The sequence below is a fragment of the Conger conger genome, chromosome 7 (assembly GCF_963514075.1).
Source record: "Conger conger chromosome 7, fConCon1.1, whole genome shotgun sequence".
In the NCBI taxonomy this organism is placed as follows: Eukaryota; Metazoa; Chordata; class Actinopteri; order Anguilliformes; family Congridae; genus Conger; species Conger conger.
This window is the reverse complement of record NC_083766.1, coordinates 21,596,378-21,730,908: the sequence shown is the minus strand read 5'-3', so window position 1 is coordinate 21,730,908 and position 134,531 is coordinate 21,596,378. Positions and strand designations below refer to the sequence as shown.

Genomic DNA, 134,531 nt, shown 5'->3' with positions numbered 1-134,531 from the left:
ACTCAGCGAGCACTTTATTACGTAGACCTGTACTCTAGCTTGTTAATGCTAATATTTAATCAGCCAATCATGAGGCAGCAACTAAATGCATGAAAGCATGCAGACATGGTCAAGAGGTTCAGCTGTTTTTCAGACCAAATGTCAGAATGGGGAAGAAATGTGGTCTACGTGACTTTGACCGTGGAATGATTGTTGGTGCCAGACAGGGTGGTTGAATATCTAAAAAACTGCTGATCTCCTGGGATTTTCAAGCACAGCAGTCTCTAGAGTTTGCAGAAAATGGTACGGAAACAAAAGAAAAAAATCCAGTGAGCAGTAGTTGTGACCAACAAAAACGCCCCGTTAATGTAAGAGGACAGAGGAGAATGGCCAGACTGGTCAAAGCTGAGAGGAAGGTGACATTAACACAAAAATAACCACACATTACAACAGTGGTATGCAGAATAACATCTCTGAACACACAACTTGTCAAACCTCTAAGTGGATAGGCTACAGCAGCAGAGGACCAATATGCCTAAAGTCTAATAAATACCTAATAAAGTGCTTAGAAAGTGTATAGTATTTTTATATGTAATATAAATATATTTGTTTGTTGGTGAGAAATTGCAAGCCAAGATGGGTTGAATGACAGGTTCTTTTTAATCTATATTCTTATATTCTGAAATATTTCAATGTTCTTTTGTCAGAATGTATTCTTAAATGCCAAAAAAAAACTATATTTTCTCAAACAAGCCCAGTTTAAATATGAATATATAAATATTTAAGATACTCTACTTCAAGTCACAACTAGACACAAATTATACACATATTAAAATATAATGCAAATGAAATGAGGCAGGATTTTAAGCTTGGATCTTATTGTCAAATATGTTTGGAAATAGACTTCTTATTGCTTCTTGGCTGAAAGACAGGCATGCTCTGCGCAAAGAGAGAATTAATTGGTGCAAATAAAAGTGAGACTATCACTACTCTATCACAACTTTAGACACCTGCAATGAAACCAATTCACTCAACTCAATTTTGAGTTAAATAACTGTGAGTTTATAGAGCAGTTGCACCATAAACTTTCACTTTTACAATATACTTACTGCCCCTAATATCCTCCGTATTGGTTAGATTCATTCTAAAATAAACAGAGGAGCCGTAAAGCAATAGTAATCAGAATGGTGTCAATGTTAGTGTCTATAAATGTCAGATATTCTTAAGTACGCCTTTAGCGGACACTTATAATTAGGACTACTGTTTTTATAGTTACATTGGTCAGAATAAAAATGGCAGTAAAATAATTTCACACTTACAATATGTATCGATAAAATTGCAATGTCTTTTTGTTTACAAATGTAACATTTGAAAAATATTTTTAGAAAAAAAGATGGACGCTAAAACTTTTTGTTGATTACCTTGCCTATTAATCAGATTTGAAATTTGTAATTTGTAATATTTGTATTAAAAAATGTAATCTGTGATGAGATATAATTAATTCAGAAATATTGTTTGTCATGTACAGGAGAAAAATAAAAAAGAACAGGATTATATATGGCAAATATTGCAGTTCCTGGTTGAGCAGACAGGGGGCTCTTATACAGTTTGCCTGTTCTCCACTGTTCTTGCGTGAGGGAAACAAATGTAACAAATGTACAAATCAGTGATCTAACATGGTACACAGACCAAGTTCTTTTTTTCTTTTAATATCAGCTGCTCTTTTATTTTACTAGCCCCAACAATATGTAAACATTACGACTGTGAATACGAAAGAAGATATGTGCACAGTGTTTATGAAAAGCAAAGAGCAAACCAGTTACAGCAACAATACTTTTTGGAGGGAATATTTTAGCCAGAACCACACTTTTTTGTTTTTGGTAAAAACCACACATTGTGTATTTCTTGAACCCTTGATTTTCCCCAATTATTAATAATGACGTTTTCGGTGAAGCATGCAAAATATGCACAGCCTAATAATTAGTCATATAGCTGATATGTTATACATCAGTGGTTGTAATGACTGTACTTGATATTGTGTTTAATGTTCAATGCACATTAAATGTAAGCATTGCCAAAATATGTGGTGTAGTGCATAGTGCATCTGACTCTTGAGTGTTAAATGAACACCTCTTCCCCTATGATCAGGAGTTAGACCCCCACCATGGCACCTACTGTCTGCTCTCCTTTCTCAGAAACAACTCATATTTTACTCATGAATATGGATGCTGCAGATCATATTTTCAACTGGTGTGAACTGTTACAGAAGTAATCCACCATTTTCTTTCTTTCTTTTTTTAAAACCACATTCATAAAAAAAAAACTTATTGTTGTAATATTCAAGTGTGTCAGTCATTTGATTGACTGTGATGTTATTTATCATTTCAATGAGTGAAGATGTAATAAAGAGAAGTGAATTGTATTTTTTGTATTGTTTTTATTTAGCTTGTTTGTACGATCTGTAGCTTCCGGAAATGCATTACTTTGTGTCCTTCTGCAAACATCTGAATAGGCAATTAAACCATGCACAGTGCATTGTAAAAACATAAAACGAGAATCAGCTGGTTCAATTACATTGTCATGGAGACTCATGAGCGCATGGCTATAGTTTGTAGTTTTGTTGTAGTTGTGCAGTTAAAATCATATCTTAGATTGGAACTGCCAGTGTACAGTTAAACTGTAAGGAGGATTGAATAGAAAAATATCCACAACTGTTCTGACTCTTCCTTCCACTTGACCATTTTGAATCTCTTGAAATAATAATTAGATGTTAAACAATGAATAATTGTGGACTTCTGTCAATATTTGTCTGTATTGAAATGCTATTTTATAAATCCATTATAGCCAGCGGCATCCCTATTTGGGCTATTGATAAAAAACTGTATAAACTGGATCAATCGAAAATCCAAACCTTAATTTTAAGGAGATATTCATGAGAAAATACGTTTATTTAGATTTTTTCAAAGAGAAACTGTGAATGACAAATTGGGATTTATGATCCTGATGCCTTGATCTGATGACTGCAATGATTTGTTACACTAATTTAACTCATACTATCTCTTGTCTTGCCTGGATGCTTGTCAGTAATTACACGCGAGATAACCAGACTTTCATCTGGACTTCCTTCAGAAGGGAGAAGGTAGAGCCTTGTCATGTGACTGCCACAGGAGGGACCAAAGGAGCCAGGAAGGGGAAGTGAAGATTCGTTTCACGCCGACATCTTGTGAGATTTATGAATCAATGAGTCGTCAATGTATCACTGAGACTTGATTTAATCTCAGTCCCACTATGACAGTACTGGGGAGATGGAGTGATACATTCCCATTTACACTCTGACTCTTAATTTGTGATTCTCACATGCACACTTACAGGAAGGGGCCAGGCCTAGAGACCAAAATAAAGAGTAAACAGCGCTCTCATGTGAGAGAGATTAATGGGGCAGGAAGATTCTTTATGTGTGGCTCTTGCAGAGTTCAAGACTTTCTGTAAACAGTTTCACAGTTCACACCGTATCAGTGATGCGTCCCTTCCAATGAGATTCTAAAAGTACAGCAAGATACTAACATTGCCAAAGAGCAAGAGTGTGTGCACGGCAAGTGTGTGTGTGTGCCGTATCAATGTGCAAGTGTGTGTCTTATAGGTGTATATAGGTGAAAGTGCACTTGAGCAATTGTGTGTGTATAGGTGAAAGTGCACTTGTGCAAAATGTGATTGTGCCTGTGTATGTATGTGTATGTATGTGTGTGTCTGCGTGCCCGCTTGTGTGTGTGTGTGTACGTGTGTGTGTGCATGCTTGTGTGTGTGTGTGTGTGTGTGCGTGTGCATGTGTGTGTGTGCGTGTGTGAATATGTTTGTACGTTTGTGTGTGCATGCTTGTGTGGGTGCATGTGTATACGTGTGTGCGCATGCTCGTGTATACATGTGTGTGTGTGTACACACACACATGCCTGTACTTTCTCTTTGATGCCATGTAGCAGTGCTGCGTCCCCACAGCTGTAGCACCGAGCCCAGCCTGTCATAAACAGCCTTCCTGGTCATTCCGTTTTACGGCCGATTGTTAATCAGTTGCGCCGATGACAACAATGGGCAGCCAAGGCTTTGAAACAGGGGGGGAAAGGAGCCTTTCAGCTCTCCTGCAGGCCCGGAGTCAAAGCCCTGCCTGGCTGTTTTCCACTTCAATAAGAGTAGACAGCAAACGGAAAGCTCACCACGTCGTAATGGCGGATGGCGTTGTAAATGACATCACGTGCTCGGTGACGGCTACTGTGCCTTGGGAGATAAAGATAATGAGGGCAGTGCAGGCATTTTTTGTACGTGCTGGAGCCATAGTTTCACTCACCCTGTGTGCAGATAAGCACTAGAAACAAGGTGAAAGTGGACAACGGTAATAATAAATAAATAAAAAAACATGGTGTCGGACATCTTGGCTTCAGCATTCCCCTGTCGCTATACATCTCTGTGTTGATACCCTGGTCTACTCATGAGTCGCTCTGTGTCACACATGCCTCTCATGTCTACCTAGCAGGTAGACACCAGTTCCTTAGTGTCCCACCCTCTAGAATGCTTTTGTTCCACCTGTGCTCCACAAATCGGCACAATGCGAAGGCACTCGAAATGAGGATCAGATGTTAGAGAAGGCACACAGTTTGGTGAATGGCTCAAGCTGCCATTAGTGTACTAGTGTTGGACTGTTGGGCCAATCTACATGCTAACAGATGGTAGGGCCTTGCTGGCAAGGCGAGGCAGTGTTGAGCTGGAACCTGTTGGAACACGGCTGGCTAACCTGGCAAAACACAAAATTATTAATTTTGCTTTGAGATCTGTGAAGGGTTTTTTGTTTCGTGTTGTGTATCTTCTCTGTTTAACCACCAATGGATACAATGGATCAGATGCTGCATGGCTCATTTTTAAGTAGGCTAGTGCCAATCACAGCTGAGCAGACAGCCAGTTCACTGAGGGTGCTTCTGCCTCTAAAGTAGGGCTATAATGAGCCAGCCTGGTTCAGCTCTACAGTGGGAAAGGGCTATAATGAGCCAGCCTGGTTTCAGCTCCACAGTGGGAAAGGACTAAAATGAGCCAGCCTGGTTCAGCTCTACAGTGGGAAAGGGCTAAAATGAGCCAGCCTGGTTCAGCTCTACAGTAGGAAAGGGGTATAATGAGCCAGCCTGGTTATAGCTCTACAGTGGGAAAGGACTATAATGAGCCAGCCTGGTCTTCTCTAGAAATACCCTACTTCATGGACATCATTCGAATTGCAAGGAATAAATGTGGAAAAATGTTGTCTAGCATCTCTTCTCAGTGGGGTGGTCTATTTGACTCCAATGAATAATATCAACTGGTCCTTGATGTGCAGCTATGGTTGTGATATCTGCCTCTGTGGTTGAAAGCAATCAGCAGGAGGTCATCGATCATATTCACAAACAGGAGTCCATGAGGCTCCAAGAGAGCTGTTGGCATGTTAATCATTAACTTAATGGCTACTTACCTATTAACTAATAGCCCCTAATGATGAAGGCTTCCTTACTGTTTAACATGCCGTGTTTTGTCATTTTGATACCCTTGAATGCTCTGGTTCACTCGGGTTTGTATACTTAAGTTTTGCCAAATGACAATGACGTGCAAGGCATTCTTCGTGAATTGCTTCAGTGTATACTGTACCTAGTTGTACATAGGGTAATAGTACGGAGGCAGGTTTATAGTTAATATTGTGCTAAATACCACGGTCAGCCTTTATCTCCTAGACTCTGTCTGACTCTTCAGAGCCACCCTAAAGAGTGAGCATAGAGGGTATATTAACCCAGTTTCTGTTGACTGGTGTGCTTGTGTATGACACACTGTATGCGTTTTGATAGACTTGAGTTTACCCTTGTGTAGTCTTAAACTTCTGTATACTGCCCTTGTCCTAAAAGTCATAAATGACCCGTCTTCACTAAACCCCTAAAATAAAGCAGCTTAATTGAATTTTAAACACAAAATCTATTTTTCATGAAGAAACAACCTGTCTTGTGTATGACACACTGTCTCCACTTTTTGCAAAATCACATTACTTGTCTTAACCATCCTTGTTAGACTCACGCCTTCAGATTGGGAGGGCCATCTAAATACAACATATCTGGACATAACATGTCTTGAACCACCAACCGCCAGGGTCCCAGTCAGCATGTATTTATATAAATACTTTTAACATTGTGTAGAACCGACTCTGTCCTGATGGATGAACTTTCAACAGAATCCCTGGGCAAACAAATGGCAGACCATGGCCTGTAGCCTAGTGGCTATGCCCACAAGAACATCTGCACATCGGTTGGTCCTGTAACCCCTCATTGCTCCAGGGGGGATTGTCCCCCCGCTTGGTCTAATCAACAGTTGCTTTGGATAAAAGCATCAGCTAAATAATACGTTATTGTGGCAGTGGCCATTTGTGTTAATTAAACAGAACTTGACACCAACTTTCTATGAGCACATTTTTTTTTCATATAAGGTTTTGTGAGACTGCTGGACTGAATCAGAAATAAGATATGTAAAATGATTTCCCTAAATAATACCCACAGTTGGGTATCTGTGGCACAAAGTGGACCAGCTCGTCTCACCAGTCACCGAGCTCCTCCTCTGGCAGTCAGGGTCATTGACATGCAGATGTGGCTGACTTCCTCAAACGTGTGACTGCTGAATGGGTCTCCGCTCGCGAGGGCGGTACCTTATCTCACAACAGGGGCGATTCGGAAACCAACCTCACACGGCCAGTCAGCCCACTCATACGCGAATCCCACACAAGCATTCTCCTCATCATATGCGTACGTCTTGGCATGAAATAGAGACATACCACCTCCAGGATTTTCATATGAATTATTGCTAGACTAGCAAGTGTGCTTGTGAGATTTTCTGTTTGACTACGTGAAACTAGGTCCAGCAGTGTGTCTCCACCGAGGTGAAATGAAACCTAGGCCTGGTTCCAGAAGCGACCGCCACCTTGAACATAAAGGAGAATGACGGGTCCTCATGACCTCTTAACCACCTTTTCCTCCGTGTTTCTTTACCCCTGCTCTGCCTACTTTTCATTATTGGCATTTGGCAGATGCTCTTATCCAGAGTGACGTACAACAAAGTGCATACCCATAACCAGGGCTAAGTGCGCTGAAAGACCCTAGAGGGAAGTACAATTTCAATTGCTACCCGTACAACAAAGATAAGGACCAGGGCCTATTTTTATTTATTTATTTATTTATTTTTTAATCAACAAATAAACAAACAACAAAGCAAAAGTGACCAAACTTAACTATCCAAATATTGCTTACCTAGCCAAATAAAAATACCAAAACACAAAGTAAATCACAAAGACAACAATTAAGGTTCACAGGGAGGTAGGGAGGGATGGGGAGAGATGCTGCTTGAAGAGGTGCGTCTTCAGTTTGCGCTTGAAGGTGGGGAGAGATTCTACAGTTCTGACCTCAACGGGGAGTTCGTTCCACCACCGTGGAGCCAGAACAGACAGTAGTCGTGAGCATGAGGTGGAGGTTCAGAGAGGGGGAGGTGCCAAGCGGCCTGTGGAGGCTGAACGAAGAGGTCTGGCAGGGGTGTAGGGTCTGATGATTTTTTGGAGGTAAGCTGGGGAAGACCCCTTAACTGCTTGGAAGGCTAGCACCAATGTTTTGAATTTGATGCGAGCCATGACAGGCAGCCAGTGGAGGGAAGTAAGCAGGGGGGTGACGTGTGAGTATTTGGGAAGGTTGAAGACCAGACGAGCTGCTGCATTCTGGATAAGTTGGAGGGGTCTGATGGTGGACGCTGGGAGGCCAGCCAAGAGGGAATTGCAGTAGTCCAGGCGGGACAGAACCATCGCTTGGACCAGGAGCTGGGTCGAGTAAGGGGTGAGAAAGGGGCGGATTCTCCGTATGTTGTATAGGAAGAACCTGCATGACGGGTCACCGCCGCAATGTTCTCGGAAAGGGACAGTCTGCTGTCCATCACCATGCCGAGGTTCCTTGCACTGGGTGATGGCGTGAGTGTGGTATCCCTTAGGGAAATGGAGAGATCCAGGTGGGGAGAGGTATTAGCAGGGATGAATATAATTTCAGTCTTGCCTGGGTTGAGCTTTAGATAGTGGTTGTCCATCCAGCTCTGGATGTCACTCAGGCAAGCAGAGATACGGGCAGAAACCTGTGTATCAGATGGTGGGAACGAGATGAAGAGTTGGGTATCATCCGCATAGCAGTGGTAGGATAGCCCATGTGCAGTGATCACAGGGCCAAGGGAACAAGTGTTATCTTTGTCTCCTCCACACTTTCTCAAACCTTTCCTCTATAAAAACAAATCCTGCTTTTAATCATCAGTCAGTGGCTGAACCTAGGCATTCTCTCATTTATTTACGTATGCATTATTTCTATTTGATATTTATTAGGTTTATTAGGTAGACATGTACACCAGCTCATTAATGCAAATATCTGATCAGCCAATCGTGAGGCTGCTACTCAATTCATGAAAGCATGCAGATGTGGTCAAGAGATTCAGTTGCTCTGGCCAAATGTCAGAATGGTGAAAAAATGTGACCTAAGTGAGTTTGACCATGGAATGATTGTTGGTGCCAGACGGGGTGGTTTGAGTATCTCAGCAACTGCTGATCTCCTGTAACCAACAATGGTATACAGAGGAGCATTTCTAAACACACAACCTTGTGGTGAATGCACAACAAGTACAAAAATATTTGTAATAAATACTTAATTAAGTGGTGACAAAGTGCATATTTATTCATGTTTCTGGCGGGGGTTTACTCTGATCAAGGCCATGGGCAAAGCAAATGGGAAAGTCAGGGGGAAATGAGAATTGGTTTATAGGCTAAAGGGAGAGTGCTGCTGGTGTTGAAATATACCTCGTGGGAGAGAGGTGTTGTAAATGTTAATCATTTTTGAACCCAACGCTGGAAGCAGAATATTTCCACACCGTTAAACTGCTGCTAAATCTTCAGGCAACAAACCTCTGACATTTTTTTGTGTATTCATGTAACTGCAATGAAATGTGTACATACATTCTTTTTAAATCTCCTAACAGAAAGGTGAAAGGTGGATGCCTTCCATGGCAAATTCTTTTGTAGATCCAACGAAAATAAAACCCTGGAAACCCTCTCCATCATGACTAAATTATATAGACAGATAAACAGACATATAGGTAGATAGATTAATGGATGGATGGATCAATAGACAGATTGAGTCCTACTGGACTTGTATGTGTTTTGATAGACTTGAGTTAACCCTTGTGTAGTCTTAAAATTCTGTATACTCCCCTTGTCCTAAAAGTCACAAATGACCTGCCTTCACTAAAGCCCTAAAATGAAGCAGCTTAATTGAATTTTAAACACAAAATCTATTTTGCATGAAGAAACAACCTGTCACTCATCACAAACTTTGTCATCAAATTTTAAGTTGAATAAAGATAATTTAGGGGGTTTTCTCTGCTGTTGAACACAGTGGCGGGTCATTTTTGACCCTTAAGACAACACAAGGGTTAACACTGGACATGTTACTGTGCAGATAGACCGGCCAGCTCATGTCTGTGTCACCCATGTTATTGTTCTGCCAGGTCACAGGTCACCTCTTCCTGTCTGGGGGTCGTCCCTCTATTTCCCCAGGGCCGCAGTTACATTGGGATCTTACGCTTGCTCTTGACCTGCCGTTCCCGCGGTTTCCCTGGCAACCGTCTAGGCCTGCATTGTGCCACCGTTCCTGTGTCACCTCCTCGAAAGGGGCTTCTCTTCAAATGCTAAGATCAGAGCACTTCCTCCCTATTGATGGCACGGGACAGAGTGCCTGTGCCCCCCCCCCCCAGATCTGGGCTCCACCTTCCTACCTGAGAACTGGGGGCGGGGAGCGGGGGTGGGGGGGCACCCCATGGGGGCGCCTTGGAAAGGTCTGTGAGAATGCTGCTCGAGAGAAAACGCTAAAATAATATCCATTTTCATACCAGCAATTCACACCAAATCATTTCTGCAATTTATCCACCTTGGCCATTAAAACAAATTGCAGCCGAATGGTGGAAATTATTATTATTTTTTCCCCAGAACAAAGTTCATTTCACATTTAGCTGATTCACAGAAAATGATGCTGTTTGGTTGGATGATAAGTATGCTGGAATGAGCCTTGAAAAAGAAATGCCAGCTGGTCGCATAAGTCGACAGAGATGTTTTCGGCACTAAGGACACCCACAGAATATTCTGGAAAATAGTCAAACAGGGAGTGTGAGGGTAATCTTTCTTGAAAATCTAAACAGCATTGCATTTGGAGTGGTGGGATTATCTTCGTCTTTATAGATTTATGGCAGATTTATGGTTTTACAGAGACTAGTGCTTGTTTTGTTTGAAAGGGACAGCTGAACGCCTTCACAATTAGCCATGGTCGCATTTGTGAGGCAGTATTGTGGCTGTTGTGGAATCACCATGGCCGTTATCTATGATTTCACACATTTGACTGTGACTGCATAGCCACATTCATGAGTATGTTGCTTGCAAATGTAAATATATACATCTAGTGTTGTAACATCTTCACAGCAACATTATGGGGGAGACGTTAGCTCAGGAGGAAAGAGCGGTTCTCTGAATGAAGCGTCACCTGTTCGAGCCCCCATCCTGGGTGTGTTGAAGTGTGTCCCGGAGCAAGACACTTAACCTCCAATTTCACCCAATGAGCTGGTTGGTGCCTTGCATGGCGGCCTTTCAGTGTTGACATGTGTGTGAGTGTGTGCATGAGGCTTTCATTAAAAAAGTGCTTTGGATATAAGCTGCTATATAAATGGTGTTGCATTGAATCTGGGTTCTTCCGTTTAAGGCAATTAATTTATTAATTTAAACATTCTGTGAGGAAAGCATGCAGTTTTTCTTCCACTGGTCCACTGGTCTGTGAGAGAAAAACACTATGGGCTACTGTATGGGCAGGAACAATACAGGCATATCGGTAGACTCCTACCTCCAAGGCCCCCCGTGGTTGACCTAGGCTGCATTCCGAAGCTAAATTCCAAAGTTACCCCCTTAAGCCCTCAAGTCCTCGGTGCAAACTCTCCTTTTGATCACAGGCCCCCATATCACCAAGGAATCACTACACAGCCTGAGGGATGTTAAATAGAGACCCCTTTGGTATACACACCTTCTTCAAGATGAAGTACAGCCACCAAGCCTTCATCAAGATGGCCACTGCCCTCCACTGTGAATGGTGCATCTCACGTGAAGAAATCGCTGTGTGCAAGATAATTACGCACAATATTAATCATAACAGGAAGGCGGTGTATGCATTATCACAATAATTAGTCACTAGTGTAGCTAATTGCTATATTTGATGTTCTCCAATGGCCGTGTTTTTCAATTGCACAGAATAGTATTGAATTAGAAACATTTATGTTATAGTAATTCAAAATATTTTGACCCAGATGCAGACATTTAATTTTTGTGAGTGGTTTATATACAGTACGGTAAAATTCTGCCATGGCACAGAAGACAATATGCGAATCAACAATGTAATGTCTGCAGTGGAGGATGTTAATAACATAGCATAACAGCAATGCTTTTTCCTACCATTAAATTGTACCTAAACCTACTGTTTAGTCTGCCTAAAGGCAAAAATAGTATTTAGCACCTTATCAAGAGTGGTTTTGAACCCTCAGTGTATCCACCTCCACTAAATGTGCCACTACATGTTGTCGTAGAGTCCAAGGGAGCAGGCAATGTATGAATGAATGACGAGCCTGGAGAGTCTTGGGACAGTGGAGGGGAGATTTTTCCTGTGATAGGCCATTTGCATGTTTTTGAAATAGATAACGGGTTGCACAAAATGATGGGCCGCACTTAAATTAAGTTGTTTTTTGTTGGTCTAAACATCAATTCACCCTTTTTAACACAGAGACCTACGTTGCTCTCTTTGGCAAGTTACATCTGCTGCGATGGGCTGTTGAAGCGGAGATTCAGAGATTTTTCCAGACTCACATTAGTCCATTTCGAACATTGACCGATGTCATTGCGAGAGACAATCACAGCAGTAAGTACAGTAGCTCAAATGCAAATTTTATAAATCTAAAGTATAAACTAATAAAGTTTATAACTTGTGCAGGGAAGCTGCTCTTGTGTGGCCTTGCCTAGCACATTGTTGCTTTATAGCTCAATCAGCTATGGGTGTAGCACGGATGCTTAACCCCTTCAGTTTAGTTAAATCATCACCGAATATTGAATATTTTGAAATACAGTACATTACCCTAAAGTTGCATATTTGGAATACATGATGAAAAAAGTAAAGAACTTAGAATGGCTTAAAAACTATATTGTAAGAGAATATGCTATACATCTATGATATACTGTATATGCTAGCAATCTGTGCATGCCACTTCAACTATTTATTTAGCAGTTTACTTATTTTATATATTTTCTGAAAAGAGAAGAAATTGTATTATATTTGAAGAGTAAGGCCAGGTCCTGAGTTTTTGTTTCGCATGGGAACACCCACCCCCTCGTTACCTTCGGTCCAGCTAACCGCAGAGATAGTCAGGTGGAGTTGCACGGCTGTGTTATACACCACCATCTCAGAGATACAGATGGATCCTGCACCCAAACGCTAACTATTTGTATGACTAGAGGTTGTGAACGGTTTACTTGTTGCTGTGTAGCAGGCATTAGCAATTGGGAAAATAACTTCTTTAGCCATATCTTAGCCCCATGGACAAGGCAGTGAAACCAACACGTATCATACGGAAAAAAACTAAAGAAACGCCACCGCCGTTGGGAGCGTGGCATGACTCCATTCCCATGGAAAACAGGCAGCCTCGAAAAAGATGAAAACAGATGGACTTTCATCACACAATTTCTGCATATCCTTGTCACCTGTTGGTTGAATAATTAACCGAGCGGGGCCATAAAGCCGTAGTTTATGGAAAGTTTGATTATGATGGGCCATAAAGATAGGTGTTTATTGCACTCTGCCCTCTTTACATGGTCTTACCTTGACACAATTTGCATGTGATCCTCGGTTCTGTGACCTCTGACCCTCGACTCCCCTGGTCTTGGGGACTTTCTGACACAGACGAGGCTGGTTCTCAGGTTAAAGGCAAAGGAAGAGTCAAATACTCCACATCATTGTATACTTAGCTTCCTCATTTAGGGTTTCTATAGATCCTCATCCACAATGACTTTAAGCAACTTAGTTTTGTGAATAATTTATTTAGTGCTGTTCTGTTCTTTAGTTTTGTTTCCATGTTGTATTGTTTTCATGTTGTCTCCTCCTCAGATATGTTTCATGTTTAATGATAAATAAACTCAATGGCTGTCCTAGAGTGGTAGAGAATATTTACAGCTTATGGAAAAGGGTGGCACACAGCAATGTTTTACATAATCGCATTTCACACCAAAAAAAACTTACATCTTAATACACATACTGTATTTTCAATAAAAATAAATATTCTATACAAACTGCTATAAGGATGATGATGATGTAGATAATGATGATCATTATTATTATTATTATTATTATTATTATTATTATCACCCCACAATTTCACAGGAGCACACAAATGCCTAATGGTAAAAGATTTTAAAAAGTTAATTTTTTTCTCGTCCGTTGTTGCTTTGGTAGCAATGCTACCACCTATTGGTCATTGTTCATTGTTGTTGGAACATTGTGGCAGGTGGGAAGGGATGGTGTAATTTAAAGTTAAGATGGAGCCTGCAGGGCGGCACGGATGGTGCAGTGGGTAGCACTTTGCATGTTCTCCCCGTGTCTGTGTGGGTTTCATCCAGGTACTCCAAAGACATGCAGGTTAGGCTGATTGGAGAGCCTAAATTGCCCATAGGTATGTGTGTGAGTGAATGGTTTGTGTACCCTGTGAGGGACTGGTGACCTGTCCAGGGTGTTTTCCTGCCTTTCACCCAGTGTATGCTGGGATAGGCTCCAGACCCCCCGCGACCCTGTTCAGGATAAGCGGGTTCAGATAATGGATGAATGAATGAATGGAGCCTGCAGTGTTCATCCAATAGGAGAGGTGGAGTAGTGCTGGAAGCCTGAAAATAATGCCCAAAGAAATTTTATGGCTGAGCACATTTCAAAATCTAATATCTTTTTTTTTTTTACTGAACACCATTCTTTTAAAAACTTTTGAAATTAGAAATAGTTCATAATTATGTCATTATATCTATAATTCCCAATAAATTAATACATAATAATACACTCACTAATAAACTTATTTCATTTGTGAAGCACCATACAGATATTGTCTATATCTAATATTACATTCAGTCAAGCCAGCTCATATCTGAATAATAACATGCAATGTTTTTTGACCTGGAAATAATTTTGGTCAACTCAGTGTATACATAATTAAAAATAAAAATGTAAGGCCTACAGGCATCAATTGCTAGAACGTGTATGTTGAATTCCTAAAACAGGCTGAATTATAAATAAATATATGTATTTTCCATTCCAAGTTGATGAACTCATTGAGCTGCATATCATGAACATGTTCTCACCAGCACCATGAAAATGGCTTATTTAAGATGTGGCCACAGAGCCATTCTATGTTCAGCTCTATGATCTGCTGATTTAGAGAAGTTCAGCTCTATGATCTGCTGATTTAGAGAAGTTCAGCTCTATGATCTGCTGATTTAGAGTGTTCAGCTCTATGATCGGCTGATTTAGAGTGTTCAGCTCTATGATCTGCTGATTTAAAGAAGTTCAGCTCTATGATCTGCTGATTAAGAGTGTGTTCAGCTCTATGATCAGCTGATTTAGTGTTCATCTTAATGATCTGCTGATTTACAGAAGTTCATCTCCATGATTGGCTGATTTAGAGAAGTTGAGGAATCAATGTGTGTGTCTGTGTGTGTGTGTGTACAGTTAGTGAAAGGGAATATAGTAATTTTAAAGAAGCTACTATACAGTTAATAAAATGGGAAAGCTGGTAATTTCTTGTAATTTCTGTGCATTACAAAGCTGTATTTCAATTATGAAATGGTGACAGTTCACTTTAACTTTTTGCCAGAAAGCCTTTAACTACCATAGGCATGATATAATATCTGCCATAACCAGCCATGACAGTGTCTTTCAGCTTCTGAAGAAATAACATGGCACTCTCATAAAGCATGTGGTAATAAACATGATGATACACAATGCCATAATAGCTTATGTCATAAACTAAACTATGTTAACTAGTGAGAAAGTACCTTATGCCACCTTTCATAAAACATGGTTATGACACTGATATCATAACACAGCATACTGTACGTAATATAAGCAAAGGTGCAAGTGACTTGAGAAGAACACATGAAGTAGAAAATGACTTTATTATTGGGACAGCCACAATACGATCCGCACAGTTGTTGGGCCCTTGAGCAAGGCCCTTAATCCCACATTGCTCCAAAAACATTTCCAAAGGGAGACAGGACAATTATCGCCAGAGATTTCAGGCCCAATAAAATAGCTAGCTAGTCCACCTCAGCCCACCCCATCCCTGACAATCATGGCCCCTGTCCATTAGGGCCCTTGTCAGTCACAGTCCTTTGAATACATGGTTAATTTTTTGGTACAATATCAAGCTGCATTCTGAATTGTTATTATTATGTTGCTTGGTAAGAATAAATTAATATCTGATATCTGATGAAGCTGCAGTAAGGTGTTCTGTCATCAGGCATTAATTAATTCAATTAATGTTATATTAATTGAATTAAAACTATATACACATAACACAGATGAGAATTATACATGTTGCTGTTTGTTAATTGGCGATTCAGCCAGTTAGAGGTACAATGATGCAATCTGACAGTATATTAACATATTTCACCATCTTAATTACAGTGTACTCTGAAAATACAGTATTTTCACACACAGTTTCACACACATACGGTGTTTAGAGCTCCAGAACCCCGTTTGAAGCCTCTGTTCTGATTTGTCAACAGAAGCTCATTACTCAGGTGTAGTTACAGGCCCTAAACATAAACACAAATATTTTGGGAGCTCCACACCCCAGCACTCATGTCCTGTGAATGTTCAGCCTTCAAATCTCACACACACGCACACACACTTTTCACAACACACACACATCCAGTCTCTGGTTCCAGCTCCAGCGTGTGTTCATTTGCATCCTCCATTAAGTTGAGGGAGGGAGGGAGAGGGAGAGGGAGAGGGAGAGAGAGAGAGAGAGGGATCAGATTTTAATGATTATTATTTTAATCAATGTTGAATGTAATATTGTTATAATAAATACTATATTTAGAGTCAAACTTTAAATATATATTATTAACGATTCATCAGTACGTGTTTACCAAGTGCCATTAATGTAATGGAATCAGTTATGTAATAATAAGAATAATAATCATAATCATAATCATAACAAGAATAAATTATCCTCAGGTATATTAAATGGTATTATAACATGACTTTGCGGGATACTCAATGCTAATTGGTTGGAACAAAAACCAGGCCTTTGAGGACTGAAGTTGTGCACCCCTGCTCTAGCCATATACATCCAGAAATGTCCCTTTAACAAGACACATTCACCAAAAAAAGTTCAATGTTCCATTTCATTATTGAAACATTAGATTCATTCATTAATTCAGCACAATTAAAATTGTCATCAGTTAATGTGGTTGTAATATGCATGTCAGGTAATACAGAGCCAAGGCTTGTGTTGAAACCATTGTTCCACTTTTTTTGACTCACTTGTTGCCCATTATCCATTGCATAATGATTCACATGATGAGGAGGATGGTAGAGTTGCTGATTACAAATTGGGGGCAAAAAAGTAAAATGTAAAAAAATAAATTCTCCAGAATTCATTACCATAATCAGAGACATCTTGGTCAGGAGGAGAAGCAGTTTTCTTGTGCATTACAACATAGCAATTTTCTGCATCTGAAACCAACGATAGATTCAGTTGAATTCATATGATGATGACAATGGCACAATTAATGATTCCGATTGGGTGCCCCCTAAAAAGGCATAAGAAACGCATAAATCCCCCAGAATTCATTACCTTGTTTGGAGCTGCTGTGTACAGGAGGAGGAGCAGTTTTCTTGTGCATTACAACATAGCAATTTTCTGCATCTGAAACCAACGACAGATTCAGATGAATTCATATGATGATGACAATGGCACAATTGATGATTCCGATTGGGTGCCCCCTAAAAAGGCATAAGAAACGGATAAATCCCCCAGAATTCATTACCATGTTTGGAGCTGCCGTGTACAGGAGGAGGAGCAGTTTTCTTGTGCATTACAACATAAAAGTTTTCTGCATCTGAAACCAAGCATAGATTAGACATAATAACGACTTTATATCGACATGCATAAACTCATGCTTCCCCACACCCAATATAACACAAAGTACACACTCTGCCTGACCACTTTTTACTGACAAAGACAGACATGCACACACACGCTCATTTCACAGTGAGTGAACACTACTGACACACATGCTCATTTCACAGTGAGTGAACACTACTGATACACACACATGAACAGGCACGTCATAGCACCACGTACAGCTTACTATGTACGCTCACTTACTTCCATTCATCTATGCCTGTTTAATCTCTACAATGTAAACACACATACGTATATCTGATTAGCAGTAGCAGATTTCTCCTCCTCTGGCATAATTCGATTCCCATTCTATCAATATGTTTATTTTATAAATTATCTCTTTAATTTATACTGTACTGCATTTAATCTGGGTTGGCTTTTATGTTAGAATTCAGGGTGGGCATTTGCAGTGTCTCTGACAGCACAGGACTTACTCTAGGTGCAATATCGCGTTCCATCTAGTTGTGACGAAGCACAGAGGTAGTTGTGAGGTAGTTGTAAGATATTGTGTCTGGATGTGAGGTGATGTATTTCATGTATTTGCTCTTACCTTTCCTGGACACATGTGTGTGTTTTTTCTTCAGCACCAGTATGGCGATGGCCAGCACTGGCAGAGCCAGGAATAGTCCCAGAGCCATTAGTGGTGCAAGGCGAGCTGGGGGAGGGAAATAATACAATGTCAGACCAAAACCGCATGATAAGGTAAGATAAGGTAAGGTGTGTGTGTGCACCTGCATGTGTGTGTGTGTGAGTGTGAGCACCTGCATGTGTGTGTGTGTGCACCTGCATGTGTGTGTGTGTGTGTGTGTGTGTGTGTGTGTGTGAGTGTGAGTGTGTGCACCTGCATGTGTGTGTGAGTGTGTGCACCTGCATGTGTGTGTGTGTGTGTGTGTGTGTGTGTGTGTGTGGGTGCAGAGTGTTTCCCAATAGCCGGCTGCCAGCTAAATGGCCAACTACCCACGTGTAGTTGGCCGGCTACTCTACGATAGTTAGCCTACTTGTTGTGTCTGCATTGCACGGATCTTGAGTGTCTATAATACTACTGATTAGCCTAACGGTGGCGCTATTAGAAAAGTGTGAATCCAATATTATGACATGCGGAGTAAACAGACATGTGGATGATTACGAGTGTAATGGAGAATGCAGATGGCTAGATAAAGCTGATACGTTCTGTGCCGTAGTGTAGAGTACTGCTAACAACACCACAAATTGGCGACGAGGTTGCTGATTGAAGAAGGAGGAGAAGTTACTTTCACTGAATCCTCCGTCTCCATTCCTTGAATGTCCGGGTGAGCCGAAGGTGGCTTTCGACTCGTGGCTAAAGTTGTTCAACAACTATTTGCTTGCAATTTGAGCACATTATTTCCCAGCTGCGCGTAAGAGAGTGTTGTTAATCCATTGCATTGGTTCGGAAGGACAACGGATTTACAACACATTGCCGGTTCCAAATGAAACATACGAAGCAAGCGTACAGGCGCTGAAACATTTTTTCTCACCGAAATTGAATGTGTCAGAACGATACCGGTTCAGACAGAGTGCAAAATTTAAATTAAAAAAAAGTTCATTTTTCTAAAGTTTCAAATCTGCTTCTAAATTTGTGAATGAAGGGCAATTACCAGAAGTGACTGCTTACAATTGGTAACAATGCAACTGATGGTGGCATCCTCATGGGACATTTTACAGTTTCACCGAAACAGTCTCATACAATGGAAATTATGGTTGATACAGGGTCTGGCGCATCCATATTACCGCTGCATATTTACAATGATTACTTCAGCTCGTGTGTTCTCAGCCCACCAGTTGCTGAACTACTCCAATGGACGCATTCCAGTTTATTGATGCCGGAGAGCCAAATAAGCTACTGTGGGAAGTCTGTCATGGGTGAGTTCAACATCGTGCAACAAGGTACACCACTCATTGGACGTCACCTTTCCAAAGCATTCGACATTGAAATAAAGGGGAATCGTTTGATTGAACCTACTAAACAATGTGCAATGCTTCAAAAATCCAATCAGTCGAGACTGCCATCTAGTGGTGCAAATGAGAACTGTGAAATTGGCTGTGCCAGAAACTGTCCACGAAGTCAAAATTAACCCTGATGTAAAACCAATTCAACTGAAATTTTTAGCGTCCACCAGTTTCAGTATGTGATGCGGTGTCAGATGAGTTAAGAAAATGAGAAGAAAAAAATGGAATCATTGGAAGAATTGATTCTGCTCCAAACTGTTTCTAGAGGATGATGGTGATGATTTTGAAACGGCTTGATGGTGTACAATGATACCTGGATGATCTCATAGTCCATGGTGCAACAGAAGACCAGCACAATGCTAACCTCAATCCTCAAACCTCAAACAGGATTAATGAGTCCGGTCTAAAGCTGAACCTGGAAAAGTGTAACTTCCGACACACTACGATGACGTTCCTGGGACACAGACTGTCGGCAGAGGGCCTGCACCCAGACAACACTCACATCAATACTGATGCTCCAACACTACCCTCCTTTCTGGGGCTGAATGCATGGTATAGTAAGTTTGTTCCAAACTATGCTACACTAGTTGAACCTCTCAGAGCCATGCTGTGCAAAGAGTACATTTCAATTGTCTGCCCTACCCTTTCTCACCCCGACCCTTACTCTTACTCGACCCAGCTCCTGGTCCAAGCGATGGTTCTGTCCCGCCTGGACTACTGCAATTCCCTCTTGGCTGGCCTCCCAGCGTCCGCCATCAGACGCCTCCAACTCATCCAGAATGCAGCAGCTCGTCTGGTCTTCAACCTTCCCAAATACTCACACGTCACCCCCCTGCTTACTTCCCTCCACTGGCTGCCTGTCATGGCTCGCATCAAATTCAAAACATTGGTGCTAGCCTTCCAAGCAGTTAAAGGGTCTTCCCCAGCTTATCTTCAAAAAATCATCAGACCCTACACCCCTGCCAGACCTCTTCGTTCAGCCTCCACAGGCCGCTTGGCACCTCCCCCTCTCAGAACCTCCACCTCACGCTCACGACTACTGTCTGTTCTGGCTCCACGGTGGTGGAACGAACTCCCCGTTGAGGTCAGAACTATAGAATCTCTCCCCACCTTCAAGCGCAAGCTGAAGACACACCTCTTCAAGCAGCACCTCTCCCCATCCCTCCCTACCTCCCTGTGAACCTTAATTGTTGTCTCTGTGACTTGCTTTGTGTATCGGTATTTTTAGTTGGCTAGGTAAGCAGTGTTTGGATAGTTAACTTTGGTGACTTTTGCTCTGTTTGTTTGTTTGTTTGTTCAAAAAAAAAAAAAAAAAGGCCCTTGTCCTTATCTTTGTTGTACAGGTAGCAGTTGAAATTGTACTTACCTCTAGGGTCTTTCAGCGAACTTATCCTTGGTTATGGGTATGCACTTTGTTGTACGTCGCTCTGGATAAGAGCGTCTGCCAAATGCCAATAATGTAATGTAATGTAATGTAATGTAATGTCTGATGCTGCGCAAGTTAGCTTCGACAAAGTCAAGAAAGCATTAGTAAACAGTCCTGCACTTTCACCATTCAACCCAAGTTCAACCCGAGATGAGTCTTCAGTCTGCGTTTGAGAGTGGTTAGAGACTCTGCTGTTGTGACATCCACAGGAAGGTCATTCCATCACTGTGGGGCCAGAACAGACAGCAGTAATGAAGTACAGGTGCAGTGAGGGGGAGGTACCAGGCGTCCCAAAGTCACGGAACGGAGGGGTCTTGCTGGTGTATACGTCTTGATGGGTGATTGAATATATATGGGGGCTGATCCCTTAACTGCCTGGTACGTGAGCACCAAAGTTTTAAATTTGATGTGAGCCATAACAGGCAGCCAGTGGAGGTTGCTGAGTAGTGGGGTGACATGTCAATGTCTGGGAACATTGAATACCAGACGGGCTGCGGCGTTCTGGATCAACAATATACATAAACCAAAAATCATTTGATCATTGAACCAAATCACTTGTTCACAATGACTCAACTTAACTTTCAAAGTATTAGCATTTCAAAATGAAATACACATTACATTTGAAAATACCTGTGTTTTCATTCATTACATCTCAATTCAATGCATCTAACTACCAATGTATGTTTTCATTCGCCTACTTTTGTAATTTTTTGGTCAGATGTGAAATAGGTTCGATGTCGCCCTGCTAGCGCCAGCACAGGGGATATGTATCGACCACCAGTTCTGGTCTTTCTGAAAGTGGAGCCACTCTAAGCCATAAAAGGCGTCCATGAAACTATGATCATTTTGCTCTCTAAAAATAAGTAGGCCTAAATGATCATTTTGTAAGCGCCCGCTTCCCCAAGTTCTGTTCGGATATGATTCGTATGGTTCATATGAGTCTGACCTACTGACTGTTGCCATATTATTGTAGCTGAGTTTGTGCTGAAAACAAAGATATGAAACACTTTGGAAATAATGTCTTTCCATCCATTACAATGCATCTAACTACCAATGTATCCAACTACTAAAAATTATAAGTGTAACATTACTCCGAAAGCATAGTTTTACTTTTACTAAACAGATTACTTGTAACAACATTCCATGTTTAGATCATGAATGGTCAAATGACTGATGATTGATTTTATCAAGTGGTAAGAACAGGAGTAAGGATGTGTATCCACCTGCAACAACATAGCGACAACATGGAGCAGTCAGATGGTCCATGTTAGAATAGAGATCAAGCAGTAAGAGGAGGAGGAAGAGGAGGTGGAGGTGGTCAACGGAATGGCAGATGACAAGTACTCCTTCAGAGAGGTGGCCTTGTTTCTCGTCATAGAGGTGGGGGGGTCGTCGTGGTAGAGGACAGTGTCTTTCACTGCAGTTCAGAATTTTTTCCCACTTTGTACCTATAGTAATTTTGTTGCTATGATTACATGTTTAAAAATTCACTTTTTCAAAACTCTCTGCACCAACATGCAGCTTGTTAGTTCATTTAATTCACAAAATGGATCAAAACTACCAAACCACTGCGAACATGTCTCAAAGGAAAAACACTAGCACTAGAATTTTTTGTGTCAATCATAGAACAATTATGTAAAAACACTAACAATCAGGGGCATTACAGTCAATGACAATCAAAGCAATGAACAAATAATTCAGTTTGATCCACATACAGTGCTCTTGTGCTATGTAATGTTTCTGTATTTGTGCTGTATGTTTTCATGTTTATTCTTGTTTATGATTCATTTCCCATAGTACCTGGTTTATGTTTTCCCATTACAGTTCTCTATGTTCCTTCCCTGTTATGTCTACGTCTGAATGTTATCAGTCTAGTCACTCCCCTGTCTGCGTGCCCCACTATTCGGGTGGTTACGGTAGTTTTTCGGGGTTCAACATTTTTTCTAAAACTCGCGATTCTTACTTCCTGCTTTTTCTTGATAGTTAAATGTTGTAAAGCACGATTCTACTACTACTAATCTAGGTTTTGTACAGTACTAATCCGATTAATACACTTACTGTCTGTCTAACTAACTAACTAACAATCACTTTTATTGGGTAGTTTAGAAATATTCACGAAACTAACTCACTAACGCTATCTCTTAGTATTTCTGCACTGTTCTATAACTCCGCCTCCCTATGCTATCCCTGATTACTCGTTTAGTTTCAGCGAAGTGTTCGCACCTGTCTCTAACTATCACTACGTCTTCTAACTATGCAAATGTCTACTCCCTAATCCGGAGCCGTATGTTTTGCATGTTTTGTTTCGTGCATCCAGTCCGCGTTTTCGTCTCCCTCCCGTTATTATGTTATTACCCTATTGTGTTTCCCCACCTGTTGTCCATTTGTTTAGCCCACCTTTTCCTCTGCCCCGCCTAGATTGTCACCTTCCCTCTTGTATTTAAACCTCAGTCTCAGTATGCTTCGTTGTCAGAACGTTGCTCTTGATAAGTGCCGATTGTTTGTAAGCCTTGTTATAGAGATTCTTGAAAGACACCCCTTTGCCTTGACTTCGACTTTGCTTTTGCCCTGCTGTACCTTTGCCCTGTGATTTTCTGGATTTTGACCTCTCGCTTGTTTTTTCGACTATTCTTTTGCTTTTCGTTTTTGGCTGTGTTTTGGATCTCTTGGCTTGTGACTACTGGACATTAAAACTACTCTTTTGGATTATCCTGTGGTCTGCGTCTGGGTTCCCTGGACCGTACATAACATGCTAACTGGAAAGTTCTAAAAAAAGTTATAAAAAGTATCAAAAAAGGCTTGTTTGCAAAAATTGTGAAACAAGCCCACAGTATATTATAATGATATATGTGTGTGTGTGTGTGTGTGTGTGTTTCCACAATTCCCTTTATTTAGTACCACAAAAAGACTATATTGATATCAAGTATTGTAAAGTATTGTAAAAACAACTAAACAGTGAATCTGGGGGAACCAGGGGACATCTGAACCCCCCTGGCCAGCTATTTTTTCCTCTTTGGCCTACTACTTACTACTACTAGTTGGGGAACTCTGTTTGTGTGCGTGTGCGTGTGCATGTGTGTGTATGTGTGTGCGTGCACATGTGTGTGTGTGCATATGTGTGTGTGAGTGTGTGTATATGCATGTGGGTGTGCACTTGCATGTGTGTGTGTGTGTGTGTGTGTGTGTGTGTGTTTAAATTGAGTGAATCAATGAGTGAGTGAGTGCCAAAGGGGCATTTCTAGGTCTGTTTCCCTCTCTTACAAACCTGCTGTGGCCAACTTAAATTCCTAACTCAAATGCATGTGCTCAGCCCAATTTTGGGTTGAAGATAACACTCACCCCTGCAGGTCCTGCTGATGGGCAGACTGGAATTTTGGCTGACCTCATTGCTTGCCACACAGACCACGTGCCCTGGCGTTTGCCACTGCAGATAGAGACTGTGTTTGTCGGCCATGGCGTTATCCAGTGTGTAATTGGGCGAAACGGTCCAGCGAATGGTAACCTGGTCCCAAGTCTGCAGGGAGCAGGTCAGTTTAACCCACCCACCGACCGTACAGGAAGAGTGCACGAGTGGCGTGGAGATGTCATCTGGGGCAAAACATTTATGGTCAAATGTTACTGGAGTACCAGAGTGGTCCAAAGTGGCTCATAAATCCATCATGTAAGAATATAATTTCACTGAAGAAGAAGAAGAAGTGCACACCAAGGTTGCTATGACACCACACTCATATCATTACGCTGATCTTGGTCAATACCATCATATGCACACCCCCCCAACCAGGAAGCATATTAACTGATCCTCTGCAGCCTTACTCTGGTCTCTCTAATACTATTATGACTATGTATTTAATATGTAAATGTGAGGGTTTCACTTTTTGAAGGAGATTTACTTGAATGTAGGCACAATATTGAGAAGCCAGACTGTACAAACAGGTGTTTTACTGAGCCTGACATTTGCTATTGTCATGTTTCTGAAGACAGATTTCATTGAAGCAGTGCATTGTAATGGGGAACTATTCTTTCTCTCTGAAATAATGCATTCTTACCTTGAACTATGAGCCGAATTGTTCTTGCAGCTATATTATTTCCATCTTTGTTAAATAAATCCATTGTATAAATCCCAGCATCATTCTTGTTCGTACTGATCATTGTTAAAGAGCCGTTGGGAAAAATCTTGCATCGACTTTCACATTGCAAACGACCATTTATTAATTTTCCTACAGGTCTGTGTTGAGTTTTCCATCTCACTTCATAGAAATTTCCGTGAAGCTTTGTTGGGTGTAGAAAAAACGGATTTCCAACTTTTCCAACAACTCTCTCTGAGTCACCTGCATTAACTACGGGGAAGAAATAGGAAATATTATTTATGAAATTAATTAAGCCAGTTCATATTCATGTGAACACAATTTTTCTTTTTGCGTTTTAAAGTGACTTACTTTTTCCAATGCAAATGAAAAGAAGTACAATCCACAGTGGAACTTTCCCACTGGACAGAAAGATCCCAGGTGCACAGACTGCACACATGCTTTTGTAGATTTGCAGTATTTGAGTTGGGGCTGTTGGGACATCAGCAGCAGAGTTGCCTGTGGTGCACAGTGATATCAGCATCGTCTTACGTGATGCTACTTCCTGTTTTCAGAAGGTGGGAGATTGAGGTAATGTTGGGGAGGCTATAACTCCAGCCACTCATTGTCCAGTAGATTATTAGTTGCATGTTCTTAATTTGAAAAGTAAACAAATTAACTTTGTCATTGAGTAAACTGACGAAGGGGCTTCTATAAATTTCAGAAATTGACCCTGAAATGAGATTGAGTTGAGATTCTTTAAGAAAGCTCCTAGCTGTGGACGGTTTAGCATTTAGTGCAGGAGGGGGGTGTGGTGGTTTACCTCTGTAGAGATAGCAAAAAAGGGATGTAAAGCTTCTGCCTTGTAGCTCAACCTCTTTCCTTGTACCATCTCTTTAATTAGTTTCATTTTTATTTCCTCATTGATGGAGGATGTGAAGCTAAACAAGTAGAATCCAATGTTGCTATTTCAAACACACTTCATATCTGTCCCATCCTTATCTTTATCTCAGTCCTCAGTCTATCCACAGTGACCAAGCTTGGCCAGTTTCCGTAATAGTCCCTCATCTGCAGATCATAGATCTATTTTTACTCATCGGTGTTAATTATTGAAAATAATGTTAATAGATTAAGTAATTGGGGGGTTGACTTTTTAATCATATTCATTGCTCAATTAAATGCATTTGTGCAATGTAATATTCTTTAACTGTAAAGTTTGCTGAACAAAATAATGCATTGCTCTAAGAAATGCTCATACAAAACCAGGCTTGTTTCCATGGTGGAGCCAGCTAGACCAGGCCCATTAAAATCTCTTCATTTACCCACCACTGTTTTAGGACTTACTGTTCAGGGGTGGGCTTCCCGAAAGACTGTGGCAAGTAACCCTAAAACAGCGGTAGCTTCATGCCAGGTTATTCAGGAAGTATTCAGGAAGTATTCAGGAAGTAACTAATAATAAATAATTTGTCATTTAGCTGACAGTTTTACCCACAGTGACTTACAGCTGATTAGACTAAGGGGGCAGTCCCCCCAGGAGCAATGTGGGGTTAAGGGCCTTGCTCAAGGGCCCAACAGCTGTGGAGCCACACCGGGGTTTTAACCACCACTCTTCTGCATCCCAGTCACATGCCTCAGCCACTAGGGTACAGATTGCCCTGAAAAAGCAGAAGAACAGACAGTCTCACGCAGAGAGCCCCACATTACACGGCGAGACCGCAGGCGACGCCCAAACCCGGGGCTTTTCTCTTCCGCAACTCTTCAGAGACTGCCGTCAGTCAGTTGGGCACTGCCGGTTTGCTTGGTAAATGCTGCACGTGAAAAGACTTCCTCTGACTCATATCTGTACAGAGCTTGGCTTGTGGGCTATAGTTTGTCCTCGTGTGTTCTTTAGAGGAGTGCTTGGCTGTAGATTAAATTTGATGTAAAAATGGGGGTTGAGGCAGTTTCCAGTGACCTATGAGGCTGTGAGATTTCCAACATCCCTGTCCCTCACCCCTAGTCTGTCAGGCTCTCAGCTTCAGTGTGGAACTGCTCTGTTCCCTGTGAACTCTTAGTCATCCAACCCACATCTCCCTGTGCAGTCAAACAGAAACCATCTTAACACCTATAAAACTGCCAAATGTTCCTTGGAACAATGTTTTGCCTATGGCCTAGATGTCACCACCACCATCATCATCATCATCATCATTTCCATACTTTTAATGATCTGTTATTCTTATCATATTTCCCCTGATAGCGTATGTCTGCAATAAAAATATATTATTAATATTTATTATTATTTTCATTATTTTAGTTTTATGTGTGATGCCATAGAGAACACTTAATAAAGTTCCCAGAGAACCTTCCAACTGGCATCTTAGTTATTTGTTAGTGAAACATTATTATTAAAATGTATTTAAACAGGAAGTCTCATTGGGATCCAGAATCTCTTTTTCAAGAGAGAACTGGCCAAGGTAGCAGCAGCCAATATAATATACAATATACAATATTCAATAAACAATACAAATACTATAACATATGAAACATCCAGCAAAAATATATATAAAATGTAGGTATCGTCTTCATCATGCAAGGCATTTACATGTTTTAGTTACAATGGTATGTACGGTGCTTTTAAAATCAGCCATAGATATTAAACACTTTCATTTGAATTCTTTTTGTAAATAGTTCCATGGACCATGGTGCATAATAACTCAAACTTTATTAGCTGTAATAGCATGTACTCACATAGTGGCAAACAGGTACATTACCATGATCTACTACTGAGCTGTTTTTTTTACTGATGTTTAACTTGCCCTCCTCACAACAGCACTTGTATTATTACAATATGTACATTATGGAATTTAGTATATCAAAAGGTGAATTTATTCTGATTGTATTTTGAGAAATCTATACTGCTGCTCTTCTGAATTAGATGCACTAATATTGGTCTTTGTAGATCATATTATCAGACCTGCTGTTTCAATATTTACATTAATTATCAGAAAGCATTGTAAAAGCAGCATATACAAATTGGACTAAAATATACATCATAGTTGTACACCGGCAACATCTGATAATGCATATTATAACTATTCTTATGTAATGAGTGAATGTCATTTCAATGGTAGGTCACACATACAACATTAAAAGAAGAAAACTAAAACAACTGTCCATGCTCATTGTCACTTCCTGTTTTCATTGGCTCATTCTGTGTATGTCATCTGCTCTGTAATTGGCCGTTTTTCTTTTCTGGTGTACACGGCATCCTCTTGGCCATGGGCTCTCCCCTCCGAGTGTTCAGGTCTGTCGTGAACTTTAATTTACCTGAAAATCAACCTAGGCTCCGGCACTTTCTCCAGCCCTAGGCCTTACTGAGGTATATGACCTCAGTGTAGACCAGCTCCTGAGTGTTTTTGTCACCTGTGGACAGAGAGACAGGGTGTTACTGGCAGGAGGGATGGCTTTTAGAAGTAGTCCGTTATTATCATTTCGGGACACCACACAAACCTTCAGCTGTGACCCCAGTTCTGTTTCTCTTTCGTTTGAGACAGTATGTTGTTGTTGTCAGTGCAAAAACTGTGATGACAGCACAGATAGCTACAGACACTGTGACAATTCCCACTGTGAAGAAATAAAGAGGAACTGAAATTCTTTGAAAATAAATACATATATTGAAGAGCAAGAAAAAGAATGAGATTGAGAATTAAGCCTTGCGATATAAGAACTGCTTTTGGAAGTTAAGAATAGGAATAAGGTGTCTCATTTGCTGAACGCAAGAGTAAGCAATGCGTTGAAAATTCATGTTAAAAAAACTCAAAAATGCTCAATTTAATCAAGTACAATTATCTCTTTCTACAACTCAACTGTGTCCATGCAAGCAGATATTTTTGGCACATTGATTGAGAGGTTCCGTTCAGAGACCCAAGTGCAGACCAAGGGATAATCAGAAAAACATTGTTTATTTCAGTCCGAGGGTCAAAGCCAGGTAATCCAATAAACACAATGCCAAATCGAGTTGCAAAAGAATCGTGAGTAAACAGTCCAAGGTCAAAAATCCAGATGAGCAGAAAGGCAATAGTACAAAAGTGCAAAGCAAGAGAGATGTTGAAAAGAGTGGAGATCAAAAATCTGAATAGCAAACTAATCAAAAGGCTCAGGCAAACTCGAAATCAGGCAAAGGGGTATCTCAGCAATCTCTAATAAACAGGCTTACAAATAATCAGCACTGACAACATTCTGACAAAGAATACAACTGAGACCAGGGTATAAATAGACAGAGGAATAAGACAAACTAGGCGGGGCATGAGAGTGAGGATGATCTAACAAATATACATCAGGTGAAATATCTTACCAAAGGTTGCTGCTTTATCTGAATGCTGGTTTATGTTTTCCTCATTTCCCAGATCTGGAGAGAGAGATGTGATGCTACAGACTGCAGATATATTCTCTCTCTCACCAACAGAGCTGAAATCCTGTCTGATGATCAACAGAGACTGAAAGGTTTCTGTGGCTCTCACGCTCACTGCAACCTCTGCCCCGTTTGGCCAAGTGCAGATTCGAGGCGCTGTGGGGAGAAACACAGGTTCACGAGTTTGCTGCAGAGATGCCCGCCTCTCATAAAACAGACAGCAGATCCAAGAAAGTGCTTTTTTCCTCCCCATATTTCTGTTTGGGGAGTCCCGAAAAGTAATATTATTTTATCTAGTGGGAACAAGATAATTATCTTGTGCCAATAATTGTGAAGATTGAAAATTGAAGACATTTTACACTGGTTGTGTACAGTTTATGTCAATAACTAGCTAGAACTGATGAAGATCAACTATGGGTTAAAAATGTTGTTGGATACTAATGCAGAAGTATATTGAGTTGTGGTAAGAATTTACTAGTTTATGCATGGTCTATAATTGGAAGCCAGATAACTGTTTAATGTTGTACTTTTTGTGGTATTTGAAATTCTATAAACTTACTCTTGATAACATATCAACCATACAGCAGAACAGAAATAATAGCAGTGTAAAATATTGCTGTCACATAAATTCTAGGTTGTCAATTAGGCCTAAATTGAACAAAACATACATTGTGATATCCGGTATATCTCCTAGTACCCGTACAAATCTGTTTCTAGCCATCTCTGTGATGATCTCAGTCCTCTGGTCCCCTTATTGGACATTTCTCTACGTCACCCCAAAATCCAGATCCCAAAGCCCGACGCCCCACCTGAGCAAGCAGACAGTTGAACCGTGGTAAATGTGCTGCTGAAATGATTCTGGACGGAGCAGGTGATGTTGCCGGACACATTCTTCCTCAGAATGACCGTGTCCATCTCTTCTGTCAGGTAGGCCAGGCCTGCATCCAGGGGCCTGTCCCTCAATGTCCAGTTGTACTCAGTAACATCGCCGTCCGAAGAACAGGACGCCCTAATTTCTCCGTGAGGTAAGCACAGCTGGGATATGATCGCTTTAGACAGGGGCGCTGTGGAAGAGGCGCGAGAACATATATTGTATTTTTATTTTGCTCCACAAATAGCTTTATTTATGTATTAATATAGTTTTTCATATTGGCCCAGTGCAATGTTTTTCCATGAACTTCATCATTTTGTTTTAATCAAAATCAATCAAAAATGGATTGATCAAATATACTTCACAAAAATATGACTATTTTCTTAGCTGAATTGTACAATATGTGTTCATGCAACTTATATGGTTGTATTGCCAACATAAAAGCTTGTCACCATAGTTTACCATTTTTAATTTACTGAACCTTGAAAGACGAGCAAACTTTTAAGTGCTATTGGAAACAATTACTTACTTTTACTTACAATTAGTGACTTGTATATATCTTACTTACTAAGATATATATACTCAGGCATCTATGCCATTAGTCATGTACTCCAGAGTACTCATTACTCATTATTTTTACTATTTTAATATTAAAACATTGAAATGCAATGCAACATACAGGTATGGCTGTTATAAATCTGATAACAAACCAAAAATGTATATTCATGTGCTAAAAAGAAGTAATAAAAATATACAACTATTATGATTATTGCCACTATTATTTTATAATTGCTCTTCTAAAGGGTACCTTGAATGATTAGTTTTATTTTGCAAGCCAACAGAAGCCATCCATCTTTATTAAAGACCTCTACCGTGTATTCCTGCGAACCATTTTTCAAAGCTCGGCCCCACTTCAATATCCCATTATAGATAGACCATGAGTGGTTGGCATGTTGAGAATGTATTATGCCATTTTTATAGTTTAGAATGTTCCTTTCTCCAGTCTTCATCTTTATTTGTACATCATTAGTGTCAATGCCCAGATGTATGATGACTGATTTCCCCAAAGCTCCGTAGCATTGGACAACGCGTTGGTGTTCAAGTCTGCACGCAGAGACCATAACTGCAAAAGATATTGTCTTATTAAAATAAGGCCAGTCTTGAACTGGCCATGGCAAAGAACATGCAGTGGGAAATCATGAAGAAAAAAGATATATAACAGTCAACATCATGTAATGTAAACTCTATCAGACATCACTACCAAAATAGACTCAATGTCTATTCTGTGTCCAGGTCATTGTCTTCAGGGTTTTCTTACATTCACCAATCCGGTTGTTGTGTTGCAATATCAGAGGTTCCCAACTCTCATACTGGAGAACCTCCATGCATGCTGGTTTTCTTTCTGACCTTACTGTCAATTCCAAGTATAAAGAGTGGTTACTTATTTCTAATTATACGTTTTAATGTACATTATACTGAGGGACAGTTTACCCTCATGAAGCCACATTATGTCAGAAACATAATGTATTTAATTAAGATTCCACAATAACCTGTGAACTTTTAATCAGTGAGACCAGTTCTTTGATTAGATTTGGAACAGCAACCAGCAAACACAGAGATTCTCCAGGACCAGGGCTGGCTTTAAAACATTACAACACAAGCATTTGACTGGTGAAAATAAGCATGAAACGGATCCGTGCGATAAGCAAAAACATGCACTGACAACAGCACTTCAGATATCCAACAATATATGGACACTGTTGATCATGGTCATGATGAACATAAACTTGATTGTAGCCTCACATACTGTCAGCCAAATAATTAACCATTACTAACATACAATTAACAATATACAATAACAGTTGTATATAGTCCTGCTCACCTTGTGACGTTGCTGTTAATACCAGTAGTGCTGCAATAAAGGCAGACATATTTTTCTTACTCATCAATTGACAGTTGTGCCTTAGACAGAAGCACATCTAGTGCGCACAGCTATGAACCAGCAGCACAGCTTACCCTTGTGAAAAAAAGATGCAGAAACAGGAGCCAAAACGTACAACTGCACTGTGAAAATCTCCACCCACAGGTGTCAAACGGCAAAAAAAAGCTTGATGAAAACATTATCTTGGAAATAAGTATTCTACCCACTTCCGCAGAACATCAAGTAGAAAATGATTTAGTTCAAGACTGAGAGCTTTGTGCAGGATGCTGAGCAGGCTCGTGCACAAATAGGGCCCAAGGGGCACTTGAGCCCCTGCCCTTTTGCCCTCAGTCAAAAAGTGCCCTTTTTTGGCTAGTGTTAATTGTATTTTATTTAATTTTTTCTTTATTTGTTATTGAAATTCTATTAAATATAAAGAGGGAAATGTATGGTAATATCAACGATAAAATACATCTCATCAACTTCAGAAGTCACCCCCCACCCTCCAACCAAATGGTATGTATAGGCAGTTTTCTAAAAACACAATGTCAAAAAGTGTATTATTGTTTGGGCATGTCGCAGTGTTTTCCCTGTTACAATAAAAGTTTCATTACTTTCCATTACATTCCATTACATTAATGGCATTTGGCAGATGCTCTTGTCCAGAGCGACATACAATTAAGTGCAAAGTACATACCCATAACCAGGGATAAGTGCGCTGAAAGACCCTAGAGGGAAGTACAATTTCAATTGCTACCTGCACAACAAAGATAAGGACCAGGGCTTATTTGATCATCGGAATTATTGTTATTATTATTATTATTTTATTTTTTTAATCAGAGTACCACAACACGCAAATGTATGAACAATGTATGAACCCCTAACCTAGCCAAACAGTGCTTACCTACCCAAATAAAACATCCTAATACACAAGTAAATATCACAGGTAAAGACAACAGTTAAGGTTTACAGGGAGGTAGGGAGGGACAGGGAGAGGTGAAGCTTGAAGAGGTGCGTCTTCAGTTTGCGCTTGAAGGTGGGAAGAGATTCTACAGTTCTGATCTCAACGGGGAGTTCATTCCACCACCATGGAGCCAGAACAGACAGTAGTTGTAGCGTGAGGTAGAAGTTCGGAGAGGGGGAGGTGCCAAGGGGCCTGTGGTGGCCGAACGAAGAGGTCTGGCAGGGGTGTAGGGTCTGATGATTTTTTGTTGGTAATCTGGAGCTGACCCCTTAACTGCTTGGAAGGCTAGCACCAAAGTTTTTAATTTGATGCAAGCCATGACAGGCAGCCAGTGGAGGGACGTAAGCAGGGGGATGACATGCGAGTGTTTGGGAAGGTTGAAGACCAGACGACCTGCTGCATTCTGAATCAGTTGGAGGGGTCTGATGGTGGACGCTGGGAGGCCAGCCAAGAGGGAGTTGCAGTAGTCCAGGCGGGACAGAACCATCGCTTGGACCAGGAGCTGGGTCGAGTAGGGGGTGAGAAAGGGGCGGATTCTCCGCATGTTGTATAGGAAGAACCTGCATGACCGGGAGTGATTCACTGACAGAGAGGAGCGCGGTCAGTGAATCGGCCCTGGAGGTACGTAGGGTTTTAATCAATCAATCGTGATTGGGGAATAAGAAGCAAAATTTTTAAAGAAAAATATATTTACTCTGATTGTATTTTGAGAAATCAATACCGCTGCTTCTCTGAATTACATGCACTAATATTGGTCTTTGTAGATTTAGATATCATCAGACCTGCTGTTTCAGTATTTATGAGAATTATCAGAAAGCATTGGAAAAGAAGCATATACTTTTGTATGTGTTTATGATCCTTGAAACAAGAGACTGTTGGAGAAGAAAGTAAAGATTTTATTTACAGTTTTCACATTTCAGATAAGAGCAATGTAAAAATTTTATGACTGGACAAAATTATCATAATTATAATTACTGCAATAATTATAATAAATGGCTTGCAGCCCAGATCACTTAATAGTCAAAAATAGGAAAAAAATAATATATATATATTTTTTGACTCTCAACGTTTTTCATAAATAGCAAGAATTATAATTATAAATGGGCAGAACATAAATTGAGTGTGTGTGTGTAGTCATGCATGTGTGTAATATTTTAAAATATTTTCAGAATATTCCATTTCAATATGGGACAGTGAACACAAATTGTACTAAAATCTACATCATAGTTGTACACCGGCAAGCTCTCATAATACATAGTATAACTATTCTTATGTAATGCGTAAATGTCATTTCAATGGTAGGTCACACATACAACATTAAAAGAAGAAAACTAAAACAACTGTACATGCTATTTGTGAGTTGCTTGCACTGTTGGTCACATCCTATTTTGATTGGCTTATGCTATGTATGTCATCTCCTCGGTAATTGGCCGTTTTTCTTTTTTTTTCTTTTTTTTAAGTCTTGTGTACACGGCATCCTCTTGGCCATGGGCTCTCCCCTCCGAGTGTCCAGGTCCATCAGGAACTTTAATTTGTCCGTAAATGACCCTTGACTCTGGCTCTTTCTCCAGCCTCCCCGCCCCCTTGGCTCTATTGAGGCATATGACCTCAGTGTAGACCAGCTCCTGAGTGTTTTTGTCACCTGTGGACAGAGAGACAGGGTGTTACTGGCAGCAGAGATGGCTTTTTTTTTAAGTAGCCCGTTATTATCGTTTAGGGACGCCACACAAACCTTCAGCTGTGACCCCAGTTCTGTTTCTCTTTTGGTTGAGACAGTATGTTGTTGTTGTCAGTGCAAAAACTGTGATGACAGCACAGATAGCTACAGACACTGTGACAATTCCCACTGTGAAGAAATAAAGAGAAACTGAAATTCTGTGCAAATAAATACATATATTGAAGAGCAAGAAAAAGAATGAGATTGAGAATTAAGCCTTGCGATATAAGAACTGCTTTTGGAAGTTAAGAATAGGAATAAGGTGTCTCGCTTGCTGAACGCAAGAGTAAGCAATGCGCCAGAAATTCATATAAAAAAAACCTCTCAAAAATGTCACATCTTGGCAAAACTATCTCGGTGGATTAATAGTGCTTGCTTTAAACTTCCCCTTTAAAGGAGACATAACTATTGTCCTCATAAAACAGTCATGGCAACAATTCACAGTGTTCCTGTCTCTTACCACATGTTGCTCCTTTATCTGAATGCTGGTTTATGTTTTCCTTGTTTCCCAGATCTGGAGAGAGAGATGTGATGCTACAGCTAAAGCCTTTTTTTGCATATTTATCAAGGGTGCCAATAATATTTGGACCCGACTGAATGTTTAAAGATTGGCTCTGCTTTGCATTATACCTTAGGGTAGCTAGAACTGATGAAGAGTTATTGGAGAGAAGCCTCTACTTTAAATTGAATCTCTGCTTTGAAAAGTACAACTAGTTTATGCATTGCCGATAACAGCAGAACAGAAATAATAGCAGTGTGAAATATTGCTGTCACAAAAATTCTAGGTTGTCAATTAGGCCAAAATTTAGCAAACCATAAATTTTGATATGCTATATATCTCCTAGTTCCTGTACAAATCGGTTAGTCTATATTTCTAGCCATCTCTGCGATGATCTCAATCCTCTGGTACCCTTATTGGACATTTCTCTACGTCACCCCAAAATTCAGATCCCTAAGCCCAACGCCCCACCTGAGCAAGCAGACAGTTGAACCGTGGTAAATGTGCTGCTGAAATGATTCTGGACGGAGCAGGTGATGTTTCCGCACACATTCTTCCTCAGAATGACCGTGTCCATCTCTTCTGTCAGGTAGGCCAGGCCTGCATCCAGGGGCCTGTCCCTCAATGTCCAGTTGTACTCAGTAACATCGCCATCCGAAGAACAGGACGCCCTGATTTCTCCGTGAGGTAAGCACAGCTGGGATATGATCGCTTTAGACAGGGGCGCTGTGGAAGAGGCGGGAGAACATATACTGTTTTTTTTATTTTGCTCCACAAATAGCTTTATGTATTTTGTTATATCGTTTTTTTTATATTGGCCCAATGCAATGTTCTTCCATGAACTTGATCATTTTGTTTTTGTATTAAAATGGATGAATCAAATATACTTCACAAAAATATGACTATTTCCTTAGCTGAATTGTACAATATGTGTTCATGCAACTTATCTCTGGTTGCATTGCCAACATAAAAGCTTGTCACCATAGTTTACCATTTGCCAAGTTCTTTTGGAAACAATTGCTTACTTTCACTAACAATTAGTTACTTGTATATATCTTAAGATATATACACTCAGGCATCTATGCCATTAGTCATGTACTCCAGAGCGGTGCAAACTCATTATTTTTACTTTTGTTATATCCCAAATTAAACATAAAAACATTGAAACACAATGCAACATACAGGTATGACTGTTATAAGTCTAATAAGAAACCAAAAATGTATATTCATGTGCTAAAAAGAAGTAATAAAAGTATAAAACTATTATGATTATTGCCACTATTATTTTATAATTGCTCTTCTAAAGGGTACCTTGAATGATGAGTTTTATTTTTCGAGACAACAGAAGCCGTCCATCCTTAGTAAAGACCTCTACCGTGTATTCCTCCGAATCATTTTTCAAAGCTCTGCCCCACTTCAATGTCCCATTATAGATAGACCATGAGTGGTTGGCATGTTGAGAATGAGCTATTATGCCATTTTTATAGGTTAGAATGTTCCTTTCTCCAGTCTTCATCTTTATTTGTACATCATTAGTGTCAATGCCCAGGTGTATGATGACTGATTTCCCCAAAGCTCCGTAGCATTGGACAACGTGTTGCTGTTCAAGTCTGCACGCAGAGACCATAACTGCAAAAGATATTGTCTAATTAAAATAAGGCCAGTCTTGAACTGGCCATGGCAAAGAACACGCAGTGGGAAATCATGTAGAAAAAAGATATATAACAGTCAACATCATGTAATGTAAACTCTATCAGACATCACTACAAAAATAGACTCAATGTCTATTCTGTGTCCAGGTCATTGTCTTCAGTGTTTTCTTACATTCACCAATCCAGTGGTTGTGTTGCAATATCAGAGGTTCCCAACTCTCATACTGGAGAACCTCCATGCATGCTGGTTTTCTTTCTGACCTTACTGTCAATTCCAAGTATAAAGAGTGGTTACTTATTTCTAATTATACGTTTTAATGTACATTATACTGAGGGACAGTTTACCCTCATGAAGCCACATTATGTCAGAAACATACTGTATTTAATTAAGATTCCACAATAACCTGTGAACTTTTAATCAGTGAGACCAGTTATTTGATTAGATTTGGAACAGCAACCAGCAAACACAGAGATTCTCCAGGACCAGGGCTGGCTTTAGAACATTACAACACAAACATTTGACTGGTGAAAATAAGAATGAAACGGATCCCTGCGATAAGCAAAAACATGCACGGACAACAGCACTTCAGATATCCAACAATATATGGACACTGTTGATCATGGTCATGATAAACATAAACTTGAATGTAGCCTCACAGACTGTCAGCCAAATAATTAACCATTACTAACATACAATTAACAATATACAATAACAGTTGTATATAGTCCTGCTCACCTTGTGACGTTGCTGTTAATACCAGTAGTGCTGCAATAAAGGCAGACATATTTTTCTTACTCATCAATTGACAGTTGTGCCTTAGACAGCAGCACATCTAGTGTGCACAGCTATGAACCAGCAGCACATCTTACACTTATGAAAAAAAGATGCAAAAGCTGAAGCCAAAACATACAACTGCAGTGTGAAAATCTCCACCCACAGGTGTCAAACGGCAAAAAAGAGCTTGATGAAAACATTATCTTGGAAATAACTATTCTACCCACTTCCGCAGAACATCAAGTAGAAAATGATTTAGTTCAAGACAGAGAGCTTTGTGCAGGATGCTGAGCAGGCTCGTGCACAAATAGGGCCCAAGGGGCACTTGAGCCCCTGCCCTTTTGCCCTCAGTCAAAAATTGCCCTTTTTTGGCTAGTGTTAATTGTATTTTATTTTATTTTTTCTTTATTTGTTATTGAAATTCTATTAAATATAAAGAAATGTATGGTAATATCAACGATAAAATACACCTCATCAACTTCAAAAGTAACCCCCCACCCTCCAACCAAATGGTTTTGTGTCAATTGATCAATCTTCTGACATTCCTAATACCACTCGCCATGAAAAGCACCACAGTCCCAGCCCAAGTTCGGTTACGGTGAATGATATCATTCAGGTCGTCATTGTTTTCATTGTTAAACCATGATTAAACAACACTTACTTGCGTTTTGTGTTATATATCCGTTAAGAATCTATGACGTAGGTCAGTAGGACTTACCAGTTGCCACATTGACGCTGTAATATCTTCATTACTAGCCTTGGTACTCGCGAGCATGCAAGTTAATCTTTAATTTTCATTAAAATGACTTTGTCTCCGTCATGCACAACTTACAAATGTGCAATTCATTACTGAAGCAGGTAGTTACATTTTGCATAGTTTGGGATTTTTTTATTTTCTGTATAGGCAGTTTTCTAAAAACATGATGTCGAAAAGTGTATTATTGTTTGGGCACGTCGCAGTGTTTTCCCTGTTACAATAAAAGTTTCATTGCATTGCATTACATTCCATTACTTTAATGACATTTGGCAGACGCTCTTGTCCAGAGCGACATACAACAAAGTGCAAAGTGCATACCCATAACCAGGGATAAGTGCACTGAAAGACCCTAGAGGGAAGTACAATTTCAATTGCTACCTGCACAACAAAGATAATGACCAGGGCCTATTTCATCATCGGAATTATTATTATTATTATTATTTATTTATTTATTTTTTAATCGTGGTACCACAACACGCAAATGTATGAACAACATGTGTCGATGAACCGCTAACCTAGCCAAACAATGCTTACCTACCCAAATAAAACATCCTAATACACAAGTAAATATCACTGTTAAAGACAACAGTTAAGGTTTACTTGAAGAGGTGCGTCTTCAGTTTGCGCTTGAAGATGGCAAGAGATTCTGCTGTTCTGACCTCCACAGGGAGTTCGTTCCAGAGATACGGGCTGAAACCTGCGTGTCAGATGGTGGGAATGAGATGAAGAATTGGGTATCGTCTGCATAGCAGTGGTAGGAAAGACCATGTGCAGTGATAACAGGGCCAAGGGAATGAGTGTAGAGAGAGAAAAGAAGTGGGCCAAGGACTGAGCCCTGGGGAACTTCTGTGGCAAGGGGCCGAGGTGTCGATACCGTACCAGCCCAGGAAAACTGGAAGGAGCGACCAGAGAGGTAGGACCCGATCCAGCTGTGCCACAGATCCTCGTTGCTGACAGGGAGGACAGGAGGATGGAGTGATCCACAGTGTCAAAGGCAGCAGAGAGATCTAGAAGAATGAGGACAGAGGAGAGGGAGGCTGCTCGTGCGACATGGAGTGATTCACTGACAGAGAGGAGCGCGGTCTCTGTCGAGTGGTCAGGTCTGAAGCCAGACTGGTGGGGGTCTAGCAGGTTGTTTTTAGAAAAGAAAGAAGAAAGTTGATTAGAAGCAGCTTGTTCGACTGAAGGAAGGGATGGGGCTAGAGGGGGGCAGGGGCACAGAGAGGATGTCTGTGACCTTCTCATCAAAAAAGTCTGTAAAGTCATTAGCAGCGAAGGAGGACTGAGGTGGAGGAGGTGGAGGAGGTGGTGTGCTGAGGAGAGAGGATAAAATAGAGAACAGTTTCCGGGGGTTAGAAGTGGAGTCTTGAATTTGTGTTTGATACCATTTTACTTTGGCGGCCGTGACAGCAGAAGAGAATGCCGCCAGGAGAGACTGGTAGGTTGTGAGGCCTGATGGGTCTCTGGATTTTCCCCACTTCTTCTGGGCTAGCCCTGGAGGTACGTAGGGTTTCAATCAATCAATCGTGATTGGGAAATAAGAAGCAAAATGTTTAAAGAAAAATATATTTACTCTGATTGTATTTTGAGAAATCAATACCGCTGCTTCTCTGAATTACATGCACTAATATTGGTCTTTGTAGATTTAGATATCATCAGACCTGCTGTTTCAGTATTTATGAGAATTATCAGAAAGCATTGGAAAAGCAGCATATACTTTTGTATGTGTTTATGATCTTTGAAACAAGAGACTGTTGTAGAAGAAAGTAAAGATTTTATTTACAGTTTTCACATTTCAGATAAGAGCAATGTTAAAATTTTGTGACTGGACAAAATTATCATAATTATAATAACTGCAATAATTATAACAAATGGCTTGCAGCCCAGATCACTTAATAGGAAAAAATAGGAAAAAAATAATATATATATATATTTTTGACACTCAACATTTTTCATAAATAACAGTAATTATAATGATAAATGGGCAGAACATAAATTGTGTGTGTGTGGTCATGCATGTGTGTAATATTTTTAAATATTTTCTGAATATTCCATTTCAATATGGGACAGTGAACACAAATTGTACTAAAATATACATCATAGTTGTACACCGGCAAGCTCTCATAATACATAGTATAACTATTCTTATGTAATGAGTAAATGTCATTTCAATGGTAGGTCACACATACAACATTAAAAGAAGAAAACTAAAACAACTGTACATGCTATTTGTGAGTTGCTTGCACTGTTGGTCACATCCTATTTTGATTGGCTTATCCTATGTATGTCATCTCCTCGGTAATTGGCCGTTTTTCTTTTTTTTTTCTTTTTTTTAAGTCTTGTGTACACGGCATCCTCTTGGCCATGGGCTCTCCGCTTCGAGTGTTCAGGTTCATCAGGAACTTTAATTTGTCCGTAAATCACCCTCGGCTCTGGCTCTTTCTCTAGCCTCCCCGCCCCCTTGGCTCTATTGAGGCATAAGGCCTCAGTGTAGACCAGCTCCTGAGTGTTTTTGTCACCTGTGGACAGAGAGACAGGGTGTTACTGGCAGCAGAGATGGCTTTTAGAAGTAGCCCATTATTATCATTTCGGGACACCACACAAACCTTCAGCTGTGACCCCAGTTCTGTTTCTCTTTCGGCTGAGACAGTATGTTGTTGTTGTCAGTGCAAAAACTGTGATGACAGCACAGATAGCTACAGACACTGTGACAATTCCCACTGTGAAGAAATAAAGAGAAACTGAAATTCTGTGCAAATAAATACATATATTGAAGAGCAAGAAAACGAATGAGATTAAGAATTAAGCCTTGCGATATAAGAACTGCTTTTGGAAGTTAAGAATAGGAATAAGGTGTCTCGTTTGCTGAACGCAAGAGTAAGCAATGCGCCAGAAATTCATATAAAAAAACCTCTCAAAAATGTCACATCTTGGCAAAACTATCTTGGTGGACTAATAGTGCTTGCTTTAAACTTTCCCTTTAAAGGAGACATAACTATTGTCCTCATAAAACAGTCATGGCAACAATTCACAGTGTTCCTGTATCTTACCACATGTTGCTCCTTTATCTGAATGCTGGTTTATGTTTTCCTCGTTTCCCAGATCTGGAGAGAGAGATGTGATGCTACAGACTGCAGATATATTCTCTCTCTCACCAACAGAGCTGAAATCCTGTCTGATGATCAACAGAGACTGAAAGGTTTCTGTGGCTCTCACGCTCACTGCAACCTCTGCCTTGTTTGGCAAAGTGCAGATTCGAGGCGCTGTGGGGAGAAACACAGGTTCATGAGTTTGCTGCTTGCTCCGCCTCTCATAAAACAGACAGCAGATCCAAGAAAGTGCTTTTTTCCTCCCCATATTTCTGTTTGGGGAGTCCCAAAAAGTTATATTATTTTATCTAGTGGGAACAAGATAATTATCTTGTGCCAATAATTGTGAAGATTGAAAATGTAAGACAATTTTTTAGTTTAGCTTTTTGTGTATATTTATCAAGGGTGCCAATAATATTTAGATCCGACTGAATGTTTAAAGATTGCCTCTGCTTTGCATTATACCTTAGGGTAGCTAGAACTGATGAAGAGTTGTTGGAGAGAAGCCTCTACTTTAAATTGAATCTCTGCTTTGAAAAGTACAACTAGTTTATGCATTGCCTATAACAGCAGAACAGAAATAATAGCAGTGTGAAATATTGCTGTCACATAAATTCTAGGTTGTCAATTAGGCCAAAATTTAGCAAACCATAAATTTTGATATGCTGTATATCTCCTAGTTCCTGTACAAATCGGTTAGTCTATATTTCTAGCCATCTCTGCGATGATCTCAATCCTCTGGTACCCTTATTGGACATTTCTCTACGTCACCCCAAAATCCAGATCCCAAAGCCCAACGCCCCACCTGAGCAAGCAGACAGTTGAACCGTGGTAAATGTGCTGCTGAAATGATTCTGGACGGAGCAGGTAATGTTGCCGGACACATTCTTCCTCAGAATGACCGTGTCCATCTCTTCTGTCAGGTAGGCCAGGCCTGTGTCCAGGGGCCTGTCCCTCAATGTCCAGTTGTACTCAGTAACATCGCCGTCCGAAGAACAGGACGCCCTGATTTCTCCGTGAGGTAAGCACAGCTGGGATATGATCGCTTTAGACAGGGGCGCTGTGGAAGAGGCGGGAGAACATATATTGTTTTTTTATTTTGCTCCACAAATAGCTTTATGTATTTTGTTATATCGTTTTTTTATATTGGCCCAGTGCAATGTTCTTCCATGAACTTGATCATTTTGTTTTTGTATTTAAATGAATGAATCAAATATACTTCACAATAATAGGAATATTTTCTTAGCTGAATTGTACAATATGTGTTCATGCAACTTATATGGTTGTATTGCCAACATAAAAGCTTGTCACCATAGTTTACCATTTTTAATTCACTGAACCGACGAGCAAATATTTAAGTGCTATTGGAAACAATTACTTACTTTTACTCACAATTAGTGACTTGTATATATCTTACTTACTAAGATATATACACTCAGGCATCTATGCCATTAGTCATGTACTCCAGAGCGGTGCAAACTAATTATTTTTACTTTTGTTACATTCCAACTTGAATATTAAAACATTGAAACACAATGCAACATACAGGTATGACTGTTATAAGTCTAATAAGAAACCAAAAATGTATATTCATGTGCTAAAAAGAAGTAATAAAAGTATAAAACTATTATGATTATTGTCACTATTATTTTATAATTGCTCTTCTAAAGGGTACCTTGAATGATGAGTTTTATTTTGCGAAACAACTGAAGCCGTCCACCCTTATTAAAGACCTCTACCGTGTATTCCTCCGAATCATTTTTCAAAGCTCTGCCCCACTTCAATGTCCCATTATAGATAGACCATGAGTGGTTGGCATGTTGAGAATGAGCTATTATGCCATTTTTATAGGTTAGAATGTTCCTTTCTCCAGTCTTCATCTTTATTTGTACATCATTAGTGTCAATGCCCAGGTGTATGATGACTGATTTCCCCAAAGCTCCGTAGCATTGGACAACGTGTTGCTGTTCAAGTCTGCACGCAGAGACCATAACTGCAAAAGATATTGTCTAATTAAAATAAGGCCAGTCTTGAACTGGCCATGGCAAAGAACACGCAGTGGGAAATCATGTAGAAAAAAGATATATAACAGTCAACATCATGTAATGTAAACTCTATCAGACATCACTACAAAAATAGACTCAATGTCTATTCTGTGTCCAGGTCATTGTCTTCAGTGTTTTCTTACATTCACCAATCCAGTGGTTGTGTTGCAATATCAGAGGTTCCCAACTCTCATACTGGAGAACCTCCATGCATGCTGGTTTTCTTTCTGACCTTACTGTCAATTCCAAGTATAAAGAGTGGTTACTTATTTCTAATTATACGTTTTAATGTACATTATACTGAGGGACAGTTTACCCTCATGAAGCCACATTATGTCAGAAACATACTGTATTTAATTAAGATTCCACAATAACCTGTGAACTTTTAATCAGTGAGACCAGTTATTTGATTAGATTTGGAACAGCAACCAGCAAACACAGAGATTCTCCAGGACCAGGGCTGGCTTTAAAACATTATAACACAAACATTTGACTGGTGAAAATAAGAATGAAACGGATCCCTGCGATAAGCAAAAACATGCACGGACAACAGCACTTCAGATATCCAACAATATATGGACACTGTTGATCATGGTCATGATAAACATAAACCTGATTGTAGCCTCACAGACTATCAGCCAAATAATTAACCATTACTGACATACAATTAACAATATACACTTGTACTTGTACAGTTGTATATAGTCCTGCTCACCTTGTGACGTTGCTGTTAATACCAGTAGAGCTGCAATAAAGGCAGACATATTTTTCTTACTCAATTGACAGGTGTGCCTTAGACAGCAGCACATCTAGTGTGCACAGCTATGAACCAGCAGCACAGCTTACCCTTGTGAAAAAAAAAAAAATTATATTGAAAGGTTTGGCTTGTTTTCTAAGACGCCAAGGCAGAAGCCAAAACGTACAACTGCAGTCTGAAAATCTCCACCCACAGGTGTCAAACAAAAAAAACTAAAAAAGATTATCTCAGAAAGAATCATACTACCCACTTTCGGAAAACATCAAACAGAAAATGATTTAGTGCAAGACAGAGAACTCTGTTCAGGATGCAGAGGCGTAAATATAAAAGATTGTGATTGATAGATTTCAGAAGCAGGGCACAATCTGTCAAGTCACTGAAATGAATCGGGACCAGCAAGTGGTTGGTAAATACAGCTTTATTTATGAAAACACCATTAAGTACAGTATATGCGTTTCATTTTGGCAATAATATAATAGTTCTGAGTAAATCTCAAAGAGTTTAAAGACCATGAAACCTGGATATTAAACCACCCTCATTCTGAAGTGGTACAATAGATAACAATAATAATATTGGTCACCTAAAAAAAATGATCAAACAAATTGCAATAATATGTGTACATAAGGCAGTCATTCAATTCACAAGTACAAATACAGCTTCAAAGTCAAATATTATCCCATCCCTTATTTTTGTTGCACTCTTTGCTTTCTCACGTGTTTCTCGCATTCTACTTGACACAAACGCACGCAGAGCTATCTGTCTCTCAGTGGCTCTTTACACAGGAAGTATAACTTACGAGCTGAGCAGAGGTGTGACAATAACTTCTCACAAAAGCTTGCAGCGGCCCACTGTCTGTCTTCCTGAGTTCTCATCCAGCCCGGTGATGTCTGTAGCTCACAGCCTTTTCTCTTTTGATTTTGATAAATCTTATGCCTTCATTCTGACAGATGTAGTGTCATTACCTGCTACTGTAAATCCTCAGTTGTTTCTCTGTAATGTAGCAATGTTTTACATGAGAATACTAAGAGAGTAGATTTTACATTATGATTATGAATAAATAAAAAAATCATCAGTGAACTTTAGCATTTGATTGGTTGGTCAGTGTGAACATCCAATACACGTGTGCAGTCCATAAGTATTTGGATGGTGCAACAACATTTGTTGTTTTGGCTCTGTACTCCCAAAACGTGGGATTTCATATAAAACAATGAATATGAAGTTAAAGACTGTCAGCTTTAATTTGAGGGTGTGTACACAAGGTCACAAGGACATAAATGTACTGTTTGTATCTTCTTATGAGACGCGTTTGGTTATACTTCATGAGCAGAGAGCCAGTTGAATTGCGTGACACCTTGTTCCACTCATCTACTGTACCTTTCTCATACAACGATAGCATTTTTATGTTTCTTTTTTTTTTTAACATAAAATCAAGCAAAGCCAAATTTCAAATGAACAAAAAATACAATTTTCTTTTCAAAATACACTGGGAACCCACAAAATTGAAAACAAACCTATGAATACTATTAATAAAGTAAAATACCTTAATTTGCATTACAGCTTTTGGTGATGTAAATTAATTTGACTGTGTTGAGGGTGGAGAGGAGAGAAACTCTCCAAAAACCAACGGGAAGCTCACCCTTCTGATGAAAATCAGGACGGAGGATTACCATATATTGTTGTATATTTAATATCCTTTCAGGCTAGGAAATTTGCTCAGATGTACTTAGGTGAAGAGAAAGAAAACATTTCATTTTCATTAGCAAACCACACGCAGGACTTGGTGTGGACCTGTAATATCTCACACCAGTGTGTCAGCCTGGTCAGGTTTACAGATCAATACGGGAATCAAAACTAAGATCAGACTTTCTTATTTAAATAATATAAAAGAAAACACTAAAATATGCATTTACCACTTATTTACTTCCAGAAGACAAAAAAAGCAGTCTGTTCCCCACCCAACATTTCACCCAAACTCCTAACATCAATAGTCTAATTTAGATGACGGCTTCAACCTTTCTTGAAAACAAAGCACACTTTGACATTGGTACAGAACAGTTCCATGCAGTGAACAAAAACAAAAGAGCTGTACATTTTTGACACCAGCATATCTGCAGATTTTATCCGAGCTTTATACTGGTTGCTCTTTAATAAATATAATCTCATTGTTCATAATTACACTCAAACTTCAATATAATCTCCTAACACAAGGCAGGATGCATTCACCGCACACAGAAAAGCAAGTCTGGCAGCTGATTGGCTGGAAGTTCTCATATCAAAGCAATGGTGTCCATTTTCACACTGAAGACTAAAACTATCATAAAAAACAATTATACAATCTGTATAATAAGCCATATAAAATATCAATATCGACTACAAAACAAGCAGTATGTACAAGGAGTGTCTAAGAAAGAAGTCATGGAATCCTGTACATCTTCAGGTAGTGGTTCATTTCCTAGCAGTAATTTTATTAGATTTTTTTCTATTATTGTATTGTCATATTTGGGAAGCTGATAATGGTTTTCACCACATTGTCAAATGTAACCCATTTTCATCTACAGTCTGCTGGAGTGCATTGTACTGTACAAGTGTGGGACATTCATGATGAGTTAGTCTGTCCCTGAATGCATATGTGTCTATCTGTGAGTCCACAGTTGTACAACAATGCTAGGTTCGTTATTGATAAAAGGCATATTTATACTGCTTTTATATTTTTCATAGTACAGCTGCTTGTAATTCTTCTTCGTCCAAACACACAAATCCCTCTCTGCCCAATTGGCCTTAAAACACGATTTATAATGTCATATATTCAGAACGATACATTCCAGTGTTCATCTTGCATTATCGAGGGGGGAAGGTAAAAACAATGTGCAACTAATTTTGACCCAATTCATGCAGTTTTAATGTGGCATTAATGTGAGTTAACAAGCCGAAGCAGATAAGGAACCATGGCAACAAAAAAGCAGGTAATTAAAAACTTTCGAATCCAAACAAAACGCCACTTTTACACGCCACTGTAAAATCTGAATGTGAAAATGCCAGCCTGTACAACAACGACAACAACAACAACAACAACAATAACAACAACAACAAAAACACCGATATGTTTTATTGCAAAAAACCTCTGGGTAGTTTCATTGGCCTTTGAACAAATTGCTTTTTGTTTTTGAAGCCTGATACGCGCTAAGCACAACACAGAATTCCCCCTCTGGCCGCCGAGCTCGGCCGTGTCAACAGCGGATCACCCGAAGCCCTCGTCACTGCGGTGGACACACAGCCAAGCGGACAGACGGACGGAGTGCTGCTGTGGGGAAGCGACTATGAACTCAGCATCTTTACTGGAAGAACCAAAAAACAAAGTGCGCTGATCACCCTACCTCCACAGGCAGTACCTGACTCTGTGTAATGTCTTACAACAAACACACACAATTTGTGACTGTGGAAATCAATAAAGTTTTTAGCGTGAACGTTCACCGTCTCGTGACCTTGGAATTATACGTTTCTACCTGAGTTCTGAGCAGTTTGGAGATCTTGAACTTCAAAGATACCAAAGTGAAAGGGCACCAAGCAGATACAACCCTTTAAATGCAGCTTTTTTTCCCCATACATTTAAACAGTATCTTTCTGTAGAACTTCACACATTTATGCAAAAAATGTCAGTTAGAACCATATAATTCTAAGGTCCCAGTCTATGCAATATTTAATAGGGAGTTTTGGGGGAAAGACATATAAAGTAGTCAAACACATCATCTACATCAAGTTCTGGTTTTGAGCACCTGATCTGTACATCTATACCGAAGGATCTGGCCTCCTCATGTTTTAAAGAGGTCTGCAGAGATACAGTAACAATAGCCAGATACTGTAAAACCACCCTGAACTCACTCAGAGAACGATATACCCCCCCCTGCTGTTGAAGAAAAATATAAAAAAGGCTCCAACACTGGTTCCTCATAGAGCAAAACTTTGGAAAAATGTAGTTCAATTATACATTTAAATTACAGCAGGGGCAGGTACAATCAAATGAGAGAACACCCATTTCTTCCTTCTTCTTTTTGTGCCCAATTTTAACAATTATAGAACATTTGTTTTTATATTCTGCCCGACTGAGTTACAGTTGAGGTTGTGTACATATACAGTATGGAATGGAAATTAAAATGTTTTGACCCTTTGCTTTCATGAATATCGACCAGACAGTCCACTATGTTCTACTCAGAGAGACAGTAATTTGATTGGTGGAAAAAGCATATGAGGTCATCACTGTGCACCACACAAAGGATAATAATCTAGGACAGCTACTGAACTCCACGTCCTGCTGGCCACAATGTCTGCAGATATTTGCATCAACCATACGCTACACCACCGGATTTCCCCAATTAGCTTATTATCTGAACCAAATAGGTAAAATAACGAGTGAATTCAGGTGGTGTAGCGCACGGTAGGAGTAAATACCTGCAGACACTGAAAGAGAAGCTCAAATGTTCTGAAGCTGGACATTATGTCACAGCTACAGTATTTGTTCAGTTTAATTGAAAACCAATGGGATCAGCCAGGTGGATTTGAATAGGGGTAAAATCTATAATTCAACTAATGATCATCATAGTCATGTACAATGCGTATCTGGAAGATGGAAACACCACTTTGTAGCAGCACTCTGAGGCTAAATGTCAATGGCACTGCTGTGGTTTTACTGTGTTTTGAACAAGAAGCATCCACGTATTAGTCAAAACTGCTCCGATTTAAAGGTAACTAACAGTGGCACGGGAAGGTTTAAGCAAGTCGTAGACTGGTAATGTTGAAAAACCAGTAGTGTATCTATTCATAATAACAGTGACATCTGTATGATTTGGACAGTGACACAATTTCCAAGGTCTGTAATTCGAACACAGATTAAAGGGTAAAACGTTATAATGTTAATTTGAGGATATTTACATCCGTATAGGAATTACAGCCCTTTAAAATTGTAGTCTCAGTCCAAATACTCATGGACCTCGCTGTATATCAAAGTCATAATAAGTAAGACAAATGGGAAGGGAAGATTAAATAAAGTGACAAATGATATACTGTGTATATGGATCATAGTTTGTTTGTGTTCTGTTATTTTAAAGATAGCAACATAGCATTGGTATGGATGGAGTGAAGAGACACACGATCGGTGGTGAAATACGGAGGGCGGTTCCACAGGCAGGCGTGTGACGCACACACCCTTCCCACACACAGGCAGCTGATGACTGGTGCCATGGAGACACGTCTCATTCAATTCCTCCGCTTCCGCAGTTCAGCTGGGGGAAATGAAGACAGGAGCAAAGGTTTCTGGGATTGCATTGTCTGATAACTACCTGACAGTCTAAAAACCACATTAGGAATATTACTAATGAACGGATCACATGGAAATTAAACATTACCTATAGTAAAAGCAGAGGTGTAAAATCCAGGTTCAGAAAGTAAAAGTCCTCCCCAGTATTTTATTCCAATTGTCTAAATTTGTTCGTTTTTTGCATTGTAGTGGCTTGCTGTTGCCTGTCCTTGCCACAGTGTGGCGACATTGAGCTATGTTACAAGTATTCACTTCTCCTGGCTTTCCTTCAGAAATGCGATTATAGTTCTGCTCAGGTCTGTCTTAGATATAGTACACAGAAAGGCCGTAATGTTTGATGAGCCAAGCTCAGCTTGTTATCTTGGCAGCCGTTTCACGCAGGGGTGTCTTGGTCCTGGAGAGCCACAGATTTCCTCGTTTCTAATGTTCCTCAGCATGTGTCTGATCCACCACAGCAGCTGATTACAAAGGTAATTCACCTCACCTGGAGGCTCAGACATTAAACACTATTCTTAGGGCTTCTCATATAAACTGTAAATAAACAAAACCTCAGCAGACTATGTGACTCTTCAGGGCCAGGGTTTGGAAATTTTGTTCAGCCTGATATAGACCACCCCTTCCGGTCCTTTGCTAAAGCTACATGACCAAGCAGGTTAGCTAAATTGAAGAGTCTAAATTGCCCCTCAGTGTGCTGCTGCCATTGCCCTTGACCAAGGCCCTGGCCTCAGAACTGGAGTTGGTCCCTGGGCACTGCACTGCCCACTACTCCTCAGTAATTAGGATGCATTAAGCACAGAGGACGTCATTTGTTGCCTTAGAAGGCAATGACAAATAAATAAATAATAATAATTACATGGCCAAAGTGACTAACGGTTGATTAGACTAAGCTGGGGACAGTTCCCCCCTGCAGCAATGAGGAGTTGAGGGCCAAACTCAAGGGCCAAACAGCTGTGTGGATTTTATCACGGTGACACCGGGTATCGAACCACCGACCTTGCGGTACCCACTCATGTATCGTACCCACTATGCTACGGGCTGCGCAAACTATTCTCTGGCTCAGCCACTGTGAATGCAGAGTGAAAACTCTCATAGAGCAGACGGGGGAGAAGGAGAAGAGTGTGAGAGAAACGTTACCAGGTGGATTTACTTGGTAATGGCGGAGGGGGGGAGAAGCGTTACCGGGTGGATTTACTTGGTAATGGCGGAGGGAGAGCCGGAGCGGTGGAAGTGGACGATCTGCCACTTGCTGTCCCGCCGGTGCCAGATGCGCGTCTCCTCGGACTGCGCGGTGCGTGGCATGCCGTTGGGGTCGATGTACTGCGTGATGCGAATGTAGGCGATGCAGGCCGCCTCCTCCCCGATGAGGTGGATGTGCGGGTTCAGGATGGTGGTGTGCACCGGCTTGCTGTTCTTCGACCACACTGGAGCGGAGACCAAACAAGGACACGCAGGCCGTTGATGTGAAGCACCGAACTTCAGCTACTTAGCCTGCTAAGAGTGAGTGAGTGAGTTCTCACTCTCTCACTCTCTCACTCTCTCACTCACTTGTCTAGATGCTTCGCATAAAAAAACTATTACCACTGTCATTATTAAGCACTACAAAGCATTATTACACATTTTTTCTTACCTCATCGAACAGTATAAAACATTATTAAAAATCATACAAATTTTGAGATACAGCACAACGTGCTTGGTTACGACTAAAAATAGTTCCTCAAGGCACCGGTGTCATTTGGATAAAATTTCAACACTTCGGTTTGCCGTTTTCTCCCCATATACTGACAGGCACAGCAATGCGTTATGAAGGGGAACCGGCCTCAACTGAAAAACAGAAACAGAAACACGCCTCAAAAACCTTCGTTTTGAGTCATGCATTCAGCATCTGCGGAAAGTGTCATTCCTTTCTTTGCCCTCGCTCGCTTTCTCTGATGCATCGAGCGCTGCTCTTATGTAACTCTGAGGAAGGAAAATGACCCTGTATCTCTGTAAATTCCACGGGGCGGATGTAACACGCAGACAAAAGCTCCATGACAGGCAGGCGGTGAATGGACCGAGCAGAACGATCCTTCAGCATCTCCTTTTCCAGATGCAGTCCAGAAACGCACCGATACAACCGCGTGTGGGATTTAGACAAAGTCTTTTAGAGATAATATAGTCACGTCTAGTCAATTTCAATTGTATAGCGCAGGGATCACCAAATCACAGTCCGAGAACTGCTACTGTACTCTACCCTTCCTTTGCCTTGGAGTCAGTGGCACTCATGGTTCAGCTAATTACCTGGGAGAAGAGGAAACCAGGGCTGGATTTGATGATTGCGGGATAGCGCTTTTTACTGGAAACCGTCACAAAGACACTTTACAGTGGCGGTTCCCAACAGTGTTCCGGGAGATCTCCTGTCCTGTAGGTTTGCGCTCCAACCCTAATTTAGCACACCAGATTCTACTAATTATCCACTCAACGAGATCTCTCACTGCTGAATGAGGTGCGCTCTGTTAGGGTGGAGTGAAAACCTGCAGGATGGTAGATCTCCAGGAGAAGGGTTGATTACCACTAGTTTACAGAGTATCAGAAGGGCACAAAGGACAAAACTCAGGCTTGACCGAGCAAGTGCATGAGGTAAAAACAACCCCTCCAACAATTAAAACAATATATGCATCTGTATTTTTGTTACATTACCCTCTTGCCTGGTTTGCTGGGTGTGGGTGGAAGCCCTGGACTGAGTGGAGCGAATCCCCCGTTTGCGGCTGTCATTCCCGCACGTAATCGGTCTCATCGGCTCCCCTTCGGGGCCATTTCCTCTTCCGCAGGGGAACGGACCGCCGACATCAGACAATTAACCTCAAGTGCTGATAGGAACAAGGATCCTGCCATAGCGGGAACCTGCTAGCAGCGCCGCGGATCCGACAGGAACAGGAAGCTGGCGGTTACGGACGCTGCTTTGACTAATGAGCATTAGGCAGACATTTCCTTTATTCCACATATCAGAGGTCTCTTGCTCTTTTTTATTCTCTCTCTCCTCTCCCTTAATGTTTCTTAAGTACCTCCGATTCTACACACAGGAAATGATTAACTGGTAAAGATCCATATTATTCATGATAATGAATAATGTAGATGAGAACTTCTTACACTGCGTTAATTCCGATAGCTTACAGTCTTTTGCTCCTCTTTTTAATTTTTCCGCAATCTTTAAGGACATTCTAACCCCTAAAATGTTCCTTCTGGAGCTTGAAGTAGAGGTTTGGAACTCCCAAATTAGCCTTTGAGCAAGGAAACATGAGCGTGTTCTTTGCGAGAACTATTTTTTCAGAAAGCATGAGATATACTAAATGATTGACCTGTCGATCCCCCATCTGCACTCATCTGCCACCTCTGTAACTGACACGGCTTTAAACTGACATTTGAAGGAGCCAGGACATTCCATTTGCCTAAATCACATTTTCTCAATTACCCCATGTTTTTACTTCACTCCTTCTTCTAGCCTCTTTTCTAGCCTCTCATCGCATTTTTTCTCACTAAGGAGTAGAAAAAGGAGCAAGGAAAAGATAAATAAGCGATTGTAATGAGCCCACTGTTAGAGTTATACCCATACTGTTGCCCTTATTAACCGATTTGAACGAACTTATGTACGTTGATTTGAAAGTAGCTCCGGGTAATAGCACTGCTGAATGGGTGTAGCGCGTAATGCAATGAGCGTTGCATTGTGGGTAGCAGACACGGATGCGGGGAGCTGGTGGAGGTTGTGTTTGTGCAGATCCAGGTTAATGTAGTGAGAGTTGCATTGTGGGAAACGGATGCGAAGCGGGGAGCTGGTGGAGGTTGTGTTTGTGCAGATCCAGGTTAATGTAGTGAGAGTTGCATTGTGGGAAACGGATGCAAAGCGGGGAGCTGATGGAGGTTGTGTTTGTGCAGATCCAGGTTAATGCAGTGAGAGTTGCATTGTGGGAAACGGATGCGAAGCGGGAAGCTGGTGGAGGTTGTGTTTGTGCAGATCCAGGTTAATGTAGTGAGAGTTGCATTGTGGGAAACGGATGCGAAGCGGGGAGCTGGTGGAGGTTGTGTTTGTGCAGATCCAGGTTAATGCAGTGAGAGTTGTATTGTGGGAAACGGATGCGAAGCGGGGAGCTGGTGGCGGTTGTGTTTGTGGAGATCCAGGTTAATGCAGTGAGAGGTGGGTTGTGGGTTAGCAGACGCAGATGCAGGGAGCTGGTGGAGATCCAGGTTAATGCAGTGGGGATTCTGCCTGGGGTCTCTGCCGGGCTAACGAGCCGTGCGGTCGACGCCGACGATCGCTCATTCAGCGTTCGGCGCACAAAGGAGGCGGCCAGGCGCGCTTACGGTTCTCGAAGTAAAACCGGTGGAAGTCCAGACCCTCCACTAGATTCCCCAGGGCCTCGGGTTCGAAGGCCGTCACGCTGGGATCGCACATCTTCCTGCGGATAAAAGAGAGGGTGGAGAGAGGGGAGGTCTATCTTTAGAAGAGGAACGCAAGAGGGGGGTAGTGACCTGGAAATACAACAACTAAATAAATAATTAAAAAGATGCTTTTTTTCCTCGTAGCACAGGCAGAGCGGTTGTTGCGATGATGTTTTGAGGCTATGACGCGATGCGGTTCAGAAATTTGCCGCTGACGCCGTGCCACGTTTCGCTCTGCGTAGGAACCCGATCCGTCTCAGGGAAGCGCCGCTCAGCCCGACGGTCTTGCTGCCAGATACAACAACTGTCCTGCTACTGCGCTGACAACCTCGTGAAATCCACACCCAGACACGGGAAACCTCTCCAGAGGACCCTGGGTCTTTCCGATTCGATTTTAGGACTCATTTGGACAGACGGTGGAACTCATTTAGCGCACAACAGCAACAAGGATCTATACCCCGAGTCCTTCACCACAATAATTTTATCATATTTATATGAAAAGTGTCTTTAAAAAATAAAAGCTCATGGATTCTCAAGTGGTTTAAGTGTGAGTCTTCATGGTGTGCATACACAGCTTTACATTTTATTATGCTAACCAGCTATTTTCTTGCTTGACAACTACTGCATTCATTCTCAAAATCAATAAATAATGTTTTTTTTTTTTTTACCCTTGTGTTGTCTTAAGGGTCAAAAATGACCCGCCACTATGTTTAACAGCAGAGAAAACCCCTAAATGATCTTTTTTCAACTTGAAATTTGATGACAAAGTTTCTGATGAGAGACAGGTTGTTTCTTCATGCAAAATAGATTTGAAAAATATAAATTAAATTAAGCTGCTTTATTTTAGGGGTTTAGTGTTGGCGGGTCATTTTTTATCCTTAGGACAAGGGAAGTCTACAGAATGTTAAGACTACACAAGGGTTAATATATAAACCAATCAAAACAATGTATTCTAATATCTGAGATTGTGAAAGAGACTGCATTCACGTGTAGCCTGTATAGTCCCTGTGAAAAGCAGATGGAATTCTGGGACTGTAACATGCATGCACAAAGAAAGCACAGACGTGTATATGTACAGTATGTCATTCCTGTGTAAATGGACTTACGTGTAACTCTCAAAGTCTCCATTGCTGATGGCTTCTATTAGCTGCTCAGTAACTTTGATAATCTCCTGTTTCCTCACTGTGAGAGAGACAGAGAGAGAGAGAGAGAGAGAGAGCGAGAGTGAGAAAGAAAAAGAGACAAAGAGAGTGAGAGAGACGTTACCCCAAGCAGAGGCAAGAGTGAGGGAATAGGTGGCTCTTGCATAAACTGTGGGAGGCGTGTGTGTGTCTGCGTTTGTGCGTGCATGCATGCATGCGTTTTCATGTCTGCATGTATGTGTGTGTGTCCGTGCATGCATGTGTGTGTGTTTAGGTGTGTGCGTGCATGCATGTGTTCATGTGCGCCTGCGTGTGTGTGGTCATGTATGTGCATGCATGTGTGTACGCATGCATATGTGTGTGTGCATGCGTGGTCATGTGTGTGTGTGCATGTGTGTATGCATGCATATGTGTGTGCATGTGTACATGCATGTGTGGTCATGTGTGTGCATGCATGCGTGCGAGTGTGTGCATGTGCCTGGGCACGTGAGGCAGTGTGTGTGTTTGTATAAGAGAGAGTGCGGGGGATGCTTGCTGCCCACACAGAGAGCAGAGTTGGCTCTGCCCGCAGTTAGAGAAACAGCTCCCCTCCCACCGGCGCAGAGACGCACGTATGCTAGGAGGTGGGAAAGATCACACAGCGCTCATACAATCCCCCCCCTCCCCCCACTTTATTAAACACCCCCCCCTCCAGCTCTGCCTGATGCAAAACTCTAACCGTTTTATGAATCAAACCGAACCTACATGCTACACAGCAAACATTAAGCAGTCAATTGCTGCTACAGGGACAGTGGTCTGCCATATATTTAACCCTTTACGGTGTGAGGTCACAAATAGAATTAGAATGCTCCTAACTTAACATACTAGTGTGCTTATGTAAGAATCACTACTGGTAATCGAAAGCATTGGAGTTCTAAAACACTGACGAAGAACACTTTTAGGATTATAGTGTGCGTGGTAGCTTTGAATGTTAAACAATCTGCTGAGCGGTGAGCACATGTTGTTTGACTACAGCAGACATTATACATGGCTGTAGCAGTTGTCAGAGATCTGTGCTGATGCCTTGAAGGAGAGCAGGCTGATGTTAGCATTAGGGCTGAGCAATTTAATTTCCTGTTTTTAGAGGCTTTCAGCAAATGCATTTCACTTAAAACATAGGTGACTCATTTAAATTAGGCAATTTAAAAATTATAATAATGATAATATAAAAATATAATACTATTTGGTAAAACATTTTGTTGTACAGCAAAAGAAGAAATCACTACCCGTATAACTATGGCAATGGAACTCACAGGCAAACCATCCATGATGAATGGAAACCATGGAAACCTCTGACAGCTCGTACCGTAACGTGACCTGACAACTGTAAGCCGTAGCAACACAGCCCACACAGTAACACATCCTGCCAATTAACGCAAACCACGGAAACCGTAACATACTGTACCCCAATAGGCAATCATATGGCAACCACACATAGCAACACAACCTGACAACCGAATAAGAAAATCCAAAAAAATGATTTGTTTCATAATAATTTCATGAATAATTTTTATTTTATAAAACCTGATTCAGCTGAATAATCATTATAATTCATGATCATTATTATACAAAATGTTCTAGAAAGTCCTGAAATCCAGTGGAGTGGGCATCCCTGCTGGAAAATTCAGATATGCCAGCTTGACCAGCTTGAAAATTGAGCTGGTCAGGCTGGTATTAAGCTGCTTTAGCTGGCCAATTGATCAACCAGCCAGTGCTGGTAGCTTGTCCAAGCTGGACAACCAGCTACCAGCTGTTTCAAAACCTAGCTTGAGCTGTTTTTTTTCCAGCAGAGATTGTGAACATTTTAGGAGGGCCCTGAGCCCTTCTGTAGATCCTCCATTCCACATCTCTCTTTACATTGATGTAGATGGGCATCCTACTGTACAGTACGTGCCATGCCAAATGAGAGATGGATTTTTCTGGCTCCGACATGACTGTGAAGGTCTTGTAAAGTCTCCACCAAACAGCCGAGATGAGACAAGACTATCAAAATCTCTATTTCACTAATCTCCAAATCTAAAAACGTCCACACCAAACCGCCGAGCAAACAAATAAACAACTGTTTTCATGACGACTCGGTAAATCACTAATTGTTGTAAACCTCCGGGCTTTAGACTTGACATGCTCAGTTTTTGAAACGCCAGCCGCCGAGAGCCGACGTTCTAAAAATGGACGGTTCATACCGATAAAGCTTTCTTTTCATACCGTCTCGTCGTGTCTTGTCTTGTCTCGGCTGTTTGGTGGAAACTGGGCTTTAGGGTGCTGCTGTGATATTTCTCTTCCTTATCCGGCCTCTTCATAGCTAGCTGTGCGGTGATGTCAAAGTTACTGTCACGCTCAGCGGCATCCTCCTCACCCTGTATCCTCTAATGAGAACATCCAGTTTCTTGTAGGGGGCGACATGGCTCAAGCAGTAAGAGCAGTCGTCTGGCAGTCGGAGGGTTGCCGGTTCAATCCCCCGCCTGGGCTGTGTCGAAGTGTCCCTGAGCAAGACACCTAACCCCCAAATGCTCCTGATGAGCTGGTCGGCGCCTTGCATGGCAGCCAATTGCCGTTGGTGGGTGAATGGGTGAATGGGTGAATGGGTGAATGGGTGAATGGGTGAATGAGAAGCATCAATTGTACAGCGCTTTGGATAAAGGCGATATATAAATGCCAACCATTTACCATTTGTAGCCGTGCCTGTCGAGCTCCTCAACTGGGCTGCGCAGAACACCTGCACATGCCCAAACTGAAATGGCGGATATGAGATCTGTTGTGCTATTGGGGAATCTTTCATGACGTCGCTCCATGAAAAGCCTCCGTATAAACTCAGTGCTGTCTCATCACACAATGCTCCGTTTGCCAGATGAGTCTCTGATATTGAGTTCGTTTCGCCACCTCGATGAGCCACCATCTTATTTCAGGCACACGTGTGTCCCACCCTTCCTTCGGGACATCTAAGGTCACTACTTCTTGCCTCCAAGGCTGAGTTACTCAATGGCAAGATCCAGTTTAAATTAGGATAAATTGCATCTACAGCAAATAGTGGTTCCATCGTGTTTCCGACAGCATGGCATAACTCCGGAGAAGACAAGTGAGGGGATGTTTTTCAACAGGCCTCAGCAAGAGGCTCCAGGCGTTGGTGTAGTGCCCTAAGCCAAACACTGTGGAACTCCTTGATCTTGATCAGTGGGGAATTCAAAACCCCTTCCATCTCCTGGAGCTTGGTCACATGGGCAGTTGTGCACTTGTAATAATAGTCGAGTGTGGTAATGGTCTCTTGAAACCTCACGCAAGCAACACTATGAATCTGCTGCTTGGTTCAGAGTGTTGGCTGCACAATGCATGTTCTTCAGGCTTTGCCTTGCTGTTGGTAAAACTAGTCATAACCTGACTGTTAACTCTTACCTAACCTGTTAACACTAACTCTTTCATCCTGCTTTCAAGCAGGGTATATTTAAAAATTTCTTCATTTGTTCTCACTTTTATTGAAAATATCCTTTAAAATTTTATGTAATTTTCGAATTTCCATATTGCAACAGGTACCTGTGTTCAGTTGCAACACGGCCTATTCTAGGCAAATGTTATAATGATTATGGATTTTATATAGAAAAGTGTTACTATATTACACTGTGTTATGAAATACAACTATAGATCAGCTCATATAGCCATTAGCTAGCTAGCTAATGGACTTTGAAATCAAGTGCACTGCCATACTCCAAAAGCCGATGACCTTGTTTGCCTGTACCTTGTTCTCTTGGCAAATTCTTGTCCAAAAGATTGTCATGATATTCATATTTAAAAAATATTACAGAAACGTTGCTATGAGCTGAATAGAGGCATGCAGCTTTCTATGGACGATGAAATCCGTGCTTGTGGCCACAAGCATGGGAAAATAGTTGCAGCTCTATACTTTGGCACTTATTGATTCCAATGTTTTGGCATCTCGCATTTCCCCACATGATAAGAAAGCCGTAGGAGGCCTTTCCCCCAGTAGAGAGGTGACATCCAGAAAAATACAGAATACAATCCAGAAATGCTTCACATTTCATATTTTGCATTTCATGACGAGTACAGAGGACTTTCTTTTCTTTTTAGTGCAGTGGGTAGCACTCATGCCCCAAAGCAAGAAGGTCCTGGGTTTGAATCTAGCCGCTGCTTTGTGTAGAATCTGCATGTTCTCCCTGTGTTCAAGTACCCTGGTTTCCTCCCACTGTCCAAAGACATGTAAATTAATGGTATGTGGATTGGCGACTAGTCTAGGGTGTAGTCCACCCACTCACCCGATGTTTGCTCACAGGGGAAAGGCCTGGAATAAGCCAGCTAGATAATGGATGAATGGATAGATAATCATGCAGCACACAAAATCTTTTTTCTTCGCCACTTTGGTCAGCCAATTACTGTGTCATATCAGTTGCATATCTTGTTTCTTTATTCAATTTCCTGAGGGAGTGGTTAAAATAGAATGCTGAACTCATCTATACAAATTAGCAGGAGACTAATTTGCAAATCCAGATGAACACCAAAGCCTTTCTGTAACTACTAGCAACTGCACATTTCAATCCACTGCAATGTATCGTACACACACACAAAGATACAAAGTGCCTAAAAAGGTACAAATACCTGTCACTAGGTAGCTTTCCTTTAGGTACAAAACATTAGCCAGTAATAAATAACTAATTTGTACATTTTTCACTTGTAAAGGGTACTTATTAGCACCCAAATAGAACATACTTTCAGGGTACAGTTGGGAAATGTGTTCCTCAAAGACAAAATAAACTTTTTCCTCAATTCCTCAAAATACGTCTTAAAGTATATAATCTATAAAAGAACGAGTTAGCAAGCTTTCGCACTTTAATGTACTGTGTGATTCAGGATAACAGTTAGCATGCTAATGCACTCTAAGGTATCGCACAGCTAAAGAGTTAATATTGTAATGCACACACTGCATCATAAGCGTGGGAGAGCAGATGGTCACCGTCTGTTTGAAAGAAGTCGACCCCACTGACCTGCCAAGCGCTGAACGCATTCTGTCTTGAATGGGGTCGCGTAGCCGACAGTTACAATGCAATTTTCCAAAAGCAGCGTGCGTTGAAAGCACTGTCGTGACATTAGTCAGGGAAGATTGCTACAGTGCTCTGATTTTAAAGTCCCTGCTTTCTCCTCTTTGTCAAGGCTTACTGTCACTCAAAACATAGTTTTCTTTGTATAGAAAAATACTGAGGATGACTTAGCATACTAAGCACATTACTGCTGACAAACCAACCTGGCAAAATGCAATTCTGGAAAATGGAGGGGTGAATTTCAGGGAGACATTTGTTGGAGCTGGGTTGAGCTGGTGAATTGGTTTGCAAATCCTTCAGAATATTTGAATACATCATCTTATATTTCTGGAGTGTGTGAATCAAGATCTAAATTTGGGAGACTCCCAAAAAAGATAGACCCAGTCTATCTTTGTATCAAAGATACATTGACTTTGTCAAACAAGGGCAATGGCAATTCACTGCACTGTGTCATACAGAAGAAGAGCCAGCATGCTAATGCATTGCAATATATACTACAGTGTAAGAGTGAGCATATATGCTAACACACTGCACTGTATAATGCAGGGGAAGAATTAGTATGCTAACACATTGCAATGTATTGCAGGGGAAGAGGTAGCATGCTAATGCCACTGCACTCGTGGTAACAATACCCATGAAGTTGTATTATCTATCTCACCCTGTTCACTCACTGTCATTTTCAACCTAGCTCACTAACTCCAATCATTGCCCCCTTTAGGCTTAATAATTCTCTTTCCATCTTTGCCGATGTGCTTTGAATCAATATTACTTAAGTGGGGGCTATCCTCCACTGGTTTAGCTGGTTGACCAGTTCAGAACAGCTCCCAGCTTGACATGGTTTGACAAGCTCAAACTATGCTTTGAATTACTACAGGCTACCAGCATTACCCAGCTAGACCAGCTTATGACGAGTTTGACCAGCTCAATTGAGAGCATACCTTATATGTTACAATAATCAGGAGCCCCCTCTGGCATCTGCTGGGCTCTAAATAGCTGTGGAGCTATCAGCAGCCATAAGACAACATGTACCCCTCAAAGGCATGTTTTAGCAGCTTTCCCATGACTACACAGTATAGCTCTCACTGTAAACCACCGATGTGTCTTTAGTTGGCTCCTCCCTTTTGGAATTGCCGGCCATATTTGGCGTGTTCACCACTCTAATGCATTACATTACATTGCAGTTACTTCGCTGATACTTTGATACAAAGCGACTCACAGTTGATTAGGCTAAGCAGTGGCCACTCCACCCCTGGAGCAATGTGGTGTGAAGGGCCTAAAAGCTGCACTGATCTTATTGCAGCTGCACTGGATTTTGAACCACCAACCTTCCGGGTCCCAGTAAAACACCTTAGGCACTAGGCGATATGCTTCCAAACAGCTCCGGCCTGCACTCGTGGTCAGAGTGTCAACCAACCAAGCGACCCAAATGAACATTTTTGTGGTAAAAAATGGGTGAAAAAAGTGGGTGAAAACCCAATAGCGTTTTCTAGCCAACTATCTATGAGGTACTGTAGCCAGAATATAACCATAAAAAACCGGCATTGCATTGGGGCTAATTTTCTAGCCCTCTAGTCGTCTAGATTCACGCAGTTTTCTAGCCAACTATCTGAGGTACTGTTGCCAGGCTATGACCATAAGAAACCGGCACTGCATTGGGGCTAATTTTCCATGCTTACTTGGTCTTGGGGGCTCTGAGATCGAGGCCCAGGGACTGATTTATGTTTGCTGTTAGCCAGCCAGCTGTTCACCAGCCTTACCTCTGGTGTCCTCATCTTCGATGGTCGTGTTGGTGCTCTCTGAAGATTCCTGGAAATGACATAACAGACAGGGTCAGGCTCTTCAGGATCCAAGCAGTGGAAGGGGAAGTTTTTTTCTCACTACACGGAGCGAGGTTTGAGTTCATAGTTTAACACCCGCCCCTCCCCCACCCTGAAGAAAAGAAAAAAGAAAAAAAGACTTTAGTTTTTGCTCCTCCTGTTCACTGGAAGACCTTTGAAAAAAAAAAAAAACACAATCTTCCGTCGAGGTGTTCTTTTGTCCGTGTGAGTCGTTGTGTTTTTGGGCGGGGCAGAGCAGGGTAAGGTACGATAGGAAAGCAGAAAGGGTAACACCTAAATCAGACAGACCTCTTGCCCCACGATGGTACATACTAAGCGATGGGTACTGAAAACATTGAAGGTGAAATGAATTTGCAACAATTAAAAAGAAAAAAAGAAAGTCCAGCTCCATTTTTAAGTGGCAGCTCAAGTGCTGCTTTGCATCTGTTTTTTTTGGTTTCGTTTTTTTGTTTTTGTTTTTTTGGTTACTGCTTTTGGCAGTCGGTTGGAGGGTAGGGTGGGGGTCAGGGGGGTGGCACGCTCGACAGAGCGGCCGTATGGCCAGCAGGGAACTGCACACTCACCATGAGCTGGACGCTGGAACTGGACTTCCTTTTCTGGAAGAGAAATGAAAAGGGTTAAACAGAAACGGACAGGATGGGATGGAGGCTGAGACCAGGGTGCCACAGAAGGGGAAAGCAGAGAGTGTGTGGAGTGTGTGTGTGTACGCATGTGTACAGCACATGCGTGTGAGCATATATATATATATATATATATGCGTATGGCTCATGTCCATATGTGTGTGTATATGTGTGTGTATGTGCATGTGTGTGCCTATGTATATGCGTGTATTTGTGTGTGCACAGCACACATATGTGTGTGCCTGTGTGTGTGTGTGAGTGTGTGTGTGTGTGAGCATGTGTGTGTGAGTGTGTGTGTGTGTGTGAGCATGTGTGTGTGAGCACGTGTGTGTGTGAGTGTGTGTGTGTGTGTGTGAGCATGTATGTGTGAGTGTGTGTGTGAGCATGTGTGTGCCTATGTATATGCGTGTATTTGTGTGTGCACAGCACACATATGTGTGTGCCTGTGTGTGTGTGTGAGTGTGTGTGTGTGAGCATGTGTGTGTGAGTGTGTGTGTGTGTGTGTGTGTGTGTGTGAGCATGTGTGTGTGAGCACGTGTGTGTGTGAGTGTGTGTGTGTGTGTGAGCATGTGTGTGTGAGTGTGTGTGTGAGCATGTGTGTGTGTGTGTGTGTGTGTGAGCATGTTTGTGTGAGCACGCGTGTGTGTGAGTGTGTGTGTGAGCATGTGTGTATGAGCACGCGTGTGTGTGAGTGTGTGTCTGAGCATGTGCGTGTGAGCACGTGTGAGTGTGTGTGTAAGCATGTGTGTGTGAGCACGTGTGTGTGTGAGCGTGTATCCTCAGACCAGGCCGCCCTTCTTCACAAGCTCCTCCAGGCTCCACTTAGTAATGCAGCCTCTGATAAGAGAGACCCCACCCCACTCAGCATTCCAGCCTGATCCCCCAAAAGGGCCACTGCCTGCTCAGGACTATACCCTCAAATCAACACACAACTGCACAGAGACACACGTGCACACACTCACACTCACACTCACACAAGCACTCACACAAGCACACAAACACGCACACATGCACATACGCACGCACGCACGCGCACACACACACACACATGCACTCACACAGAGACTCAAACAGACTCACACAGATACTAGTTTAAGTAAGCATTGAAGGCCTTGTATAGGGAAATAAATAGCAAACACCTACCTTCTAGGTCAATTCAATTAACACAAACACCCATTAAACACTCAGATCAGTCACTAGAAGTGATTGTCAAATTCATTCATCCAAATTCATAAAAAGTTAAAGTCAGATAGACAACCTAATTAGTATCTCTGTTTTTTTTTTACCCTTGAAAATGAAGAGATACAGAAGTTATTAACTCTTGACTCTTTCTCATGCTGACATTATCATAATGCTAATATGCTAACAACTGTATGTACAGTAACACTTTATTTGAAGGTTCATAAGAGCTACAACTCCTAACTCCTTCATAACCACTACATAAGCATTTATAAGCACTTATCAATAATTGCAAATAGGCATATGGTGTGTTATTTTAACATTGATGCAGCAACTGACATTACCATGAGATACCAAGTGAACTGACAGAAGATCCTTATGTTGATTATTGAAGCGCTTGAATGGTTATGTAGTGCCTACGAATGTGCTATACAGTGCTTATGTAGGCACCTTCAAATTAAGTATTATTGTATGTAGAGGCTCTTCACCTGCTAAGGAGCTTGAGATGAAAATGAACTTTTTTTTTTTTTACAAATGCTGGTACTCTGTGCATTGAAGCAACTGCTGATTGGTGTGCATTTTTATTTTTGAAGATAAGCAGTAAGCACATACCCCCCAAATATAAACACGTTTTCATGCTCACACTCAAATTCACATTCATATACCACTCACACTCGCAATATAATGTGTCTGCAGTGTCTTGTTACTGCATATGAATTTCAAGGGTATGATTATGTACATATGTGGGTGCATATTTGCATATTCATGTCATTTAGTATGAATGGGTGTGCTTGCATGCATTTGCACATGGCTGTGTGCGTGTGTATGTTTATGTGCACGTGTGTGTGTGTGTGTGTGTGCATGAGTGGGGGTTTTTGTGTGCATGTGTGTGTGGGTGTGTGCATGAGTGAGAGTTAATGTGTGCTTATGTATGTGTATGTTTGTGTGTGTGTGGGTGGGTGTGTGGGTGTGTGTGTGTGTGTGTGTGTGTGTATGTTTGTGTGTCCACAGACACCCACATTGGGACCACTATGGACACCATGCCATGCCTGTGTGGTGCTATCCAGGACAGTAGGCCTATTTAACACCCAAACATCGGTGTGTTTGTGCTCAGATTTAGCCCTCACCTATGCAAACATTCATTAGCTACATTTCTGAAAATATTTAAGGGCCTATCCAGTGTTACATGTCCTAGTGTAGTCTTAACATTCTGTAGACTCGCCTTCACTCAACCCCTGAAATAAAGCAGCTTAATTGAATTTTAAACCCCACATCTTTTTTGCATGAAGAAACAACCTGTCACTCATCAAATTTCAAGTTGAAAAAAGATTTAGGGTTTTTTTTTTCTTAAGACAACACAAGGGTTAACACCCAATCATCTGTGTCTTAGCCCATTCATGCAAACTTATATTCGCTAAATTTCTGAAAATATCTAAGGGCCTATTCTGTGTCACATGTAGTGTTTTAATACTGGGCCAGGCAAGTGGTCACCATAGAATTTTCGGTGTTAATTCAAAATGGACCCGATTGGACTAATATGTACTCTGTACTCTCAACATAGTTTGACAAGCTATGTGTTGAAACAGCTGGTAGCTGGTCATTTTGAGCTGGTCATAGCTTGATTTTACAGCAGGGGGGACATTATGTAAGATGCACTTTGTACAATATAGAAATGCAAATTAATGGTTAAAGTGTTTAAAGGCTCTGCATACCATTGGTCATGCATCAATTAAAATGTCTGCCTCTCTGACTGAGAGGATAAATACACAAACAATCGAATAAAGAAGTAAATAAAATAGAAAAAAACTCCCAGTGCGACGTCACTGGAACAGCCGATTCTCACAGGAAACAAACTCAGAAAAATAAAAAACGAGAATTCCAGAGCGGCCCTACCTTCACTCCATCTGCCTTCTTGCTGGTCTTCCCCCCTGAGCGAGAGACGAGGAAAAAGAGGGAGACGGTGATCAGGATGGGCACAAAGGCCCAGAACAGGAGGGCGAAGGGCATCGGCAGACCCCACGGACTGACGGGGAGGGAGGCCGTACGAACACACGCGCCTCCACAGAACTGAGGGAGAGGAGGTTCTGAGACCCCTCCTGTCGATCGCAGACAGCGGCCGCCCAGACGCCTGTCACTCCCACACCATTCCCGTGGAAGTTTGCAACAAAAAAGCGTCGGCGGAATCAACGCCCAACTGTCTGACGGCCTCGGACGTTTCTGCGCCTCGGGGGCTAGACAGACCCCCAAAAAAGGCAAGGAACCCTCGTGTCTCAGTTGTCGAGAGTTACTCTGACGCTCTGGGACCGTTACGTGAGCGTGCAGCCCCGTAAGAGGACTATTTAAGGCGTTTGCCAACAGTGGAGAAGCACTTCCATTATCAAGTTGCTCTCTGCTTCCCTGTGTCCAGCTGCTATAACCACTCACTCATTCTTTCTGTCTGTCTCTCTCTCCCTCTCTGCGTCTCTCTCTCTGTCTCTCTCACTTCCTCCCTCTCTGTGCCAGAATCGTACGGTTTACCTCCTCTCAAGCAAGCCGGGTGTTTTCCCTCTTATTTTTGTCAACAGTTGGCTAAATTTAGCATGGCCCTTGCGCTGCCCTGGCCTGTCATTTGGACTCTGTCCCAACAGCAGCAAGGGTTGGGAGGGGGGAGGGGGGGTGTATTCCATTGTTCACTTCCCTTTGGGACTGGGGGGGTGGGGGGGTGCAGGGATTCCCCCACCCCCCATGACTTTCCCCGTATCCGGAATGTGGTGCGATTCATGGAACTAACTGCCATTCAAATAAATAGGAAGGTTTGCGTTATCTGCCAGGGGAGTATGAACAGGAAGAGGAAGTAGACTGTTCGTAAATCCTGAACTGCATCTCACTCACTGACAGTGCTTTATTCCAGGACATTTAGCAGATGCTTATCTAGAGAGCCTTACGAAGTGCAATAGGACATTCAAATAGTTTAATAAGAGCAGGCCCTTCTACTCTAACCAAGTGTTCTATCACAGTAACCTGATGGTGAATATCTAATCATTTCAATCTTGCAATCACCTATGTAAGCACAAATCATCATTGTGACATTTTCACAGTGATTCAGCAAGGTTATGCAGGATGTGGTGAGTTTATTTATCACCCCAAACTACAACGGCTTTAAATTCTGTGGTCTGAAAACGTATACTCGGCAACCATAAAACGTTTCTCATAGTCACCTATGAGGGTGAATATTCTCTGCACTGCAAAAACCAAAAATAAGTCAATTTCAACAAGAATTTATTTTTCTGTTTTATATCTAGGTAACCAGATCAAAATATTACCACTGAGGTGAGATTGTTTGACTCATTTCAAGATTTGCCAATGGGGTAAGAAAACAAACAAACTTAAAAGAAGCTACTAATTTCTACTTGCCAGACAAAAATAAGACTTTGAGTCTCATGACAAGACCAAATCACTTGTTATAAGACAGAGATCCATCATGGTCACTCAATGAGCTGTGGGGGTAAAAATAGGGAGGGACAATTAAAAGGGAAATCTGGACGGGAATATTTAGAGGTGCTGAAATGGGTTTTTCCTTTCAAAGCCATAGCTGGCGAGCCGTATTCACATCAGCACTTCCTGGACGGGGGGGGACGGGGTCTATTCTGAACAGTGTGACATTAAGGCAAAGTTTCGCCCCCCAACAGACATGGCTCTTGCAGCCTGGTTCGGATGTGGCAATGGGGGGGTAGGGGGCGAGAGGGTTGCAGGTGGTGGGAAATACTAAATTTCCCCAGATGGGTAACACAAGAGACCCCGTGCTGAAATTTTAACGTTTAACGAGAAGGGAGAGGGATAAACAGTTTTACATATTACGTATTTACCTTATGGACATTTGGCAGACACTCTTAATCAGGGCAACTTCAACAGCTTTCATTGGCATTGTGTCTATTTGTACACAATTCTGTTTGGCTTAAACAAGAAATTATGTAAACAGAAGAAAATTTGATTTCTAGCTCAGTACCACCGAAGTACCAGTCTCAGGCTTTAACACCATCTTATTACTTGTATTTTAAGTATATCGGTTTTTAAATAATTTGTACAGGTCCAGTTTGTGGTCCAGACGAGACATAGTAATGTAGCAACATACACTAGTATTTGTGCATTTCTGAATAGGATGTTATAGGTAAATGAATGTTGCAAAAAGGGGTCTGTTTAATATACAGTATGTGGGCTAATCCATTTTTTATCCTTTGGTGAACATTTGGCATGTAGAACTGACCATTCAGTGGCCAGATGAAATGTCTGTGAAAGACTGTGTCCGTGGCAACAGATGGGTCTGGTGATGCAGAGACTGCAGATTTTACTTGTCAGAGGAAAAGAAGAAGAATTGCGATAAATGTGGGGGTGTGAAGAGATGGACTCCTCCCATCAACCTCTATTTCACCATTAACCTGCCACACATGACGCAAGAAATTGCTACTTGAGGGATGTGGAGTATTGGGGTGAGCACTTAGCCATAACCTTCTGTGATGCTTTCCAAACAATTATCGATTTTAAGCTCTCTCCCCGTGTACTGTATGTACTCTGCTGAAAAATCCAGTCAAGAGTAGCTCAGATTCTACTGTTTTAAGATGGCTTAAGCTGTGGTTTCGAACACTCCTTGATGGTTGAGTCTAGTCAAACCTGGTCTCTGGCTGGTCAGTGGTTAAGCTGGTAGAGTAAGCCGGTGGCCAAACTTGTGGACTAGCTAACTATAGGATAAAGTTGGTGAACAGCTGGTCAACCAGCTAAGTGTTGAAAAGGCTGGTAGACTGGAAATTTCAGCAGGGAAAGGCATGAATAAATTAGCTATTGAATATGAACAGTGTTTTATTTGTGAGAGTGCATGTCTATATCTCCCACCGAAACACCCTGTCACTGAGTCAGTACTTTTGGAGGAATGTCAGTCTGGAAATTTCATTCTAGGAGTCCGGAGCAGAGCGACCATTTCCATGGAAGGTCTTCTCTTTGCCATGGACAAAAATGACTGAATTGCCATCTTGAAAATAAGAAAGTCGCACACTCAAATGTCTAATTGCTGTGTTTCATTGACCAACGTTTGGGCTCACAAACAATAATGAACTCCATTTGCACACTGCAGAAATAATTACTAGCATTTTAGTCTTGAAATAAGACTGAAGATTTTTTTCTGTCAAATAGAAAGTTGCTTTTCAGTTACAGTTTGCTTGACAAGTGAAATTTTCTTACTCCACTGGCAACCCTTAAAATGAGTAAAACGGTCTTTGGGCCAAACCATTCTTTGTCTTATTTAGCAAAAAAAGTTTAAGTGTCAGAACTCACCAGAGAAGTTCCGTGTTGCCAACATGGTGGTCAGGATGGCACCCTGGAAGAAAATTAAAATTGTGTGCACAGATTTGACCAGACCAATGATTTAAAGAACCACACAAACGTCATGCTGTTCCCACATCAGAGTACAGGTGTACTCCTGGGAGATCGTTCACTGCAACCAGAACTCAAACAGTAGCTGCACCTTCGGAGCTATATGACAGTGTCACTGGATTGATCGGAAAACCAAATGAAGACGTTAAGAATGTGGTTATTGCAATCTTTGCTTTGCCTAGACTAATGATGGATTAACTTATTTTTTTGGAATTCTCACTGTAAATCAATCATCAAGAAGACCATCAAAAAAGAATTACTCTCTTGTATATCCTTGTACCTTCAGCTTCCTCCTGGCATTGAACTTCTTCAGGCACTCCACGGTCTCCTGCCTGTGCATACAGGAGGCCACTGTGGACCGGTGCTGCAGGAAGAGGAAGAGAGAGTTACCTCCACACCAAGGATGGGCAATTTTGTTCCTGGAGGGCCGCTGTGTACACCGTGTGTACATCAAAAATGAAGTGACAGTGGAGGTACATTATTGTTCTTCAAGGATCGGTCTATCCTGAAATTGCAGTCATGTTCTCTTTAGGTACAGTAAAAATCAGTACAGAATAAAAAAGGTACAAATGAATTATATATTGCTGGTTAGATTTTTTTAATGTACATATTGGGTACCGCCCCAGCGAGAAGAATTCATACCTTTTTAGGCACTTTTCTTTTTGCCTGTCATCCATGTGCTTATCAATAAATTTAGCTGTAAATGTCAAATGGTGTGAATGTTAGGGCTAAGTAAGTAAGGCCAGTTGTTGGCATGATGCAAATATGAAGCAAATATGGCCCTTGTTGCCCATCCCTGCTCTAGACCAGTAGTCTAGTATGAACTACGCCGCCAAATGTCAGGGACGACATTAGCTCAGGAGGTAAGAGAGGTCATCTAGCAGTGGGCGAGCTGCAGGTTAGATCCCCCTGCCCTGGGTGTGTCAAAGTGTCTCTCAGCAAGACGCTCTATCCCCAGTTGCTCCCGATGAGCAGACTGGGACCTCAGACTGGCCCACACTCCTCCCGAGACTCACTGAGATCCAGGGGTGCTTGAGGGCCTCAGCCGCAGTAATGCGCTTGGCTGGGTTGATGGTCAGCATCTTGTTGATGAGGTCCTTCGCCTCGGGGGTTACTGTGTCCCACTCAGGAGAGGGGAACTTAAAGGAGAGAGAGAGAGAGAGAGAGGGGGGAGACAGAGAGAGAGAAAGAGAGTGAACAAAAGCTGCAAGTGCTTTTAAGGACCAACAGCCTCACTGACAACTCAATATGTTTTCGCCTGTCCCAATCTGAGGAACACAGAACAACGAAGCATATATCAGTATATCACTATAGTACATTGGACTCATAATACAATGAATAAAATTGTATTTATTGGTTAATAAAGGCTGGCGGCACAGATGGTGCAGTGGATAGCACTGCCGCCTCACAGCAAGGAGGTCCTGGGTTCGAATCCCCGTCAGCCGGGGCCTCTCTGTGTGGAGTTTGCATGTTCTCCCTGTGTCTGCGCGGGTTTTCTCCCACAGTCCAAAGACATGCAGGTTAGGCTGATTGGAGAGTCTAAATTGTCCGTATGTATGAGTCAATGGTGTGTGTGCCCTGCGATGGACTGGCGACCTGTCCAGGGTGTATTCCTGCCTTTCGCCCAATGTATGCTGGGATAGGCTCCAGCCCCCCTGCGACCCTGTTCAGGCTAAGCGGGTTAGGATAATGAATGAATTAATATAGTTAATAAATGCTTACATTATTAATAAAGATTACTGTTATTTATGCTGTTATTGTTGCTAATTGTTTTTGTATTACTGATTACAATATGTGTTACTGATTTCATAGTTGTTATCGCAACACAATATGTATTCTGATGTACCTATATCATGCCATTGAAGAGAGAGAGGGGGGCGGGGAGTGACACAGTGCACAGCATGTCTATGAATGCTACCAAAACAATGACAGGGGTTAGCAACTCGAAAGTCAGTAGTGTTTTGTTGTCCACTTCTAGTTAGCTGTCGCCTACTCTTGCATTTAATAATCCACATCCAGCAAGAGACAAATATCATTTGTGGGAGGAAGCATGAGTCATTGAGCTGGTCAGTGACACAATTGTTTCATTCCAATGCATACTAAAATGAGATGTACACTCAGTGACCATTTTATTAGGTAGACCTGTACACCAGCTTGTTAATGCAAAAATTGAATCAGCCAATCATGTGACCAAATGTCAGAATGGGGAAGGAAGGTGATCTAAGTGAATTTGACCGTGGAAGGTTTGAGTATCTCAGAAACTATCTTCACAAAGTAAGTAAATTAATGTGCAAGTCAATGTTTTTTTTAATGAATCTCATCTATAGGTAAAAGCAATTATTGGTTCAGGAGTTAATTTTTGTTTTGTTTTGTCCTTACAAAATGTATTTCATTTACATAATATTGCTCCAAATCAGATGCAGATGCAAACTGCACAATGCAGGTTTGGCTTAATAATCATTCTCCTAGGCTATGGCAACCGCAGGGTGTGCTGGTTTTTGTTTTCGCGTTAATATCAGCAACCAATTCAGACCCAAGAAACCAGGTGAGCTTTAATATCTGCTGTAGGCCTACCAGTGAATACAAACTGTAACCTCTTGAAAAGGAAAATTCTGCTACAGCAAATGTGGAAGCATTCGCTTTCTGAGAAATAATCAGACAGATTTAAAGACTTCACATGAATACAGGATTTGTTATAATATGTATAACTGTTTCTGACATAAGAGGGTGAATCATCCCTCATTGCACATTAAAAGTACTTAATTAACAGTCTAAAACAATCGGCAGCTCTTTGCACGTAATATTGGAACAGAAGGTGCATATGCAGGTTTGGGAACAACAGGTTTTACATGACCTTTATTTTTAAGTGTTTAAGTGTTTAAGTGAAGGGTGCACAACTCCGGTACTGGAGAGTCAGTCTGCGAGCTGGTTTTTGTTCCAACCAATTACCTAAATTTATTTTTCTGACAGCTTTGTAAATGATGCTGGTTCACTCCTGTACTTTGGCACAGTACAATCTTCAAGATACACTGGCAGTCTGCAGCTGTAGCTGGTCCATATACAAATGTCTGCTCAATACATTTGACGACTTAAATGATTAAGAGCAGAAGTTGGCACCTTGAACGGCCCTTGCTGTGCACCCCTGGTTTAAGTAGATGGGGCTGGATGAAACATTTGAATGATTTGAATATAACACTGTATTGTTAGGTTACTTTCATGGTATTGGTACAGCAAGTGTGCACTGAGCTCAATGCAGCACTATCTCACCATGGGATATAGCTGTAGATGTAGTTGTCTGCTTACAAAGAACGGAATCATCTCTCTCTCCTTTCCTGTTGCAGGGGTGGGGATGGGGTTTGGAAATCAATTTTTAAAGTTTTTAAGTGGTTAAATGGTGTAGGCCCGGCGTCAATTATATGATAAGAGAGGGGAGTGGATAGCATGGACAATAAAGTCCTTTAAGAGATTGCTGGATAAACATAACTGCATGTGGTTACAGTGTAATATTTAAATGCTTTTCCATACCCGATTTACCTAACTTTTCTGCATGGTTTCAAACATTCTTGCTGGCATAACAATCTTACGGCAGTTATTTATGCTTCTTAGAAACTGTATGTAAACAGCCTTGATTTGACTGATGGGATTCCTAAACATACAGACGAAAGTCACGTTTCATGTTTGTCACGTCATGTTTCATGTTTAGTTATTGTCTTAGTTAGGTTATTGTCATGTCACATATTATGTTAGTCTAGTCTCGCCACGTTTTTATGTTTTATTCCTTGTTACGATTCATTGTCATGTCATGTCATGTTTCATGTTTAGTTATTGTCTTAGTTACGTTATTGTCATGTCACGTATTATGTTAGTCTTGTCATGTCAAGTAATATAGTTTATTGTCATAGTTTTGCAAACTTGTTATGTCACAATTTATGTTTCATGTTATGTTGTACTGTTCATTGATTAGCATACACTTTTTCATGTCTCTGCAAATCTTGCATTCCTGCTTTCTCTCTCTCCATTTCTGTCACTCACACCCTAATTGTTTCAATTTCCCTTGTCTTCTTACTAATCTACTAACTTTAGATCAGGATTGGGTAATACTAACATTCTAACCATGTGTTCATGTTACCTTACCTTATGTCATTTACTAATTTACTAACGCTAGGGCAGGATAGGTTTATAACTAACGATTACTAATTACCTCGTTAACTTGTCAATCCTCCACACCTGATTTCCATTCTCATGCTGCTCTCAAGCTAATTGTCTACACCTGTCTACACCTGCATATAAAGCTCAGTTTCATATCATGTCTTTGTGAAATTGCCCCCTGTTCGTCAGGGCACCTCTTTAGCGCTTTTGTCAAGCCATTTGTCTACCCATTACCCCACAATCCAAGCCTGTTTACTGACCAAAGATTATTGTCTTCTGTTTTGTTGACCATTGCCTGCCTGTACCACGACTTTGCCTGCTGTCTTTGTGCGTTTGCCCCACGGAGCAGATTTCGGTCTTGACTCTTGCTCCATCATCGACCCTGAGCCTGCCTACCATCCGCCTGTACTTCTGCCCCGCTGACAGCTTTCCTGGCTACTGGACTTTTTGCATGGTGTACCGATTACGAGACTGCCTTCTCCCTCGGTACTGCACTTTGGTTTTGGCTGGATTTTACGTGTATGAACATTGCTTGTTTTTTCTGACTATGCTCTCTGGACATTCCCCGAATAAACCCCTGACCGGACTTTATTACACCCCTGTTTCTGAGTCGTGCATTTTGGGTCCAACCCCCCCACGCACCCGTCTCAGAGAGTACAAAAATCAGGCTCGCCGGTTTTCTTTTTAAATTCGGCAACTTGTTTTTGTGAGAAACTGTGCCGGGAACGAAATTGACTTGTTGCTATGGCCATTAATGACATTTTATTTTTGTAAACCACTAGAATGGATCTTTAATTCATACCACCGGCCTGCGCTATAAATACCAGTGACGTTGAGCTGAATATCTCACAGTGCGTCGCCTTCCCGCAAGTGCCTGTAGGGTCTGTTGGCGTGCCCTGTTTCATAGAGTGTGAGTGTGTGTGTGTGTGTGTGTGTGTGTGTGTGTGTGGAGGGGTCACTTACGTCGTACGCCCCAGCCTTGATCTGCTGGTAGAGCCGGTGCTGGTCCTCATCCCAGAACGGGGGGTATCCCACGAGCAGGATGTACAGGATAACTCCTGGGAGAGGAAACAAGAAGGCACATGGTAAATGGACTACATTTACTATATAGCGCTTTTATTCAAATCACTTAACAATTAATGCCTCTCATTCTCCCATACACACACACAGCAATGGCAAAAGGTTGCCATGCAAGGTTCCAACTGGCTCATCAGGAGCAACTGGGGGTTAGGTGTCTTGATCAGGGACACTTCGACACAGCCGGGCCGGGGCAACAAACCGGCAACCCTGCAACTGCTGACTCCAACTGCCAGATGACCCCCAGGAAATGGGAGAATCCCAGTTGAGCAGTCACCGCAAACCACACTATATCTCCCCTGTAAGAACTATCTGGAGGAGTTCATGAAAAAGACTTTAACACAACCCTAGTGACAGACATTCTGTATACAGGAGAGAGCGCATGACTCGATAATTATTCCCTGAAATTAGGCCATTACAATACTAGTTTTAAAAGCCATTTATCTGTGTCAATCATGCCAGGGGAAATCTGCCAGGACAACAGGACATTCAGTTAAAGTATATATTTATGAAATACAATAATACTTTAAAAGGCCATTCATCTCCGTCAGTTATGCATTGAAAATCTTCCATAAATACATCAGTGAAATTTGGAAAAAATCTTCATACATTTATTCATGTGAGCCTCTCCCCATTTCCCCTCTCTAACCCCACACATGTGCATGTGCTGCTGTCAGGCAGGAGGTGAGAATTGTTGTATGATTACTGAGTTCCAACAAGGGATCTTAGCTGTGCACTTTCCATTAACACGATACTCACTGATAACTCAACCTGTCCTGTCATCGCCATGGCTCCCACTGCCGTCACCATGTGACACATGCACTACATTACATTATATTTTATTTAGCAGACGCTTTTATCCAAAGTGACGTACAAAACAGTGCATATCAAGGTCATAGAACAAACAACGAACAGATCAGATAACAAATAATTAATATAAGATTGCTTGTAAGGCCAGAAATATATAGTACACAAGGTAGATAGGCCAAGTCTGTAACTATCATACCGAGACATCTACAACTTCACATCGCATTCCTTCTCCCCATTTACAAAGCTCAAATATGAGAAAGAACAAACGTAGCTTTTTTTCAGTTGCTGTTTGATAAACAAATGCTTCAGCTATCACTACATTTTGAAGTATTTGTGGATTAGCTGAATGTTGTTTACCCTTATCTTGTTTTCCTACATACCATTGCCAAATGGTTTCTTCTGCAAGGAAACACAAATAGCTTTTAATTTATTTCTCAAAGCATTCCTACATTCACTGGGCATTCACAGACAGATTTAACATGAATTCCTTTGCACAAGGGAATGCACAGGGTGGAGCAGCTGAACCCCCTGACAGAACTTCCAATTGTCTGGATAAAAGAACAACAACGCTTTAACCACTGAGCCAAACTGCCACCCAAATTAGAGTATCATGTGGCGGCCATTTTGACCATGTCTCCCTTCGAAAAAGAGATGACAATCTCAATTAGGCACTCTCCTAAACGAACACATTAAAAAATGAGCTCTTTGTAAATATACCCGCCCCCCTCCCCACCAATACTTGACATTTTTTTATTTGTAACTCCCCTATGGCTATGTTAGTTTTGTCTATGTTTTGTTTAGCGTCTTCTGTGAATTTTGACTGAGTGCTAACTGTTTTGTAAAATAAAAAGTTTAATTAATGTGGGTATTAAAGGTACAATGGGTAATTCCGGACTCCTAATGGTCAGGAGAGGAATTGCAGCAACAAACCACAACACTGTATATCCCTCCCCCTTCTCTGTGAACACGCTGACGTTGAAACCCCCCGAATGCCATCAGCTGTGGCAATTAGAAACAATTTTCAACCAATGAGCTTGAGTTATTGTACAGCTATACAATGTTTTGGTGGAGTGTCGGTCGGTCAACTGTATATTTTGAAACCCAAATTTAAGTACTATAAACACAGGCAGAGGGTGGGTCAACATGTCAGTGAGCCTTTTTTAATGATAGGAAGGGATTTACAATGTTCTTGTAGCAATGTTTTAACACAAAAATCGGGCCTTTTGTACCTTAATGTAAGTGAATTGGCCAATGGCAATGGTCATGTGGAGAGACGGGAACACAGTGATCCAGTAAACAGGGGATGGCACAGATTGGGGGAAGGGAGGTGGGCACTCATAAGGCCTGCAGGGTCTGTGGCCCACAGCCAGCCCTGAGAGCTCCCCCTCCCCCTCCCTGGGTGCGTGGGTCTTCCCAAAAGTGTAGCAGATGCTAGGCGATGTACCGCTAAGCACGGGGAACACTCCCAGGATGGACAGCCTCCACGTTAAAGCACCACTCCGTGCTCAACCTTTACCTTTCTGTGACAGTACTCTTCCTCAGCCTGAGGCTCTCATCAGTGCCAAGTCTGACATGTCAATCTGATACAGGTGAACACAAGCACACAAGTACCAGCACACATAACCCAAAATGTAAGAAGGGCTTTAGTTACTGTTCAGCATCTGTGTAGTCAAAATGGCCTTGATGTGCTTCACAAAAGGTAAAAATAATAATAACAACATAAATAATACTACCACTACCACTACCACTATTACGATCATTATTACTATTACTATCATTATTACTCATAATAATCATAACATTTGAGTAAATGGGGGAGAGCAACCAGTGTGTAGCACCCAACCAGCCATTTTGCACCCAGAAAAGCTCCACAACGCATTAGCTTGGGAGGGGAGGGATCTCTGAGTTCTCCGGGCTAAAGACCCAGGTCCCAAGCCAGGGGAACCAATTATACTGTACTCTCGTACTGGCCCGAGGTGGTGACGTCACCCTGCCAGGTACAAGCCTGGCTGACGCCAGCGGGTCCCACAGCACCGAGTACTGTACGTGTTCTCTCTCCCTTCAGGGGTGTGGGGGTAGTGGGGGAGTGAGGGGGGATTTCTGTGGACCTGCACTCACAGCTTCAACGTTCAACCAATCTGCCCACACAGTCTGCTAAACACCGCATGCCTTAAGGGGACGTGTGAACGACTGCATTCAGCCACTGAAGTGTATTATACAATCATACGCAGTTCTTTTGTGTTCCATCGTTTCAACTTAACTGAACACTAAAGTTTCACTGAATGTCCTTGCATGGCCCAAATCAGGGGAATATCTGTCTGAAAGTTTGTCTGAGTGCCACAGTGCCATCAAAAACTATTCACACCCCTTTATAAACATGAGCAATAAAGGCTGTAAATTGTGTATGTATGGGAAAATTGTTTATTTTACATTCATAATGTCAAAGTTGGACACACTGGTTAATAAATTATGAAAATGTCTTCAGAATAATAAATAATACTATTACTTGTACTATTTTCATGGGCTACCTGTAATAACTTGTATTATGTCTATGTCACATTGATATTAAATTCCATTATTTTTTGAGGAATCTGCAGCAAAACTGAATTGTGCAAAACAAGCACTATTAAGTGGAAGAGGATGATTAGAAGATGCAATAAAGTCTTTGTATGTCTTTAAGGCTGTTTACATACTGCAAACAAAACCAACAGGCTTCAGCTTTCCCATATGGTCTAGCGGTTAGGATTCCTGGTTTTCACCCAGGCGGCCCGGGTTCGACTCCCGGTATGGGAATTCAACTTTTCCTCGGGGAATGTTTAGAAGACAAACCTGTTCTACACACTCAAATGAATTGGCCTGATTGGATTTTATCCAAGCATTATATTCCTAGGTCCACCGCAAGGTCGGTGGTGCGATCCCCGGTGTAGCCACAAAAAGATCCGCACAGCTGTTGGGCCCTTGAGCAAGGCCCTTAACCCTGCATTGCTCCAGGGGAGGATTGTCTCCTGCTTAGTCTAATCAAATGTATGTCGCTCTGGATAAGAGCATCTGCCAAATGCCATTAATGTAATGTAATGTAATGAATTAATACAGTCAGATGCTTTTGAAGGTTGAAAATGTAATACTGCTTAATTTTCAGACATAGTGATCAAAAACGTCTTTACATTGTTTCCATTTAGTAAAACACGTCAGTAATCAGTCTCATATGGTCTTGCGGATAGGATTCCTGGCTATCACCCAATGCGGCCTGATTTCGACTCCCGGTATATGAATAGCAATTCAATAGTGTACAAATTTGTATTCCCCGCCACAGAATACAAATATTAAAAAATACTTTATAACAGAAAAATTAAAATGTGGCGGTGACCATGATACATTTACACATTTAGACAGTCTGCTTGGTGCAGAACCCACCCACCCAACTGGGCCCAGGGGGAAAGGACCCCTCCCCGCCCCCCCAAACGAGGATGGTCTGACTCACCGCACGCCCACAGATCCACCGCCTTCCCATAGGGGTCCTTCCGCAGAACCTCCGGAGACAGGTAACCAGGTGTCCCAGCAAAGCCTGTCGAGAAAACCACCAATCAGGGCTCTGACCTATCACCTCCCCGCAACACGAATCATACGCCGTCGCAGTCCGTTAAAAGGGTTTGGGTGTGAGGGACCTCTGCATTTGGATCGAATGTCCCTGCTCTAGAAACAGCACACACTTCGCATAAATCAAACAATCATAGTGGATAACGTCCACCCCAGAAATATTCGTATTGTGATATCATCTCCTATACTGGAACACATTATTCAGATATGTAATGTAAACCTCTTGCTTAATGGCTTGGATCAATTATTTCTGTGAAAAATGTGTTCAAGAACAGGAGGTGATATCACAATATGGGGACTTTTTGGGGTTTATGAATGTTATGGTCACATCATTAGTCAGTAAGCGGAACGACCAAGCTTTCTGACTTCCTCTGAGCAATAATGATTTTTTTTCAATTCCAAACTTTCCGTAATGCCATATAAAGAGTGGATTTGCTTACTGAGTTTGTCACAAGCATATCTCTGAATCTCCCCTGCAGCGATGTTGAATAATGCATGTACAGTATAGTTTAATGTAGAGCTGCCAGTAGAATTGTTTATCATTATTCAGAGTAAACCCAACACACTAATTGCATTCATTTATCTTTTATCAAATATTCTTATTTCCAGTCACAACCTACTGCATAATTTAAACAAACTAATCAAAAACGTATTTTATGCTTATGATATGCATTTAATAATGAATTAAAGCTAGACAAATTGAGAGATTAGGATATAATTACAATTACCTTCTATCTGCAGTTAGGATAGTTTTTTGGGTTTTAATAGAACTTAATTTAACTTAGATGTTTTGGTTAATTTAATTTAAATTAATTAAAAAAAAATACAGATAATCATCAGCGTGTACATAATTGAATCATAAAAATAATATCAATTGAATATCTAATATTAAATGAATAATTCATAATGATTATATTTTATTCTGAAAGCAATGATGTCTCAATTAAACACAGTTATGCATGGAAATAATAATTATTTCTTTTCAAACCTGTATTCACTGAATATTTATTTAAAACTTTGACTTAAAAATACATGAAAGTGATACATTTTTCAGTACAAATATTTATTTTAATATTTTTTGGGGAGAGCTGAAATTTGGTTGACTGTGCTTTGATGAAGAACGCTCTTGCCTCTAGTTGATTCAGCTGTGCACTGAGGAATCTCACACTTTTCACACTCGTAACACTATCTTCCATCTAAAAACACCTCGTCTCTCCGGACTTCTGCACCACAGAGAGCCCAAGGTGCAGTGCATTCTGGGATGCCGTGGAATTAAATTTCAGCCCACTACGCACACTGTCACATGAAGCGAAAAGGGCTTCAATTGCTGTGAATTTAAATGATCTGCCCTGATAATTATCTTTTATCTGAATAAGAGGTGTAATTATGTTAATAAAAGCCAGCGGTTCGTCTCTTTCAGCTGTCTGTGTGAGCTGATACTGTACCAGGCACAGGATCATCAGAATGGAGTGGGTTCTCTCAAACTGGGACAGCTGGGTTATTACCCTTCCGGCTGTAAAAATCTGCTGTTACTCAGTCCTCTTTTAATCACTTGCTTCAGATTTTTTCCCCCTCTCTCTTTTTCTACCCAAGTCGCAGTAGGTATGTGTCAATGGCCCAAACAAGGATGTTCTGCAGTTTTTTAGGGTTGCCAAGTTTTGTGGCAAAGGAATGGTGAAAAATATCATAGAAAGTATGCTTTACAAGATATTTAGTGCTCATTGAAAGTATGTAAAGAATGTAAACAATTTGGGCGTTCTCTTTATTTCTTTCAGTACATTAACCTTGGTACACAGTTATCTTGTTATGGAGATTAAAACATCCTCAAGAACAATCTCTCAAGGACATCCGTGCCATCTTGGAGACAAAACTGATTATGTATCAAGTACTGTTAAACACACCAGACACGCCAAGGGACTGCAAGAGGAGTTGTTCAATTAAACCAAAGTGGAATTTGTTCTTAACATTGACAGACAGACTCTAGCTGTTCATTTTTCAGCGCCTGCTGACGGAAAATGTTTAAGACGGAAAAAAGAAGTATACTATCACTTGCTGAAAATTGGTGGCCCAAAATAACCATATAATATGGGCATAGAGCCTGTCCAGAGCAGCTGGCTCAATACACACAGACCAACAGGTACGGGTGTTGAAAGCTTGGTGTTTAATAATGCAGAGACGTCCACACACTGGCATTCATATCCATGCTCAAACTGTAACCGCCCCCCTCCACTCCCCGGGGGAGTCTGACATTCCAGATAAAATTCAATTAAACGGGGTGATGACATACCCCGCATAATGCACGGAATATAATCGCCAGCGTTCCGGGCAGTCTGACTGGGGAAGAAGTCTTACAGGCAAAGATGTTGTTTTCAGCCCTTTTCATTTCAAGCATCTCTCTCTCCCCAGGAACAGAAGAGTATTCTCTACTTCATAGAGACACTCCCAGAGAGTATGAGGTGGCCGGGATTCTCTGTGGGCGTCCTTTCCTTGATTCTCTTCAGACATCCAGACAGCTTGGTAAGGGTGGGGTCCCAGGTTCTGCCACTTGCTGCAGGGCATGATTCAATTGAACTTGGACCATAGCACCTGGGTCCAGACAAAGCTTTGCATGAGGAATCCAATTAGAGCTGGGGGGTTAAGGCTCAGCTAATGCACTGCTTGCAGCATACGGGTGAGCACCACAGACTCAAATTCAGGCCTGTGCCAGTGCCGACTACGAGCAGCACCTCTGCAGGGGCAGCGAACAGTCAGCATCCTATCACCAAAACCGTATGTGCTCTCTACTCATGCATATGATTGGGTCTCCTCCGCCCCCACTCTCTGCGTGTACGGCTTCGGGCTGTGGTGTGAAAGGCAGCAGCTGGCTGCACCCCACATTTTGGAGGGAAACAGTTTGCGAGTTGGACATTCAAAGGTTGGAGGGAAATAGAGATGCCAAATTAAAAAATTAAAAAAACGAATTGGGTGTTATAGTTAGATGAAAATGACAACGACAGACCAAATGATCTGAAGGATATCGACAGATACTGTAGAGAGGAATCAGATTTCCATCAAAATTATTATTAATCTCTTAAACACTACAGAGACAACTCAGTATTGCGACCACTTGCAAAGGAAGCATAAACAAAGGCCTGAAAATCAGGGCGCCAATCATGTTTTCACCTATTTGTTTTACATTTTTACTTGTTAAAAAAATAAACAAAATTGTCTCCAAGGTAGTGGGAGACCCATTGATACAAGTGGATGAGGCACATATATCGAAAAGCAAAACACTTTAACCAGTGTTTCTCAACTCCAGTCCTCAGGACCCACTTTCCAGAAGGTTTTTGTCGTAACCAGGAACTCACACACCTGATTTAACAAATCAAGGGCATTTTCCTTGGTATGATTTATTCAGGCATTAAATCAGCTATGTGAGTATCTGGTTACAACAAAAACCTTCAGGCAAGTGGGTTCCGAGTTGAGAAACACTGCTTCAACAATGCAGAGTGCAGTTTTTTTTTTTTTAAAGAGACATTAAAAAAGTGCGCCAGTAAAACAGGCCAGAGATATAACCTGGTTTTGAGAAAGGTTGTCATGACTTGTCATGTCAGACGTGTTTAAAAAAAGGAGCCGCTGATTTAGTGTGACCTTTCGCTGGAAGCAGCGGCAATTAAAGGTATGATTTGCAGTCCGGCCGAAAGAGGCAAAATGGAGTTGCTTTTTCCGCGAGACAGTGAGACACAGCAGGCCTCCCAGCTAATGAGCTGTGATGGAGCTGAGGTGACATTTCTATATTTGTTGACAGCTAAATTCATTAATAAAACATATCATTACCCGAGCGCTGTTCTTACACACCTTTCAGGAGCCGCTGACCTTGTTTAAACCTGTTTAAACACATTTATTGTTTTCTGTAGTTTTTTTTTCTTTCTCACTTTTGATGTTGCAGGTCTTGGACATTTATTTTGGTATTTATGTTTGATTCTTTATTCCTAGTTGCCAAGGAAATGGTCTCACAGAAGCTCCTCTGATTGGAATCAAGCCTTTTGTGATTTTTTTTCCTGCCAGGAGAAGAGCACTTCTCAGTCTAATTCTTCTTCTCTTATGATGATGATGTAAGCCTTGGAGAGTTTGTGGATGGAGGCATTTGTCTGAGTGGTCTCAAACAGTAGCTAATTTCTCATTTTGTTTTCAACAGAATAGCACTATTTAAAGAACCAGGGCTCTGCTTAACCATGTCTGTGGTTCTCTGGTCGGTTTTGGATGGGACTGAAATGCGTGTCTTGGTCAGTCTGTGTAATGTCTGTGGATCTTTTGGTCAGTTTTGGATGGGACTGAAATGTGTGTCTTGGTCAGTCTGTGTAATGTCTGTGGATCTTTTGGTCAGTTTTGGATGGGACTGAAATGCGTGTCTTGGTCAGCTCGTGCTGGTTTTCGCCGGCTGTTACCGAACCACGCCTGCTGCTCTCCCTCCACCTCGATGGCCAGGCCGAAGTCCGCCAGCTTCACCGCGGCACCCTTGGATTTGGAAGCCAGGAGGAGATTCTCAGGCTGAGGGCGGGGGAGAAGCACACAGTAAAATAAAAGACACGTACAAGTACAGCAGTGGTACTTGTCTCACTCCTGGTCCTGGAGAGCGGCAGGGTGTGCTGGCTTTTGTTGTTACTCAGCCCTTAATTGATCAATTAAAGCAGTTAATTACTCAGTTAACTTGTCTCACCTGGTTTCTCGGGTCAGAATTTGTTGCTGATATTAAGGCGGAAACAAAAACCAGCACACCCTGTGGCTCTCCAGGACCAGGAGTGAGGACCACTGACATAGACACACAAGGGAAGCTGGATGGACAGAGGACAGGCACACAGGTATAAGACAGACAGACAGACAGACAGATGTGAAAGCCAGAGACCCATGGTAGTGTAAAGAGACACGCACAGAATAAAACAGACAAAGACAGATGTTCTGATAAAGGGACAGTTAGAATACAGACAAAGAGGTCAGATGACAGTAACTCCAGTACACGGTAACATTAAGAGGCGGGATTTTTTTTTTTTGGTTGAGTACAGGTTCAGATGAACAGTAGTCTTCAATACTTTACTGAATAATATTAATGCAGTACATCCAAATGCCATCTGCCACCCACTCTCCTCCCACACTGTTCAAACCCCCCCCCCCCCCCACTTCTGCACACTGCCCCCCCCCCTCCGAATCCACCCACACTTCTATCTTCCTCTCCCTCCTGTCTCTCAGTGCAGAAATGATGTGAATGAAACATTGCAACAGTAAAACATATGTATGAGCCTGTTTATGATTGTGTGTGTGTGTGTGCACATATGCGTGTGGACGTATGTGTCTGCGTGTGTGTGCTTATGTGTGTGTGAGCATATGTGTGCGTGTGTGTGTGTGCACGTATGTGTGTGTACGTATGTGTGTGTCATACCAGTGCAAACTTTGGGCAGAATACCTGTGAGGCAATGAAAAATCAGAAATGGCATCACTCAAAGAAGAAATTTCACCATTTCCCTGAGACCGTGCCAGCTGCAGCATTTACCTTGAGATCTCTGTGGACGACTCCCATCTGATGGCAATGAAGCACTGCCTCCAGGATCTGCTGGATACAATGGCTGAAAGCGAAATATGATGAATCTTCATGTACATTTATGTATGAATATATTGGGATGGGGGGCTGTTTATAACTCCTAACTCGAAAATACACCACTTCAAAGAGACAGTTATTGATTGGGATCTTTGCTTAAATCTGGACCTCAAATCCAAATCCACCCCTGGTGTCTTTTCCCCTGGGTAATTCAGAATCAGAATCTTTTTTTCTTTCTGATTTCTGAACAATGCATTTTCTTTTCAGTAGCCTGCTATCTTTGCAATCTTGATTGGTTTTGTTCTGGCTTTTTGTTTTATAAAACATTGCTGAATTCTGCACAAGCATTCTTGTCCCTGTATAACAATCTGGTGTAAAAATCACCACATTACTCTATGGTTACCGTGTGATGCAGATGTAATTAACTTGCTAAATAATCAGCACAATAGTATTGAACAAATAACATTGCACATGCCAATCCCCCATTAATACAATTACACAAGCATACTCCCCACCCTCTAGTATACGGTATAACTGCAACATTTTGAAAAGATAGCAAGGTCGTAAAAATCAAAGTGCCAGAGAGATGAATGCTTCATAATTCAGGTCCCTAGGAGCCAGTAACAGTGACATCCATCCGTTTGAGTCTGACTGATGTCCGTGTGTTGAGCAATCAATTGGCAGGACACTAACTGGCCGGCGAACATCAGTCCCTGAAATATCTGCGCAGTACATCAGGCGGTGTTCCAGTGGACCAGAGTGCCTGGAAATGCGAGGAGATGAGGAGGAAAAAAAGAAAAACTCTGGGCCTCGCTTGTGTTCATTGATCTGAGCGCTGCTCAGTCACCTCCGCGGGAGCGTCTGCTTTCCTTTGGACGCAGATCATTACCTGTTTTACACCGCCATTCCTCCGCCGCGGAATCGATGATGCGGAATCGATGCCTGTCTGCTCTTCACTGACAATGGCCAGAGAGTCAGGGCCCCCACCGAGACGGGAGAGGACAGGAGGCGAAGCTGGAGGAGACGCCAAGCGCTCCTGAGAAACTTCTGGGGCGAGGTGCGTGGCAAAAAATCCACCTTTTGATTAAACCCCTTTTGCACGGCAAGGGGTCCTGTGCTCCCGCCAAATGAGGAGCCCTCCCACAGTGCCTGATGGGAAATTCAGCATGGAAATAGTCTGTGATAGTCTGCGTGGGCCTTCGAGAGCGAGAGAGCGGGAGTGAGAGTGCAGATGTGTGTGTGTGTTTGTGCATGTGTGTGCCTGTATGAGTGTGTACCCAGCTCAAAAAACAGCTCAAGCTAGGTTTTGAAACAGCTGGTAGCAAGTTGGCCAGTTCAGACCAGCTCCCAGCTTGACATGGTTTAGCTGGTTGGCCAGTTTGGACCAGCTCCCAGCTCGACGTGGTTTAGCTGGTTGGCCAGTTCAGACCAGCTCCCAGCTCGACATGGTTTAGCTGGTTGGCCAGTTCAGACCAGATGGAAACAGATGGAAACAGATGGAAGTGGGTTGACCAGCTACAAGCTCTGACAAACTACCAGCACTGGCTGGCCGACCTGCTCATACCCAGCTAGACCAGCATATGACCAGCTCATAAAGCTAGAATTTTCAAGCAGGTCAAGCCGGCATAGCTGGATTTTACAGCAGGGTGTGAATGTGAGGAGAATCTCACCTGGCATCGGCCTCACTGTAATATTCCCTGGCGACAATGTCTTCAAAGAGCTCTCCACCCGTAACTCTGAAAAACAGAAGGGATAACTGACATGAACATATTCAACAGTCTTTCATTGCACTTTAGGATATGGAGCAGCAGTCCAGCCTTTCAAATATAATGTAAGCAAGCAAAGTAAAAATTCAGGTTTGGAATTTTGAATTTTGAATTTTGCATTAGAAAAATAAGAGAATGGCGAGTGGGTGAATACAATACATTTAATAGAATATCGCATCACATCATCTATCCTCCCTGCTGAAAAAAACTGCTCAAGCTACATTTTGAAACAGCTGGTAGCTGGTTGACCAGTTCAGACCATCTCCTAGCTTGGAATGTTTGGCCAGTTCAAGCTATGTTTTGTTCAACAGCTGGAAGCTGGTTGAACACATACCAGCTCAGACAAACTGCCAGCACTAGCTGGTTAACCAGCTCATACCCAGCTAGACCAGCTTTACGACCAGCTTGGCCATGCTGGTTGACCAGCTCATACCCAGATAGACCAGATGACTTCACAGGAAGTGGGTAGGTTCAGCCATCCTGTAGGATCTGAGTGTTCTGATTTGAGTCCCTCTTCCTCCTCCATCCCTCCTCGTCAGGCCCAGGAGAGTATCCTCAAATCTCTTTACTGAGTGCCCCCCCACCCATCCACTCCAAACTCCACGCCGTCTGTAGACTCCGTGCCGCGTGGGATGTAAAATGACTGTAATTAGACGTGGGCGGAAAAGGACCTGGCCAAGAGTTGGCATTGAGAGGCTGGAGAATGCACTGAGAGATGGGAAGGGGAGCAGACGACCGCCAATGTGCCCGCCCAAAACGCACTGCGAGTAAAGAGAAATCCTCAGAGAAATCTGACCCTCACAGAGTGCAGGAACCTTTAAACTGAAGAAAGTTTGCGAGTGCAATGAAAAATCATGTTATGTTGATAAGCCATACTGGGGCAATTTTTTTCAGTCCAGGGCTGACTTTTCACTGAAATATCAAATGAATAGATACATACTGTGTTTGGTAAGAAAGGCATATTGAACTGCTGAATGACATTTTGGTTCATATGCAATGCTGCCTTGTTGGGACATGTTCCCAGATAGAAGGCGAATGCAGGCCGGATCTGGGCCCGTTCTGGCCCCAAGTCAGCACTGCCGGGCTGGAACCAGTGCAGATCTGGCTGGGAGTCACTCACTATCTGAGTTCTGTTCTCTTATGAAATATCAAATGTTCATGCAATACAAATCAATAGCCAAAAATAAATAAATAAATAAATAACGGGTTATTACCCTTAATTATTAAGATTATACTCAAAATTCTCCCCTCATATCTTAACCTTTCAGTGCATTAAGAATTGCCACAACATAATTCAGCATTAGGTTAAGCAGCATTCACCACTGGTCAGTTCAGCCTTTTCATCAGGTCAGGGAAGGAACATGCACACAGACAGACATAACCTTCTCTGGAAGGGAAGATGAAGTCTGCCTTATATCTACAAACCAGCTGCTCACCTAAAACAAGCTATATGATTCCTTTCTATAACTCGGAACCGTGTTTATTTGCTCAGGAAGTTAGTTTATCATGGAACTTGGGAGCTGTGTTTGGTAGTTTGGGAAGGTTGATGTGAAATTCAACACAGATTACTTTGGAAACAGGAAAGTTGGTTATTGAAACAAAGAACATCCTAGACTGAGGGCCGAATCAATCAGAGTCATGTACAGAAAAAATAACAGAAATCAATGTCAGTATTGTCACCTTTGTGTTGTTATGCACATGTTCCTGCTATGAGGCTGAGTCACTGTTTCTGGAGATCTACCATCCTGCAGGTTTTCATTTCAACCCTAACCTGGCATACACAATTCTATTACTTAGCAGCTCATCGAGATATCTAGCTGTTGAATGGGGTGTGCTTAGGGCTAGTGTTGGATGGAAAACTTCCAGAAACAGGATTGGGGCAATCCTGCTATAAATTCTTATAGATTTCTCTCCCTCCCAGGACACATTTTCAGATTCATCTAATATACAGTAAGTATATGTTTGTCATGTTAAACGTAGCATACCCAGAATGGCTCATTGAAGATTTTCTCTAAGCTATATTAGTCTGAGATAAAAGTTAAAGGATTTAACATTAATGCACCAGTCTGTTCATCGTTTTTGGTTCAAAATGGCGCATCTTAGCACACAAAGGGTTACTCCATTTTGTGTGCAGTTCCTTCACACAGCAGGCCCCCAATCAGAGATTGCTTAGCACCAGGCCAGGCCTGGAATGAGAGAGGATTCCACAGAGCCCCGATGGTTGAGTCAAGCCACACAGGGCCATCTGGCTTTGTTTGGTCTGGTCTGTTTTTGTCTTCCCATTTTCACAGTGTAATTGCACTGATCGAGAGCTGTAATGTTGCCTCACAACACACACGGCGCATCCACTAGAACCCAAGGGCACGGGATATTCTACTGCTGGAAATTGAGCCGTTCAGCCCATCGAGGCGCAGACAGCCCAGAGTGCACCTGGTCTTTGAAGCCGTTGTACAGGTGATTCAAATTACCTGTGAAGTCAATGGTGTCATTTCATTTATATTTGTGTTCGCAAAAAAATAATATAATAAACTGATAAAAAAGGCATTTGATGTAAAGCAAGGATTCTTAGCTTCCTCGTCTCTCCAAGCCGAGCAAACTGACTTATGTATGCCGACAAGACAACACAGCACAAGCTTAAATGGATTTTAGTGCCTACTGCTAAATATTTTAATATTTCTATGATATTATCTCTATATCCTTCTATCTCCCTGTAATACCAGTGGCAAAATAGCAGGACTCTAAGTCTAATCATCACTTCTACCTTTCAGTTGCAGGGGAAGAGTTATTTTGCCACTGAGATCCGTAGTAGGATTAAGTTAAATTCTACGCTCTGTAGAAAACTGTTCTTATAGGCCCTTACTGTTGTCCAACTGTACATAATATGACTACAAGAAAGGTATATATCAAACATATATATAGAGAGGCTTATCTTAAAATTTACTTTACATTCACATCTTGTTACAAAAGACCAACTTGGATTAACATTACCTATGCACTTAAACTCCATTTGGCTTGGACATTGGTTCTAATGATAAACAATTTTCACTTACACACACAAAATAATGGTACTCACAAATCGAAGATAAGGTAGTGGTGTCCTTCCTCAGAGATACTGTCATGGAGGCGTACTGTAAAGGGGAATAAAAGGATTGTGCGTTTTGTGAAGTAGCAAGTGTTAGCTGGTTTTCTAACTTTCTACTATTTACCTATATATGGGTCTTTTGAGATTTTTTTATCTTATTCTGATAAGTGTTCCTAGCCAGGGAGTTGCATATTAAAAATTTTCATACACTTGGGTAAATGAATCAACCTTCATACAAATATAAGAATGATGAGTTAATTCAGTCCAGTATTAGACCTGGGGACTCCAGTCGTGGATGGCAGCAGTATCTGCTGGATTTCTGTAATTTCCGTTCAATCCGCGGCCAATTTAGACCTTGGAAACAAGGGGATTCTTTAGCCAATCAATGATAAAATTAAGCACGTTAATGCAGGAACACATAACGAAACAGCAGAGACTGTAGCCCTACCAGGATACGAGTTTGAGGCCTGCCCTATTTTCAGTACTTTCTGTACTCTCTTCTAAAGAATAGCATTACTGGGCCATCTTCAGTAGTGTTTTATGAGAGTAGGGAATTTGGGGAGACCTTTCCATTCCATTGATATATTTATTAAACAGAAAGCAGAAAATCCTTCAGAACATTTGATCTGTTCCTGTGGACTGTGTTCTTCAAATCAACAAATATTCAGTTGGGCTCAAGTCTGGAGACTGAGGTAGCCATTCCGTCAGTAATTCTGTGGCCAATTAATCATTACTTGGTTAATTAACTTAATGTGCTTTGTATCATTGTCTTACTGCCATATCCATCAAGTAAACACAGATGAATATTTGTTGTGTCTTGGTGTAAATAATTGTAATGCTGCATGAAAAAATACTCATTGCACACCATCTTCTCTCTGCTTAATGATTGTATGACTGGAATAAATAAAAATCAACATGATATGTGAGCTTCAGACTTCAGACAAATCAGATCTGACAGGACCTTCAGATCTAATCTTTGTCACAGGCATGCTATATACAGTACTATACGTATAGTACAAGCGTTTCAGCTGCAACAACACTCGGGACATATTCTTGGGAAACGGTGAATTAAATAGTGTGCCAATTGTTTAATCAATCAGTTTCATAACAAGGCCTAAGGAAGGAAGTTTCTTTTTCCTTTTTTGTCCTGCACTGTCAGAAAAAGTGACAGTGGAGGTACATTTTTGTTATTCACGGATTACATTTTCCAAATCTACCCAGAAAGTACAGTAATTTTCTCTTTGGGTGCAAATGAGTATTCTCCAAGTGTTTTCCAAGCATAAAAGGTACAAATTAATTATATACTGCTGGCTAGGGGTACAGTAGGGTACCGCCCCAGCGACAAGCATTGGTACCTTTTTAGGCACTTTTCAGCCCTTTATTTCTGAGAGTGTGTAAAAGCCGTTGAATGCAGATCATTTAGGCTCATTAAGACAAGTGGGGACATGCAGACTCGCAGGGACCGATGAATACGTGTGGGGACTGCTGGGTATGTACAGTATGGGACAAATGATGTACACAGCATTTACAGTACGTAGTATACGTCATATTCTCAGTGCTGGAGAACAGATCTGCGTGTCCGTGGAGCCCTCTACCCACCCACCCCTCCCCCCCACCTCCCCAGTGTGAGAAGCATTGCAGAGCCCTGTGCGTGTGTGTGTGGGCGTGTGTTCACTCTGCAAGCACACGTGTGCGGCTATGTGTGGGTGCAGAGGATGGAAAGAACAAGAGGAAGACTGCAGTTTTAGATTCCTTCACCTGCCAACAACAGTCCATAGCAACGCCTTATGAATTACATAAACCAGAAACAGCCAATTTTATTTGAGCATTGCATTCATGGTTTTTAGCATTCATTTCCTCCATTTCCTTTGGGTTTAATCTCTCCACTGTCCTACAGTCTTATCACAATGCACATAATAATAATAATAATAATAATAATAATAATAATAACAATGAATGTATTGCATTCCTATCACACTGCTCTGCCATTATATCCTTCAGCAAAGCACTTAATATGAGCTGCTTTGGTAAATATTGAGCTGCATAAACAGATCATGTAAAACAAGCCTTAAAAAATGGTATGATTGAGCTATTTGTCAATCAAAAAAGTGCATTTATAATGAATACTCCATTTCAACACTTCAAGCCTCATGCCATGGTCACCCAAAAAGTGCTAGCTAAAAATGCTAGCAAGTGCTGGCAAAAAGAGTAATGATTACTTCACAGTCGGAGGTTGGTGGGAGTGAGTATATCTGGAAAGGCAGAGGCTGGAGGAGTTGGCTGGTTAGCAGGCAGGATACATGCCCGGTTAGGTTGGAAGTGAGTTCCTGATCAATGGTCCGAAAATGAATGTCTATAGCACAGGTGTCAAACTCCAGTCCTGGAGGGCCGTAGTGTCTGCTGGTTTTTGGGGTATTCTGGGTTCATTCAAGTCACTGATTGGTTAAAGTATCCACACACCTTGTTCTCAAGGCCTTAATTGGCCTTAATTGGCAGCTGATTGAAAGGAAACCGCAAAAACCCGCAGACACTGTGGCCCCCTGGGGATTCAGTTTGACACCCCTGGTCTATAGCATACCAGATCAGCAAATGAGATGCCATATTGATTTATCGTGGAGTTTAAATTTACATATAAGTGTTCATGAGTTTCCCTTATCCAGAGCCACATACATAGTATAGTACAGTGCTACTCAGCACCACATCCTGCAGGCTGCAGTGTCTGCTGGTATTTGTTCCTCCCGTGCGTTACGCCACCTGATTTTACTCATTATTTGACCTGCTTGGTTCAGATAATAAGCTAATTAGTGAAATCAGGTGGTGTAGTGCATGACTGGAGCATTACATTACATTACATTACATTATTGGCATTTGGCAGACGCTCTTATCCAGAGCGACGTACAACAAAGTGCATACCCATAACCAGGGATAAGTTCGCTGAAAGACCCTAGAGGGAAGTACAATTTCAACTGCTACCTGTACAACAAAGATAAGGACAAGGGCCTTTTTTTTTTTCTTTTTTTTTTTTTTTTTGTTTGAACAAACAAACAAACAGCAAAAGTGACCAAAGTTAACTATCCGAACACTGCTTACCTAGCCAACTAAAAATACCGATACACAAAGCAAGTCACAGAGACAACAATTAAGGTTCACAGTGAGGTAGGGAGGGATGGGGAGAGGTGCTGCTTGAAGAGGTGTGTCTTCAGCTTGCGCTTGAAGGTGGGGAGAGATTCTATAGTTCTGACCTCAACGGGGAGTTCGTTCCACCACCGTGGAGCCAGAACAGACAGTAGTCGTGAGCGTGAGGTGGAGGTTCGGAGAGGGGGAGGTGCCAAGCGGCCTGTGGAGGCTGAACGAAGAGGTCTGGCAGGGGTGTAGGGTCTGATGATTTTTTGCAGATAAGCTGGGGAAGACCCTTTAACTGCTTGGAAGGCTAGCACCAATGTTTTGAATTTGATGCGAGCCATGACAGGCAGCCAGTGGAGGGAAGTAAGCAGGGGGGTGACGTGTGAGTATTTGGGAAGGTTGAAGACCAGACGAGCTGCTGCATTCTGGATGAGTTGGAGGGGTCTGATGGTGGACGCTGGGAGGCCAGCCAAGAGGGAATTGCAGTAGTCCAGGCGGGACAGAACCATCGCTTGGACCAGGAGCTGGGTCGAGTAAGGGGTGAGAAAGGGGCGGATTCTCCGTATGTTGTATAGGAAGAACCTGCAAGACCGGGTCACCGCCGCAATGTTCTCGGAAAGGGACAGTCTGCTGTCCATCACCACGCCGAGGTTCCTTGCACTGGGTGACGGCGTGAGTGTGGTATCCCCGAGGGAAATGGAGAGATCCAGATGGGGAGAGGTATTAGCAGGGATGAATATCATTTCAGTTTTACCTGGGTTGAGCTTTAGATGGTGGTTGTCCATCCAGCTCTGGATGTCCCTCAGGCAAGCAGAGATACGGGCTGAAACCTGCGTATCAGACGGCGGGAACGAGACGAAGAGTTGAATATTGTCCGCGTAGCAGTGGTAGGATAGCCCATGTGCAGTGATCACAGGGCCAAGGGAGCGAGTGTAAAGAGAAAAAAGAAGTGGGCCAAGGACTGAGCCCTGGGGAACACCTGTGGCGAGGGGCCGAGGTGTCGATACCGAACCAGCCCAGGCAACCTAGAAGGAGCGACCAGAGAGGTAGGACTCAATCCAGTCCAGGGCTGTGCCACAGATGCCCGTTGCTGACAGGGCAGACAGGAGGATGGAGTGATCCACAGTGTCGAAGGCAGCAAATGCTTGCAGACACTGAGTAGTGCTGGTATAGTACATACGTAGGTTTGGAATCCCAATTTAAAAAATCAATCAATCAATAATAATATGGTTAAATAATAAATAAAATGGTTTCTGTTCTTGAACCCTTTTGACTACAGGCCTTTTCTGAAAGGTAACCCTTTTGGATTAGCTTTCTATGAGTCAGAATTACTGCACATATAACTAAAACCAAGTTACAGAAGCTTAAACATTGTGAAGGGGAAGCTTTTTTTCTCACTGAAAAGATTTTCTGTTTTTGACTGGATACAGATTATTGTAGCTATGGCTGGTGTGCTTAGAAACACAATGGAGCCAATGAACAACACTGGACGTGGGCCAGTGAGACCTAAGGGGTTAAACACCACAGGCCATAAAATTACAAAAAATTACAAAAATTGAGTTCCAATGAGTTACACTAATGAAATTAAAGTTTACAACTTAAACCAACAATTCATACTAAAGGCCAGATAACGAAGACCCAAACTTTTTTTCATTTTATTTTTGTACTAAAGGACTTCACTAATGGGGGTTTTTTCAACCAGTTAGAGGCATAGAGTAAACAAGCATCCGTCATTAGCTTTGACTCATAACAAAATACAATTTTGGAATTGTTCCTAAAACTAAATATTAACTAGTTGAGCAATAATAAAATAAACTCCAAAAGATTATTTGAAAAGAAAGTATGTACATTTATCTGAAAGTTAGATTTTTTATTTATTTTTTTCCACTTGTAGGTCTGTCCTGTTGATGTTGATGGATGGCTTTCTCAAGCCACTTGGTAAGTATGTTGTTGTACGTTAATCGACTAAATTAATCATTCAATTACCACAGGGGTCTTCAATGTTATCCCAGTGCCAGTGTGAGTGGTAGTTTGTTTTAACTCAGCATCAATTTGATTGAAGACTATAATTAGTTCATTCATTGAATTAGATGTTTACTGCTTAGAACAAAAACCTGTACAGCAGCAGTCATGGGATAAGTTTTGACATCCTTGGTTACGACACCTGCATTCTTATCAACAAGATCATCAAATTAAACTTAATTCCATAACTGGCCACATTCGTTGCACAGTTTACCAATGATTACTGCAATCACTGGATGCCTAAATTGATGCCTTGTACATTCATTAATCTCTATTATGAATCAAAACACACATATGGCTGAATTTTATTACGCGAGAAACCCAATATTAGAGTTAATGTGGATATTGCTTTATGTCACTTTCCAAAATCACTTGAAGCTTGTTATTAATGGTGCAATCATCTTCTTGTACTGGATATTCAGAAGTGCAATGCATAAGAGAAAGTCCTATTGCCTGGCAACCAAGATAAAAAGCTTATATTTATCATTGTAACCCCCCTCCCCCCTCAGTTAGGGGATAATACATTAAAATAAGGATTGCATATTCTGGCATTAGTAGATACCTTTTTGCCTAGTCTTTGTTTTCCCTTTCTTTTTTCTCTATCTTATAATACAAAAAATGAATTTTAACTATAATAAAAACAGGTGAAGTGTAACAGATACCAGCCCATATCCATAGGATACGTTTCGTAACAATTAAAATATTTGTATTATTTATTAAACATAGCCAATTATTATATTTTGCTATGCATGTGTGTATGTTTGTATGAGGCGAAACAAGCCAAGCAAACCAAACCTTTAACTCTGACAATGTGTAAGTGAAAGGATATCAGTGGATCAACTTGGATTTCAATGCACCAAAGTATCATTGCTGATGGCAAGTGAGTGCGATCCTTCTTCATATCTTCCAGAGTATAAAACCCCTACGCAGCTGACAGCAGTTCGGCACCACTAATGGACCTATGGGCTACAGTTTCAACTGCTAATCCGAGTGCATGGGGAGAGAGCCTGTCATGTGATTGAGAAATCCATAATCTTTCATTACCAGATTCATTAGACCCTCTGGTTTCAGCTTGGAAAAGTCAATGAAATTATGTTTCCAATCTGTGCAATTTAAGAAGAACCAGTCTCAATTCAAAACCTAAACCTTAATACAATGCAATGTGTGATAATACAATTTGAAGATAGTGTCACTTGCTACAGTTATGATAACAAATACGCTGCCTGAGCTTATCACTCAGTTCACATACTCCTGCTGCTTTGACTTAAATCAAAACCAAATAATATGCTGCACAGTATGTATGAAACTTTGTTGACTGACAATGAGGTTTCCAGAGCGCAGTTGCCCCAAGATGCACTGCACCAAAGACCGCAGAAAATATATCGCTGGAACTAAGGGCATTTTCCAGACAGCTGCTGGCTATGTTCACAGAGCTAATTTTGTTCTGATCTCCTGATGATTTCACTGGAACTAATGCAGATTTTAGCTGCCAATGATGACATCACTCAAACTAAAGCTTGCCGATTTATGATGATGCCGCTGGAACAATAGCAGGTCTGAGCTGCAACTGATGTCACTCAAACTCCGTGATGTCAGAGGGTGGAAGCAAAAAACATTTTCAGAGGAAATAGAAGATGGCTGGCCAGTATGTTCCAAGTACAAAATACAGGCATAGGTGCTGTGGCTGAGTATACTACATAGGATGTTTAACATATGTCGCTCTGGATAAGAGCGTCTGCCAAATGCCAATAATGTAAAGAGTCTTCAGGCAGGAGAAAAGGAGTGAATCAATTAAGACTTATGCATTTCTAACACTTCACAATAAGGTTCCATTAACTGGCATGAACTAATGCAGTTGTTAACTAACTACTTCTGAGAAGTTAATCTGTACAGCTCTGTTAATGTATTTGTATATCATTAATTCATGTTAATAACTACATTAGTTAATTCAAATTCAGGAACCTTAATGTAAAGTGTGACCATGTATTTATTTATTCCATGTACCTATTTTAGGTTGCGTTCACGCATTCCCCTTACAAGAAGGCCATGGAGATGGCTCTTCTTTTCACCACGGAGGTCCACCAGCTGAGCTGCACAACTACCGCGCCACAGAACTGTGCATCTGACATTTGCTGTTATCAGCGCAACGCTGTTCAAGGACCCCCCCCCTGCCTCCCCCCTACCAGAGGCTGGTTCCTCCCCAGGTTTCTACCTTTCTGTCCAATCCATAGTGCTCCTCCTGACCACCATCGCCAGGGGCTTTCTTTCCTGGGCGTTTAGGCCAGGGTCCACCGCAAAGCGTATCCTGACAAAAGTTTGTCATGTGCGCTATGCAAATAAATTAGATTACATTTGATTTGATTTTTAAGTACTGTTTAAATATATGTAATTATATGCTGTCTGTAATGATACCTTCTTTTCAGCTAAGTAGAGGAACTCCCAGTGCAGTTTCTGCACATTGGCTGCGTCAGTTTCAAGTACAGGCATCCCATGTGTCTACTTGCGCTAGTTAAAATGATTAGGCTCTTTTCAGGGGAAGATAATTATATGAATCACTCATCCAGAAGTTAACGGTGAAGCAGTAGACCAATTCCCCTTCCTGTTTAGAAGCAGAGATTCTCATTTAAGGATTCAACTAGTTTGGGAAGCAAGTTTACATCATGATGTTCACGTTACAGGCTATTCCAAAATCACAAAAAGTAAATAAATTATTACATTGTAAAATATGGAAGAAACTCAGAGGTAGGAAAGTATCAGGAAAGGACATCATTTGGAGCTCTTAAATATTTACCTTTGTAAAAATCAGTGCTTGGGGATTGATTGCTAACATCCCTTTGATTGGAATCAGGCTTACAGTATATTTTACCATTTAATAGGCTACTATAATTTTGTAGCTGCCGCCAGTTTAAGATCACAATCAATAATCAAACCAGTGTTAATCAAGATCTCATTACAACATTCATCAAACGTTTTTCTACATCGGTTTTCTTAATGATATTTTTCCTTGCCATTGACTTGCTAGCTTTGTCTTTTCTCTCTGAACTGTTTCATTTTGTTCTCATCCAATCTTAAATCCAAGGAGGTTGAATTTCCCCCATTGTGTTCATTATAAATGGCACTGAAGCATACGCCTTTGATAACTTCTAATCAAAGTAAGCCGTGACTCATTTTAATTTAATTAGAATTAACATTTCATTTTGATACTCCTCTTGTTGCACTACTGATGACAAGGAGATGGTTAGTGTGGACTGTGAAGATACAGTGTCTGCTATATGAATGTTTCACTCATTTAACTGATCAGCCTGTCTGTATGTGGCAGCCTGTAGCCATGTGGCTAAGGTGCATGACTGGGGCTTTGAAAGTTGGTGGTTCAAGCCTGAGTGTAGCCACAATAAAATCTGTGCAGCTGTTGGGCCCTTGAGCAAGGTCTTTAACCTCACATTACTTAAGGGGGGATTATCAACTGTCACTTTGGATAAAATTGTCAGGTAAATAACAAATAAGACATTTCCTACTCTGCCTCTTCTTTACCTCTCCTGTACTTTTCAACCATCCACCACTCCTTCACTCAATTTGAACGTCCACCTCTTCTTTGTTCTGTCTCCTTTTGTTCCCTCTCCCCTCTCTTCTCTTCACCTCTCCATTGTTTCCCCCTCCTCTAGCTCTTCTTCACCCCTCTATCTCTCCATCTTGACCTCTCCTTCACCTCCCCGACCCTCCTCCTCATCCATGTTCTGGTTAAACATATCTGCTGATCTGTCTCGGTGCGTGTGACGTATATATGCTGTGTCATCGCGGCATTGTTAAATGGCCGTTCCAACTCTTTTTTGTCATTGCCACTGTCATTCAGTGTGGTTCGAACTGCAATTTCCTCCCCGCCGAAACCTTTCATGCTGCACTTTTCCTCGCTCAGAGATTCGTCAGTGTGACAGGTGTAATTTCATGGCATTGTGGTGGAAAGGCATAGTAGTGGAAATAAATGAGTGTGGAAAATTTTATTTTTAAAAATCTGGAATGTGTATAAATTAATGCAACACGTAATATCTCCAAAAAAGGATGCAATACTCTTACTTGCATATATTCATACACACTTGAGTGAATTTGTCTATTTAATTGGCAGTAATGGGGCACTAATACCCAAAGATGACAATGTTTATGTGCAGTAAATATCTACTTAATGGCATTGAGTGGCCATCTTCACTGCACCAAAAAACATCTGTTTCCTGTCATGGGTATCTAAAGGGCAGTCAGTAGTCACCCAATGGTTTCAGGAGAACAATATTGACATTATCTCGTCTTAGTCTCCAAACTTAAACCAGTTCTGAGATCTCCTGGAATGAAGCCTGAAAAAGGATTTACTCCTTTCATTTAAGTTACTTTCTTACTCATATCTATAATTTGACCGTCTGACTTCACACTACATATACGTTGTTTTGTCACACAGTGGCTTGGTGCAAACAACGATCACAAAACTGTAAGTCGAATTTACGGACAGAGCTGCGATGCATCACCACTGCATCACACCAAGAACCTCCCTGAGACAGAATCCTAGGATGTCTGCTCCTGATCAGGGAGAGTCAGGTCTGGCAACCTTTTGCTAGCATCTCAGGCAGTGAAATGTACAGTACGGCAGAGCCAAGTCATAGAACACATTGGTAGCAGCTTCTGGATACATGTGGGTGCATTTTGACCTTGATCAACACCTCCAGTCACTGGGAAAGAATTTAGCCTCTTTCAACAGAATGATAAACAGATCACTGCTCTCGCTCTCTCTATCTCTCTCTATCTCTCTATCTATCTAAAGAATGTAAACTAGTTAGAGAGAAGATTGCCAAGAAAGACAATAAAATAACTATATTACATTGACTTGCCTAAAACTAACCTCCCTCCTTCTCTCTCTTCTCTCTTTCTCTCCATTAGAAAAGAATGTTGAAAATAACCTTGGATGAATAATGCAGCTGTTCATGTCTGTGATGGTTGAGCGAGGCTGCATTATTTAACATGGGAGAAGCTAAGAAAAGCCTGCCACCTACCTACCTTCTCCAGATCAAGATGTGACACGCCTAACAGCAGAACCCCTCCATCTTGCGTCTTCAAGTGGCTCAGAACACCCATCAACAGCTGCCTCTGAATCATTCCTCTGGACTACATTTGAATGGGGACTAGTACTACACTACTCTGTTGTGTTTTTTTTTTGTATTGCATTTTTTATATTACCATTGCCAATGCCATGGGTTGGCCTATTCCTTGCAGGAATTCCTTATCAGGCTGGTGCTTATGGTGAGGTGATTAGGAGTAGGCCAATAGGACTCACCAATGTTGGGATGCTTCAGCAGCCTGCAGATCCTGGCCTCTCTGTCCAGCTTCTGGTGATCTGAAAGTGAAGAAACACATTTCCTGATTATTTTTCCTGACTATTCCTCATATGACAAAAACATGCACAGAGGTTTAGAGCTCAATGGTAAATTAAACGTTGTTTATGCTCATACTCCTGCTTAAAGTGACCCAGAATTATGTTTACAGTCATGCTGAAAAAAACAGCTCAAGCTAGGTTTTTGAAACAGCTGGCAGCTGGTTGACCAGTTCTGACCAGCTCCGAGCTTGACATGGTTTAGCTGATTGCCCAGTTCAGACCAGCTCTCAGCTTGACATAGTTTGACCAGCTCAAGCTATGCTGGTAGCTTGTTGACCAGCTCAGACAAGTCATCAGCACTAGCTGGTTGGCCAGCTCATACCCAGCTAATGACCAGCTCAATTTTCAAGCTATTTAGGCTGGCATAGCTGGATTTTACATCAGGGAATGTATATTAACTTGATGTAAAATGCCACGAATAACACATTGTGTGAGGTTAGGCACCAAAGCTTTGTTCTACAGAGTCAAAACCAGGTCAATGTAGAAATTCACAAACACAGCAGGAATATCACTGCATCAAAAAAAGAGTTTGCTCCACAGTGACCCTCCACTCACAGGTCTCCTATCCTGGTTTAAACACCCTTAACGCTCTGTCTAATCTGGGCTGAGACATGAGTGCTCGCTATGTTTAGGAATGACATATGCGTTGTTCACAAACCCCACGTGATCTTACGTCTTGCACCTCAAGGAAATAAGGCACACAGACACTTAACAAGAGTAAAGTGTGAACCCATCGACACTCAGCTCTAGCCTACGCGCATTGCCTTCACTGCTGAACTAGGAATCAACACTCACTTTTTCCATTTAATCTCCTTTAACAAAGGAACTGGCACTGCCATCTGTGAATGGATTTTTTGGGGAGATGTATTGCCCCATTGGCATGTCTTTGGAATGGGAGTAAGTACCCACACAAAGAAAGGGAACAGCCTATAGCCTAGTGGCTAAGGTGCTAGAAGGTTGGTGGTTGAAGCCCTGGTGCAACCGCAATAAGATCAGTGCAGCTGTTGGGTCCCGGAGCAAGACCCTTAACCTCACATGCTCCAGGGGGAATTGGCCTCTGCTTAGTCTAATCAACTGCAAGTCACTTTGGATAAAAGTGTCAGCATGCAATGTAATGCAATGGAACCAGCCTCCATCTAAGATACACAGACTATCCTGCAGTACTGATAAACACCTATGGTTGTGGGAGTGGCTTTCTATTCACACTGAACAAATCAGCACAGTTGGATCAGAGCCCCAACAAGCTAGAACTGGGGATGCTGTCAATGGGTGCAGGAGCAGAGACTTTTGGGAGTTTGTTGTGTGAGCTACAGTAGCTCTGATCTCTAAAACTCCAGGCCAAAGAAAAGCCAGGCCTTGTCCTTGTAATGAACCCTTCATTATACAGTAAGAGGCTTCACCCAGATGGACTTGCATTAGCAATGAGGCAACTCGCTCCACTGCTCACGATGGAAGACTCTGCCGACCTCTGAAGATGACCTGAGGCCAAGGCATTGGTTTCAGTGGAAAACCTAAACCAGCCTCAGCATAACCCTTGCTGGGAAGACGGACCAGCCAAAGGGCAGTACTCAACCACGCGCCCGGCCATTCTGCAAAGGACAGAGTAGACCACTCCTGCCGTCACCCTGAGGGACTTCAACCCAGTCTTCAGCCACCAGTATTACAACCTCTATTCATCCCTCTCTACGTGCACCTGGCGGTCGAGCTGCACGTTCACGCCTGTTTTACGTTCTGGTTCCTCAGTGGTGGAATGACTTGCCTACCACTGTCAGGACAGCAGAATCCCTCTCCCTATCCCTCCCCCTATTTCGACGCGGACTCAAAACACACCTTTTCAAACTCTACCTTAGTCCTCCCTCCTGATTTCCCCCGCCCCCCCTTTCTGATATCCCTATCCTCCTTGTCTAACCCCCAAAATTGCTCTTATGATGACTATATGTTTAGAATAGCATTTCATGTGTATTTTCCTAGTTATGGATGTGATGCTTTGACTTGTGGAAGAACCTATGCACTTGTAAGTCGCTTTGGATTAAAAGCGTCTGCCAAATGACTAAAATGTAAAATAAAATCCCAGCCTCTGGAGTATAGGATAATTGTTGCATCTGATCATAACCGTATCTTCATCCCATAACTCTTCTCTTTGCCTTTAGTAGATTACTTGTTAATGAATGTTTTGTGTTACTTTATTTATTTTATTTTTATATTAGTATCTGCAGTGAAAATCTGACTTGGCCCAGTCACAGGCATGCAGAGAAGCCCCAGAAGGGCTGTGTGTGGCAGGAATCCCTCAGCTGTTACCTCCAAAGATCTGCCAGCACTCAGTGGACATGGAGAATGTAAATGCCAGCGCTAAGTCCCCACAGATCAGAGTCGAGGTTAAGCCTGATCAAAGATCCACGCGCCCCATTGGCTCGGGCCCCACACAGGAGCGGCAGCGTTTAATCTCCCCAGGCGTCTTGCTCTCGCCATGACCTCAGCGGCGTGACGGCCCTCCTCACCTCGCACCTCAACATGCCACCAACGTCCCGCCACCAACGTCTTATTCATTTATATTTATTTATTTATCAGGGACAGTGCACGTTAATCAACATTTTCAGTTTCCACATCAATGTCAATGCGCCAGAATTAGCTAATGAGCTCATTTTCATCTGTAGTCCCTAACCTGCGTGTCTTTGGATTGTGGGAGGAAATCGGAGTACCCGGAAGAAAACCCACACAGACACGGGGAGAACTCGGATGAAAACTCCACACAGAGAGGCCCGGGCGGGGTTTCAAACCCAGGACCTTCTTGTTGTGAGGCAACAGTGCTATCCAGCGCTGCTCCTTACCACATCTACCCCAGGCTCTGCTCATGTTCAGCCATAACTCAAACCGCGGTTATTATTACATTCATCACAAGCTTAAAAAAAAAAAAAACACAGCTAACGGCAAAGTGGCAGTGAAACAATAATAAAACAGGGGAGGGAACCAGGGGAGCAGGTGGGGGCTCTGGGGTCAAGCAGCTCCAGGGGACTCCACGCTAATGAAAGTGTGTGGACGGCCAGTCAGTAGGCTTACAATGCCACTTTAAGCCAAATAAATTGCCTTCCCTATGCCAACCAGAGCAAGCTCTCTGCAATATTAATGAGACAATCCAGATCTGCAGATAACATGCTTTTCCAACTCATATTTCTGTCTGTCATTCAATCAATCTATTAATATTATTATTAGTTGTAGTAGTAGTAGTAGTAATAGTAGTAGTATTATTAGTATTGTTGTTTTTGTTTTCATTCATAGCAGTACTATTATCTTCAAATACAACATTGTCAGGTAAGCATCCATTGACTGTATTTTTTCGAAATATATTTTAAAGCCATATGGCTGATTCTTTCCCAGAATAATTAATAAAAAGTACAGTAGACATGCCATATCTGGGAATTAAACCTGCAACCATATCATTACGAGTCCAGTTCCTTACCCACAATTCCACACTGTAGCCAGCACAAAAACAAATCAAAAGGAGTATCTTGCATTACCCATGTCATTCTGGATAACAGACACCCATTGGTACAGACCACATTCCTCTTCAGTTGATCTGATGTCACGCCATTGATTTAAACTCCTTGTATCAGTGTCCTCCTCGTTTCAATTGCTGCATTGAATGAGCAATATATACACACAAAGTTACGTAAATGGTAGGCATTTATGTAGCACCATTATCCAAAGCACAGTACAATTGATGCTTCTCATTCACCCATTCACAGACCAATAGCAAGTAGCTACCAGGCAGGGCACCAACCAGCTTGTCAGGAGCACTCGGGGTTAGGTGTCTTGCTCAGGGACACTTCGACACACCCAGGATGGGATTGAACCGGTAACCCTCCGACTGCCAGACGACTGCTTTTACTGCCTGAGCCAACATTGCCCGTTGTGGCAGACATTAAAAATGTGTTGCTAGGCAACTCCACAGAACACACTAGAAATAGAATTTTGAGATATGTGGATAGGACAAGAAGAAGAAGAAGAAGAAGAAGAAAAAACAGCACCAAGCGTTCTTTCCCTCAACTAAATATATTCTGGGTAATATATAAACATGTTTGGAATTCCTAAGGAATTAATTCCTTCTAATCAGGCCTTAAATATGTCACAATTCATTTTTATTTTTTTATTTACTTTTGTAGTGTTTGAACTTACATAACATAACACAACATAAATAAATAGTATTTAGCAACACCAAGCTGAGTCTTGATAACCCTCAGTGTTTCTGCCTCCACTACATGTCCTGGCAAGCTAATCCAGCGGAGACTATGTAAAGAAAAATACTTCCTCATATCTGTGCAGAATTCATCCTTTGCCAATTTCCATTTATGCCCCCTCATTCTGCCAACTGAACTCACCCTGAAGAATTGAGTGAAACTAGGTTTCCATTACATTATCATGAAATTCTAATGAAATTTGGTAGTGTATAATGAAGTGTGGTAGTGAAATAATGCACAGTAATGGGCAGTGTGAAAGCCGGTGCTTTCTGCAATGTGACTTTGTGGTCAGCAGTGTGCTCAGTAAACTGTGTAGCGGAAGCAGCTAAGGACCTGAGTGGTAAGGGAACTAGGGTCATAACTGAAAGTCTGCGAGTTCAAATGCTTCTTCCCTTGGGTATACACCACCAGCGCAGCTCGGGTGAATCCGAGAGCAATTACCCGCATAAACACTACATCCTGGACCCGGCTCAAACTCACTATGCATTTGGGGTGCTATTTCTGTCTCTGCGCATGTATAAATAAAACAACACTTCAGTAAACATACCCAGCTTAATAAATAAAAAATACATTTCAAAGAATGTTCACTCGGGATATGGCACCTGCTGAGCAAAAGGTAAATACTGTACATACATAAATATATGCATAAATGCATAATATGTATAGATACATAAATATGTGCACATACATACTGTTCGAACATAGATACATACATACATACTGTTTGAACATACATACATGCATACTGTACGAACATACATACAAACATACATACTGTACAAACATACTGCATGAACATACATACAAACAAATATACACACACAAGCATACATTACATTACATTAATGGCATTTGGCAGATGCTCTTATCCAGAGCGACGTACAAAAAAGTGCATATCCATAACCAGGGATAAGTGCGCTGAAAGACCCTAGAGGGAAGTACAATTTCAACTGCTACCTGTACAACAAGGATAAGGACCAGGGCAGGACCAGGACCATTTGAATTTTCTATTCTTTTTTTTTATAAACAAACAAACAACAAAGCAAAAGTGACCAAACTTAACTAATCAAACACTGCTTACCTAGCCAAACTAAAAATACCGATACACAAAAAAGTAAATCACAGAAAGACAACAATTAAGGTTCACAGGGAGGTAGGGAGGTGCTGCTTGAAGAGGTGCGTCTTCAGTTTGCGCTTGAAGGTGGGAAGAGATTCTACAGTTCTGACCTCAACGGGGAGTTCATTCCACCACCGTGGAGCCAGAACAGACAGTAGTCGTGAGCGTGAGGTGGAAGTTCGGAGAGGGGGAGGTGCCAAGCGGCCTGTGGAGGCCGAATGAAGAGGTCAGGCAGGGGTGTAGGGTCTCATGATTTTTTGTAGGTAAGCTGGGGAAGACCCCTTAACTGCTTGGAAGGCTAACACCAATGTTTTGAATTTGATGCGAGCCATGACAAGCAGCCAGTGGAGGGACGTAAGCAGGGGGGTGACATGTGAGTATTTGGGAAGGTTGAAGACCAGACAAGCTGCTGCATTCTGGATAAGTTGGAGGGGTCTGATGGCGGACGCTGGGAGGCCAGCCAAGAGGGAATTGCAGTAGTCGAGGCGGGACAGAACCATCGCTTGGACCAGGAGCTAGGTCGAGTAGGGGGTGAGAAAGGGGCGGATTCTCCGTATGTTGTATAGGAAGAACCTGCATGACCGGGTCACTGCCACAATGTTCTCGGAGAGGGACAATCTGCTGTCCATCACCACGCCGAGGTTCCTTGCACTGGGTGATGGTGTAAGTGTGGTATCCCCGAGGGAAATGGAGAGATCCAGATGGGGAGAGGTATTAGCAGGGATGAATATCATTTCAGTCTTACCTGGGTTGAGCTTTAGATGGTGGTTGTCCATCCAGCTCTGGATGTCACTCAGGCAAGCAGAGATATAGGCTGAAACCTGTGTATCAGATGGTGGGAACGAGATGAAGAGTTGGGTATCGTCCGCATAGCAGTGGTAGGATGGCCCATGTGCAGTGATAACATGGCCAAGGGAACGAGTGTAGAGAGAAAAAAGAAGCGGGCCTAGGACTGAGCCCTGGGGAACTCCTGTGGCAAGGGGCTGAGGTGTCGATACCGTACCAGCCCAGGCAACCTGGAAGGAGCGACCAGAGAGGTAGGACTCAATCCAGACCAGGGCTGTGCCACAGATGCCCGTTGCTGACAGGGCGGACAGGAGGATGGAGTGATCCACAGTGTCGAAGAGATCTAGAAGAATGAGGACAGAGGAGAGGGAGGCTGCTCATGCGGCATGGAGTGATTCACTGACAGAGAGGAGCGCGGTCTCTGTCGAGTGGCCCGATCTGAAGCCAGACTGATAGGGGTCTAGCAGGTTGTTGTTAGAAAAGAAAGAAGAAAGTTGACTAGAAGCGGCTCATTCTATGGTTTTAGAAAGAAAAGGAAGAAGAGATACCGGGCGGTAGTTCTGGATGATGGAGGGATCCAGAGTTGGCTTTTTTTAGCAGCGGAGTAAGGTGAGCCCTCTTGGAGGATGCTGGAAAACAGCCAGAAGACAGGGAGGAGTTGACAAGGGAGGTGACAAATGGGAGAATTTCAGGTGTGATAGTCTGGAGAAGAGAAGAGGGGATAGGGTCAAGGGCACAGGTTGTAGGGCGGTGGGAGAGCAGGAGTCGAGAAACATCAGAGTCTGTAAGGGGGGAAAGGAAGGGATGGGCCAAGAGGGGGGGAAGGGCACAGAGAGGGGGGCGGTGGTTGTAAAGGCTCTGCGGATGTCTGTGACCTTCTCATCGAAAAAATCAGCAAAGTCACCAGCAGCGAAGGAGGACTGAGGTGCGCTGAGGAGAGAGGATAAAATAGAGAACAGTTTCCGGGGGTTAGAAGTGGAGTTCTGAATTTGTACATACAGTACGTGCATGGACACAATAAGAAACGTTCTGTTCTTCCCTGGCCCAGAGAGGCGGTCAGTGGGTGAGAAGCTAACTGGCAGCGTGAGTCAAGGGTGCTGTGACCGCCATCTGTGGGGCTTGACCAAACATATCCGTTTGTCTGTGGTGGGGAATCTGGGGGCCCCCTCTTACGGTAACCCAACTGGAGTCAGGAGCACCCACTGATCTGGGGTCTGTTTCGGCCAGACTGCCCCTCTAAAGCTCCATCCACACCAAGGACTGTAACTACAGCTATAATGATAACAATCCACGCTGATGAACAATAAAGGTCTGTAAATCGTCTCTTGGCTAGTAAATTCGGATGGATTTTAGTTGGCTGTGAGTGCTTTATCATTCACGTAGCGGTCGTTGATGTTATAGTTGTGGTGTGGACTCCGCTGTCCACTTTTGAATGATTTTTCAAAACAATATGAATGATATACAAGAAATAAATGTGTGTTGTCATTGTCATTCTAGGCATCGGCAATCGCCTAGGGCCACGTGTGTCTGGAGGGCCCCCGATGCCTGCAATCGCACCCCCCCCAATCCCCCATCCCCGGGTAAACATATACTGTAACTCAAAAGGGGGCCTACAAAGAACATCTTGCCTCAGGCAACCAAAAGTATGGAGCCGGCCTTGGTTGTCATGCATGAGTACCGAAGTGAAGGGGAAATATTAATGTGAGTCTATCGCTAAAGAGCTGCGGCATTAATAATGAAGAGTTCCAGCAAGGTGGCTGAAGATCTGTGAATCATGGACAGGCAGGATGGATGGAAACTCCCCCTGGAAACATTGAGTTGGACTCTAAAGTTACTGTTTGTGGTTCAGTGATGGGTAATCCTGCATATTGGCTCAGATTATATGATACACTTTATTGAAACCTGCGGAATAATTTTTTACCCATCATTGTTACTTAGGAACAGTGGGCAGCCACAGTGCCTTGGTCAAGGGCAATGGCAGGAGTACACCTAACCTGACTGTATGTATGTTAAATATACCTCCAATCCATCTGCACGTTGACAGAGGCCAAGGTCCAGTCTTACAATAATTGTTCAAGTTAATCACTTTTACTGCTAATAGTAGGGTGTTCCCATGTGTTCCCATGTGGCCAGTCTTAGTTGGTTCAGTAACTCTATCTCTCTCCTCCCAAAATAAATTATGTTGAGTGCATTGGTACAAAATGGTCTCTTGATTGGTAGACAATCAAACGCCTTTGGTGTAATGAAGCTGATGCTGACTTTACTTGAAAAGTGGTCAGAAAATGCTCATTTGGGGTTGGGACTTCAAGCCCCAAACTAATCAGCAATCTGCATAATTGTTGCATCCAAACATTAATTAGATACTGTCTGTCCAATTTTGCCATCTCTCAGTAGCATAAGTAAGGATTGTCAATGTTCCTACAATTTCTTTAGAAAAAGGGCAATTAAAAACCCTTTCTAGATATTGGATGTTCACCAATGTAATCTATCACATACCAGGCTTAAATGTATGAATGCAGACATTTAAATACAATTGACCTGCCTACCATAGATGGAACTAAGAAAATGTAATTTCACCTGCCGCCATACAAATGAAATAATAAAATGGCGGCCCTTAGCCAGGGGAAGGCAGCCCTGCTGGCTACGCTCCACCCAGCCCAGACTTTCTTCATGCCGAGCTGAAGCTGCTGTTTGCGCAGGCAGCGTTGAGGATTTGAGATTAATCTGCACGCGGTCACCACCCCTGGCATCCGCACAGTGCGTACAGCTCCAACACCGGAGCCCTAACGTCTGTTCCTTCCTTCTCCGGGAAAAGGCTCACGAGACACAAGCTGCTCGGGCTTATTTGGGCTGTTCTGGGGGCTTTACTCTGGGTCTGCGGAAAACGAAAAAGCCATCGGTGGTAATGACTGATAAATCTTTTTACATCACAGTTATTTAGCCGATGCTTTTATTCAAAGCCACTTACGGATGATGAGACTAAGCAGGGGACAATCCCCCCTTAAAGTAATGGAGGGTTAATGGTTTTGCTCAAGGGCCAAACAGCTGCAATCTTATTGCAACTAAATTGGGGCTTGAACCACCAACCTTCTGGGTCCAAGTCAAGCATCTAGTCACTAGGGTACAGGCTGCCTGCAGCTCCCTCATACAGTCTAGAAAAAGGGGTTCTGAAAGTGGCTTGATTCCACAGATGAACAAGTTTTATTTCTGTATGGAGTAATTTCTCAAAGAACGCTTGAACTAGAAAGGGTTCTTCTGTGGACTCACAGGGAGTGTATGAAGTAGAACGCTGTATTTCTGTGAGACTGTGCACCAGAGGGCTGTGTGCTAAGCCAGATCGGTGAGCAGGAAAAGCAGGAATGCTGTTTTAGTGAGAGAAAGTCACAACGGAAAGTAAATACTTGGCCTTGAATGTGTGAACAGATGCATTTCTCCATTCACTGCTTCAAAGAGAAACTAAAGCGGCGAAAAAGGTTTGATCCAAGAAAAGTGGCGACAGAGCTACTGTGAGCCGAATGCAATCGTGCTTTCAATTTGGTTTTTTTCCATATAATGTATGTAAAATAACTCTTTGAGAACACAAAATTGTGTATAATAGTCAATAATACTTAGAAAGTCCGTTCATTGAGAATAATATGATTGCATGGCACAAAACCAAAACAATGGCATATTCATGTTGTCTTAGTATGGGAGATGGTGTGGACCACAGACGTCTTCTGAGAATATGGGGGATGAGTGGAAATCTCAGTCTCCAGTTGCCTATCACGCGTGACATTTGAACTAACTGACCATTATAGGTGATAGATAGGGCACTATCAGTGGTAATGTGTTTGTGAATTGATGGGCACTGCTCTCCTGAGGCTTCGAGCTGTGATTGACCTGTGCTGTTGCAGACTGTTAACGACCAGCCAGGCAGTATCTGTTAAACAGCCTGCAATAAAAATGAATGGCTGGTGCAGTGGCAAGAGTGAACAGCAGATCAGCTCTCATTACCAAAGTGCCGGGTTGATTGATTGATTGCTGTCAGTCAGCTGAGTAACATTCCATTCATTTAAGACTGGTTTTTCTTATCAGTTTTTTTCTGAGGAAAAAGGATACCTGTTTATTATCACCATCTGGAAAATGGAAAAAGCGAGTGAGTTAGCGAGCTAGCGAGTTAACAGACACAAACACACACTCTCGCTCTCTCTCCCTCTCTCTCTCTCCTGCACACACACACACTCTCTTGCTCTTTCTCTCTCACACACACACACACACACACACCCATGCTCTCTCTCCCCCATAGACACACACTCGCCCTCTCTCTCCCAAACACACACACACGCACACACATACTCTCACTCCCACACACACACACACACACACAGACACACTCGCTCTCTCTCCCCCACTCAGGCACACACACACACCTGCACACACACACACTCGCCCTCTCTCTCCCAAACACACACACACGCACACACACACACTCTCACTCCGACACACACACAGACACACTCGCTCTCTCTCTCCCACTCAGGCACACACACACACACACACCTGCACACACACACACTCGCCCTCTCTCTCCCAAACACACACACACGCACACACACACACACTCTCACTCCCACACACACACAGACACACTCGCTCTCTCTCCCACTCAGGCACACACACACACACACCTGCACACAGCAGCTACCTCTGCCACAGTACTGGTTCCGCCACCCTGAAAAGGCCACAGTGAGGCACACACAGCAGGGCGGTCTCTGTAATTCTCCCTTTCATTCAGTCAGGCTTTCATTTCCCCTGACAGGGCTGTTCACACAGAATATCAATGGCCCCCTTTCCTCCAGCCTCAGATGCCCCGTCTGCCATCTCCGTAGAGGTGTTTGTGTGAAGGAATGCTCCCGACTGCACCTGAACGAGCTGATCAAGCGCCATGCATATCGGAGCCGCTGACAAACGAGCCAAACACAGTGGAAGTCCGGAGGTCCGTGTGTAATGCTATTTTACATGACATTACATTACAGCCATTTGGCAGACACTCTTTTCCAGAGCGCCGTATAACAAAGTGCATACCCATAGCCAGGGACAAGTGCGCTGAAAGACCCTAGAAGGAAGTTCAGTTAAGCACTAAGAATACAACAAAGATAAGAACTTGGGCCTTGTCGATGTCAGGTTCTGTGTTTTCTGTTATTTTGTTTAAGTCCTCGCGTCTTCGTGTCTCGTTACCTTCTGTGCTCACCGTAGTCTGTCTGTTAGTTCAGTCACTCCATTCATTTATTTCACCTGCGTCTAACTTCCTGATTGTTTCACACACCTGATTGTATTACCCCTTCATTATATGTGTATATATACCCCTCTGTTTGCTAGACTCGTTGCCATATTGCCATGTGCTTTAGCCATACTCTACACTATTTATTTCTGTCTGATCGCCTGTGTTTCAACCTGTTTTGTTTACGATTCTGTTTTCTGGATTACCCTTCTGTTCTGATTTGACCTGCTGTTTTTGGACTTTTTTTACTTCGTCTGTGGTTTCGCAACTGGATTTGTTGTTCTGGTGCCTGACAGATAATCTATAAAACCGCTTTTATACAACACACGTCAAAGAATAATATACATCTATGTAAGAATAACATTAAATAGCTTACATAGCCCTTTTTTCTGGAAGTTTTATCCTGTTTTATCAACTTTAATCACTGTAAACTATCTATCTATTTATAGCAATTGGATTTTCTATAGGTGGCACGGATGGTGCAGTGGGTAGCACTGCCGCCTCACAGCAAGGAGGTCCTGGGTTTGAATCCCCATCGGCCGGGGCCTCTCTGTGTGGAGTTTGCATGTTCTCCCTGTGTTTGCGTGGGTTTCCTCCGGGTACTCCGGTTTCCTCCCACAGTCCAAAGACATGCAGGTTAGGCTGATTGGAGAGTCTAAATTGCCCGTGGGTATGAGTGTGTGAGTGAATGGTGTGTGTGCCCTGCGATGGACTGGCGACCTGTCCAGGGTGTATTCCTGCCTTTCGCCAAATGTATGCTGGGATAGGCTCCAGCGACCCTGATCAGGATAAGCGGGTTAGGATAATGAATGAATGAATGTTCAGGATTTTCTATAGAGAATGAATAAGTCATTTTACTTATTTGCAAGTTAAATGTTTGCAGCAGCATTCTTTGGATATGAACCCATCTGTTGAACTTCATCTCTGAACTCTGTGAAGACCTTTTCAGTCACTGCTTTGCTGGTTTGACACAAACAGTCACTCACACACGCAAACACTCACACAATCACACACACACACACACACACACACACACAGTGGTAGGGACACCAGTTTGTCTCTAAGGCAGTTATATTGAAATGTTCAACTGCCAACAATGTATTTCTGAGCTGTGCCCATCAGGAGTGCCTTCACACAATACAATCATCCCACTGAAACACATCAGATCGCTGAACCACTTCAGCAACTGTTCAGCTCCGCAGCAAAGCAAATTATCCAATCTGATCCATTACTGCCCAATTCAGTCCGCTTTTCACAGTGCTATTATCACCTAAAATATTTGCACAGAATTTTCCATTCAATAGCACAGAGGGTGCTATTAAATAGCACATAATGCAATGGGAGTTTCACTCAGTATACATACAGTACACAAGGTGTATTTTCAAAAAAAATAATAAAAACAAAATAATTTCATCATTTATTTATTGTGGAGTGATTGCAAACACTCACTCACCAATATCCACGGCTAAAAACAATGTTCACACATCTTTTGATATTACTCTGCATTTGTAGATCACCGTTATCTTTTTTCCCTGCAAAGTCCCTCCCTCTGGAGGCATGGCTTTTGGCAGGACTGGGAATCAAACCTCAGTCCTCAATGTGCAACTGCAGCGAACTGCAACCGCAAGTCCGCTGCATCTTAGCCATTGCGCCACCGCGGCTCCAGATCGAACTACTTTGTAGCCGAAATTAACCTCACGTCATCATCATTTTGCCGCTAGTAGCCTAAGTAAAACAAAATGAGTGATTTTAAAGAGCCCTATGACCTTGGGGATTTGTAAAGGAGTAGGATAGGAACGAAAAAATACAACGAAGGCAACATCCTCAGATTGAAATACCAGCAAGACCACCAAACCTTGGCGAAGCAGATGATGACTCATAACGACGCTATGAATTATTTCATTAACTGCATGTTATCTGACAGTAGATAAACATCTACCACAAAGACAAATGACTTGTGTATCAGTGTCATCAGGTGTAACGTAAACTAGCAAGTTAGCTAACGTTAGTGCAGTGGGGATACACTATTGCTAGCTAACATTAGCAATACCGTTACTTAGCTAGTGCAGTGGGGAAACATCACTGCTTTCTAATGTTAGCAATATTGTTGCTTAGCAACCAATAAACAAGCCTACTGTTCAGCGGAAGTGTTTGTCTTGTCTTTCTTTTGTGAAATTTTGAAAGATAAAAGTGGTAACCGTTGTATAAAATGTCCACCATCACCAGCTACAAGCGGTGGTGACTATCTGAATCAGGTAAATGTTTAACAAAAGCCTTTTGTTGCAGCTCTAAAGAGCCTGGCTAGAGCCACAGGCCCAGAGCAGATCATTACACAAACCGAACATTGCCCCAGCGGACAACAAAATGTCCACCAAAAGAAAAGAAAAATGTGTGTGTATTAGTGCAACTCGTGCTTTCTGTAATGGGACTACATTACAAATCACTCAATGTGCATATGAATAGTTTAGCAATGTTTCAGGCAAGAGGCTAGCTGTAAACTACATATGAAAGCTTGAGAAAGTAGCTCGAAGCATACAAAAATGCCATCTAGCCAAAATGTCTTTCTTTCATCCACTAACTTGACAATCCGCCCCTAAATAGGGGATTTCTGCCAACTTGATAACACTGGAAGAGTATGAAGAAGCTTGCCCCCACCTCATGAGGCAACCTATTTTCTGCTGCAACCTTTTCAGAAGCCAGAAGTCAAAACGCATCTTCAAAAAGTACATCAAATGTCACACACAGAAGTGCTCAATGTGAGATTCACGAAGCTTGAATTGTCAGAAAAAAGATAAAAGGATAGCAAAGTGCACATGTATGATTGAATTGAATGATGGAAAGATGACAGTCAGCATCCTACAAACCACTGCTGTAGAAAACATGGACATGAACTTTCTGTTCTTATTCTTTATTCTCTCTCTCTCTCTCCCTATCCCATGCACAGACAGCAGAAGACACAGTGTATGATGACTCAGATGGACTCTTTCCCGTCTGAGAGTGGGTGACGTGTGATTGACAGGGCGTCAGACGGCCGATGACACCCTGCCTCCTGCAACGCTATGGAGACGTGGTTTGCTGCGCTGGCGGGTGGCGGTACGGCGGAAAGGGTGGCGGGTCACTCTCCTCCCAGGGTCACTGCAGTACCGCACCAGGAGGCAGAGCCCGGAGCGTCGTGCCGGCCCTAACGACGGGCCCCGCCATCATTTTTGGGTACAAATGAATACATTTCCTGAGCAAAATGGATACAAATGAGTTCCCCATATTCTGAACTGACTTCATCAATAGCTATTTCACTCCAAGATAAGCTAACGTTGAATATATAACCTATTGCCTTAATAATACAAAACAAACCTTTTCATCCCATGGTCCTACACCATCTTGTGTACAGTACTCATGTATATAATAGAATGCCTATATCTCCCTCCCTCTCACTTTCTGTCTCCTTCTCTCTCCGGCTCTCTCTCCTGTCACCTCTCCCTGCGCACAACACTGTCAAAACCATGGACAGCGGGTGTAGCCCACAGTGGTGGCATGGACAGTGACAAAGGTAGCCCACAGTGGCTTAGCATGGACAGTGACACAGGTAGCCCAAAGTGGCTTAGCATGGATAGCGGCTGTAGCCCAAAGCGGCTTAGCATGGACAGTGGCTGTAGCCTGAAGTGGCTTAGCATGGACAGTGGCTGTAGCCTGAAGTGGCTTAGCATGGACAGTGGCTGTAGCCTGAAGTGGCTTAGCATGGACAGTGGCTGTAGCCTGAAGTGGCTTAGCATGGACAGTGGCTGTAGCCTGAAGTGGCTGAGCATGGACAGCGGCTGTAGCCTGAAGTGGCTGAGCATGGACAGAGGCTTAGCATGGACAGTGACACAGCGATTGCAGTGATAATTAATCAGTGAGAGCGGGCTATAATCGCCGTCGGCTGCAGGCTTTGACTGGTGCCTCATAAAAAGGCTCTCATCCAAGCTACGGGGAGCTTCTTCCTGGCACCAGTGTGCCCCAATGCTGTCACTGCCTATCAGAGACAGAAATAGGTTTGTATGACACCATGGGCCATCCCAGCAGCCCGCTGTATTATGATATTTAACATTTTAATAACCTTTTTGTTGTATGGTTGACATGGCATTTTGAAAATGGTGTCCTTCAACGTATCATGAGCCACCACAAACTGTCTTAAATAAAGAATGAAGTGCAGTTAGATACAGTGACATAATATTTGTATACCCTGTTTCACTTTGGAAGATCGAAACCCAACATTGGTTTTCTTGTTTTATGTAAGCGTATCATTAATAATAGCACAGTTATAATATGGCCTTTGCATGCTCTGAGAGAGGGAAGGAGAAACAAATTCTTTTTTTTTATAATGAGAAAATGACTGGTATGCTAGTGCATTTCAGGTTGATGCAGCAAGACAAAGTCAGAGAGTGAGAGAGAGAGAGGGAGGGAAAAAGCAAAGAAGAAAGGAGAGTGGCGTTTACTCCCATGTTTGCTAGAATAGCGGGTTGCTAGCAGTACACTGTCAGCATGCTATGGTATCTTTCACATCAATGATACATGTGCCTTACACAAAATACATGATCATTTTATGTAATAATCATAACAATTCAATTCTTATTATCATTGTTGTAGTGTTATTCAGAACACTCAATTTATGCATTGCTTTCTTTTCTCCCCGAGCACAAATTATCATTATCACTATCACTATCTTTTATGACCCCTAAAATGGTTTAATCCATCCATCCATTCTGTAAGATTACACCACTTGCTAATATTACTCATTTCTAAGCGCTGGCCATATACACAGCAAAGGCATGGCTTGGCTGTAAAGCAATTTGAATTGAACTGTGAAATAGAGAGAGAAAGAGTGAGGGGGAGAGAAAGGGGAGAGGGAGATAGAGAGAGGGAGAGAGTGAGATAGAGTGAGAGTGAGAGAGAGGGTGAGTGAGAGAGAGAGAAAGAGAGAGTGAGAGAGAGGGTGAGGGAGAGTGAGAGAGAGGAAGAGTGAGAGAGAGGGAGAGGGAGAGAGTAAAGAGAAGCAGTGAGTTGAGCCCACCTGCTACAGCCTGAGGAGTGAAACTTCAAATATGGAAATATGAGCCAGAGAGGAAGAGAGTAGGAGAGGGAGAGAGGATGGAGAGGGAGAGAGGGGGAGAGTGAGAAAGGACGAAGAGAGGGAGAGGGAGCTAGGATGGAGTGAGGGAGATAAACATTTTTTGGTCTTGACCCCACCTCTTGGAGGCCCTTTTCAGCTCCAGATATCTTCAGAGTGGTGACGGTGCTTTCTGCAGTGCATATGTCCTATGACTACTCCATTACAGAGGCAGGGGGAGCCGTTGATCATCTGCTGTAAGACAATTGTTGCCTATTATCTGCGTATTATAAATGCACAGTGCGCCACGCCTGAAAATGTAATCCCGTTTCTCGCTCTCCGTCTTCCCTTTAGCAAGGCAAATGATCCCTCAGTGTAACACGGAGAAAAACGCTCGGCTTATTCACTTCAGCTCCGAGCTTCAAAAGGGCACTACGTGGCTGAACAAGCCTTTGATGAGCTCCATACGCAGGAGTTATTGCTTCATAAATATTCAGAAAGGTGGGTTCATGTAAAAGCTCGAGATCACCCACACAGGAGCGTTTGACTGACTCGGTATTACCAAGATTGTATTGTGTTAATGATAAAATAAGAATATAATTAAAGTCTTCCACCGAGTGAACATCTGAGCCCATGGGCGCCCCACATTATATTTTTTAATATTTTCCTTTTTTTAAAATTCATTAATCTTTCTTTTTAACTGCAATGAATGGAGAAACAAATCATTCAAGGTTTGTATTTAAGCCATATAATGTAATTCACAGGGGACTGACCTCCACAGGTTTATAATGGTGGCATATTTTATATCTGTGGTAAAAGACGGAAAGATAATGTGATGAGTTATGATTGGCGACAGTATACATGCCTTGGGGATGGCCTGATGCTGTATTGAGCACTCTGATTGGCCACGATATCTTCCCAATCTTGCTAGTCATCATAGACCATCAGGTTTGAGGAAATGTCAGGTGACAGCACAGACCAGCCAAGTAAAAATGCAGTCTACCAACAAAAAAAACAGTAAATTTTCCTAAATTATTTTGAACTGAGAAGTACTTTTGTTTCAGACTCACATGCACAGATGTGCACATGCATACGCACATGCACAGCCATACACAGAAACACACACAGGCACACATAGGCGCACACACACACACACACACACACACACAGGCACACACACAGGAGCACACAGAAACACACACACTCACACAGCCAAACACACACACACACACACACACACAGGCACACACACACGTACCCAAACACACACACACACAGGCGCACACACAGGAGCACACAGAAACACACACACGCACACAGCCAAACACACACACACACACACACACACACACACACACACACCTTTACTGGGGACAACCCCATCCCCAACCAAATGCTGCCAGGATTCTCACGGTAAAGGTGTAGTTCCCCATGATGTGATCGGCTTTCTCTTTCCACTGAAAATACCTGCTTACAGTGAAGACTGAATTACCTCAGAGATAAAGAGAGGCAATGGCAGGACCCAGTGTTAATGCAGAATATAATGTGAAAGGGAGACAGGGGTAAATGGTTGAGTCAAACAAGCAAGGGTGACAGGCACTAAAAGCTAATAGTGCTCAACCACAAAACCGAATTTTGACTTCACATCAGATAAATTACCTGAAAACTACTGGAAGTGACAGTGGTAAAATACAAAGAATAGAAAATGCTTTTCTTCTACTGATATGTTGGCTGTTGTCTTACTTGCTTACCCGATATAAGCATTTTTATACCGGCTTCGTAGCTCAATGTTTGCAAGGGGCAATATTAATTCACTTAATCACAAGAGAAAAAATTCCCCACAGAAAAGGTGTTAGGGAAGGCATTGTATAGAAATAAATTTAAATTATATTCTTGCCTCCTAATTGTCAATACATTGTGATAGACAGTCTTCATTAGATTATTGATATGAAAGAAATGTGTTTTCATTCAAATGGATGTACTGTAGATCTGAAAACGTGGTATACATAACCCTAAGTATCACAAAGCAATGAACATAACCATGAAACTGGTACCCATTGACCACAAGGGTTCAGTTAAGGATTTAGCATTTAGCATAGACATTCCTATCTGCTTCCTGTTAAAGGTATTGCTCATCAACTCCAGAGGAAACTGAATACAATGTCAAACCTGCAGTTCTATTTCTCAGGTTTTCATTTACTCCCACACAGCCAATGAGAGTGGGAGATTCATCTCTCCTCTGCCCGAGCAGATGACCTTGCAAACCCTGCTTTTTATTTTTCGCCCTCTTATCATGAGTCAAGCTGAAGCGCCAGTCCATCAAAAGAGCTGCAGTCATCACTGCACAGCCAATCTGAAAGCTGCTTTCATGCCCCCGGCCAATCAGAAAGCTGCTTTCCTGGTTTATCTCCAGCATTAACCACTCTTCAAACAGCTGCCTGAAACTGAGCTCACCAACAAAATACATGGAAAACACACTTGTTTTGTTACTCTTCTTCATGTCTTCAAAAGATCAACCCTTGTAAAGACCACGCATTGATACTCTCATTTGCTTCAGCACGACCACTTTGTAGTTGAACAAATCCAATCGCTCGGCACAGATGCCATTCAGCTCGTTTGAGCTAGCCAGCCAATCGGAACAGAGGTTCATTCATGTCAATGAGCCTTAAAGACACAGTCACTAAATAAGCCTGTACCTGGTAAACCTCAGCAGCGCTGGAGAATAGACATGTAAAACTGGACAGAGATTTACTGGATAGTTTTTGGTACTTAAATGTCTTCTTATGGATATCACGACCTAAAACAAAACACTGCAAGGGTGTAGAACATTTAATGGATATTCATAATACAAATGGATGCGTCTTCTCTATTCCCAAATGCTTTGCTTATCTTGCTTATATTATTTATTATTCACCATTTATTAAATTAAATCATACCATTTACAGGTAAAAAGCTAAACCGTCTCTCTGTACTGATATAAATAATCCTCTCATGATGCCTGCTGATGTTTGTAACTGAGGAGGAAATCACTTCCTTAAAGCTGACCATAAGAAAACCACCTCTGGCGAGAATCTTCTCCACCAAGCAAGAGGAAGCAACCTTCCTCTATCACAGACACAAATCCTGTACGATGCCATACAGAGGAGGGGAGGGATGTGGAGATGAAAAAATAGCATATTTGTTATCTCTGCACTTATCTTTTGTACCATTCTTGCTTCGCTGAGCTTGTGGTTGGCCTTTGCCCCAAGGCATTGCGTAGCTTCTCGCTAGACTCCATTAAGAGTTATCTCTCCCCTCTGCCTGGCAGCCTGAGAGAGACTTGTGTCAGGGTGGATAAGTTTTCTGAGAGAGGCAGGTCCCATCAGCTCCTGTTCAAATCAGTACTGCTACTGTCAGGCAGTATCTAATCCAGGGCTACCTAACCCTGTTCCTGTAGATCTAGCTTCAAACCCTAACAAAGCAGACCTCATACAACGGCTCACGCAGGGTTGCCCAACCCTGTTCCTGGAGATCTGCTGTCCTGTGGGTTTTCATTTCAAGCCTAACTTGGCACACCTGATTCTACTAATTAGCAGCTCAATGAGATTAGCCATTGAGGAGATGTGCTTTGTTAGGGTTAGTGAAAGACTACATGATCTCCAGGAACAGGGTTGGGCAGACCTGCACTAACTGTTGAATGAGGTGTGCTTTGTTAGGGTTGGAGTGAAAACCCACAGGACGGTAGATCTCCAGGAACAGGGTTGGGCAGCCCACACTTAACCCTTTAATGTTCTGCTTGACCATTTGGTACAGCATGTCATATGTTTTCCATGGCTCTTTACTCGGCGAGGACATTAAAGGGTTTTAATGTTACCAGGTAACAAAAAATATATAGTTTTACATGTTTATGTTCCCAAACAATGAAAGAAAAGCAAACAAAACAAGCTAAATCTAGAACTATATAACATTTAAATCAAGAGTTCTGCCTTCAGAACAAATCTGGCTACTGTCTGTTGTCTGGACTGGTAGCACTGCTACCAATGTCAATGCAGTCCCATTCTATACAAGAGGAATAAAAGAAAAATGCTGTTTTTGTGACAGGGGCTGGAGAAAGCATCTCTTTTGAGAGAGAATGCCTTCATATTACACATTTCATCATTCTAATCAGGTGCATAATGCTGTTCAAATGTAGATGTGTTATGATGAAATATAAACGCGCTGAGTTACTGATGAAGAAAAATGCAGCAATAAAACATTTTAAAATGAACATAGTCCCCAGCTGCCATGGAAACAATGTCAGCCGCTCCAACTACTGGGATTTTTTTTGTTGTCGGTTTTTTCTTTGGGAGAGGGGGTGGTGGTGTTGGCAAATACGCGTGTGTGATGTGGTTGCAATGGCAACGAGTGCGGCAAATGAAGAGATTACAGGAGCAACAAAGATTCCACTTTGTCCAGTTCTCAAGTTCTCGAGCGATTGATCGATCAAAAGGACACCAATTGAATGTGCTGTTGCTGCCACCATTCCTGTGTGTGTGTTGTTTGTTGCATGTTTGTGTGTCTGTGTGCATGCATGTCTGTGTGTGTGTCTGTGTTGCATGTGTGTGCGTGCATGCATGTATGTGTATATCTGTTATATGCTTGGGTGCATGTACATGTGTGTGTGTGCAGTATGTATCACATGAAACAAACACAGTCTTTAGCTCATCAGCAGTGTGTAGGAGGTGTGAACAGCTGAAAGCTGTGCCCTGCCGCTGGAGCAGTGCTGTTCCACCCCCTCCCCGACCTGCCTGACAAATCAGCTGCAGCTGTTCCATCCCCTCCCCGACCTGCCCACCAATCAGCTTCAGCTGTCCCACCCCCTCCCCGAGCTGCCCACCAATCAGCTTCAGCTGTCTCACCCCCTCCCTAAAAAAACAAGTTAGTCCGGAGACAAGCATAAACAGAAGCCTCAACTACATGAAAATGATAGTCATATCAAGTGGCCATACAGTATTGTGAGCAGGGAACAGGGCTTGTATTTGCAGGTTTGATGGCCAGGCAGGACACTACTGTTGCATCCCTGAGCCATGCACTGAACTTGAACTGCAGAGTATATAACCAGCTGTATAAATCGATTCTTTTCCACTGTAAAAATGCTGAAGTCTTATCAGTCACTCTGGATAAGAGTGTCTGCTAAATGCCAGCCATGTAATGCAATGCACTGTCACTGTCATTGCCTCTCCATAAGGTTGACTGCTAAGAGAATAAATAATGGAAACCAAAGCAAGTGCCCAAATGCATTTCACAAGCCTGAAAGGCATTTACAAAGTGAAATGAAGCTGGGGAACAAGGATCAAGGTAGGAGGGAAGAAGGAGAATGCATACTCAGCTTCAACACCTGCGGCCTAACAACACATAACTAAAATGTTAATTTTTTTCTTTTTCTTTTTTTCTTTTTTTTTGGGGGGGGGGGTCCTTTTGGGCATTTGGAGCCGGTGGTGATCCAATAGACACGTGCCTACATCAGTTTTGGAATTTCAGTCGATCTAACACACGTGACACAAATACTCAGGTCAGGGTATGGTCTGTAAGGGGCTAAAAGCGTCATAGCTACTTCCTTAACCTGCTACTTTCATGTTTTAATGGCACCCTGAGTAGGATACCAAGTGAACTCTCCAGTATTTCACATGCATTCGTTAGATGCATGTTGAATTTAATTGCTACTGTTATAGAATGACATGTCTGCTAATTGAGATTAATAACACAGTAGAACCTCGGAGATACAGACCTCAAGGTAAAGGACTGACCAATGAACTGAACAGAGTATAAAACCCTTAAGCAGCATATGCAATTATACCTTTTCACACTTCTTATTATAGATTCTCTTTGTTATTTTGCCGGAAGCAAAAAAAAAAAGCAAAAAAAAAAAAAAAAGTTAACAAAGCACACTTTCCATTAAAAAACCCTGGAAATATACCTCAAGCTCTCTATAGCTATATATCAGGGCCCGGCTAAAATCAATGCATTCAAGACGAAATGGTTTCTGAGGGAACGGAATAAATTACACCAAAAAAAATTAAAGCCTTTTCAACAGAATTTCTCCCTAACAAAGATTGATATGCTACTGCAACTGCCCGGAGACATTCGTATTTATTTTTTATTTATTTGCTGGTGAATTTTCAGATCCCTGAAATGTGTTAAAATGCAGAATACGGCGCACTGTGCCAACCACGCCCCCCAAAGGCTGACTCACCCCCCAGTCCCGCTCGCTCGCCCTGAGCACTAAAAACAGGGATTCAAATATTTATCCCTGGCACCAAACGCCCTCGATTGGCCCTGCTCCACTCCGGAATATTCACCTGCTCTTGTGACAGGTGCCTGTGTGCCAGTCACCCCAGAATAGAGATGTTACAACGCGCGATCCATGTCAGTGGTACTGCGATAAGCATTCCCCTGTGTTGAGGCATGTCTTTCTTGTGGAGTGGGATGTGTTTCAAGATGTCAATACCCCATTACAAATGGCTGAATTTGAATTTGCTTTACAATGGATGACTGTTATTCACACATTCATAGACACGCACATCAACAGAGACAGGCCGCCATGCAAGGTGCCAATCAGCTCGCTGGGAGCAATAGGAGGTTAGGTGGCATACCGGCACTAGTTGGTTAACCAGCTCATACCCAGATCAGCTCAATTTCGAGCTGGCATAGCTGGACTTTACAGCAGGGGCTCACTGATTTCAGCTGTGTGACTTTACATGAAAACAGTATGTTATGGCCTTCCTAGTCTTCTCAGTGCTGGTATTACCTCCACTGTCTCTTTATGTATTTATTATTTTCAGAGCAGAATTAAAGAGAGTTAGGACATGTTAGTAAACTCTTCATATCAACAGATTGTCAGAAACCCAGGCAGGGGGAACCAATCGCAAACTCTGGGGTGAAAAAAAGCACAGGGAAGACCTAAAATGGAGTCAATGGCGAAAAACAAAAAAACAAAAAATCCCAATCAGCATGGAGCAGAAAAACAGACAAAAACAGGGAAGCAAAAAGGAAAGAAACCAAAAACACAGAGAGTGAAAACCAGGCAGAAAAACAAAACCCAAACAGAAAAACAGGGTGGCAAAAAGAAAGAATTGTGAAGAAGAATACAAGGGAAGACTCAGGAAACTGGAGAAGACGACCTTGCAATGAGAGGCTGAAAAGAAGGTATAAATACAAAACTGATTGAACAGAAAGACAGGAGAAGGAGAAGCAAGACAGAAAGACAGGAAAGAAATCCATATAAGGAATGGGAGGCGGAGACACTAAATGAAGAGCAGGTGAGATGAATGAGTGGGAATGCCTGGGAAGACAGACAGACTACAGTGGTCACAGAGGGAAAGAAGGAACGAAAACGCTAAGAACTTAGACAAAAACAGATTCAGAAAAACACTGAACCTGACACAGATTTCACCAGGGTGAGAGAGCGGTTGGCACCAAATTAATTTTCTGTAGCAATAGAGCCTTCAGACACGTGCATCCATCTGCAGAAGAGTAGAGATAAGAACATAGGAGCACAAATTGGCGAGAATTTAGCCCATTCGGACCCTCTACACCATTCGCTCGGTCACACCCATCATTCACCCAAAACACTGTCTGAAGCCTGGCCATAAAGAACACTTTGGTCCCTGTTGCTGCTGAATGACCTGACAAGCTATTTCACACTTTGACAACTCTGAGAGACATACATCCTTGTTCTACTGACGGAATCCAGCTTGAAAAAGACATATATTGTAGTTCACTTAGTATATTCCTTTTATGGACCTTGAAGCGATTAAGTATCTCAAGTCTTTCCTTTAAACTTTCACAGATCGTACTAGGGCATTTCGTTGCCCTGCTTTTCCAGAGGTGCTCTATATTTCTTGGAGCGTGGTGCACAGAACTGCACACAATACGTTAAGTGTGGGCTGACAAATGCATTGAATACCACTGGAGCTTCCTTCTGTTTAATCAGTACCTTGCTTTACGATGCCATATGTCACAGCATCTACCGCTACAGCGCTTAGACCCCGCTAGGTTTTGTTCTTCCATAAAGCAGCCCTGCCTTAAATGACTACTCTTAACATGCACAACTTTACATTAATGTATTTCATTTGTACTCACTTCTAGATAGTGTTTTAAAGCTTCATGGATTACCGTGGTAGATTTTGCTGTTAGGTCAACCCCCCCATTTGTGCAACAAATGTGCCTTCCCTATGAGATCATTTATGTCTATAAGAAAAAGCTCTGATCCAGTCAGACTTCACTTCCCACAGTGCCTTGCTCAGGATCTATCCAGCCATTGTGTTCTACCCTGGAGCCACTTCCAAACCCGTTCAGAAATAATTCCTGTGATTCTTCAGCCTTGCGTGTGGCACTTTATACAAATGCTTTTTGGAAGTGCAATTAGATATAACCTTTTATAAAATCAAAAATGCTTTGTAACTTCCTCAGAGAAGTCCAAAGGTTTATAGGGCAAGGCCTTCCTCTGCAAAACGACTGCATAGGGATCGATGGCCCCAGGGGGGAGACACACACTACATAGTATCCTGGTCCAGCCTTTTACCCTTGCCAAACCATCATATCAAATTTTGAATGCCCACTTAGATAATATTGTCCTATCTTGTCATATGCAGTCCCAACTATATAAATATCTCTGGCTATGTCACCGCTGCGTAACAATGTTGGCGGTCCTTCATGATGCTGGAACAATTCCACCAGACACAGCTCAGTATTTTACATGGGATGCAAGTTAAAGATACAATAGGCAAGATTTTGTTACATTGTTACAAGACCATTGTAAATCCTTTCCCTGTCATTTACAAATGCTCACTTACATGTTGACTCACCCTCTGCCTGTGTTTATAGTCTTTAAATTCACTGTTTCAAAATATACAGTTCAGGGACTGACACACTGTGCCAAAACATTGGGGGCGGGGGGGGGGGGTTTGTGGTTTGAGGATGATTCTTATCTTTGCAATTCTTATCTTGACCGTTAGAAGTCCGACATTAGCTATAGTGTGTTTAAACTGACAGGTCTCTTGTTCCCTGAATCATTTTCCCTGGATCAGTTCTCCATCTTGAATCTCAATATTCAATAAGACATTCTGAGTACTGAATACATCTTTGTAAGCTCCTCTCTGGTACTGTACATCTCTCAATAAAATAAGTATTTATGATACGACTGATATCCTTATTCTTACAAAGTAATGTTCCTTACTTAGTTGTAATGACATAACCTCTTCTTGGCTGTCATTTTTCAACTGCAAAAAAGCAATATGCATTGTTATTTGCAGCATATGAAATTGGTCCTTCAAAGAGCCTTTTAGCTACCCCTAGGCAGGCATATTGCAATATTCTCCCATTTTCTATCCGCACTGTCATTTTTTTTTATTTATTTCAAGTTCCCTCTAATCCCTCAAACTTTCCCATAAAGGTTTTTTTAATTTTGCAACAAATTCACGTTGCACATTGAGTAACTCCTTTGAAAGTTAACTGAGTAACTCAGTTAACTAATTATTAAGTTGCATTCAGTATATTTTTTCTTAAATTCTCTTGCATTTTATTAATGTTAACTCTTCTTCGGATATAAAATCTGAATCTGAAATGTCTTGCCTCGCTGCTGAATGTTCTTTAACAGAATGTAGGAACTAAACATTTTAAAAGCCATAGCAACAAGCACACAATAAAACAATATTTTCACAAATAAGAATCATTTCTTATTTTGGTCATGTGCCACAAGCTGTGACACTCAGACTAAATCTAACGTTAGTCCACAATCAGATCGATTTTATAATAATGAAAGCACAATGACAGTTAGGATACAATACTATTGAACTACAGACTTTGAGATGGATGAAGCTACAGTAGGATAATTTCATATCAACCAGGAACAGTACATGTCAGCCCTTCCATAGCTGTTAAAGTGCTCAAATCTGCCTTTAAGATAGTTCATGACATATACCAGCCCAAGATGACTTAGACCTGGACTCAATTACTCTACACACCAGTGTGCTTCCTATTATTACAAACTCAGTACACTTGCAATCATTTGCAAGGGAAGTTAAGGGGAAATTCTGATTGAATCCAGGCCTTTGTGAATCGCACCAATCCCCTTAATAGCCTCTGAGGATGATCGCACTTCATACAAAGGGAGAAGAAAGGGGTCCAACAGTTCTGGCAGATGGCAGGGAAGAAAATAATCAAGCTCCCACTTCAACAGGACGGCTTCGCTCTAATATGCTTACAATGGCAAAATGAGTCAGTGGAGCAAAACCCCTCTGGCGTGTCAAACAGCAGCTTCTTGTTCTGTGGTTATCAAGGCATGTACAATAACAATAAAACACCTTTTAACTGTGTTACATATGAAAAATGCACATACCTGTACATACCAGCTCCAATTTACGCTCATTACTATCTATTTTGTGTTTCCTGTCATGATGTGTAGGATTTTTTCTATGGTCAGATGCCTTCATAAATATTTTGTACAGAGTTAAATATTCAGATCCATTCAGATTTTATTACTCCATTGTCGGAGAGATTTAGATGGTGGCTAATGCAGCAAAATATCCCCTTTACAGAGGAAATCCTTAAGAGACCACTATCTTCTACGTTGATGGTGATTGTACATCAAAAAACATCTGCAATATACACACTTAAATATTGATCTCCAACATGGAACCTAAAAGCGTAAGACTTACTCCAGAATTTAAAAACTTACCTTGTGGGGTTGGCTTCTGTGAACAACATTGGATGAATGATTGAACAAACTATATGTTTTTTCTTTCTTTAGAGCAAAATCAGTTTCAATTGGTTCATAAAAATCAGTCAATGTGGGTGATAGACCCATCCCTGGTGAGGTCTATGGAGCCTTGCTGGCCCAATACCGCTTCCCTGCTTTACATTAAGACACAATTTCTCACTTGCCCTGGTATTGCTTTTCCAACAGCAAAATAACTCAACAGTAAGCTGCAACATAAAAGATCTATGGCTCTTCAACAGATTTTTCTTGCTATCGAGAGTCATGCCTGGCCTCAAACAGCCAAAGTCACTCTTCTATTACTACAACCTGGCAACCCATAATATGCAAGCTGGAACCAGTATGTGTGACAGAATTCAAGGCTTACCACGGGTGGAAAGCTTCTTGGTGTTGATGATTTTGGCTGCATACTCCTGTCCTGACAGCACCTTCACGCATCTGCGCACCACTGAAAACGCTCCCCTGGGAAACAAGCGAGAGAAAAATATGTGCAAATTGACGCATGCCAAGAAAATTGCTGTGAAAACTGGTCTTTTGATTGGATGAAGCCCAGGGATTAATGGCCCAATGGGTTGTCAAGATTTTTCCATTCATTTAGGATTTAAAACTCTATTCCTGGAGAGCTAAAGTCAGGAACCAGTTGAAATCCATGAAATCAGTGCTAGCAGAGAAGACTAGCAGAGAAGACTGGAACATAGTGCGGTATTAGTTGAAAGGATTACATTTAGTCATCACTGATCTTACTCTGATACTGATTCAGGAATTTTACAGAAGGTGGACATCCAAGAAAATGATTTACACCCATGGCAAAGATTAAATAAAAGATCTAGAAAAATCTAGAAAATATATTAATTTAATACATTAATCTATCGCGTCATAAATATGTACACTGTTTTCAGTACTTTGTGCACACTCATTTCGCAATGATATGAAGACATAATGAATACATTGGCCGGAATCTTTTCCTCTATGACTGTCACAGCTGTGACACCAGGTAGCATCTCCATTTGCATTGTCACCACTGTCTTCATCCTGTTTACCGCATTACTGGTTTACCGTCATTAAGCACCATTTCCTTAACTGACATCAAACAAACGTTTTAGAATGCAGGGAAAGCCCTACCGGTATTTCGTAAGCAACGAATGTCTGAAAATCCCCAAATGCAAGACAGGGGTGTTTTAATGGACAAACACGGGAAATTTATCGACACTGAGTGGTCTGCATGAGAGAAAATAGTTTAATATGTTTGTTATTTTGGGTTTGCTTATTTGGTTAATTTATTTGGTGAGAAATATGTTGTTGTTTAGTTTTTGAATAGTGCTAGAGTTGAGGTTACCCAGAGGGTGGGGCTGCAGCTAGCCTAAGGCTGCATTAGGCCCCATGGCCCCCCCATGTATTCAGAGTATGGTAGGATGGTTGAGAGAGAAGGTCTTTGGACATAGCCTGGCAACTTATGCCTATTTCTTTTCTTTTTTTTCGGTGCAGTTTTTGTTTTGCTTATTTCTGACGTGTCCTGGTTTTTCCATTGTAAATATCCAAAAAAGAAGAACAATTCTCTTCATAAGTTATCTGGCCTCATCTGTCGACTCCGGCGCTGGCTATCCTGTCACAATGATATTTGGTCTTCACTTATGGACTGCCTTTTTCAATTCAAACCACAGATTTATTTACCCAGTTGAAGTCTGGAGACTGAGATGACAGCAAAACAGTCATCTAGAGATGGAACCATTTATTTATTATTGGTTTTGAGGTAGGCACGTGATCGCTGTCTTTCTGAAACACCCAAGTTTGAGCTTCCTGGCAAAGAGAACCAAGTTTTAGCCAAAACGTAGTTCATGATTCCATTGACCTTTACAGCTCCGTATCATCAAGGTCCATATTTCACTGTCCCTTTCAACATAAATATCCTTCTTCAGATGCCAAATCCACTGCTGGTGCATGATCAACACTGTTTAGCAAATTGGTTGTTCAGTTGGTTGTTTTTGTCGATTGCCCTCAACAGAGGCGTTCTTTCTGGAAATCCTTCCAAAAATGCATCCAGGTCCTGTAGACTTCCAACTGTGGCCTTTGGATTTTACTTAGCCTCACAGTTCGGGGAAAATATGTGCTTGCTACTGTGCCTCTTCTAGGCTGGCTCAAGTGCTTTTAAACATTGATCAAATTGTGGAAAGTGTAATAGTGGCTGTAATTAATGATTTAGTTGTTTGTGACTTGTGATGGTCAACAACCATTTTGCTTTTTTCCATGGTGATGGATGACACATTCATTTTACCTGTGTGTAATCTCATAAGTGTACCCCAGTGAAACAGGAAGCCAATAGTGCAGTTCCCAAAGATATGGCATGTTTATTTATTTTTTATTTTTCTTTGTGGATTGTATTTGTATAAAATAAAACAATAATCTCTGTTTTTGAACAAACAATATAGATCATTGCCAGTATTTATTTTTACACAGCCCCAGCTCATCCTTTTCAAGGGTGTGAATCATTTTGGAGGACAGCTCTAAGCGCCATGGGTGTAGAACACTTTGTCAGAACACACTCACTCAAACTCTTACCTTGACTATGATTTTAGCTTTGTGGGCAGCCACATTGAACATAGGGCCAAAGCAAAAGCCCAGAGGGTGGAAGGATGGATGTATGGAAGATGGATAGATAGATTGATAGATAGTCACCCAGCCCGCCCACCAATCAACAGTACCACATTACATTAGAGGCATTTGGCAGATGCTCTTATCCAAAGTGACATACAATAATGTGCATAACCATAACCGTGGACAAGTGCACTGAAAGCCTGCAATGGGAAGAATAGTTTCCCCACAAATATAAGAACGTGATGACAAACACTACATTTCTATTGCGTTTGACTTCACTGTGGTCATAGCTTCAATTAATAATGCAGAGTGAGAGAAACAGATAATGAGCTATCTGAAAGAGTTAATGGAACTCCAGGCCAGCTAGATTAAATTAAGGCCTAAATTCTCTTTTTTTCTCCCCTCTCTCAAGTGCAACAGTGGTTCATCTCCTTTCTTTGTCCCAGTTCATGTCAGGGCAGGCAATAAGAACCAGGAAATGGACAAAAAACCAAGGACTTGGCGCCTGAGAGCAGGGCTGCTGATTCCCAGGAATACAATTAAAACAGCTGTGGCTCCAGGAACTTCCTAGTGCTAATCTGTGGGCTCTGTGCAGATCAGTTAATCGATTTAACCGTCGACCATTTTGTGCATTTCTCGAGATTACATGAGAGCAGGCCGTGACCTGCGTAATGGACGCTGGCACCAAACCAAAAGGGCTTTGCGACATTAGAAGGCTGTGCTTGTGCTCTGTGACGGGACCGTGTCAATAGGAACAAACGCCCAACACAGTGGGCTCAATGGGAGTTTAGAGGAAGAGGTTCTCTCACATATCACTTCATATCTTGACTACCTCAGCTGCCTTCCTGTTCTTACAATGCAATTCTCAAAAAGGAAAAGGTATTTGATTAAAAGATGGATGCCGAATGATTTAGAAAAAAATCATACAGTCACACATAATATTACATTATTGGCATTTGGCAGACACACTTATCCAGAGCAAGGTACAGTTGATTAGACTAAGCAGGAGACAATCCTCACCTGGAGCAATGCACGGTTACAGGCCTTGCTCAAGGGCCCAACGGCTGCGCGGATCTTATTGTGGCTACACCGGGATTAGAACCACCGACCTTGCGTGTACCAGTCATTTACCTTAACCACTACGCTACAGGCCACCCAGCACACACCCACACACAAATGAATTCACTGTAATGTCCCCCACACAGCATATCTGGAAGGAGACTTTAGACGGAGGATAGTGAACACAGAGGAGGCTGAGATCCATGTGCCAGGTAGGAGCTGCTACAGTTGATATTGAATTATGAAATGTTAGTACACTGGAGTGTGGGATTAGCACTGCACTTGACAGGATTATGTAAGCAGCTCTCTCTGGGAAAAGTGTGCGGGAGGACCGAGGGCTAGGAGCCAGAGAGGTCGAAGGTCATTCGCTCGCCCGCTCGCTCTTTCAGTGATGAGATTGTTGAGGTGATTGTTGAGGTGATTGTTGAGGTGATTGTTGAGCTCTCTTCAGCAAGGGATGGGCGGATGACAAATTACACCATTGAAAGATCCATTCAATACAGACAGATATGCACACACATAGGCCTGGACACATGGATATGGAGACACATACAATGCCATAACACACAAACTCACTCACATGCACATAGACACACACAGACACACACACACACACACACACTGCCATAACGCACAAACATCAGCAGGCATGCAAATACATACATGCACATAGACACACACACAGAGACACACAATGCACATACACCAACGTTGACAAGCATACAAATGCACACTCACTGAAATGCATTCACACACACACTCAAACATTGCCACATGGACACCGAGATACACACACACAATGCCATAACACACAAATGTCAACAAGCATACAAATACACACTCACTGAAATACATTCACGCACGCACACACAAACACACACACATACAGACATAATTGTGTGCACACACTCCCGTACCTTCACATGCAAATGCACACCCATGTGCAGTCACACAATCACACCTACACAGTAGCACACTCAATACGTAGCTCCCACACATTACCCATGATCACTCCTGCATCAACACAGACAGCGATCAGAACCACAAAGTGAGCCTTTCATGTCAAACCTGCGCAGTAGATGTGCTCAAAGGTGGCGCAGTACGACAGTTCCGTTAACTTTTCATTACAGTGAAGGAACATCTGCACCGCCATTTTTACTAGCAAATGTTTAACGAACAGAAATGATGTTCTGGTATGATTAGCCAAAGGCAGCCCACATATCAGAAAGAGGAGAATGTGCACAAAAGCCAGCCTGATTTGGGTGCGTATACCTCACCATAAGTCATCACATGTTAAAGCCCAGCCTCCTCACTTCATTCCACTCCACTGGACCTGCACTGGGCCTGGGGTGCATCTGACAGAAAGCCCCCTCTCCTCCCTACACACACACACATACACACAACCCCCCCTCCCCCCCCCCCCCACCCACACACACACACACACACATGGACACACACAACCCCTCCACACACACACACATGCACACCATGCCCCCCGCACACTCACACACATGCCCCCCCCCCCCACCCACCCACACACACACACACACACACACACACACACACACACACACACCATCCCCCCCCCTACCCACACACACACACACACATCACTCCCCACACACACACACACAACACACAATGCTCATCATACGCAGAAAAGCACCCCCTGTCCATGCCAGTTCATTAATAATCCAGTTTCCAGCCCTTCACAATGAATCGAATGCAACCACAGCTTCTAAGTGAGAGCTCTCTGACGCGCTGAACTCGAGGAGACGCGCAGAACTCGAGGAGACGCGCATTATCCCTTCTGCGAGAGAGACGGACTTTGTTTCCTCGGTTTGAGAGTGCCACCTGTTCCCACTTTAACCAAAGGCTGAGTTCCCCCCTCCTCCCCTTCTATCTCTCTATCTGTTTCACGCTCTGTCTCTCCCTTTTCTCTCACTCTTCCCTCCTCTCTTTCTCACTCATTTATTAGACTGTCTCTCCCTGTCTCGCTCTCTCACTCCGTCTCTCTCTCTCTGTCACACACACAGATACACACACTCACTCCCACTGCCTATCTTTCTTTGTCTCTCTTTCCATTTTTTCATAACCTTGCCTTCTCGCCTGCATGTATAAGCTTCTACAACCACGCGCCTTGAAAAGAAAAAATTGTTCCATGACAACTTTATTTAATATTCCGACTGTTAATCCGATCAATGCTCCCTTCTTAATCCCCTACGGAGAACTGTGCTGCTAATCTGAGCAGAACAAAGCCCTGACCCTATTTTTTTCTGTGCTACAGCCAGTCGCCTGCACAAAACCCTCACACCTGGCTGGTTTTTCACCTGTGTCACTCCCCGTATTACGGCAGAAGGAAAGTGGAGCAGCAGCTGGCGGTAACTTACTTGCCCAGTTCTTCGAAAAGCTGGTACTCCTCGGTGAAACGGGTGCAGGTGATGGTGGCCATGCCGCGGTTGGAGGCGAGGGGGCTCAGGCTGGATGTGCTTTTGGAGGTCGGTGCGAGTCCGCGGGAGGATGTGGAAGTCTAGCTCTGAGTGTGGCGTCTCTATCGCTTTCCCCGATCTCCGGAGTGCGAGTGGAGAGGAGGTGTGGGGGGGGGGGGGGGGGGGGGGCGGGGGGAGAGACAGGGGAGGGCGGGATGCTGGGTTTACAGGTCTGCCCCGCCCACTTGCCTCTCTCTTCCAATCGTGGCGGGCCCTTGCTTTTGAATACTCAGCCCCCGTCGTCATGGCAACTGCATCCCCTCTCTACACACTCCACTCGGGAAGGCATTTCTGGATCACAGTTGCACTCTTACATCAACACATACAGGCACACACACACACACACACACATGCACATGCACGCATATACACACACATGCACACACATCCACGCACACACACACATATCCGCGGACACACATACACACATCCACGCACACACACACACATATCCGCGGACACACATACACACATCCACAGACACACACACACACACACACGTCCATGTACACACACACACACATACACACACACACACACAAATTTACACATGCTCACACACATGCAGAAACTCTTATTCACAGTATACAGGTTTCAGCTACATAACCACCAATAACAGCCAATAAAAAATATTTTGGTTGAATTTTCCTTGGTAACCACTCATTTATAGCTAAGCTGTTGCCTTGGTGATGTGCAGATCAAAAATGTACGTCTGATGTGGGGGATCACTGTGCCATATATTTATTAAGAGATTCACACTTCGGCCATGTTTGATTCTGCTGGCACCAGGGAGGAGAGGAGGAGGAAGGAGCTATTGTTTCCAAACTGACTCATGTTTCTTATGGCTGCTTCTGCTTCTTTCAAACTCTCTCTCTCTATTATTGTTTAATCTCTACAGCTTGATAGAGCTCATTCCCAGATAAGGTGATCGTTTCCTCCCTGGTCGTTTCTCTGTTGAGTTCGAGAGCACCACCAACTTTCAAGTCCTTTTGAAGCCCTCTGTGTGGGCAACCTGTGAGAAGGGGATACAGGGAAGTCAAAGCTAGAGCCTGGACTCACAGTAGCTGGAGATATACCTGATTTTCCTGAGATTTTACTGACCATGTTTCCTCCATTAGAGCCCCCTTCCTCCCCTTTCTTAGATTAGAGTGTTGCTTTGGTTGCTCTGAGCTTTGTCTTCTGATAGCCAGGGGACCATCCTGCCACACCCTGCCCCACACCCCCACACTGCCCCCCCCCCCCCCCCCCGGGGTATTCCAGTACCCCAGTGTGTTGTCTCATCCGTAAGTAGCCTTTGTTCAACTCTGAAGTGCAGTGGTAATGACGCTATCAGGCACAGACTATAACACAGCCCACACCTCCACCCACCCAATGGGAAACA

At 42.2% G+C, this 134,531-nt stretch overlaps 5 protein-coding genes and 1 non-coding gene across 12 annotated transcripts; 1 reads left to right on the top strand and 5 right to left on the bottom strand.

The window, feature by feature from the left end:
• Positions 1-15,347: 15,347 nt before the first annotated feature.
• Positions 15,348-25,261, bottom strand: LOC133134064 (T-cell surface antigen CD2-like). Of its 2 annotated transcripts, XM_061250459.1 has the most exons (8): positions 25,129-25,261; positions 24,739-25,029; positions 24,032-24,280; positions 17,849-17,953; positions 17,162-17,233; positions 16,969-17,040; positions 16,776-16,847; positions 15,348-16,078 (listed from the first exon to the last, which is right to left on the bottom strand). In XM_061250459.1, the coding sequence occupies exons 1-8, from the start codon at positions 25,214-25,216 to the stop codon at positions 16,068-16,070; spliced, it is 960 nt and encodes a 319-aa protein (XP_061106443.1). In that variant the 5' UTR covers positions 25,217-25,261; the 3' UTR covers positions 15,348-16,067. The 2 variants fall into 2 exon arrangements, with proteins under 2 accessions (XP_061106443.1, XP_061106444.1); XM_061250460.1 differs by lacking the exon at positions 16,969-17,040.
• Positions 25,262-27,440: 2,179 nt separating this feature from the next.
• LOC133133835 (uncharacterized) lies at positions 27,441-32,035 on the bottom strand. 2 transcript variants are annotated; one of them, XR_009709216.1, is made up of 6 exons: positions 31,900-32,035; positions 30,890-31,140; positions 29,956-30,210; positions 29,090-29,302; positions 28,246-28,359; positions 27,441-28,158 (listed from the first exon to the last, which is right to left on the bottom strand). XR_009709216.1 is itself a non-coding variant. In XM_061250076.1 (6 exons), the coding sequence occupies exons 1-6, from the start codon at positions 31,994-31,996 to the stop codon at positions 28,100-28,102; spliced, it is 1,053 nt and encodes a 350-aa protein (XP_061106060.1). In that variant the 5' UTR covers positions 31,997-32,035; the 3' UTR covers positions 27,441-28,099. The 2 variants fall into 2 exon arrangements, 1 of the variants encoding a protein (XP_061106060.1); XM_061250076.1 differs by having other exon boundaries at positions 30,826-31,140.
• Positions 32,036-33,777: 1,742 nt separating this feature from the next.
• Positions 33,778-37,638, bottom strand: LOC133133916 (uncharacterized). The gene is made up of 6 exons (XM_061250210.1): positions 37,507-37,638; positions 36,430-36,747; positions 35,590-35,844; positions 35,080-35,133; positions 34,635-34,748; positions 33,778-34,544 (listed from the first exon to the last, which is right to left on the bottom strand). The coding sequence occupies exons 1-6, from the start codon at positions 37,601-37,603 to the stop codon at positions 34,300-34,302; spliced, it is 1,083 nt and encodes a 360-aa protein (XP_061106194.1). The 5' UTR covers positions 37,604-37,638; the 3' UTR covers positions 33,778-34,299.
• A 2,418-nt stretch (positions 37,639-40,056) lies between these two features.
• LOC133133751 (uncharacterized) lies at positions 40,057-44,278 on the bottom strand. Of its 2 annotated transcripts, none has more exons than XM_061249930.1 (6): positions 44,152-44,278; positions 43,067-43,384; positions 42,197-42,451; positions 41,353-41,565; positions 40,909-41,022; positions 40,057-40,821 (listed from the first exon to the last, which is right to left on the bottom strand). In XM_061249930.1, the coding sequence occupies exons 1-6, from the start codon at positions 44,243-44,245 to the stop codon at positions 40,562-40,564; spliced, it is 1,254 nt and encodes a 417-aa protein (XP_061105914.1). In that variant the 5' UTR covers positions 44,246-44,278; the 3' UTR covers positions 40,057-40,561. The 2 variants fall into 2 exon arrangements, with proteins under 2 accessions (XP_061105914.1, XP_061105915.1); XM_061249931.1 differs by having other exon boundaries at positions 41,353-41,406.
• A 315-nt stretch (positions 44,279-44,593) lies between these two features.
• LOC133133959 (calcium/calmodulin-dependent protein kinase type II subunit alpha) lies at positions 44,594-133,219 on the bottom strand. Of its 4 annotated transcripts, none has more exons than XM_061250278.1 (19): positions 133,052-133,219; positions 127,378-127,472; positions 99,696-99,755; positions 89,228-89,282; positions 86,059-86,124; positions 84,344-84,416; positions 83,244-83,346; positions 78,701-78,784; positions 74,296-74,390; positions 70,200-70,322; positions 69,464-69,547; positions 69,085-69,127; positions 65,674-65,708; positions 62,545-62,577; positions 61,901-61,949; positions 55,024-55,099; positions 53,840-53,934; positions 50,684-50,925; positions 44,594-49,469 (listed from the first exon to the last, which is right to left on the bottom strand). In XM_061250278.1, exons 1-18 carry the CDS (start codon positions 133,111-133,113, stop codon positions 50,693-50,695), a joined length of 1,464 nt encoding a protein of 487 aa, XP_061106262.1. In that variant the 5' UTR covers positions 133,114-133,219; the 3' UTR covers positions 44,594-49,469; positions 50,684-50,692. The 4 variants fall into 4 exon arrangements, with proteins under 4 accessions (XP_061106262.1, XP_061106263.1, XP_061106265.1 ...); XM_061250279.1 differs by having other exon boundaries at positions 50,697-50,925; XM_061250281.1 differs by lacking the exon at positions 62,545-62,577.
• Positions 77,941-78,012, top strand: trnae-uuc (transfer RNA glutamic acid (anticodon UUC)). The gene has a single exon. It is a non-coding gene; the product is annotated as a tRNA-Glu (tRNA).
• Positions 133,220-134,531: the final 1,312 nt, after the last annotated feature.

Coding starts and splice junctions, on each gene's coding strand:
- LOC133133751 (XM_061249930.1), bottom strand. CDS start 44,245: ATGTGCTGCTGTCTAAGGCACACCTGTCAATTGAGTAAGAAAAATATG. Junction 42,452..43,066: donor AATAAAACTCATCATTCAAG/GTACCCTTTAGA, acceptor CCTCTTCCACAG/CGCCCCTGTCTAAAGCGATC. Junction 40,822..40,908: donor AACTGGGGTCACAGCTGAAG/GTTTGTGTGGTG, acceptor CTCTGTCCACAG/GTGACAAAAACACTCAGGAG.
- LOC133133959 (XM_061250278.1), bottom strand. CDS start 133,113: ATGGCCACCATCACCTGCACCCGTTTCACCGAGGAGTACCAGCTTTTC. Junction 70,323..74,295: donor TCAAGGCTGGGGCGTACGAC/GTAAGTGACCCC, acceptor CTCTCCTTTAAG/TTCCCCTCTCCTGAGTGGGA. Junction 50,926..53,839: donor CCGGTTTTACTTCGAGAACC/GTAAGCGCGCCT, acceptor TCTCCGCTCCAG/TGTGGTCGAAGAACAGCAAG.
- LOC133134064 (XM_061250459.1), bottom strand. CDS start 25,216: ATGTGTGCAGTCTGTGCACCTGGGATCTTTCTGTCCAGTGGGAAAGTT. Junction 17,041..17,161: donor ACACGGCAGCTCCAAACATG/GTAATGAATTCT, acceptor CGTTGGTTTCAG/ATGCAGAAAATTGCTATGTT. Junction 16,848..16,968: donor ACACAGCAGCTCCAAACAAG/GTAATGAATTCT, acceptor CGTTGGTTTCAG/ATGCAGAAAATTGCTATGTT.
- LOC133133835 (XM_061250076.1), bottom strand. CDS start 31,996: ATGTGCTTCTGTCTAAGGCACAACTGTCAATTGATGAGTAAGAAAAAT. Junction 30,211..30,825: donor AATAAAACTAATCATTCAAG/GTACCCTTTAGA, acceptor CCTCTTCCACAG/CGCCCCTGTCTAAAGCGATC. Junction 29,303..29,955: donor TCAACTGTCTGCTTGCTCAG/GTGGGGCGTCGG, acceptor TTCTCCCCACAG/CGCCTCGAATCTGCACTTGG.
- LOC133133916 (XM_061250210.1), bottom strand. CDS start 37,603: ATGTGCTGCTGTCTAAGGCACAACTGTCAATTGATGAGTAAGAAAAAT. Junction 35,845..36,429: donor AATAAAACTCATCATTCAAG/GTACCCTTTAGA, acceptor CCTCTTCCACAG/CGCCCCTGTCTAAAGCGATC. Junction 34,545..34,634: donor AACTGGGGTCACAGCTGAAG/GTTTGTGTGGCG, acceptor CTCTGTCCACAG/GTGACAAAAACACTCAGGAG.